We start from the raw sequence: 114747 nt of genomic DNA on the forward strand, positions 1-114747 counted from the left end.
AAGAAAGAGAGAAGAGACACAAATTAATAAAATCAGAGATGAACAAAGTAACATCACAACAGATTCCAGAGAAATTCAAAAAATCATAGGGACATACTATAAAAGCATATACTCCACAAGTATGAAAATCTGAAAGAAATGGATGATTTCCTTGATCTATATGACCTACCTAAATTAAATCAAAATGAGATTAATCACTTAAGTAGACCTATAACAAACATGGAGATCCAAACAGTTATCAATAATCTCCCAACTAAAAAAAGCCCAGGCCCAGATGGGTTCACTGCTGAATTTTACCAGACTTTTAAGGAAGAGCTAACACCATAGCTTCTTAAGCTTTTCCAGGAAATCGAAAAAGAAGGAATTCTACCAAACTCCTTCTATGAGGCCAGTATCACCCTGATACCAAAACCAGGCAAAGATAGAACAAAAAAAGAAAATTACAGACCAATCTCCCTCATGAACATAGATGCAAAAATTCTCAACAAAATATTGGCAAACAGAATACAAGAGTATATCAAAAAGATCATTCACCCTGACCAAGTAGGCTTTATCCCAGAGATGCAGGGATGGTTCAACATATGCAAATCTATAAATGTAATACATTACATAAATGGGTTGAAGGACAAAAATCACATGATCATCTCATTAGACACAAAGAAAGCATTTGACAAAATCCAACATCCCTTCATGATAAAAGTTCTACAGAGACTGGGAATAAAAGGAACATATCTCAATATAATAAAGGCTATTTATGACAAGCCTACAGCCAACATATTACTAAATGGGGAAAAACTGGAAGCTTTTCCACTAAAATCAGGCACAAGACAAGGGTGTCCACTGTCCCCACTTTTATTTAATATAGTTTTGGAAGTCTTAGCCATAGCAATAAGGCAAGAGACACACATAAAAGGGATACAAATTGGAAAGGAAGAAATCAAGATATCATTATTTGCAGATGACATGATTCTATACATAAAGGACCCTAAAGACTGTACTAGCAAGCTGTTAGAGCTGATCAAAACCTACAGCCATGTAGCAGGATACAAAATAAACACACAGAAATCAGTAGCGTTCATATATGCTAACAACAAACACACAGAGGATGAAATCAGAGAATCACTCCCATTCACAATTGCATCAAAAAAAAAAAAAATAAAGTACCTTGGAATAAACCTAACCAAGGAAGTAAAGAATCTATACAATGAAAACTTTAAAACACTCAAGCGAGAAATTGCAGAAGACACTAGAAAGTGGAGAAACATCCCGTGTTCCTGGATTGGATGAATCAATATTGTGAAAATGGCAATCTTACCTAAAGCAATCTACACATTTAATGCAATCCCTATCAAAATTCCAAAGGCTTTCTTCATGGAAATAGAAAAAACAATCCAAAAATTCATTTGGAATCACAAAAAACCTCGAATATCTAAAATAATACTGAGCAACAAAAAAGAGGCTGGTGGTATCACCATACCTGATTTTTTTTTTTTTTTTTTTGGTTTTTCGAGGTAGGGTCTCACTCTGGCTCAGGCTGACCTGGAATTCACTATGTAGTCTCAGGGTGGCCTCGAACTCATGGCGATCCTCCTACCTCTGCCTCCCGAGTGCTGGGATTAAATGCGTGTGCCACCACGCCCGGCACCATACCTGATTTTAACCTACACTACAGAGCCATAGTAACAAAACCAGCATGGTACTGGCACAAAAACAGACATGTAGATCAGTGGAACAGAATAGAGGACCCAGATGTAAGCCCAAATAGCTATAGCCACCTGATATTCGATAAAAATGCCAAAAATACTCATTGGAGAAGAGACAGCCTCTTTAGCAAATGTTTTGAAAACTGGATATATATCTGCAGAAGGATGAAAATAGATTCTTCTCTCTCGCCATGCACAAGAATTAAGTCCAAATGGATTAAAGACCTTAACATCAGACTTGAAACTCTGAAACTGCTAGAGGAAAAAGTAGGGGAAACCCTTCAACATATTGGTCTTGGCAAAGACTTTCTGAATACAACCCCAACTGCTCAGGCAATAAAACCACAGATTAACCACTGGGACCTAATGAAACTACAAAGATTTTGCACTGCAAAGGACACAGTGAAAAAAGCAAAGAGACAACCTACAGAATGGGAAAAAATGTTTGCCAGCTATATATCTGATAGAGGATTAATATCTAGGATATACAAAGAGCTCAAAAAGTTAACTAATAAGGAATCAAACAAGCCAATCAAAAAATGGGCTATGGAGCTAAATAGAGAGTTCTCAAAGGAAGAAATACGAATGGCATATAAGCATCTAAAAAAATGTTCTTCGTCACTAGTCATCAGGGAAATGCAGATTAAAACTACATTGAGATTCCATCTCACTCCTGTCAGATTGGCCACCATCATGAAAACAAATGATCATAAATGTTGGCGGGGATGTGGAAAAAAAGGAACCCTTCTGCACTGCTGTTGGGAATGCAATCTGGTCCAGCCATTGTGGAAAACAGTGTGGAGGTTTCTAAAACAGCTAGAGATTGATCTGCCATATGACCCAGCTATAGCACTCCTAGGCATATATCCAAAGGACTCATCTCATTTCCTTAGAAGTACGTGCTCAACCATGTTTATTGCTGCTCAATTTATAATAGCTGGGAAATGGAACCAGCCTAGATGTCCCTCAACAGATGAGTGGATAATGAAGATGTGGCACATTTATACAATGGAGTTCTACTCAGCGGTAAAGAAAAATGAAGTTATGAAATTTGCAGAAAAATGGATGGACCTGGAAAGTATTATATACTAAGTGAGGTAACCCAGGCCCAGAAAGCCAATCGCCACATGTTCTCTCTCATATGTGGATCCTAGCTACAGATGATTGGGCTTCTGCGTGAGAATGAAAATACTTAGTAGCAGAGGCCAGTAAGTTAAAAAGGAGACATAAAGGGTAGAGAAAGGAAGGGAAGAGGATACTTAATAGGTTGATATTGTACTTATGTAATTGCAATGAATGTAATGGGGAGGTAATATGATGGAGAATGGAATTTCAAATGGGAAAGTGTGGGGGTGGGGAGGGAGGGAATTACTATGGGATATATTTTATAATCATGGAAGATGTTAATAAAAATTAAAATAATAATAATAATAGTAATAATAAAAACACAGGGAAAAAAAAAAAGATCATTCACCCTGACCAAGTAGGCTTTATCCCAGAGATGCAGGGATGGTTCAACATATGCAAATCTATAAATGTAATACATTATATAAATGGGTTGAAGGACAAAAATCACATGATCATCTCATTGGATGCAGAGAAAGCATTTGAGAAAATCCAACATCCCTTCATGATAAAAGTTCTACAGAGACTGGGAATAGAAGGAACATATCTCAATATAATAAAAGCTATTTATGACAAGCCTACAGCCAACATATTACTAAATGGGGAAAAACTGGAAGCTTTTCCACTAAAATCAGCAACAAGACAAGGGTGTCCACTGTCCCCACTTTGATTTACTATAGTTCTGGAAGTCTTAGCCATAGCAACAAAGCAAGAATCATACATAAAAGGGGTACAAATTGGAAAGGAAGAGATTAAGTTATCATTATTTGCAGATGACATGATTCTATACATAAAGGACTCTAAAGACTCTACTAGCAAACTGTTAGAGCTGATCAAAACCTACAGCCATGTAGCAGGATACAAAATAAACACACAGAAATCATAGCCTTCATATATGCTAACAACAAACACACAGAGGATAAAATCAGAGAATCACTCCCATTCACAATTGCACCCAAAAAAATAAAATAAAGTACCTTGGAATAAACCTAACCAAGGAAGTAAAGAATCTCTACAATGAGAACTTTAAAACACTCAAGCGAGAATTTGCAGAAGACTCTAGAAAGTGGAGAAACATCCCGTGTTCCTGGATTGGATGAATCAATATTGTGAAAATGGCAATCTTACCAAAAGCAGTCTACACATTTAATGCAATCCCTATCAAAATTCCAAAAGCATTCTTCATGGAAATAGAAAAAAAAATCCAAAAATTCATTTGCAATCACAAAAAACCTTGAATATCTAAAATAATACTGAGCAATAAAAATAAGTCGTGAGGTATCACCATACCTTATTTTAACCTATACTACAGAGCCATAGTAACAAAAACAGTGTGGTACTGGCACAAAAGCAGACATGTAGATCAGTGGAACAGAATAGAGGATCCAGATGTAAGCCCAAGTAGCTATAGCCACCTGATATTCGATAAAAATGCCAAAAATATTCATTGGAGAAAGGACAGCCTCTTCAGCAAATGGTGTTGGGAAAACTGGATATATATCTGCAGAAGGATGAAAATAGATTTTTCTCTCTCACCATGCACAAGAATTAAGTCCAAATGGATTAAAGACCTTAACATAAAACCGGAAACTCTATTATGCTAGTGGAAAAGTAGGGAAAACCCTTCAACATATGGGCTTGGCAAAGACTTTCTGAATACAACCCCAATTGCCTCCCAAGTGTTGGGATTAAAGGAGTACACCACCACACCTGGCTTAATTTAATTTTTTAATTTAATTTTTTGTGGGGAAAAAGGGGCTTATTTTGGCTTACAGACTCAAGGGGAAGCTCCATGATGCCAGGGAAAATGATGGCATAAGCAGAGTGTGGACATCACCTCCTAGCCAACATCAGATGAACAACAGCAGCAGGAGAGTGTGCCAAACACTGGCAAGGGGAAGCTGGCTGTAACACCCATAAGCCCACCCCAACAATATGTTGCCTCCAGGAGGATCCAGTTCCCAAATTTCCACCAGCTGGGAACCTAGCATTCAGAACACAGAAGTTTATGGGGGACATGTGAATTAAACCACTGCATTCCATATCTGGCCCCCATAACCTGATAACCATACAAGATGTAAAATGCAATGCATGCAGCCCAACTTTAAAAGTACCATAGTTTTCATCAATCCCAATGATGTTCAAACATTCCCATAGCCTAAGACCTTTTTTTTTTTTTAAATATTTTTTGTTTGTTTTTATTTATTTGAGAGTGACAGAGAAAGAGGCAGAGAGAGAGAGAGAGAGAGAGAGAGAGAGAATGGGTGCGCCAGGGCCTCCAGCCACTGCAAACGAACTCCAGATGCGTGCGCCCCCTTGTGCATCTGGCTAACGTGGGTCCTGGGGAATGGAGCCTCGAACCGGGGTCCTTAGGCTTCATAGGTAAGGGCTTAACCACTAAGCCATGTCTCCAGCCCCAGCCTAAGATCTTTTAACTGAGCCATAATACCAAAAACTAAAAATGAAAAGAACCCATAATGGCACAAAGTAAACATTTACACTGCAAAAGATGGCATTGGGCATAGTTAAGAAATATTCAACCAATACAAAATTTAAACAGGGCAAACATCAAACTCTGTAGCTCCAAGTCCAACTCTAGACAGTGACAAGTTTCCAAGTCCTTGACTTAACAACCAGCTGGTAAAACTCAAATGTTAACAAGTTCTTAAAAGCCAGCATGGACTGGCACACTACTGATGAAGTAAATACATTGGAAGAATCTTACTCAGATTTCAATAGTTCATTAGTTGGGCATGGGGCTCATGTCTAGAATCACAGCATTTGGGGCTGGAGAGATGACTTAGCGGTTAAGCGCTTGCCTGTGAAGCCTAAGGACCCCGGTTCGAGGCTCGGTTCCCCAGGTCCCACGTTAGCCAGATGCACAAGGGGGCGCATGCGTCTGGAGTTCGTTTGCAGAGGCTGGAAGCCCTGGCGCGCCCATTCTCTCTCTCCCTCTATCTGTCTTTCTCTCTATGTCTGTCGCTCTCAAATAAATAAATAAAAAATTAAAAAAAAAAAAAAGAATCACAGCATTTGGGAGGCTGAGGCAGAAGTTCAGAGTTTGAGGCCAACCTCAACAGTGAATCCTAGGCTAGCCTAAACTACATAGAAAAACCCTGTCTGTTCAGTCTACAGTCCTCCACTGTATCAGCTGAGCTATCTAAGGGTGTGTTTCAGAAAAACAAAAAAGAAAAAGCCAGTTGTGGTGATGCACACCTTTAATCCCAGCACTCAGGAGGCTGAGGTAGGAGGATCACTGTGAGTTCGAGGCCAGCCTGAGACTAAGTCCAGATCAGCCTGGGCTAGAGCAAGACCCTACCTTGAAAATAAAAACGTGTAAATATGGTTCCAAGACTGGGAATATAGCTTAGCTGATAGAATACTTGTCTAACACGAAGGAAGTCCTGAAATGTAGAAGCAGGAGGACCAGAAGTTTAAGATTGTCCTCAATAGTGAGTTTGAGGCCAGTCTAGGTTATATGAGCTCCGGTTTCAAAAAAGAAAAATAATTTCATTATGTGCTGAATACTGTGCTAAGGAAATTTGTATATTATTTAATTCTCATAAGCATGAGATATTGTCATTGCTATTTAAAAGAAAAATAAAACCCAAGGTCTAATCTTAAAGTGAGACACCTACAGGATAGCAAAACTTACATTATGCGGGCTAGAGATGTAACTCAGTTGGTAGAGTGTTTGCCTAGCTTACTAGGCCCTGGGTTTGAGTCCCAGCACCATATAAAGCAGGGGCAATAAAAAAAATCACCTGTAATCCCAGCACTTGGCATCAGATCCTCCCAGCAAGAGGATCAAAAGTTCAGTGTCATCTTCACCTATAAAGGCAGTTTGAGGCCAGCCTGGACTAGACCCTGTCTCAAAAACAAACACCTTACATTGAAGCCCAGGCTAATTCTGCATAAACTCACTGATTTCTGAAGCTTATGGTGTGAGATTGGGTCAAGGAAAAGGGAAATGACATTTAATTCTTTCATTTTCCTGAAATGGTTTAGTCCACTCTAACTCCACAGTGAACCCCAAAATCCCATGCCACACTAAACAAAGGAAATATCAGTCAGCAATTCTTTAAGACATCACCATGGTTACAAGAGTCCAGTGTTCTAACGTGAACATTCCAGAAAACAAGGAGAAGCTGAGATGGCTTTCTTCAACTTATATCTATTGGGATATCAAAATCCCTTTCAGAGCAAAAAGAAGGACATAACTACAGAAACAAGTAAGAGGAATTTAGAGTAGTGGGATAAAGGGGCTATGTCCTCTCCTGTCTATTAAGCCATGCCCTTTGTATCTTGGGTTCCAGATTTATCCTCCACAATCAATTATTGCCCTAGCTAATAATATGCCTCAGGGGCCTGGAGATATGGTTTAGTGGTTAAAGCGCTTGCCTGTGAAGCCTAAGGACACAGGTTCAATTCTCCAGGTCCCACATAAGCCAGATGTACAAGGTGGAACATGCATCTGGAGTTTGTCTGCAGTGGCTAGAGACCCTGGCTTACCCATTCCCTCCCTTCCTCCCCCTCTTTCTGTCTCTAATAGATAAATTAAAAAAAAAAAACAAAAACTTGTGTTGGAGAGATGGCTTAGCAGTTAAGTGTTTGCCTGTGAAGCCTAAGGACACTGGTTCGAGGCTTGATTCCCTAGTACCCATGTAAGCCAGATGCACAAGGTGGCACATGTATTTGGAGTTCATTTGTAGTGGCTGGAGGCCCTGGTGCACCCATTCTCTCTCTCTTTCTCAAATAAATAAAAACAAACAAAAAATTGTTTTTTAAACTTAGAACTATTATGCATCAGGGACAGTAGCAATTTGGCTTCACTTTTCTATTAGTTAATATTCTTACTAAGATACGAAGTTTAGGCCGGGCATGGTGGTGCATGCCTTTAATCCTTGAAAACAACAACAAAAAAAAAACAAAAATAAAACTCAATTTATTCAACCAAATCTAATCTTATTTATTTATTTTTCCCCAGGTAGTGTTTCACTCTAGCCATGGCTGACCTGGAACTCACTCTGTAGTTCTATATGAGCCTCTACTTCACAGCGATCCTCCTACCTCTGCCTTTCAAGTGCTAGGATTAAAGGCATGTGCCACCATGCCCAGCTATTACTCATTCTCTTTTTTTTTAGGGGGGGGACTTCAAGGTAGGGTCTCACTCTAACCCAGGCTGACCTGGAATTCCCTATATAGTCAATCTTAGGGTAGCCTTGAACTCACAGGGATCCTCCTGAGCACTGGGATTAAAGGTGTGCACCATTACTCATTTATTTCTTTTTTATTTTTATTTTTTGTTTTTTGGAAGTAGGGTCTCACTCTAGCTCAAGCTAACCTGGAATTCACTATGTAGTCTCAGGGTGACTAGAATGCACAGCGATCCTCCTACCTCTGGCTCCTGAGTGCTGGGATTAAAGATGTGCACCACCACCACAGCCAGCTTTGTCATTTTCTTATTCAGCTAATGTTAATTAAGCACCAACTGTGTGTCAGACATTATGTTGGCTGAGATTACAAAGATGAATAGAATAAGACCTTTTCTATAAAGCAGCTGATGAAGAAGATAAGTATTCATACTAAGTTACAGTATATGCTTGAATCAAATATGGACTGTCACAAAGGAGGATGTACTTGATACTACTGAGTTTGGAATAAGAATGAGGGAACCTTTAGCAAAGTTGTCACACATGAAATGTTTCCAGAACTGAGTGTAAAAGTGTGATTGAAGGGCTGGAGGGGTGGCTTAGCCTGCAAAGCCAAAGGACCCAGGTTCAATTCCCCAAGACCCACGTTAGCCAGATGCACAAGGTGGCGCATGTGTCTGGAGTTCATTTGCAGTGTCTGGAGACCCTGGCATGCCCATCCTCTCTCTCTCCCTCTTTCTTTCTCTCAAATAAATAAATAAAAATTTAATTTAATTTAAAAAATAAATTTAAAAGTGTGATTTAAGTTCATCAAATAAACAAGAAGGGAATCTGACAAGTTATGAAGAGCTAGACTCTATGAATTACAAGAGCTTGGTTACAGATGAAGAGTAAAGTAGAGTGGCACTGGGAAGCAGACTGTTCTTGAAAAATAGTCAGGGAGAAGGTGATAACCACACTAAGCATTTGAACCTTACTGGGAAATTCTGAATATTTTTTTAGTACAGAATAAGTAAATATTTGATCTTGATTATATTCACAGTGTCTGACTGTGCCTCATACATTATAGATATTTAATAAATATTTGTACAGTAAATAGATGTATAAGTGGTTTTGAATTATTTTAAACAGGAAGTTAAGGGAGGATTTGCAGGAGATAATTGATTTGGGTCTTGAAAGGCACATTGAAAATAGAGAAATGGGGACTAGAAAGATGGCTCAGCCATTAAGGTGCTTGCCTGAAAAGCCTAAGGACCTGAGGACCTGAGTTTGATTCCCCAGTATCCACATAAAGCCAGATGTAGAAGGTGGCATATGCATCTGGAATTTATTTGTAGCTAGAGGCCCTGGTGTGCCCATTCTCTTCCTATATACATCTGTCTCTTTCTCTCTCTCTAATAAATAGAAAATACTGGGCTGGAGAGATGGCTTACTGGTTAAGGTGGGATTTAAAAAATTTCTTTGTTCATTTTTATTTATTTATTTGAGAGTGACAAAGAGAGAGAGAAAGAGGCAGATAGAGAGAGAGAGAGAGAGAGAGAGAGAGAGAATTTTGTGAAGAGACGAAGTCAGGACAGTTGTGTGCGCGTCTCTGGCCTGCCCAGTCTCTTCACGTAGGACTCCCGAGTAGGAGATTCAGGGTCGAATCTCATCTCCTTCACTCTGTGAGATTTTTTTGATCTTCATCTACATTTTTCAGCTTTGTGAAGATCCTTAACTTCAAAGAAAATGGCTAGCAATGTTACCAACAAGACAGATCCTCGCTCTATGAATTCCCGTGTATTCATTAGGAATCTCAACACTCTTGTGGTCAAGAAGTCTGATGTGGAGGCCATCTTCTCAAAATATGGCAAAATTGTTGGCTGCTCTGTTCATAAGGGCTTTGCCTTTGTACAGTATGTTAATGAGAGAAATGCCCGAGCTGCTGTGGCAGGAGAGGATGGGAGAATGATTGCTGGCCAGGTTTTAGATATTAATCTGGCTGCAGAGCCAAAAGTGAACCGAGGAAAAGCAGGTGTGAAACGATCTGCAGCGGAGATGTACGGGTCAGTACCAGAACACCCTTCTCCGTCCCCTGTACTCAGCTCCTCCTTTGACTTGGATTATGACTTTCAGCGTGATTATTATGACAGGATGTACAGTTATCCAGCACTTGTTCCTCCTCCTCCTATTGCTCGTGCTGTGGTACCCTCTAAACGCCAGCGGGTATCTAGAAACACTTCACGAAGGGGCAAAAGTGGCTTTAATTCTAAGAGTGGACAGCGAGGATCATCTTCTAAGTTGGAAAGTTAAAAGGAGATGACCTTCAAGCCATTAAGAAGGAACTTAACCCAGATAAAACAAAAAGTGGATTCTCTACTGGAAAGCTTGGAAAAAATAGAAAAGGAACAGAGCAAACAAGCAGACTTGTCCTTATCAACCCCAGTAGAGGTAAAGAATGAAAAGACTGAAGAGGAGCAAACTAGTACCTCTGTGAAGAAAGATGAGACTAATGTGAAAATGGAGTCTGAGGCAGGTGCAGATGACTCTGCTGAGGAGGGAGATCTGCTGGATGATGACGATAATGAAGATCGGGGAGAAGACCAGCTGGAATTGATCAAAGATGATGAAAAAGAGGCTGAGGAAGGAGAGGATGACTCTTAAGCACCTAGCAGGCTTTAGAAATCTTACTGATTGTTTCTTTACCTAGGTGTTTGTCCAAGATCAAAATTATACCAGATTCACTCCCCTAGAATCTTCAGCACATTTTCACTGTTGTTCTCCCTTTCCTTGTCCTTCCCACGCTCATTAATTCATGCTATACTGCCCAATGCCAAGTTCCATTTTCACTTCCTTTGACGCTCGAAGTAGTTGTGTTAAGTCTTACCCTGTAATTTTTGCTTTTGATACCTCTTTATGACTTAACAATAAAAAATGTATGGTTTTTATCAACTGTCTCCAAAATAATCTCTTGTTATGCAGGGAGTACAGTTCTTCCATTCATACATGGTTTCAATAGTTGCTTCCCTGACTGCAAAAGCATTCTCATTTACTTATAGCATCAGAGCATCTTTGAGTTAGCAGAACATGTGTGACCTTCCCCATGTACTCTGGGGTTGAGTATTCAACACATATGTCATAATGTATTTTTGTGAATGAGAGTTGGCATGTCAAAGGCATCCTTTAGAAAAATAGTGTAATAGTCTTAATACTTGTTTTCTAAAGTTGATACTGTGGGTTATTTTGTGAACATCTTGATGTTTGGGACCTTTTTTTCCTCAAAATAAACAGCCTTTATTAAACCAGGAATTTGGAGGAAAAAAAAAAGAGAGAGAGAGAGAGAGAGAGAATGGGCACGCCAGGGCTTCCAGCCACTGCAGACGAACTCCAGATGCCTGTGCCCCCTTGTGCATCTGGCTAATGTGGGTCCTGGGGAATAGAGCTTCAAACCGGGTTACTTAGGCTTCACAGGCAAGCGCTTAACCACGAAGCCATCTCTCTAGCCCTGGTTAAGGTGTTTGCCTGCAAAGCCAAAGGACCCAGGTTTGATTCTCCAGGACCTATGTAAGCCAGATGCACAAGGTGGCACATATGTCTGGAGTTCATTTGCAGTGGAGACTCTGGTGTGCCCATTCTCTATCCCTCTCTCATCTCTCCTCTCTTTGCTTGAAAATAAATAATTAGAAAACTAAAGGCTGGGTGTTGTAGCACACACCTTTAACCCCAGCAATCAGAAGGAGGTAGAATAGCTGTGAGTTTGAGGCCAGCCTGAGATTTCATAGTGAATTCCAGTTCTAGCCTGGGCTAAATTGAGACCCTACCTTGGAAAAAAAGAAAATATAGAAATGTAGGAGAAAAGGTGTTAAGATAAAAATCCGCCTCTTTCGTTCTCTGTCTGTCACTCTCAAATAAACAAAAAATTAAGAATAAATAAAAGTAATAGTTCCATTTATTTATTTTTAATATTTTATTATTTATTTATTTATTTGACAGAGAAGGAGGAAGAGAGAGCGAGAGAATGGGCGTACCAGAGCCTCCAGCCACTGCAAACAAACTCCTGACGCATGCGCCCCTTGTGCATCTGGCTAACATGAGTCCTGGGGAATCGAACCTGGGTCCTTTGGTATTGTAGGCAAATGCCTTAACTGCTAAATCATCCCTCCAACCATATTTATTTATTTTTAGAGAGAGAGAGAGAATGGGCACACCAGGACCTCTAGCCACTGCAAATAAACTAGACACATGCACTACCTGTGCTTCTTGGCTTATGTGGTTCCTAGGGAATTGAATCTGGGTTCTTGGGCTTCACAGGCAAGCACTTTAAATGTCCCCAGCTCCCAGGTAAGATTTATACAAAGGGTTATTCCAGTCTCTCTTGCCCTTGTTACCATACTGTAGCTGGGTCTTGCCATTATACCATGGAACTAATATTGATTGCAAATAAGAAGGAACTCTGTCCCTGGTAGCTGCCTAGCAGGAAGAAAGGAAAAGAAAAGAAAGGAAGAAAGAGAAAGAGGTCAGCAAACAAGCACATATTTTAGGAGACCTACAAATTTTCCTTTCCCTAGGCCAAGAGTTAGTCTTTCCTTGCTGCTCCAACTTTACCTGCCCTTACTCCATGGGACACCAGGAACAAGAGGTGCACTGGCCTGGGGTTTCCTACCTAGGGAGCTACTCAAACACTGGTGAGGGCTGGAGGCACACTCAGTGGTAGAGTAATTCCTAGCATGTTTAAGGCCCCAGATTCAATATCCAATCCCATGCCTAATACCAGGAGAAAAAAATTTGATGCCAACCAAAAATGAGGTCTGGCTCTCCTTTCTGATTTACTTCCTTGTAGACTATACAAAGAAGGCTTCTTGTTTTATTTATTTATTTATCTATTTACTTATTTATTTCCAAGCAGAGAAAGACAGAAAGAATGGGCATGCCAGGGACTCTAGCCTCTGCAAATGAACTCCAGGTGCACATGAGCCACTTTGTATATCTAGTTCTAGTAGGTACTGGAGAATCTCTCTCTGCTTGCAAAAAGGTAAAGTAAAAAATAAAAATACAACAACCAGCCAGGCATGGTGGAACACACCTTAAATTCCAGCACTCAGGAGGCAGAGGTAGGAGGATCACTGTGAATTCAAAGCTAGCCTGAGACTATACAGAGTAAGTTCCAGATCAGCCTGGACTAGAGTGAGACCCTACTTTGAAAAATAAAAACTAAATAAATAAAAGTAACAGACCTCCTAAGTGGATCTTCTAGCTCATTCTATTTTCTTTTTTTGCATGTTCATGCATGTGGTATGCATGTATGTGTATGCATGTTTACATGCATGCAGGTACATGTGTATGTATGTATGGGTGCATATATATATGTGTGCTTATGGAGTCTAGAAGTCAAAGTCAGTTGTCTCCCTCTGTCACTGACCACCTTGTGACAAAAATCTCTCACTGAACTTAATTCAGCTAGACAAACTCGTCAGCCAATCCCAGGGATTCTCCTGTCTCCATCTTCTCAATGCTGGAATTATAAGCATGTGCCACCATACCCTCAATTTTTAGTTGGGTGCTGGGGATTCAAACTCAGGTCCTCATGCTTGAATGGTAAGCACTTTACCCACTGAGCCATCTCTCAAGCCTCCTTTCATATTCATTCTTTTATTATTACTTACTTGCTAGGTGGCTTTCTCAACTTAATCATCCAACTTTCTGGGTTTATTATCTATTACTATGTAACAAATTACCCGAAGACATACAGGTTTACCCTAAAACATACAGGTTTAAAATAATAAGCATGTGTTCCTAAAGAGTTTCTGAAAGTCAGGATCCAGAAACAGCTTCCATAGATGGTTCTGGGCCAGGGCTCTAATGGAGTTGCAGATAGGATGTCAGGGGCGATGGTCATGTAATGACTGAAGATGGGATGGGGCTGGAGGTTCCATTTATAAGATAGCTCGAGGCTTCAGATCCTTTCTCGCTATGAACAAGGCAATTCCGTTTCTAACACATGGGCCTGTCATAAGGTGATTGAGTGTTACATACTAGCTAAGTTTCCTTAGAGCTGATGATGAGAGAAGGGAAGATCTAGTCTCAGAAATAGCTGTTACTTTTATCTTTTCTATTTGTGTCCAGTTTTGATCTTAATATGCTTGGTCCTCAAGGTGGCACTGTTGGGAGATGGTGGAACCTTTGGGTGTTATGGTGGTTTTGATTCAGGTGTCCCCCATAAACGTATGTGTTCTGAATGCTAGGTTCCCAGCTGGCAGCAATTTGGGAACTGGAGTCTCCTGAAGGCAGTGTATTGTCGGGGGCAGGCTTATGGGTATTGTAGCCAGCTTCCCCTTGCCAATATTTGGCACACTCTGCTGTTGTCCATTTGATGTTGGCCAGGAGGTGATATCCACCCTCTGCTCATGCCATCATTTTCCCTGCCATCATGGAGCTTCTCAAGTCTGTAAACTAAAATAAACCTTTTCCTCTCCTAAGCTGTTCTTGGTCAGGTGTTTTCTGCAGCAGTGTGAAGCTGACTGCAACAGGTGGGCTTGGAAGCAGCTAGTAGGACTTCTTTGGTCCACTATGGATATAAGGGATTATGAAATCCTAGTCTCAGGAGGTTGAGGTAGGTGGAGTGGATCTGTGAGCTTGAGGCCAGCTGGGGCTCCAGAATGAACTCCAGATCAACCTGGACTAGAGTGAGACCCTACCTCAGAAAAAAAAAAAAAAAATACTGTAGTCTCTTCTTCTTTTGCTCCCTGGCAGTGAGGTAAGTAGTTTTGATTCATTATGCGCTCTTGCCATGATGTGCTGCCTCACCACAGGGCCTTCATGGACTAAAAGCTCCAAAAATGTGAGTCAAAACCAACCTTTTCTCTTTACAGATGGATTGTCTCAGGAATGTTGGCACAGTGACAAAAAGGTGACTAACAGTTGTTACAAGAGAGTCACAAAATCAAGCCTAAAGGGAAGGGGAAGTAAGCTCACTTCTTGAAGGGAAGAATATTAAAAATGCCTGTGGATATACATGAAAACATTAAACCTTCATACTAGCACATTTTGTTTTGGGTAACACCATAGTTTCCCCTTAGCTGAAGAGGTCATGTGAAAGCCTAAAGCTGTGATTAGTACTGAACTCTACAGATGCTGCTGTTTCTTATACCTGTATGAACTTTATTTGTGAATAAATTATCACAGTAAGAGGTTAAAAGAATAACTGACAAGGAGCCAGGTGTGGTGGTGCATGCCTTTATTCCCAGCACTGGGGAGGCAGAGGTAGGAGGATTCTCATTAGTTCAAGGCCACCCTGAGACTCCATAGTGAATTCCAGGTCAGCCTGAGCTAGAGTGAAACCCTACCTTGACAAAAAAAAAAAAAAAAGAATAACTTATAAGGGCTGGAGAGATAGTTTAACAGTTAAGGCACATGCCTGCAAAGCCAAAGGAACCAGGTTCAATTCCCCAGGGCCCACGAGAGCCAGATGCACAAGGTAGTGCATGCATCTGGAGTACGTTTGCAGTGGCTGGAGGCACTTGTGCACCCATTCTCTCTCTATCTCCCTGCCTCCCTCTCTCTCTCTCTGTCTCAAATTAATAAATACAAATATTTTATAAAAGAATAACTGATTTAAAAAATAACAACTATGACAATATGCAGTAATAAAACTACTTAAAACATTTTTTCTGGAATTTGTTGATGTTACTGGTTCTTTGTTGTTGTTGTTTTGGTTTTGGTTTTTCGAGGCAGGGTCTCACTCTGGTCCGGGCTGACCTAGAATTCACTATGGAGTCTCAGGGTGGCCTTGAACTCTCAGTGATCTTCCTACTTCTGCCTCCTGAGTGCTGGGATTAAAGGCATGCACCCCCATGCTTGGCGATGTGACTGTGCTGAGACAGGGTATCATGTAGCCTAGGCTGGCCTTTAACTCACTACGTAGGCAAAGTTGTACCTTTTGTCTTCACCTTCCAACTGCTAGGATTATAGGCATGTGCCACCATGCTCCAAACTTTTGTTTGTTTGTTTGCTTGCTTGTTTTTGTTTAGAATTTTAAACTTAATGTTTTAAGATTGTGGTTTGACCACAAGTAACCAAAACTATAGAAAAATAAACCATAGGTAGAGGGAATTATTGTATATATTAAGTCCTAAGAGCCATTTGCCTCTAACTTTCCTTTTTTTATATTGCTTTTCTCTTTTCTTTGGGGATATTATACTTTAGTTGAAGTTCTTTTCTACTTCCAGAATGTGGTAGTTTTAATGTAACACTTACTCCCCATCTGGTGGTTCTGTTTGGGGAAGGTTGTAGAACCTTTAGGATGGGGAACCTTGCTGGAGGAAGTGTGTCACTGGGAATAGACCTTGAGGTGTTCCAGCCCAGCCCTACTTGCTGGTCTCTCTACTTCCACCCTTTGATATGACACTGTGGGACCAGCTTTCTTCTCCTGCCATCCTTCCCCTGCTATGATGAACTGTAAACTGAATTAATCCCTTTTCCTTCCATAAACTGCTTCTGGTCAGTTATTTTGTCCCAGCAACAAGAATGTAACTTATATACTGTGTAAGCTCTGCTTTCTCTGATACCTGTTCCTATGAATTTATTTTGGCCTCTGTTTTTCTCATTAATTGTCTTCAAAGAACTGGCAATCCTTACCTCTATATCCTTATTTAAGAATAAGGAACAGAGCTGGGCGTGGTAGTGTACACCTTTAATCCCAGCACTTGGGAGGCAGAGGTAGGAGGATCACCATGAGTTTCAAGGCCACCCTGAAACTACAAAGTGAATTCCAGGTCAGCCTGGGCTAGAGTGAGACCCTACCTCAGAAAAACCAATTAAAAAAAAAAAAAAAGAACAGGGCTGGAGAGATGACTTAGCGATTAAGGAACTTGCCCCTGAAGCCTAAGAACCCAGGTTCAATTCTTCTGTACCCAATAAGCCAGATTCACAAGGTGGCACATGCATCTGGACTTTGTTTGCAGTGGCTAGAGACCTGGTACGTCCATATTCTCTTTCTTTCTGCTTTCTCTCTCAAATAAATAAATATATAAAATATTTTTTTTGAAAAAGAATGAGGAGGACTGGGTGTGGTGGTGCACACCTTTAATCCCAGCACTTGGGAGGCACAGGTAAGAGGATTGTCATGAGTTCAAGGCCGCCCTGAGACACCATAGTGAATTCCAGGTCAGCCTGGGTTAGAGTGAAACCCTACCTTGAAAAAAAAAAAGAATGAGGCAGGCTGGAGAGATGGCTTAGCCCACTCACCTGCAAACCCTAAGGACCCAAGTTTGACTCTCCAGATCCCACGTACACTAGACACACAAAGGTGAGGCAAGAGAAGGTTGCACATGTCCACTAGGTGGTGCAAGGATCTGGAGTTTGATTTCAGTGGCTGAGGTCCTGGCACACCAGTCCTCTATCTCTCATCTCTCTTGTCTCTCTCCCTCTCTCTAAAATAAAAAAAGGTTAAAAAAAAGAATGAGGAATAAAAAGTAACCCATGCCTATAATTCCAGTACTTGGGAAGCTGAGGCAAGAGCATCACCACAAGTTCAAGTCTAGCTTTGACAACACAAGAGTTCCAACCTGGAATACAGAGTAAAATCCTGTCTTCAGAAAGAACCATGCAATAGTAATAAATTAATAATAAGTTGACTAGAGTGCTGTGGGAGAAGTTTTCCATTATAGGCTTCACTGGAAGCATTCCTCTGGATCTCTCTGATGTCTCCACTCCTGTAATTGTTTCCCTGGTGTGGTGGTTTGAATAGAATAGATGGCCCCCAATATATTCAGTTGTTTATTTGTTTGTAGTTTGCATCTACAGCCACCTGGCTGGAAGCAATGTCACTGGGTGGATCTTAAGGTGTGATGGTGGGTTTCAGATTTCAATCTAAAGATATGCAAAGTGTGCCTAGCTGGAGTTCCTGAAGTGTGCTGTGGCTTTTGACCTTTAGGCTTGCACTTCGCTCTGTCTGCTTGGGCCTGTGAAGGCAGGCCAGCTTCTTCTACCATTATGGAACTTCCCCTGGATCTGTAAGCTTCAATAAATCCCTTCCTCCATAACTGTGCCTGGTCTGAAAGTTCATCTCAGTGAACCTGAAGCTGTCTACTATACCTGGGGATTGGTTATATGCTTATCTGTTACCATAGGGAGATTAGGATTGGGGCAAGGGGACTTGAAAAACTCATTTTTGAGGATCTTGACTTTTCACTTAATTATCAGCTTTTCAGTGTTGGGCCATATGCCAGCCCTCACAGTGAATACTGTCTAGGGGCAGTGCCTCCCATAGTCAGTTCCCCCAGAGAAATCTTTTCTTTATTGAGGCAGGGTGTTTTGTCTGGTTATGCCAGATGTTCTGTCCACTTTTTCAGTTCCTGTTCTCAGGCCTTTGTTGCATTCCTACCATCTATGAGAGCTAGAACATTCTGAGTTTTGAGCCTTTCAGAGAAATTAGCTCAATTCTGGATGTATCCTCCACTTCTGAATCTTAGGTAAAAGTTTTGTCTACTTTCTATCTTCCAGAAAATATTTCTACTAAAATATCTTGTTTGTTATTATGTCATTTCCCCTTGAAGATTAATGTCATTGTGGGTGATGGTGATGGTAGTGGGGGTGATAATAATGGTGATATCATTTTACAAAATTTGCAAAGAAAAGAACTCAAAGAGTCAAATTCTCTCTTTTTTTCTTTTTCTTTGTTTTTGTTTTGTTTTTCAAGGTAGGGTCTTGCTCTAGCCCAGGCTGATCTGGAATTCACTATGTAGTCTCAGGGTGGCCTCAAACTTGTGGCAATCCTCCTACCTCTGCCTCCTAAGTACTGGGATTAAAAGCGTGCACCACTACACCTGGCTCAATTCACCATTTTTGAAATACGTTTGAATTCTAAAAGTATAGAAAAGTTATAAGGCAAGTATAAGAAAATTGCCTAGAGCCTCTACCCTAATTAACCATCTGTGTGTGTGTGTGTATGTGTGTGTGTGTGTGTGTGTATACATATATATATACATTTTTTTGAGATAGGGTCTAGCTCAGGCTGACCTGGAATTCACTATGTAGTCTCAGGGTGACCTCGAACTCACAGTGATCCTCCTACCTCTGCCTCCCGAGTGCTGGAATTAAAGGAGTGCGCCACCACGTCCAGCTTGTTAATATTTTTTAAATATTTTATTTATTTATTTATTTGATAGAGAGAGAGAGAATGGGTGCAATCAGGGCCTCTAGTTCACTACTAATGAACTCCAGACACAAGCTCCACCTTGTACATCCGGCTTATATGGGTACTGAGGAATCAAACCTGGGTCCTTAGGCTTTATAGGCAAGTGCCTTAACTGCTAAGCCATCTCTCCAGCCCCATCTGTTAATATTTTGCTATACTTTTTTTGCTTTGTCTCTCAACTACTTATTTAACAACTATGTTTTGGGGCTGAAAATGTATGTAGTTCAATGGTAGAGGGCTTCCTAGCATGTATAAGGCCCTGGGTTTGATTCTCAGCACAAAAATAAATAAGTAAATAAATAAATGGCAGAATTGCATAATATCTTTTATTCTCATCTGGTTAAAAGTAAGTTGCTGGGGGCTAGAAACATGGCTTAGCAATTAAGGCACTTGCCCACGAAGCCCAAGGACCCAGGCTCAATTCTCCAGAACCCATGTAAACCAGATGCACAAGGTTGCACATACATCTGGAGTTTGTTTGCAGTGGCTTGAGGCCCTGCTGCACCCATTCTCTCTCTCTCTCTCTCTCTCTCTCTCTAGTAAATAAATAAAACACTTAAAATAAGTTGCTGGGGGGCCTGGCGTGGTGGCAGAAGCCTTTAATCCTAGCACTCAGAAGGCCTAAGTAGGAGGATTGCTATGAGCTCGAGGCTAACCTGAGACTATATGGTGAATTCCAGGTCAGCCTGGCCTAGAGTGAGACCATACCTTAAAAAAAAAAAAAAAAAAAAAACTTGCTGGGCTAGAGAGATTGCTTAGTGGTTAAGGTGCTTGCCTGTGAAGCCTAACACCCCAAATGCAATTCCCCCTGTACCCACAACATAAGCACAAGGTAGCACATGTGTCTGAAGTTCATTTGCATTGGCTGGCCAATTCTTTATTTCTCTATCTGCCTCCTTCTTTCTCTCTCCCTCTCTCTCTCAAATAAATAACATTAAAAAATAAATTGCAGTTGAGATGGATCAGTGGTTAAGGTGTTTGTCTGCAAAAGCTAATAACCATTGTTCAATTCCCCAATACCCACATAAAGCCAGATGCACAAGGTGGCACATACATCTTGAGTCCTTTGTAGCAACTAGAGGCACTGGCACACACATTCTCTTTCTCCTCTGTCTCTCTTTTATCTCTCTCTGCTTGCAAATAAATAAAGAATATTTATTAGAAATATTTTTATAAATAAGTGGAACATATTATATCCCTTTATTCCTGAATATTTCTTTTGTTCCTAATATATTGTTACATTTCTTTTTTTCTATCCTTTTTTGAAATTTTGTGATTTTTTTTATTTTTTTAAAATTTTTTAATTTTTATTAACATTTTCCATGATTATAAAAAAATATCCCATGGTAATTCCCTCCCCCCCCACACACACTTTCCCCTTTGAAATTCCATTCTCCATCATATCACCTCCCCATCTCAATCATTGTACTTACATATATACAATATCAACCTATTAAGTACCCTCCTCCCTTCCTTTCTCTTCCCTTTATATCTCCTTTTTAACTTACTGGCCTCTGCTACTAAGTATTTTCCTTCTCACGCAGAAGCCCAATCATCTGTAGCTAGGATCCACATATGAGAGAGAACATGTGGCGCTTGGCTTTCTGGGCCTGGGTTACCTCACTTAGTATAATCCTTTCCAGGTCCATCCATTTTTCTGCAAATTTCATAACTTCATTTTTCTTTACCACTGAGTAGAACTCCATTGTATACATGTGCCACATCTTCATTATCCACTCATCAGTTGAGGGACATCTAGGCTGGCTCCATTTCCCAGCTATTATAAATTGAGCAGCAATAAACATGGTTGAACACGTACTTCTAAGGAAATGAGATGAGTCCTTTGGATATATGCCTAGGAGTGCTATAGCTGGGTCATATGGTAGATCAATCTTTAGCTGTTTTAGGAACCTCCACACTGATTTCCACAATGGCTGGACCAGATTGCATTCCCACCAGCAGTGTAGAGGGTTCCTATTTTTCCACATCCCCACCAACATTTATGATCATTTGTTTTCATGATGGTGGCCAATATGACAGGAGTGAGATGGAATCTCAATGTAGTTTTAATCTGCATTTCCCTGATGACTAGTGACGTAGAACATTTTTTTAGATGTTTATATGCCATTTGTATTTCTTCCTTTGAGAACTCTCTCTTTAGCTCCATAGCCCATTTATTTATTTATTTATTTATTTTTAAATTGTTAAATTTTTATTAACATTTTCCATGATTATCATAGCCCATTTTTTGATTGGCTTGTTTGATTCCTTAATATTTAACTTTTTGAGTTCTTTGCATATCCTAGATATTAATCCTCTATCAGATATATAGCTGGCGAAGATTTTTTCCCATTCTGTAGGTTGCCTCTTTGCTTTTTTCACTGTGTCCTTTGCAGTACAAAATCTTTGTAATTTCATGACGTCCCAGTGATTAATCTGTGGTTTTATTGCCTGAGCACTTGGAGTTGTATTCAGAAAGTCTTTGCCAAGACCAATAAGTTGAAGGGTTTCCCCTACTTTTTCCTCTAGCAGTTTCAGAGTTTCAGGTCTGATGTTCAGGTCTTTAATCCATTTGGACTTAATTCTTGTGCATGGCGAGAGAGAAAAATCTATTTTCATCCTTCTACAGGTATATATCCAATTTTCCCAACACCATTTGCTGAAGAGGCTGTCTTTTCTCCAATGAGTACTTTTGGCATTTTTATCGAATATCAGGTGGCTATAGCTACCTGGACTTACATCTGGGTCCTCTATTCTGTTCCACTGATCTACATGTCTGTTTTTGTGCCAGTACCACGCTGTTTTTGTTACTATGGCTCTGTAGTATAGGTTAAAATCAGGTATGGTGATACCATCAGCCTTATTTTTGTTGCTCAGTATTATTTTAGATATTCAAGGATTTTTGTGATTCCAAATGAATTTTTGGATTGTTTTTTCTATTTCCATGAAGAATGCCTTTGGAATTTTGATAGGGATTGCATTAAATGTAGATTGCTTTAGATAAGATTGCCATTTTCACAATATTGATTCTTCCAATCCAGGAACAAGGGATGTTTCTCCACTTTCTAGTATCTTCTGCAATTTCTCGCTTGAGTGTTTTAAAGTTCTCATTGTAGAGATTCTTTACTTCCTTTCATTTTTTTTTTTTTAGTTTTTCAAGGTAGGGTCTCTCTGTGGCCTAGGCTGACCTGAAACTCACTCTGTATTCTTAGGGTGGCCTCAAACTCATGGCAATCCTCCTATATCTGTATCCCAAGTGCTGGATCAAAGGTGTGTGCCACCATGCCCAGCAGTATTGCTGCATTTTAATGACTGAGATTCATATGTTCCTAAAGCTTAACCTAATTCATTAACTCAATAAGATATTTCAACCAATATAAAAAAGTAGTGAGGTAAGTTATATTTGTTACTATGAGAAAATGCCTGACAAAATTATCAGTTTTCAACAATTACCAAAATAAATGATGCATGATTCATGCATCAGTTAGTTGTAGAACTAGATGAAGGCTTCACAAAGAATAAGATAGTGACTTTTCTCAAAGTATCATCCCAGGGCTGGGGGTGTAGCTCAGTGGTAGAGGCTAGCATGTAAAAGGTGTTTGGTTCTATCTGCAGCACCATGCCAAAAAAAAAAAGTCCAGGCAAAGTATCATCCCAGAAATCATTGCTACTTATAAAAGGAAAGTAGTAGCTTGACACAGAAGTGGTAACTTAATATCCAGTTGGATGACCACTTTCAGTGGTCAAAGCTAACATCACTGGTAATGAGATAAATATGATACCATGAACCTCCAGATCAGATATACTTGAAGACATTTAGTTTGCCACAAAAAAAAACCCCAAACTAAAAATGCCTAAACTAGGTTTAATCATGAGAAACATCAGACAAACACAAATGAAAGGAATATTCTACAAAATGTCATTCCTGTATTTTTATATAACTGTCAGTGCCATGAAGCAAAGGCAGAGGAAGTGTTCCAGATTAAAGGAGTCTAAAGAGATATGCTTGCTAACTGTGATACTTGATCCTTACTTGGATCCTGGTTGGAAACCCTTTTCTCTAAAGGACATTAATGATACAAATGGCAAAACCGGAAGGTGGGCTACAGATAATTAATTACTATATCAGTGCTAAAGTTGCTGAATTTATATCTGTTCTGTGGTTTTATGGTGTGTGCATAGAGTATGTGTGGCGGGGTGTATTATATGTACTGTATGCACGCATGTGTATGCAGATGTGTGCATCTCATGTGTATGTGGCAGCCACAGGAGAACTTCAGGTGCCCTTCTGTATTGCTCAACTGTGTGCTTCCTTAGCTCAGAGCTGCCAGTCCCCAGTGATCTCTGTCTGCCCTACCTCCTTGCCACCAACTGGGGTTAACCATGTGTGTAACCATGTCCAGCGTTTTGTGTGGATACTGGGGGAACTGAATTTGAGTGGTTTCAGGCCATTCCAGACCCTCTTGCTTTAGCAGCAAGTGCTTTTAACTGCTGAACCATCTTCCCAGCCCCTTGTGGTTATTCTTAAGAAATATAAACAGGGCTGGAGAGGTGGCTTAGTGTTTAAGGCACTTGCCTGCAAAGCCTAATGACTCGGGTTTGATTCTCCAGTACCCACATAAAGCCGGATGCACAAAGTGGTACATGCATCTGGAGTTTGTTTGCAGTGGGTGGGAGCCCTGGTTTACCTATTCTGTCTTTTTTCTTTATCTCTCTCTGCTTATAAATAATAAATAAACTTTATAAAAGAAATGCAAGCTGGGTGTGGTGGTGCACACCTTTAATCCCAGCACTCAGGAGGCAGAGGTAGGAGGATTGCCATGAGTTTGAGGCCACCCTAAGAATACAGAGTGATTGTGCATTCCAGCCTGGGCCAGAGCAACACCCTACCTTGAAAGAGAAAAAAAAAAAAAAGCAACAGATATATTAGGTATTCAGGAATAAAAATAAAATACTATTTCATACAAAAATAAACTGGAGAAATATACCTATGACTGACTTTTACTAAAAAGGTAAGATATAGGGGCTTGAGATATGGCTCAGTAGTTAAAGGAGCCTGCTTGCAAAGCCTAATGGTCTGGGTTTGATTCCCTAGTACCACGTAAAGCCAGATACACAAGGTGGCGCATGTGTCTGGAGTTTGTTTATAGTGGCAAGAGGCCCTGGCATGCCCATACTCTCTCTCATTGTCTCTGTATGCCTCTTTCTCACTGTCTCAAATAAAGTAAAAATATTTAAAAATAATAAAAAGTAAGATATGGGGCTGGAGAGATTGCTTAGTGGTTAAGGTACTTGCTTGCAAAGCCTATGGACCCAGGTTCAATTTTCCCCAGTACCCACATAAACCAGATACACAAGGTGGCACATGCATCTGGAGTTCATTTGCTATGGCTAGAGGACCTGGTACACCCATTCTCTACCTACCTCTCTCTCTCTCAAATAAGTAATAAATAATTTTTGTTTGTTTTATTATTTTTTTTACCTTTTATTTTATTATTATTTTTATTTGAGAGCGACAGACACAGAGAGAAAGACAGATAGAGGGAGAAAGAGAGAATGGGCGAGCCAGAGCTTCCAGCCTCTGCAAACGAACTCCAGACACGTGCGCCCCCTTGTGCATCTGGCTAACATGGGACCTGGGGAACCGAGCCTCGAACCGGGGTCCTTAGGCTTCACAGGCAAGCACTTAACCACTAAGCCATCTCTCCAGCCCTTGTTTGTTTTATTTATTGACAGTTTCCATACTTACAGACAATAAACCATGATAATTCCTCCCCTCTCCTACTTTCTCCTTCACAAATCCATACTCCATCATATCTCCTCCTCATCTCCATTAGTGTCTCATCTTTTCCTCCTATTATTAGGGTTTTGTGCAGGTAGTGTTACACACTGTAAAGTCATGGATAGATAGCGAGGCCAATTTCTGTCTGGACAATTGCATTGTAAGCAGTCCTACCCTTCCTTCAGCCCTTACATTCTTTCTGCCACCTCTTCCACAATGGACCCTGAGTCTTAGAAGGTGTGATAGAGATGTTTTAGTGCTGAGCACTCCTCCGTCACATCTTCTCAACACTATGGTACCTTAGTGGTACCCTGTGGTCACTGCCATCTGGTTTTTTTTGTTTGTTTGTTTTGCTTTGTTTTTTTTGAAGTAGGGTCTCTGGCCCAGGCTGACCTGGAATTCACTATGGAGTCTCAGGGTGGCCTCAAACTCATGGCAATCCTCCTACCTCTGCCTCCCGAGTGCTGGGATTAAAGGCGTGCACCACCACACCCAGCTTAGTCACTGCCATCTGAAAAGAGAAGCTGCTCTAACCAAAAGTGAGAGTACCATTAATACATGGGTATGTACATTAAGTAAGTGTTTACAGGGCAGTTTGGTGGGCATAACATATGCATTTAGTCAGACAAGAACATGCGTTACACTCTTAGGCTAATGACCTACCCCCCCCATAGGCTTTTGATTAGGTTTTCAGTACCAGGCATATATTCCCTTACATAGAGCAGATCTCTAGTCCAATTAGATAGCTGTTTGTTTGCCCAACAACAGACATGCCATTATTGTACCCGTGTCTCATTTGGCCTGGCTGGCCAAACTTGAGGCTTGCAGTGTCCACTGTTTCAACCCCTGATGGCTTCTGTCTCCCATAGGGCTGCGTGCTGTGTGGCTTTTTCCAGCTTTCTGTCAGCTAGTGTACAGGGAGGAAGTTTTCAGCTCAGCCCCATTTTGATTTCTCGGTGACCTTGCAGCCCAGACATGTGGAGTCTTCAGCAACAGGGTCTTAACATATATTCCTGGTAGGAAACCAAGAGCCTGGGCAATAGCCTATAATGTTTTGGGGGCATTAGGGACCTCCCTGGCTCACATATGTGAGAGAACATGTGACATTTGGCTTTCTGAGTCTGGGTTACCTCACTTAGTTTAATCCTTTCCAGATCTATCCAGTTCCCTGAAAATTTCATAATTTAATCTTTCTTTATCACTGAGTAGAACTCCATTGTATAAATATGCCACATCTTCATTATCCACTCATCAGTTGAGGGACATCTAGGCTGGTTCCATTTCCTAGCTACTATGAATAGAGCGGCAATAAACATGGTTGTACAAGTATCTCTAGGGTAGTGATAAGAGTCCTTGGGATGTATACCTAGCAGTGGTATAGCTGGGTCATATAGCATATCTAATTTTAGCTGTCTCAGGAACCTCCACAGTGATTTCTACAATGGCTGGACCAGTTTCCATTCCCACCAACAGTGCAGAAGGATTCTTCTTTTTCCATATCCCCACCAACATTTATTGTCTTTTTTTTTTTTTTTTTTTATTGGTTTTTCAAGGTAGGGTTTCACTCTAGCCCGGGCTGACCTGGAATTCACTATGGAGTCTCAGGGTGACTTCGAACTCACGGCGATCCTACTACCTCTGCCTCCCAAGTGCTGGGATTAAAGGCATGCGCCACCACGCCTGGCTTTCATTTGTCTTCTTGATGATAGCCATTCTGACAGGAGTGAAATGGAATCTCAAAGTAGTTTTAATTTGCATTTGCCTAATGACTATGGATGTAGAACATTTTTAGATGTTTATATGCCATCTGTATTCTTCTTTCAAGGACAGTCTATTTAGTTCCTTAGCCTAAATAAAATATTTTTAAAAAGTAACATCACATGCACATTAAGGGCAGAAGATAAGAAAAAAAAATGCACATTTTCTTGAGATTGCCTGACAGTTTGGGGCATGATCTTACCAAAGGGATTGTTAGATTGATTCAGGATTCATCCAGGTTGATTCAGGATTGAAGCAGAAAAACCACTTGCTCTTATTTGATCAGTTTGGAAAGACTTTCTGGAAGTGGGCTGAAGTGCTCTCCCTTATCCACAGTTTAGCTTTCTGTTGTTTACCAGTTATCTGCCATCAACCACAGTCCAAAATATTAAATGATGCAATTCACATGCCTTGAATTATGCACCTTTGAATAGCATGATGAAATTTCATACTATCCTGCCTAGGACCTAAATTGTCCCCTTGTCCAGTGTACCGAGAGTGTATGCACTAGTCATCCATTAGTCACTTAGCCATCTTGGCTACTAGACCCATTACTTAGCATCACAGAGCTTGTGCTCAAGTAATTTTACAAAGTAGCCTAATGGAACATCATAGCGCCTACGTCATTCACTTCATCTTATCATGTTGTCTTTGTATTATCTTATAACATCAAAAGAAGGGTGGAGGCAATGTGATCTATTTTGAGAACCACATACACATAATTAAAAAAAAAAAAACTAGGGCTGGAGAGATGGCTTAGCGGTTAAGGTGTTTGCCTACAAAGCCAAAGGATCCTGGTTTGATTCTCCAGTACCCATGTAAGCCAGATGCACAAGGGGCACATGCATCTGGAGTTTGTATTCAGTGGCTGGAGGCCCTGGTATGCCCATCCTCTCCCTTTCTCTTTCTCTGACCCACCTCTCAAATAAATAAATAAATAAAATTTTAAAAATTTTAATGTATTTTTCTTTGCACATGTGTATGTTGGGAGGGGGGCTTTGCCAGGTTCTCTTGCCACTAAAAATGAATGCCTGGCTGGCTTTATGTGGTTGAACCTGGACCAGCAGAGTTTGCAAGCAAGTGCCTTTAACCTCTGAGCCATCTCCCCCACCTCTCACATAGTTTTTATTACAGCATATTGTTATTGTTTTATTGTTTGCTATTAATATCTTGTATCAAATTTGTACAGTAAACTGTATTATAGGAATGTAAATACAGGAAAAATGATGTATCTAAGGTTCTGTTCTGGCTATGGTTTTGGATATTCATTGGGAGTCTTGGAACAGATCTCACAGAGATCAGAGGAACAGATGTTCTACTACCCAGCAATGGCCTTTTCCTGGCCACCTGCGCTAGCATTTCAACTTGCTGTGTGCTAGATCAGCCACATCCTTAACTAGTTGCTCAGCTTGTCCTTTGTTTATTTTTTAAACATTTAATTTATTTGCAAGCAGAAAGAGATAGAGAGAAGAGAAACAGACACACAGAAAGAATGGGTGTGCCAGAGCCTCTAGCTTCTGCAAACCAACTCCAGATGCATAACCCCTTTGTGCACCTGGCTTTATATGGGTACTGGGGAGTCAAACCTGGGTTGTTAAGCTTTGCAGACAAGTGCCTTAACTGCTGAGCCATCTCCTCAGCCCTTTGCTAGTCCTTTTAAAGCAACTATAAAAATGAGTCTATTAATAGTCACTCTACATTCTTAACACTCTTACCATCAAATATATCTTACCATCATATATTTTTATCATTCACAATTTTTCTTTGTAGGCTGAGGTTTTTTTTTTCCTCTCAGTAGGTGTGAGTATATTAACATTCAACTCAAAAGGGTTCACTCAGCTTTCCTTATTATAGTCATAATGAAAACTCAGAGAGTGAATCAACACATGTAATTAAATATTTTGTCAGTCCTGCCTCCTTCCTTCCTTTTTATTTTGAAGAAAAACTAAAGAGCAAAGTAGGATATGGGGAGCATACTTTATCTATCAACTTTAGAATCTCATTTTTATCAGGTATGTAAGATGCTCTCTTTGAGAAGGCTGATTCACATGAACAGCACCTCAGTCTCCTCACCTGCAAATGAAGATAATCTGTCCCATTTTGTGATAGAGATTAAATAATGTGAGCCAGAAGTAGTGGTTCATACCTATAACCCTAGAACTTGGAAGGATGAGGCAGGAGCATTGCCTAAACTATGCAGTGAGTTCCAGAGCAGCCTCAACTATAGAGTGAGGCCTTGTCTAAAAAAAACAAATTAAATAATGTACATAAGTACACTTAAAACAAGCATATAGGGACTTCCAGCCAAGATGGTGACCGCCTAGCTGCGCTGCAAAATCCTGGGGAAAGAAAGATAGATGCAGATCCTAAGGAGAGAGCCACCCCATCATACCTCAAAAGGGCCCCGACTGAAACTAAGGAAAATTAGCAAAACAAGCAAGGGTGCTGTTTTCCTGATGAACCAGATACCAGCACAAGGGGGAAGGAGATCAACACAGAGAAAAATCAACTACCAAATAAGAAAGCCAGAGCCTCAGAGGCCCCCAACACCTCATCACTGAAGCAGACCAAAAATGAACCCAACATGGCTCAGGGAAATTTTGCGGAAGAGGGGGCGGAAAGAATGTCAGAGCCACATGTTGGGTCATGATATACAGAGACATTTATCATACCAATAACTATGGGCTAAATCCACAATGCACGACCCATATACATCAATAAGGAGGGGACATTGAGGAGGGGGTAGGTCACGGATGAGCCTAATAATGGTACCAAACTGCCTGTATTTGCTGAATAGAAAACTAATAAAAATTAAAAAAAAACAAAACAAGCATATAAAACTACAACAGAGCCGGGCATGGTGGCATACACCTTTAATCCTAGCACTTGGGAGGCAGAGGTAGGAGGATCACTGTAAGTTCGAGGCTACTCTGAGACTACATAGTGAGTTCCAGGTCACCCTGGGCTAGAGTGAAACCCTACCTTGAAAAACAAACAAACAGAAAAACTATGGGGACATTTAAAGTTGGACTGAATGCATTGATTTTACATCATGGATGGTCATGCGTTTATGAGGGCCGGGGTGGAATGTGGTGGTTTGAATTAGGTGCCTCCCATAAACTCATGGGTTTTGTTTGTTTGTTTGTTTTTGTTTTTACATGTAGGGTTTCACTCTAGCCCAAGCTAACCTGGAATTCACTATGTAGCTTCAGGGTAGCCTTGAACTTACAGTGATCCTCCTACCTCAGCCCCATAAGTGCTGGGATTAAAGGCGTGCATCACCATGCCTGGCTAAATTTGTGTGTTTTAAATGCTTCATTCCCAGCTGGTGGCCATTTGGGAATCATAGGCTTGCTGGAGGAGAAGTGTGGTTGGGGGCAGGATTGTGGGTGTTACAGCCAGTTTCCCCTTGCCAGTGTTCAGTTCATTCTGCTGCTGTTTGCCACCTGCTGTGGCGGAGGCGATGTCCAGCCTCTGCTCATGCCATGCTTTTCCCTGCCATCATGGGGCTTCTCCTCAAGACTGTAAGCCAAAATAAACCCTTTCCTCCCATCAACTGCTTTTTTGTTTTGTTTTGTTTTTCCAAGTAGGATCTCACTCTAGCCCAGGCTGGCCTGGAATTTACTGTGTAGTCTCAGGGTGGCCTGGAACTCACAGTGATCCTCCTACCTCTGCCTCCTGAGTGCTGGGATTAAAAGCGTATGCTACCATACCCAGCTTTAGAGGTGTCTTGAGCTTGACTTCAAATTCCTTGTATCTGGCCCTTTGCTAGGGCAACTCCCTTGCCTTGTTATGTGACAACCCTAGGGACATTCAGGACACAGGAGTTTGGAGGCCAGTGAACAGAATGGGTGGTAAGGAGAGACAACAGACGTCTGTCTCTGTGCCAGACTTGCCAGTGACTGTCCTGTCACTACAGATACACTGACCTCTAGGCTCTGTACATCCAAGGGAGTTCAATCTAGCTTCCTTCACTAGTGCCCTTATCCTCCTCCCATGAGGAATTCATCAAGTCCTCAGAGTTGCTCTCGCTTCTAGTTCCAAATGAATTTCTTTCTTTTTGATTTTTTGAGGTAGGGTCTCACTCTAGCCCAGGCTGACCTAGAATTCAAGGCTGCCCTTGAATTCAGAGTGATCCTTCTACCTTAACCTCCTGAGTGCTGGGATCAAAGGTACATGCCACCACCCCCTGCGCAAATAAATTTCTTTAAAGAAAGACTAGTCCTAGAGACTTTGGTAAAAGCTGAGCACCTTCCTGTGTTCTTCCTCAGGATCGTATCAGGCAACACAGTGGGTAGTTTTCCAATTCTGGCCACAATGTCCTTTGATCAATCTCCTAGGCCTCCTGGCCTCTCTGATATGCCTCATTGGTGCCCCACCTGTTAAAGACAAACATCACTACCTCACTCCAGCAGGGGGCACTGTAGATCTGGCTTTTCAAACAGGCACATGAATGGCACATTAACTGGTCATCGCCCCTCTGCTTTTGCTAATAGGTAAACTACCGAAACAATAGAAAAGTACCTTGAGAACAACCCACACTGTCCTGTGGCTGCTGTTAGACCATTGTGCTCTATCCCTATGAAACTAGATGGGAGATGTTCATGCTACTTACTCAGCCACACTGCTAAAGCAGCCTTAGCCTTGGAAGTAGGCCCATCTCCACGCTGGTGACGGTATCTACAGGCAACAGACAGGCCATTTTTTTCCCCACCATGTTCAGCCTTTCCCCACTCTTCTTCCCCACTGGGACTGGTCCAGACCACTGAGAAGTAGCTCACCAAGTGACCAGCCCTCTCTGCTCCCCATGCCGACCTGGGGCAAAGTGTCATTGTGATGTTTTTTTCAGCATGCATTTTTCTTTTCTGGTCCTAGAGATTTGAGTCCAAGGACTTGAGCATGCTGGGCAGGTGTTTTACCATTAAGCTACATTCCCAGATGATACTGGCCATAGGAAATGATGTCCTACATTCAATACAGCTCAGAGGGCTCAAGGTTCCGTCTCTGGATCAAGGCAAAGTTACGTTCCCTACCCGACTCAAGGCTACTCCATATGAGTAGATACCCTTGACGAGATGCCCCAGTTTGCTGTACACGGGCGGGTCATCGTGAGGTTCACGCTGAGTCCAAGCCCGTGGTCTTTCCTTGAAGTACTCATGATGTGTTTTCAAGAGGCACTTGAGTATGTTGGGTAAGAGCGTGTCTGGGGCCAAGCTACTTGAGTTTTAGCTCATGTTCCTGCTATGTGCTAGTTATGTGACCTTGGGCATATCACTCTGAGCTTCTCTGTGCCTCTCTTTCTCCCCTTTGTAAAATAATACAGTACCTACTTTATGGAGTGTGTGAGGCATGCTCAAAGAGTATCAGCTAGGTTTTACAAAATACTTTTATTTAGCCAGGTGTGGTGGTCCACATTTTAATCCTAGCACTTGGGAGGCAGAGCTAGGAGGATCATCATGAGATCTAGGCCACTGTGAGACTACATAGTGAATTCAAGGTCAGCATGGGCTAGAGCGAGACCCTACCTTGAAATATCAAAGAAAAATTGTTTTTATTTATTTATTTGAGAGATAGAAAGAAGCAATTGGAGAAAAAGAGAGAAAATGGGTTGCCAGGGCCCCCTGGCACTGCAAACAAACTCGACACTTGCACCACATTGCACATCTGGTTTTACATGGGTAAAGGGGAATAGAACCCAAACCATCAGGGTTTGTAAGAAAGCACCTTTAATTGCTTAGCCATTTTTTTCAGCACAGCTATCTTTGTGTGTGTGTGTGTGTGTGTGTGTGTGTGTGTGTGTTTGTGCATGTGTGCACACACACATGGGCACATATCTGCCACAACATGCATGTGAAAGTCAGAGGACCACCTCAGGATGTCGATCCTCACCTTCCACCTTGTTTGCAATGGTGTCTTTTCTTGTTGCTGCTTGACCACCAGGCTAGCTGCCCAGAAAGAGTCAGGACTCTCCTGATTCTGCCTTCCATTGCTATGGGCACATTTTGCAGTACAGACTTATGTGCTACTTACTCCTGGCTTCATGTTGGTTCTGAGGATCTGAACTGCAGTCATCAGGCTTGCACAGCAAGGGCTTTTAACCAGAGTCATCTCACCAGCCCACGTATCAGCTATCTTTATTGTCTCTAGAAAATCCACTTTACATGAGCAGTCTGTAACTAGAACTAAGTCCCTCTGCTGCCTCATGCCCCATCTACTTTCCCTATGCTCACATTCAACAAGCATATCACTTCAAGGCAGTTAGATTTTTATATGAAGGCTAAGGAATTACTCCCATATGGAAAACATGCCCTGACGATTGATCTGGCTCCCTGGTATTTTGCCTGTTTCCTCCCCAAATACAGATAATTTCCTTACACCAGGGACAGCAGTAAGTGCAAAATAGCCCTCCACACATACTTCAGCCAATTTCATTTTCATGCTCAGGCCAACTTCTAGAAATTAATGCCAACATTTGATATGTCCTCCTAGACAGGACAGGGTTTTTTTTTGTTCTTGTTGTTTGAGGTAGGATCTCACTCTAGCCCAGGCTGACCTGGAATTCACTATGTAGTCTCAGGGTGGCTTCAAACAGTGATCCTCCTACTTCTGCCTCCTGAGTGCTGGGATTAAAGGTACATGCCACCACACCCAGCTAGGAGTAAGTTTAAAAAAGAAAACAAACTTACTTTTTGGGAGAGCGGGAATGAGAAAGAGGCAGCGAGAAAGAAATAGAGAATGGGTGCACCAGAGCCTCTAGTCACTGCAAACACTGGGCCAAGAAGCATGTAACTGGGACTCTGCTGCCATCCCAGGATCATAGAAAAACCTATCATTTAGATGAGCAGATCCACCAAGTGCTGTCATTCTACCCAGGATACCCTCAAGGTACATTCAAAGTGTTAAATGTAGTTTTATGGTAACCAATCCCCAATTTAAGGTTCAGTGCTAGAAGAGGCTATTTATAGTTCCTCCTGTCTGTTTACCAGCAAGGACCATACAGGGCAGGGTACTGGCTGTGAGGGTGAAGGACCTCTATTGGGGCTGGAGAGATGGCTTAGTGGCTAAGTGCACTTCCTGTGCAGGCATGGGAGCCTGAAGGTGCCTGAGACTACCAAGTTCAAATCTCCAGATTTCACATAAAATAGCTGGGCATGGCCACGTGTACCTGTAATTCCAGTTCCAAGGGGTGGGTCAGAGACCTGAGAATTTCTGGAGACCTGCAAGATCTCGAGTTCGTAAAAAGGAGACTATGGCTCAAAACAAGACCAGGTGGAGGAGCGATGAAGTGGTTCACCTGACATTCCATTCTGGCCTCCTCAGATGAGTGACCTCTACCATACCACAGTCAAGTGTATGGGGTGCTGCAAGGGCACAAACAGACCACACACATACACACACACACACACACACACACACACACTGAAAAACAAATTATTCTACACCTGCCAATAAGATGATTGTTTAGCCAGGCATGGCAACACATGCTAGAAGCAGAGGTAGGAGGATCACAGTGAGCTCAAGGTCATCCTGAGACTACATAGCGAATTTCAGGTCAGCCTAGGCTAGAGTGAGACCATACCTAGAAAAACAAGAAACAAACAAACAAAAAAAAGATGAATGTTCAGCTCCTTTGCTACAGTTGAGTTTGTTCATAAATAGCCACTGCATCCTTAACCTAGCACATTGCACAGTAACTGACATGTTTCTTACCCATCCTTGTCACATTTCATCAAAGGTACTTTCCAAGGCTTGGCAGCTTGGGGAAGCTCTGAGTTACTAAGAATATCTCCTAGCTTTACATAGTGAATTCCAGGTCAGCCTGGACTACAGTGAAACCCTACCTCGAAAAACCAGTAAATAAATAAATAAATGAAGATGGGCAGGGCCATGCACACCTGTAGCCCTCGTCCATGGAGGAGTGCATAGAGAGCAGGATTTCTGGGACTTGCTGGTCTAACTGAAGAACAAAGAGCACTCAGTTTAGTGAGAGACCTCACTCAAGGAAGTAAGGCAGAAGGTAAACTATTCATTGTTCCACTCAGACCTCCACTCATGCACATACACATGTACGTGTACATTAGACACATATACCAAAAAAAAGTAAGAAGCTGAAGAGACCTGCAAGGCCTAAGGATCCAGATTCAATGCCCCAGGACCCACATAAGCCAGTGGCACATGTGACTGGAGTTTGTTTGCAGTGGCTGGAGGCCCTGGCGCACCCACTTTATATATATATCTGTCTCTTTCTCTTTAATAAATAAATAAACTTTTAAAAGGGCTGGAGAGATGGCATAGCAGCTAAGGTGCTTGCCTGAGAGGCCTAAGGACCCATATTCAACTCTCCAGGTCCCACATAAGCCAAACACACAAGATGACAAAAGAGCACAAGGTTGCACATGCACACAAGGTGGCGCATGCATCTGGAGTTCAATTTCAGTGAGGTATTGAAAGTTCAATTTCAGTGAGGTATTGAGGAATTGAGGTAGGGTCTCACTCTAGCCCACGATGACCTGGAATTCACTATGTAGTCTCAGGGTGGCTTCAAACAGTGATCCTCCTACTTCTGCCTCCTGAGTGCTGGGATTAAAGGTACATGCCACCACACCCAGCTAGGGGTAAATTAAAAAAAAAAAAAAAACAGGGTTGGAGGCCCTGGTGTGCCTATTCTCTCTCACTGTTGCTCTCGTACTCTCATAAAAAAAATAAAAATAGTATATAAAAAAAGAAAATTAAGAGCTGGAGAGATTGCTTAGTGGTTAAGGCACTTGGCTGTGAAGCCTAAGGACACAGGTTCAACTCCCCAGAATTCACATAAGCTAGACACGCTAGGTGACGCATGTGCACAAGATGGTGCATGTGTTTGGACTTTGAATGCAGTGGCTAGAGGCCCTGATGCACCAATTCAATTCTCTCTCTCTCCCATTCTCACTTTCACTCTCTCTCAAAAAAAAAAGAAAGAAAGAAAAGAAATGAAGAAAAGAAGGGGCTGGAGAGATGGCTTAGCAGTTAAGGCATTTGCCTGCCAAGCCAAAGGACCTCCGTTCAATTCTCTAGGCCCCACGTTAGCCAGATGCACAAGGGGGCATATGCATCTGGAGTTCGTTGGCTAGAGGCCCTGGCATGCCCATTCTCTCTTTTTCTGTCTCTTCCTCTTTCTCTCTTTCCCTTAAATAAATAAATAAAGTTTAAAAAGAAAAGAAAAGAAAATAGAGCCAGGCATGTTGGCTCACACCTTTAATCCCAGCACTTGTGAGGCAGAAGTAGGCTGTGAGTTCCAGACCACCCTGAGACTACATGGTGAATTCCAGATTAGCCTGAGCTAGAGCAAAACCTTACCTTAAAATAAAATAAAATAAAAATTTTAAAAAACCACAGGCAGCTGGGCATGGTGGCACACGCCTTTAATCCCAGAACTCGAGAGGCAGAGGTAGGGGGACTGCCTGAGTTCAAGGTCACCCTGAGACTACATAGTGAATTCCAGGTCAGCCTGAGCTACAGTGAGACCCTACCTTGAAAAATCAAACAATCAACCCCCCCCCAAAAAAAAACAACACAGGCACAAGCTATATGTTAAATAGTGCTTGATGTATGATGTAGGCGGCAGAATCATATTCATGGTACTGCCCAGCACACCTCCAGGCACACAGTAGCAATCTATATAGGAAGCTGGGAGCCTGCTTCTTAGGGCCTTTAAGAGAACAGAAAACATCACCTGGCTGTATCTTTTTAAATTTTTTTTATTTATTTATTTGAGAGTGACAGACACAGAGAGAAAGACAGATAGAGGGAGAGAGAATGGGCGCGCCAGGGCTTCCAGCCTCTGCAAACGAACTCCAGACGTGTGCGCCCCCTTGTGCATCTGGCTAACGTGGGACCTGGGGAACCGAGCCTCGAACCAGGGTCCTTAGGCTTCACAGGCAAGCGCTTAGCCGCTAAGCCATCTCTCCAGCCCCTGGCTGTATCTTAAGAATAAGAAGTCTAGCTGGCATTTTGGCACACGCCTTTAATCTCAGCACTTGGGAGGCAGAAGTAGGGGGATTGCCAAATTTAAGGCCACCCTGAGACTGCATAGTGAATTCCAAGTAAGCCTCAGCTAGAGTGAGGCCTTAACTTGAAACAAACAAACAAACAAAAAGAACAAGAAGGGCTGGAGAGATGGCTTAGTGGTTAAGTGCTTGCCTGTGAAGCCTAAGGACCCGGTCAAGGCTCTATTCCCCAGGACCCACATTAGCCAGATGCACAAGGGGGTGCCCATGTCTGGAGTTCGTTTTCAGTGGCTGGAGGCCCTGGCATGCCCATTCTCTCTCTCTCCCTATCTGCCTCTGTCTCTCAACTAACTAAATAAAAATGAACAAAAAAAAATATTTTAAAAAAGAATATAAAAAAATTTTTTTAAAAAAAGAACAAGAAGTCTGAAGTATAAGGACCAGGCAGAGCTCTCACTGTCACATGCACTTAAACCACTAATTTACTTTCAGTCCAAATCCCAGCTCTACCAGAAACATACTCCTTGTTTGTCCACAATCTACAACCATTTGTCCATGGACACATACTCTTTTATCTTGCCCTAAGTTGAACCGCTTGGCTCAAATGACACTGTTTCCAGGAAACTGGCCCTTATGGTTGTAACCTGTAATAATGTTCAAATCAGGCCTAGTTTCAGAAACTTTTCTCATGCTCTACCAACAGCTAGCCGAGCACCCTCAGAAACTATTCTCTGGGATTCCAGAATTCTAGCCCAGCCTTCAGCACTGCCAACTTAAGTCCTCACCTGCACAGGGAAAAGGTTCAAAGTGTGCCTCACTCTGATTATCTCAGTTACAGAATGTTAAAGAATTTCTTTGAAGAGAGAGGAACACAGATATGATGAATGAGTAGGATTAACTCAGGAAGAAGGCAAAAAAGCCAGAGCTGAGAAATAACTACAACAGAAGAAGCAACCTCACCCTTTACCGGAGATGAGTCAGCAACCCTCAACAATTTCCAGAGAGAATGGCATACACTGGTCTAGTTCCTGACAAGCATCAATAAGCAAGAAAGATGAAAATTCAAGGGAGGACTGTAGAGATGGCTCAGCAGTTAAAGGCACTTGCTTGCAAAGCCTGTCAGCCTGGGAACATTCTCCCAATGCTCACATAAAGCCAGATGCACTAAGTGGTGCATGTATCTGGAGTTCATTTGCAAGAGCCCCATGAATGCCCATATTCTCTCTTTTTCTCACTCTCTCAAATAAATAAATGAATAATCTTTAAAAATCCGAATGAATGGACAGAGCAGAGGCACTGAAAACGTCAGTTGAAGAGTTAGTTTTTACTCTGCACACACTTGCTAGAGGAAACAGGGCCAGGAACCTGGCCTCCTTATGCTTGGGTGGTGAAATGAACAGAACAGTCAAGAGAGAAATCTTGGAGCCATCCTAGACAATTCCCTTTTTCTCACTCTCTCACCAAGGCATGCTCCTGTACATCTTAAATTTTTCTCAGATCCATCCACTGTTGTTCAAGAGTCTGAGATGTGGGCTGGAGAGATGGCTCAGCAGTTAAGGTGCTTGCCTGCAAAGCCTAAGGACCCAGGTTTGATTCCTCAGTACCCACATAAGGCAGATGCACAAGGTGGCACATGCGTCTGAAGTTCATTTGCAGCAGCTAGAGGCCCTTGCATGCCCGTTCTCTCTCTCCTCTCTCAAGTAAATAGATAAATATTGGTTTCCTAGTTGGATATAGTGACATAAACCTATGTAATCCCAGCACTTGGAAGGTTTAAGCAGGGGGATCATGAGTTCAAGGCCAGCCCAAACTACACAGCAAGGTCCTCCTTTTAAAAAAAAGGAAGAATCTGAGATGCAAGCTAAATCTACCCTATTTAAGCAGAACATGAATATATTTAAAACAAGGGCTGGAGAGATAGATGGCTTAGCAGTTAAGGTGCTTACCTGAGAAGTCCAAGGACCAAGATTTGATTCCCTAGTGCCCATGTAAACCAGATGCACATGGTGACACATGCATCTGAAATTCATTTGCAGTGGCTAGAGGCCCTGGTGTGTCCATTCTTTCTCTCTCTCTCAATAAATAAATAATAAAGTAAATAGGGGATGGAGAGATGGCTCAGTGGTTAAGGTGCTTGCCTGTGAAGCCCAACGACTCATGTTTGACCCTCCAGGTCCCATGTAAGTCAGATGCACAGTGACACAAGTGTGCAAGGTCGCACATGTGTACAAGGGGTTTCACATGTCTGGATTTAGTTAAAGTGGCTGGAGTCCTATGCAAGCTCATTCTCTCTCTCATACTCTCACTCTCGCATAAAAAAAAAAAAGGCAATCTGAGCCAGATGTGGTGGCACATGCTGTTAATCCCAGCACTTGGGAGGCAGAGGTAGGAGGACCCACCCTGAGACGACACAGTGAATTCCAGGTCGGCCTGAGCCAGAGTAAGACCCTACCTCAAAAAAAAAAAAAAAAAAAAAGTAAACCGGGTATGGTGGTCCACGCCTTTAATCCCAGCACTTGGGAGGCAGATGTAGGAGGATCGCCGAGAGTTTGAGGCCACCCTGAGACTACATAGTGAATTCCAGGTCAGCCTGAGCCAGAGTGAGACCCTACCTCGAAAAACAACAACAACAATAAAAAAAAGTAAATAAATGAAACATTAGTAGAGCTGGGTGTGGTGGCATATGCCTTTAATCTCAGCACTTGGGAGGCAGAGGTAGAATTGCTATGACTTTGAGGCCACTCTGAAACTACATATTAAATTCCAGGTCTGACTGGGTTAGAGTGAGACTCTACCACGGGGGGGGGGGGAATTTTATATATATATATATATATATATATATATATATATATATATATATATGTATATGTATATATAGATATATAGATATATATATTTTTTACATAAAAGCTGGAAGAGGAATAGAGAAATAAGATTGGTGTGTATCGTAACCAGAGCCAATGGTCAGAAACATGCCAGACATCTGACCCGACACAGACACTACTGCTTTAAATACTGTGCAGACACCACTGGCACCTGCATAATGCTAGGAGAAACAACATGCAGTGTCCCTGTGCCCAACGCCCATCATTAGGAAAAAAAATCTTATATGGCCACTACTACCTTACAACCTCATCTTTGATTTAAAATTTGGACTAGATTTTTTTTTTTTTTTTTTGAGGCAAGCCCAACTGAATGGCCTTTTTTATGAGATAGAAAGGGAGAGAGAGGGAATTTGCACAGCAGGGTCTCTAGCCACTGCAATCAAACTCCAGATGTGTGTGCTACCTTGTGCGAATATGCGAACTTGCACATGCGCCACCTTGTGCATTTGGCTTACATGGGATCTGGGGAGTTGAATATGGGTCCTTAGGCTTCACAGGCAAGGGCCTTAACTGATAAGCCTTCTCTCCAGACCTGGACTAGATATTTTTAATTGGCCTAGGCACAAAGCTAGGCCCACCTTGCTTTGAGAGGCTAGGTGAGGAATATCTGCTTTTTTCTGCCTCTATTGTAAGATATAGGTTCTGTTTCATCAGAGATGATTCCCAAACATAATGAATAGCAGGTACTCACTATGCTACCTGTCCAGGCCCATGCCTTGTCCGTCTCTCCACCACTCAGCACTCCAGGTTCCTAATCAACAGAAAGCTATGTGAAGCCTCTCTAATGCTTCTAATGTGCTTGCATCCTACTGCCCAAAGTCCTCCTCCTGATTCTTCTGTGCTGCATAAACTTCTTACCCTCTAGGACATAATTCAAACATTACTTCTCTGTAAACAATTTGAAGTTCTATAAACATGCCTACCCAAATAAGAGGCCATTTTCACCTGTACTAACCCCAAGTAACCCTCCAGAACCTTGAGTCCAGCAGAAGGCCACTCAAACCCTGGAAGTCAAAGAAGAGCAGGGAGGGACCTCTTTTGACCATTAGATACTCCTCCCTCCCTCTATCATAGGCATAGTAGTTGGCCCACTGGGACCCTGAGAATTGAATGCCAGTGACTAAGACCTGCCATTCACCTAGTTGGCACAGTGACTAGGAAATCAGGGAATCAAATAGCCCCACTTGCCAAATACTCAATGAATCTGTTCTCATTTCAGACTGGAAGGAGACAGTGCCAACTAAGCTTCCCCCCATTATCACTGATGGGAATTATTCAGTGCACCAGAATAGCCACTCAAGGTACCATGAAGCCATACGGAAGGTGTTGCTAAAAACATGTAAGTACTTTGGGGTGGGCACCATGCTACAGGAAGAAATTGTGTCTGAGTACTGAAAGAGTGACTAGACTATCATAGGGCATGCTTATAGATTATAGGGGGAGGGAACTGGTAGCATACTCCTTTGCTAATCTTCTAGAATTGTAAGAATCACACCAAAGCTGAAACAATTTAATAAAATACTACCCCATGAAGCTGGTAGAGCAGGTAATTTGGCTAAACTGAGCTCAAACTACAAACAATACGTGTGATCTTGGCAAAATTCCTTTAGCCATTTCACTTCTTTGAACTGCTTGAAGATTAGAATACTCCTTAGCATTGTTGTGAAAGCATGTTGGAAAAACTTCCAATGCATGAACTATGATGTAGGAATCTTCAAAGAACTATGGTTTATGAAGACTAAGGTAGGAGAAGTGTCATGAGTTTGAAACCAGCATGGGCTATAGAAAGAGTTCTAGGTCATCCTGGGCTACAGTGAGACCCTACCTTGAAAAAATAAAAATAACCACTGCAGACTTAAAAGCAAAGCAAAATCTTAGCCTATAATTCTGTCTTAAAAATAAAAATACAGGGCTGGAGGGATGGCTTAGCTGTTAAGGTATTTGCCTGTAAAGCCAAAGGACCCAGGTTCGATTCCCCAAGACCCATGTTAGCCAGATGCATAAGGGGGCGCACGCCTCTGGAGTTCGTTTGCAGTGGCTGGAGGCCCTGACATGCCCAGCGCCCATTCTCTCTCTGTGTCTCTGTCTCTGTCTCTCTCTCCCCCTTCCTCTTCCTCTGTCAAAGAAATTAATTAATTAAAAAAATAACAATACCAGGCTAGAGAGATGGCTCAGCAGTTAATACACTTGTCTGCTTTATGTGGGTATGGGAAATTGAGCCTGGGTTCTTAGGCATTGCAGGAAGTACCTTAACTGCTAAGCCATCTCTCCAGCCCTATGTACACTGATAAAACAAACACCTTATATAACAGCTAAAGCAATTCAGCACTTGATTAATGACACCTATGCATAGTATTTCAAAGTAGGGTTGTATCAGGTTTCAGGGAATTGCCTGCAGTGAAGGCATTAGTTCAGATAGAAGAGAAGGAATGAGGATACTTAGGTCTAGAAAAAGCAAAAAAAAAAAACTCGGGCTGGAGGGATGGCTCAGTGGTTAAGGCATTTGCCTACAAAGCCAAAGGACCTAAGTTTGATTCTCCAGGACCCACGTTAGCCAGATGCACAAGGAGGCGCACACATCTAGAGTTCATTTCCAGTGGCTGGAGGCCCTGGTGCTCCCATTGTCTCTCTTTCTCTGTCAAATAAATAAAAATAAGATATTAAAAAACAAAAGACACTGAACCAGTGGGCCATCTTGTGCATTCCCAGGTGGGTTGACTTCTTATTTTTCTATCATCTTAGCACCTCGGAAGTGCTTTTGAAGATAGATTGCAGGAAGGACTAAGATTAATTCATTTGACCATGAAAGGTGTGTGAAGCTGGAATCTGGAAGTGAAGCAGGCTGAGGTGACCACATTCCCAGGATCTCTCAGCACCCAGTCAGGCCCAGTTGCTGGACTATACTTTTGCTACCCTGAGACCAAAAAAAAAAAAAAAAAAAAAGAGCAGTGAATCTGCAGGAATTCACCTGCCTTTCTTCCAATCCATTCAGTCCCCAATCAGGTCTTCAGAGTCCCTTTGACCGATGCGCAGAACTTCAGTTTCTGGAGGTCTCATGATCCAGAAGTGTGTCCAGAGAAAACCATGCCGTGGATCCAGACTGCACGCCACTGTCTCATTAAGAGCCCAATGACCAGGTCAGGCTGAGAGGGGTCAGGATGAGGAGACCATAGGAAATGCTTCCTCCTGTCATCAAAACCCCTAGTATGTTTCAAACCACTCAAAGCTGGAGAATAGGAGAGGTTTGGGTCTTACTAGGGAATGCTGGCTCCAGAACCCAGGTGGTGTGGTGTTATGTGGAGTTCACGATTTGTCTTCTTCACTTGATGAGTTTGACTTCTGAGCAGGCACAGAGCTAATGTCGATAGCATTCCTGTTGGAGCTGGAGGATGTTTCTGCTCCAACCACTATCCATTGGCAGTAGTCCTACTTCATCACCAACCCTGAGGCTGTCATGGGAAGACCGTTTTTTTTTTAAGGATGCCCCCCCCCACACACACACACCAAGCCTGGCCTAGATGAATCTGAGACTCTCTCTCTCATTTCCAGATTTATGGAACATTCTATTCTCAATGACAGAAACTTCAGTCTGTATTGAGGAGGATACAGTTGCAGGACAAGATCAACTTTGAAAGCATACAAGGAAGTGTCCCAGTTGCAATAACTAATGAAGAGGGGGATATAAAAAAATAAACAGACTAAACTAGAAATCACTTCTGTGCACCTGAGGTGGGAAACAGGGGAATTATTCCAATGCCCTAATTTCTTTTGTTGTTCTTTTTTTTGGGGGCGGGGCGGTAAAGGTAGGGTCTCACTCTAGCTCAGGTTGACCTGGAATTCACTATGTAGTCTCAGGCTGACCTCGAACTCACGGTGATCCTCATTTCTCTGCCTCCTGAGTATTGAGATTAAAGGCATGAGCCACCATGCCCAACTGAATGCCCTGGTTTTTGTGAAAGCAAGTGTGTGTGATTCCTGAAGAAGTCAGATCTTGGTATGAGAGGTATAAAGGGATCAAAGTACCAAGAAGACAGCCATAAGAATCTTGACTTTATGCATGACAGAGGTCAGAATAACTCATCTGGAAAGACATACAGTTTTTTTCCTCATGAGCTGAGGGAAGGGCCAAGAGTAATCATGCTCTCTGAAGACAGTACAGCTTAATCTTGGCAGAGAGAAAGCCATAGGAGGCTTTTGGACCACCAAAGAGACAGGCTCACTGAATCCTGAGACAGGAGATTGCCTCTTAAGCCAGGCTTTGCCACTTGTGACCCAACCCAGAGCCCAGAACAGCTGCAGAGGACAGGGCATCTTACAAAGAGTTTGATTTTATTGATATTTAAATATATTAAATATTTCACTGAAATACATGGTACACTACCCTTCCCCACTCCCACAGTGGTTACATTATAAAACCAGAACCCATGGCCTCCATACCCTGACTCCTCCACCATCCGGTGAGGAAAGGGACAATGGTAACCCAGGGGAAGGACATGGCTGGCACTGTGGTACAGGGGGCCAAGGTGTGGACAGGCCCCTCCTTCCTGTCAAGAAGCAGAGACAGGTCACCCAAGCTGAGGTCTTCACACTCCAGCTTACTTACGTATCTCACCCCTATCCCATGGCACCAAGTAGTCCCCAGGATATGGCCAGAGAAAGGGGAGTCAATTTTCTGTCTGGAAATAGTATTTTCCCTCCTCTGCCTTGGCTAATGAAGTGCCTGGTAGTCCATTTGGCTGACACATGGAGATCCCAAGGCAGACAGTACCAAGCCAGAAACCAGGCCTCCATGCAGAGCTGGTGGCAGAAGGAACATAAGGGAGGGCAAGAGTACTATTTGCTCTGTCCACCTTCCAACCCTTTTCTCCTCTGCCTTGCTAGTCACATCCAAGAAAGTGGCCTTCAAGCAAATTCAGGCTAATGCCTCTGGCTTAAATAGGTACAGACAAACAAACCAAGGCACCAACTAATTCAGGCCAGAGTCAAGGAGGGTGCAGGGAGTAAAAAGGAAAGCAAGGATAGGAAGAGAATCGAGTCCAACTTCCTAACCTTTCTACCGGACCTTGCAGGCTTCACAGGGATTGGGAGCCAGGGCTAGTCTAGCCATGCTAGATTCAGGCCAAAGGCTTGGGAAAACCAACTTTAAGTTTCCCTGTCCCATCCCCTAGTACCAGAATCTGGGTTCTCAGAGGGATCCCATGCTACCCCAGTCCCAAAGCATAACACATCCCAGGACACAAGCTGGGGAACCCAGGAAATACCTGAGCCTCTTCCCATCAAACCAAGGACAGTTCAAGTGCAAGGAGCATTAGAGCTCAAGCAGGTGCTTGGGTCCCTGTCCTAGGCAGGGAAACAGTCATACTGCACACATGACCCCCAAATGGCACTTAGGGATTTGGCACAAAAAAAGACTCCTCTTCCCAGGCCACCCTCCTTTTGCTACCAACCTCCACCTCGCTCCTGTGCAACCTGGGCATCTCTCTCCATCCCTTGAAACAGGAAACCCTGCCTTAAAATACCAGAAGACAGAGGACCATGGGAGAGAGGCAACCCTGGGTGGAGAGCTGAGGAGCTGGAGCACAAGGACACACACAGACCTGGAAAACAGAGATGCACACAACGAGCAACATGCACACACAATAACACAAACACACAGGCCCTCCCCAGTGCCAGACTTGGGGGGCCAGGTTTGGGGTCAAGGTCATCTTCCTTGGTGCCCTGACCCTTTTCTATTTGGCAACAGAAGTGGTAGAGACGCTCCATGCCTCTCGCCAGCAGAGAGCGAGTGAGTGCTGGGGCCTGGGGAGCTGGTCCTGGCCATGCTGGGACCTCGGACCCTCAGTCTGGCACCATCCTCCTCCAGGGCTGCCTGCACTCCTCGGCACCTGCAGGTGAATGTCCAGCTCCCGGTTCTCTGGTGTCCCCCTTAGAGGCTTGCTCTCTGGCTGGGCATTTTCACAGTACCAATGAGACCAGACACCCCTCTCCCTGAAGTGCACAGGAATTGGGGCTAAATCTGAACTGTCAAAGGTCCCTTTGTTCCCCTTTGGGGAAAGATCATGGGACTAGAATTTGGCAAATGGAAACATTCCCCTGAAATGTAGACAGAGCCGTGACCCCACAGCATCTCCCTCCTCTTCCTTGTGCCTCGGAGGGAGACCTGCATGGGCTTGGGAGTGCCCAGGACCACTGCTGGGTATTCAGGCATTGCAAAGGCAAGCATGGAATAGGCACTCCTCATGCCTGCTCCAGTCTTTGTACAAAATATTCCCAGGAAAAAGAGGGAAAGGAAGGACCTAGCCCTGAGCCTGTTGCCCATACAGGGAAACAGTAGGCATGGCAAGTTGCCATTTTAATATCTCAGGCAGGAGGGCTCCCCCAGCCTCTGTTGCTGCCCCCTCATCTGCTTCCACAAGCTGGAAGAAGGAACAGCCCTACCCAAATTAAGAAAGTCACTTGGATAATCCTCTTGGTGTCCTCTCCTTCGCCATTCTGAAGGCAGACGAGTATGGTCCACGCACAGCCTGCTGGGGTGTCCCTTCTGCTGTCAGCAAGGTCTGGAGGCTCAGTGCTCCCTGCCACAGCTCCACCCAGCGAGCACAGAGACCTCTCGATGCCCACCTTGGTCCCTTCAGCTGAATCTGTAGCTGCACTCTGCTAAGTGCTGGGGCCCCCATTGAGGAAGTAGGTGGTCATCTCCCCTTTACCCTTCACCTTGACCACCCCTCGACACTCCAGTTGGTAGCCCTTGGCAGCTAGAACCTGGTACAGGTCTGTGGTCACCTGGGGAAATGGGAAGGGAGCCTGCTTAGCCTGGAATTCTTCCTGACACATTGGCAGAATCCCAGGAGTTCTCTGTCAGGCTAGTTCCCCTCACTCCAGTCCCATCCCTAGCAGCCACAGAAGACTGCACCCTGTCTCTGTCCCTATAGAATCCCGCCCAGCTTGGCTCAACATCCTCACCTGTATTCGGTCAGGGACCCCTGTGCTGTCCATACGACTAGAGACATTCACCGTGTTCCCCCAGATGTCATACTGTGGCTTCCGGGCTCCAATGACACCAGCCACAACTGGACCCATGTTCAACCCTGAGAAAGAGAAGAGCAAGAGACTGAAACTAGGGGATGCTACTGGGTCAGCACAGAGAGCCACCTCACCTTGAGAAGGGCCCAGGGGGGAAAAATGTGAAAAATGGATGAGTCTTCTAATGGTACAATTTAAAAAAAAAAAAAAAAAAGGAAGATCTGACCATGATTGCTGAAGCACTTCCATGAGCCGAGGCCTCCCCCACCCCCAGTCCAGATACCTGTGCTATACTGCAGCTAATCTACTGACTGTTGCTCTGTGCCACCTCCTAGAGGTGCTTCTGTCTTACAAAGGTGGTAGGTATTGCTACTCCCCAGCTTAAGACAAAGTCCTGAGGTGACTTACTAAATCAGTAAAAGCAGCAGCTGGAAGTCAAACCAACCTGACTCCAAACCCATAGTATTAACCACTGTCTTTCACCACTTCTTACAAGAAGTACCTCTGTCAGACTGACCACGGCTGTGATACCAGGGAGTGGAGTTTATATATAAACCTGTTACTAGTTCTCTGACTTTAGGTGAGTTGTTTTCTTATTTCTTTTTTTTTTTTTTTTTTTTTTGGCTTTTCAAGGTAGAGTGTCATTCTAGCTCAGCCTGACCTGGAATTCACTATGGAGTCTCAGGGTGGCCTCAAACTCATGGCGATCCTCCTACCTCTGCCTCTGGAGTGCTGGGATTAAAGGCGGGTACACCATGCCTGGCTTCCTTATCCTTTACAAAGGGGATGAGGGCTGGGGAGATGGCTTAGTGGTTAAGGAAATTGCCTGCAAAGCCAAAGGACCCAGGCTCAATTCCCAGGACCCATGTAAGCCAGATGCACAAGATGGCATTTAGCGCGTCTGGAATTTGATTACAAAGGAGGCTGGAGGCCCTGGTGTGCCCATTCTCTCTCTCTACATACATACATACATATAATATTTATTTACTTATTTATTTTTAAAAAGGGGGGATAATGAGGGCTGGAGAGGTAGCTTAGCAGTTAACATACGTGCAAGCCAAGGGACCCAGGTTCAAAGCCAGATGCACAAGGTGGCACATACATCTGGAGTTCATTTGCAGTAGTGGAGACCTTGGCATGCACATTCTTTCTCTTTCTCTTTATCTGCCTCTTTCTCTCTAATAAATTATTTTTTTAAAGTGCTTGCTAGCTGGGCGTGGTGACGCATGCCTTTAATCTCAGCACTTGGGAGGCAGAGGTAGGAGGATCACCATGAGTTCGAGGCTGCCCTGATACTGCATAGTGAATTCCAGGTCGGCCTGAGCTAGAGTGAAACCCTACCTTGAAAAACCGAAAAGTTAAAAAAAATGTGTGTGTGTGTGTGTGTAAAATAAAAGTGCCTGATAAATTAAAATATATATATATATATATATTTTTTAGTTTTTTGAAGTAGGGTCTCACTTTGGCCCAGGCTGACCTGGAATTCACTATGGAGTCTCAGGGTGGCCTCAAACTCATGGAGATCCTCCTACCTCTGCCTCCTAAGTGCAGGTGCCACCCTGCCCGGCACTAAAATATTTTTTTAAAAGTAGAGGGCTAGAGAGATGGCTTAGTGATTAAGGCACTTGCCTGCAAAGCCAAAGGACCCAGGTTCAGTTCCCCAGGACCCATGTAAGCCAGGTGCACAAGGTAGCCATATGTCTGGAGTTCATTTGCAGTGGCTGGATGCCCTAGCATACCCATACTCTCTCATTCACTCTACCTGCCTCTTTCTCTCTCTCTCTCTAGTAAATAAATAAAAATAAAATATTTAAGTGCTTATCTCAGCAGCACATACACTAAAACTGGAACAATACAGAGAATAGTAGCATGCCCCCTGTGCAAGGATAACATGCAAATTCATGAATCATTCCTTTTTTTTTTTTTCCCAGACACATGACCCCTTTGTGCATCTGGCTTTACATAGGTACTGGGGAACTGAACCCAGGCTGGCAAGTTTTACATGTAAGTGGCTATATCCTCTAAGCCATCACCCCAGCCACTATATATATTAAAGGGATAATGAAAAGAAAGGCGTGGTGGCTCACACCTTTAATACCAGCACTTGGGAGGCAGAGGTAGGAGGATTGCTGAGAGTTCAAGGCCCCCCTAAGACTAAATAGTGAATTCCAGGTCAGCCTGGTCTAGAGTGAGATCCTATGTCAAAAAATAAATCAAGGGCTAGAGAGATGGCTTAGTGATTTAAGGCTCTTGCCTGCAAACCCAAAGAATCTCAGTTCCATATTCCAAGACCCATGTAAGCCAGATGCACAGGGGGTGCATGCATCTTGAGTTCATTTGCAGTGCCTGGAGGCCTTGATGTACCCATCCTCTTCCTCATTCACTCTCTCTCTCTCTTTTTTCTCTTTCTTTTTCTCAGATACATAAATAACATATATTTAAATTTTTTTAGAAATCAAGGGCTGGAGAGATGGCTTAGTGATTAAGGCTCTTGCCTATAAGGCCAAAGGATCCAATTCCCCAGGACCCATATAAGCCTAATGCACAAGAAGGTAGCACATGTGTCTGGAATTCATTTGCAGTGGCTGGATACTCTGACATGCCCATTCTCTCTCTCTCTCTCTCTCTCTCTCTCTGCCTCTTTCTCCCTCTCTCAAATAAATAAGTAAAAACAGAATATTTAAAAAAATAAATTGGCTGGGTGTGGTAGCACACGCTTTTCTTATTTTTTTTTTTTTTTTTTTTTTTTTTTTTTTTTTTTTAGCACACGCTTTTAATCCCAGCACTTGGGAGGTATAGGTAGGGGGATTGCCATGAGTTTGAGGCTATCCTGAGACTACATAGTGAATTCCTGGGCTAGAGCAAGACCCTACCTCAAAAAACAAAACTAGCTGGGCGTGGTGGCGCACGCCTTTAATCCCAGCACTCAGGAGGCAGAGGTAGGAGGATTGCCATGAGTTCGAGGCCACCCTGTGACTCCATAGTGAATTCCAGGTCAGCCTGGGCTAGAGTGAGACTCTAACTCAGGAAAAAAAAAAAAAAACCCTAAACAATAAATAAATAAAAATTGGGCTGGAGAGATTGCCTAGTGGTTAAAGCACTTGCCTGCGAAGCCTAAGGACCTATGTTCAACTCTCCATATCCCACGTAAGCCAGATGTACAAGGTGACGCAAGCATGCAAGGTCACACGTGTACACAAGGTAGTGCACCCACCTGGAGTTCAATTACAATGGCTGGAGGCCCTGGTACACCAATTTTCTTTCTCTCATTTAAAAAAAAAAAGGCTGGAGATGACTCAGAGGTTAAAGGTGCTGCTTGCAAAGCTTTGATGACCAGGGTTTGATTCCCCAGTACCTACGCACAGCCAGATGCACAAAGTGGCACATGTGTCTAGTGTTCATTTGCACACTCATTCTGACTTTTTCTCTCTCTCTATGTAATTATTTTTCTTGGTTTTTCAAGGTACGGTTTTGCTATAGCCCAGGCTGACCTAGAACTCACTATGTAGTCTCAGGGCGGCCTCAAACTCCTAGCAATCCTCCTACCTCAGCCTCCTGACTGCTGGGATTAAAGGTATGTACTACCATATCTGGCAAATAAATATCTTTTTAAAAATATATTTTATTCATTTATTTATTTGAGAAAAAGAGGCAGAGTGAGACAAAGAGAGAATGGGTACACCAGGGCCACTGTAAAGGAACTCCAGATACATGCGCCCCCTTGTGCATCTGGCTTACGTGGGTCCTGGAGAAATGAACCAGGATCCTTTGACTTTGCAGGCAAGTGCCTTAACTGCTAAGCCATCTCTCCAGCCAATAAATATCTTTTTTATTTATTTATTTATTTTAATAAATACCTTTTTAAAAAAGCCAAAATAATAATAATAAAACCAAGTTGTGTTCACAATATCTAGGTCAGGCTGGGGCGATAGCTCAGCAGTTAAAGGCACTTGCTTGCAAAGCCTGATGGCCCAGGCTCAATTTCTCAGTACACACATAAAGCTAGATGTACAAAATGGGGCACAGCAGTGACAGGATGCCCTGGTGCACCCATTCTCTCTCCTTCCACTCTCTAAAAGAAATAAAATATTCTTTTAAAAATATCTAGGACAAAGCCTAATACACAGTAGACTCAAAATAAATCATCTTTGTCCTTAACATGAGACTTGACATAGAAGGTGGGAGAGAAGGAGACCCCCACAGGAGCCTTGGTGGAGAATCTATGGCCCCAGGCCAGCCTGTACTTCCAGCTGCCCCCACAAACTGTCCAGAGAAAACCTGCTAAGGAACCAGCTCCTCTCACCGATCTTCATCTGGAAATTGTTGAAGGAGTGCTCATTGATGTGCTTCATCTGCTCCATGAGCCGCATGGCATAGTCCGCTAGGGCAGTGATGTGGGAACGGCCCACCTGATCATAGGTGCTGGCATTCAGCCCAGAGGCAGCCATGTAGGTACTACCAATGGTCTTGATCTTCTCCAGCTGCCGGAACTGCTCCTCACTGATGATCTGGACGTCATGGGAAGTGGGGAGAGGGACTGTCTGTCAGGTAATAAGACCAGAGCCAGGCTGCCCTAAGACTCACTCATTGCTGTGTCTTGGCTCCCTTTCCCACTTCCCGGTCTCAGTATTCCTCACTGTTTAGTGGGTGAGCCCCCTTCCAGCTATTGCTCTCCACGTAGAACTTAGAAGTCACAAAATAGTTCAGAAGCCTAGGCAAGAAGCTGAGCATACAGCTTCAGATGCTCAAATGTGATGGCCTACTCACAGGACACAGGGCAGCAGAAGCACTCTGATCCTCATTTTTTGGGAAACTGAGTCCCAGAGTTAAGAAGGAACTTTTGCCAGGTGTGCTAGCACATACCTTTGATCTCAGCACTTTGGAGGCAGAGGCAGAAGCAGAAGGCTCATGTGAGTTTGAGGCCAGGCTGAGCCTACAGAGTGAGTTCCAGGTCAGCCTGGGCTAGAATGAGACCCTATCCTAGAAAAAAAGAAGGAAGGAGGAGGAGGAAGAGGTGGCAGCAGCAACAGCAACAGTAGAAGAAGGAGGAAGAAGTAGCAGTAGTAGTAGAAGGAGGAGGAAGAAGTAGCAGTAGTAGTAGAAGGAGGAGGAAGAAGTAGCAGTAGTAGTAGAAGGAAGAGGAGAAGTAGCAGTAGTAGTAGGAGGAGGAGGAGGAAGAAGTAGCAGTAGTAGGAGGAGGAGGAAGAAGTAGTAGTAGTAGAAGGAAGAGGAGAAGTAGCAGTAGTAGTAGAAGGAGGAGGAGGAAGAAGTAGCAGTAGTAGGAGGAGGAGGAGGAAGAAGTAGCAGTAGTAGGAGGAGGAGGAAGAGAAGAGATTTTCCCCCAGATCAGTGACAACCCATTCCTGACCTGAGCATTCAAGAAACTCTCAGATTTTGCTCCCCTTTTCTGTATACAGGGGACCATCTTGGTTGCCCGGTCTCACAAAATACTGCCTTCCTCTTTAATGACATCACCTGATACTCACTGCGCCACACAGATCCTCATGTTCTGTTTTGCTTCTCAGTAAGAATGACCCTCTCCCACTGTAGCCCAACTCCCCCTGAACCTTACTGCCTCTGACAACACAAAGAACAGAGTAGTTCCTACAGCAGCCTACCCTCACTCCTATCCATGGCACCTATGGCTCCCATAGAATCTCTTTCTCCTCCTGGTACCACCACCTGCTCCAGTTATGGCTTTGTCACTCAAAGTTTGCTCCACTCTTCTGCTCCCCAAATGCTTCTACTCTGCCAATGGATAAGTACCTCATCAAAGTCAGCAATGATTTCATTGAGCAGCCGCAGGCACTCGACACCCTCATTGTTTGCCTCTAACTCCACATAGAACTCGGAGAAGTTGGCAATGGAGGCAAACATGACAGCCACACATTCACACGACTGATAGTAGAGCTCATCATTGCGCCGCTCCCGGGCCAGGAAGTGGGCAGCCACGTCCTTGGGCAGAATGTTGTGCAGCAGCCGCCTGTTGTATGCCTGGAGCTCCTCCATCTCCTCCTTCTCTCCTGTTGCCTGTAGGTACCACATCTATCACCCACTGCCCAACATTCACAATGGGCGCATATGGTGTCCAGGGCCTGGAGATGGACACCAGAGGGAACCACGTGGAGGATAAAAAGGCATGGGCAGGGAAGGTAAAGGGATGAAGGTGGGGCAGGGACAGGCCAGGAAACAGGAGATGGATACAGAGAAGGCATGGTAGCCAGGTAGGTTTAAGGCAACCTGAGCCTTAGCCATCTGGCAAAAGATGCATTTCCAGCTTGGTCCAGACTCTGCCCCCAGGCTCCTCTCCTTTCCCCCAAAGGTCCACCCAAGTCACAAGGTCCACCCAAGTCACCTGCAGTTTCCAGAGGAAGTCCAGGCGGGCTGTTGACTCCACCTGCTGGGCATGCAGATACAGTGCCAGCGCAAACACCAGCAGAATCACAGGGGTCATGTATTTGAGTGCTACCCTCCCTACAGCTGGGCTGAAGATAAGCAGACATGCTTGATGTCTGAAGGAGACATTTGCCAGCCTCACCCTTTGCTGCCCCAGAGCCCTGACTTACCAGTTCAGCCCATCAAAAGTCTCATTGGAAGATGCCCTGGCAAGAAGATACAAGAGAAAAAAGTCAATGGTGTTTTCTGGTTTCTGGGAGAGGTATGAAAGGGAAACAGAGACTGTTACCGAGCCCATACCACTAGTCAGGCATTGGGCCAGAGCCATTCCTCATATTAGTTAACTCATTGAGAGCAAAGGTTAAAAGAGCCTCTACTCTGAGTAGCTCCTCTTACCAGGTATATGACCTGGGACCACTTGCTTAAAACTCTAAGCCTCAGTTTCCTCATCAGTAAAATGGGGATCAGATCTAAGTAATGCATATAAAGGTTTAGTACATGCCTAGGATGCAATAAGCCATAAATGAGTGTCAACTACTGTGACCTTTACAAATACCCTGAGATATAGGTAGTTTTGACATTTTACAGATGAGAAAATTGAGGCTCAGAGAAGTTAACTCACCTGTCCAAGGTTACACAGCTAATGAGCAGCAGAGCAAGGGTTCAAACCCAGACTTCAGAGGTGCTTCCTACCACAACAAGCTATGGCCATATATCACAAGGGGTGGGGCTTTGTAGAGGGACAGTTTATGTAGGGTCCCAGGCAAAGACCTCAAGGAGCAATCTGAAGGTTTGGTTCCTAGCCAGGGCTCTGCCAGCAGGTAGTTCTATGGCCTACAGATGACTGAGACAATGGGTAGGAAAGTTCCATGCAAACATGAAGGAACTTTTCTTTTTTACTGTCTAGCCTAAAGACTGGGATTTCTACAACTGTGGTTTCTTTGAGGTTAACTACTTGGAATCATGTTCCAGGAGCAGCTCCATCCCCTCCCTTTCTCCCACAGATAAATTGTGCTTCCAAAACCACAAGGGCCTGGGCACCAGAGGCTCCTGGTGACCCAACAGAGTCCAAGAGACTACTAGAGAGTTAAAGAGGATAAGAATTAACTTACAAGCCATGGACACCAAGCAGTAGGTCATAGTTGTCAAAGATGGTGGATGGGGGGCCCAGCAGAAGCATCACCAAATAGATGAGCCCCAAGACAAAGGTCATGGCCAACTTGCCAATGCTGCTGATGTGCAAGAAGACAGAGCTGGCCAAGAGACTCAGCAGCATGCTCCCGACGAAGTACTGGAGGGCGATGGCAAAGGCAGCGTTGGGGGATGGCAGATACCATAGCACCCAGAGCAGACAGATCCCTGCACTCCACTGCCTGGCCTATCCTCCCCTCCACAACCCTCAAACCCCAAATCCCTTCACCCTCCATGCCCAGCTACACCACACTAGGGTCCCTAGACGCTCCTGGAGTTGGGGACCCTAGTGAGTTCCTGGCTCCCTGGTGCCCATCACCAGGCTTGACACAGAGGAGCCAATAACTATGCCAGGACACCCCCCCTGCCTGAATACTGCTTGGACACCTCAGGGAAGCTGCAGGTGGGTGCGGTGCCCTCACACAGGGGGGCATCCAGGCCCAGAGAGTAATTGAGCTGTTGAAGGTGGCAGGCAGTGATGTCAGCAGGTGTCAAATTCAGCATCCGGGCTGCACAGGTCCGTAAGGGGGTGTGATTACAGGTGAACTGCAAAAGTTGGGTGTATAACAGAGTAGGCAAGGAGGGAAGGGGTTGTAAAGGTCATTCCCAGGGGCCTTATATCCCATGGGCCAAAGTTCTCAGGGATGACAAGAGAAGGGGAAACAAGGGGTGAAAACTAGTTAACCTCCCCATCCCTCTGGGACAGCAGGCTCCATGAGGGCAGAAAATATGTCATTCTTGTCCACACTCCCAGTGCCCAGAACAATGCCTGGCAAAGAGTAGAGACAGGAGAATTACCATGTTGGCAATGGCAGAGATGAACACAAGCAGAACGGAAAAGATGCCAACTGCAGTGCTGTGTGCCCGCGAGCGGACAATGCTGCGGGACAGTCGTTGAAGGGCCTTTGGGAAGAGCTGGAGCCACAAGAAACAGAGGTGGAGGCCACGTTCAGCAGGAAGGAAGGCTCACCAGGAATGGGAGACAGCAAGAGGCATGGACATCCCCTCCCTTTCCCATGGGGCCTCCCTCTTTGCCCAGCAGCCCCAGGGAAGTCCCTGTACTTACAGAACCACAGGAGCACACAGCACAGATCAGCACGGTGATCAGCAACAACACAAAGATGCTGGTGTAAATCCCAAGCATCAGGGTGGAGCTGGCACAGGATGGCACCAAAGAAAATGTTACTCAGGACAATGTGAGCATATAGACCTCAGAAATTAGGGGCTTGTGTTTAGGAAGGCTTGGGGAAGTGGGAGGGGGGTGCTTACTGTGGGAATATGAGAAGCTGGATGGAGCAGATGAAGCAGAAGACCAACAGAGCACAGGCAACATAGGCTCCAAAGCGGGGATCCACCTTCCGTGAGTACTGAGGGAGAGGAGGCTGAGCTGGGTGCTGGGCCCCACCCTAGGGGAGGTAGGGGCAAGAGTGGGGCACTACCAGGGGTCTCAATTGATGTGCCTCAACACCCGGCTCTGTGATCTCTCCCCATTCCCAAAACTTTCTCTTGTTCTTTCACTTGTGCTCAGTCACCCAGCCAGGACCTACCCCTCCCTCCAGCCCTCATCCTGTTACACTTGGATCCACCCAAACCTTCTTCTCAAGATCCTCTCTCTGGAAGGTGAGCAGGAATCGACGCACGTGGTCCTTACGAAGTTGATCAATGCTGCGGGCATCAATGGCACGACCCAGGAACTCATCCACCTCATCCTCGGGGTTTAGGGCATCTTGGGCACCTCGGCTGAGGGTAGGACACAGGCTTCACCAGGTGCATGAACAATGCCATGTGAGAAGCAGTGAGAAGGGGAGGGCTCAGGCAGGAGCCAAGGAAGGGCTTGTGAGCCATGTGTATGGCACCTGTTCCCACATAACACAGCAAAGGCCCAGGTAAGAGAGGGGCTCAGCTCTCCAGCCCTCTCCCAGGAAGCAAGTGCCCAATATTCTGACTTACTTGTCTTTGCTGGAATCATCAATGCCCTGGAGAAAGGGACAGAGTATGTGAATGAAGTGAGGGGCTAGCCACTTTCATCTCTGTAGCCCCTTCCCCATCCCAAGACTCCGCTGAGGGTGTCCCCACACATACTTCGGGGGACTTGGATTCCTTTGGATGAAACCATCCCTCCTGCCCCCAATTTTAGAAAGCATACATGGAGATGGCAGGTGCAGGAAGGAGAGGGACACAGTGTTGAGGAAGACAAGAAAGTGAGATCCCCGGGGCCTGATGCCAAGGGCTGCTTACCATCTGGCGGAATGCCTTGGAGTCCTTGGTCCTGGAGAAGGCACGGTCAGGAACCCAGCGTGGCATCAGCCCTTCCATGGAGTTGGCCCGTGTCCGCTGCAATTTGGCCAGCATGGCCTTCTCCTCTTTCTGTGTAGACAGTGTGAGTACAGGCTCAAAAGGGGGAACCTGAGAAGGCCTTTGCTGTCACCGCCCCATTTGTCCCTTTCCCTGCCTGCCCCCCCCCCACCTCTCACCACACCAGCCCTGCCATGGCCCTGACCCGTTTCTGGCTGGCCCCCAGGATAAGGAAGGTCTCAATGCGCTGCTCCTTGAGGTATGCGTTGCGTTCACCACCGCGGCCTGGCTCCACCTCATAGTCCCCATTCAGATACTGCAGTGTGGCCCGGGTGATGTGGATGCGGCTGTAAGGGGCCAGTTAATAAGACCCTGGCTCTCCCACTTTCTTCCCATCCCCCCCCCCTTCCTGGACCCTTCTACTCACCCAGCCCGACCCCCAGCCTCCATGTGGTTAGCCAGGGTCACATCATTAGACCACACATCAAACTGCCATTTCCGAAGGCCAAGGACTCCACAGTGCACTCGTCCACTGTGGATGCCCACGCGCATGTTCACATTTACACCCGTCACTTCACGCACCAGTCTAGGAAGATGTAACTCTGGATCAGTTCCTGGCACAGTCTTCCCTATCCCCAGTCCAGAAACCAAGCATTCCAGTAAGCAAAGACAGACGCAGATGAGGGGATAGAGGCACAGCCTTGGTTGGACATGGGCAGGAGGTTGCGTGGGGCTCAAGGACAAAGGTTTAAGAATTAGGGTCAGCAGGGACTAGAAGCATCTTGTGGGGCTGAGCTGTTATCAGCTCCAGCCTGCTTAGCTGACATTATCTAGAGCCTCAAACCCCCACTGCTCCAACTCCTTACACCTTCCATCTGACTAGAGTCCAAGGAGCACATGGGTCTTCATATAGGTGAGAGAAAGATCCACTCCCCTGCCCAGCAATAAACAGATTTCAAAGACAGGTTGAGAAAGAGCCAAGAATGAAGAGAATTCCCAAGAATGCATCAGAGTAAAAGCAGTGTGGGCACCCACAGTGCAGGAAGTCTGGGAAGAGGGCACTGCTTACGAGATGGCCTCAATCATGTCCACTCCCATCTCCACACAGCAGTGCGCATGGTCTGCTCTGGCCTCAGGCAGCCCTGACACACAGTAGTAACAGTCTCCTAAGATCTTGATCCTCAGGCAGTGGTTTTCCTGAAGAAGAAGGGGTACAGGATCACCCTAACTCTTTCTCACCCAGCCTACCTGGCTGGCCCACCACCTCCACCACAACCTCTGCCCCTACATCCCTCAGCTGCCACCAGCAAAACTTGCTGTCACCACAGTTGGCACTGCCTCCAAGCCCCAGCACCCTCACCGCAGCCAGCTTGTCAAAGCGGGCAAAGAGCTCGTTCAAAGTCATGACCAGCTCCTGTGCAGTGCACTGGGAGGCCAGGCTGGTGAAGCCCTCAATGTCGGCAAAGAGAATGCTGTGGACAATAGCAAAAGACAAATGGGCCTCACAGCCCTCCAACACTTCTAGGCACCACTCCTCCCCCACCCCCTCACCCCTTTATACCTCTTCCCATCCCCACTCTACCTGACATTGTCATGCTTCTGGATGTAGATCTTGTGGAACATCATGTCTTCCTTTTTGGTGTTGATGTCTTCTTTCATCTCCATGGCAACATGCTGGGGCAACACTGACAGCAGCAGCCGCTCCTAGAGCAGTGGTTCCAACCACCATCCTCTTTGCCTCTCACTTCAATCCTGTTCCTTCTCCATTCCCAGAGCCATCCCCATACCTCTCTGAAGATACAAGCTTCCCTTCTGACCTTGGCCTGACCCTGTTTGCCAGAACCCTCGGAACACGTTCCAGCCCTCTCAGACCACCCCTCCATATGCACTCCTGTCTACCCCCTCTAACCCTCAGACAGGGAAGGATCCACAGGGCTTCTATGACGCACAGTCTTGCGGGACCACTCACACTGTGCTCCATGGACTTGGACAAGGCAGCAAATTTAACTAAGGTGTAAGGAAGGGGAAATGCCCTGGCTAGGGATGCAGCCCCCACCTGTTGGCGATTCTCATGCTGCAAGTGCAGCCGAGCCTGGATATAACCACGGGTTTCCTGAAAGGCCTGGCGCTGAGACACTTCAGCCGGGTAGTGTGTACAGATGCCAATGACATTGGTGCAGAGGAATAGCACGACATTAGCACCGAGCTGTGGAAGATGTGGAAGGCAAAGGTAGATAGATGATCACCCCTTTCCCCAACACACATGCATACAACATCATAGCCTCTCTCTGGACACACTCCTTGAGCTAGGAAGCAAGGGTCTCGCACCTTGTCTGCCCCCAAGATGTTCCTTCCCTGTAATAGATCTTTCCCATTTCCTACAGGACTCCAGACTCCAGCCTGCCTGGATCTCTCCATGACTGGAAAGGTAAGCTTTTCACAGTTTCAGGGAGCAGAAACACCAATGAAAGCCAGGTAGATCATGGGCCTTGCCCCAGCACCTATGATCTCCTACCCCACAAACACACCTAGTACAAAACAAATGCTGCTCCCTCTGAAGGTGGTTCTCCCTATAAGACAGAACCAAGGAGACCTGAGCTTTCCATTCTCCTGAGAATGACCCAAGACAAGTCACCTCATCTCTCCAGACCTCTTTTGCCCATCTATAACCCAAATAGGGAAAGCAAAATCTCTAAAGGTTCCCTCTGCCCTGCAGACTGAACAATAATGACTGTTACTGGTTTGGCGAGGAAGTTTTTGTTTGTTTTTGGTTTTTCAAGGTAGGGTCTCACTCTGGCCCAGGCAAACCTGGAATTCACTATGGAGTCTCAGGGTGGCCTCGAACTCACGGCGATCCTCCTACCTCTGCCTCCCGAGTGCTGGGATTAAAGGCGTGCGCCACCACGCCTAGCAGAAGTTCTTGTTTTTTTCTAATGTGTACGTGATTGTGTGTACATGCCTGTGTTTTTTTTTTAATTGTTTTCTTGATTTTTTGTTGTTCTTGTTTGTTTGTTTTGGGTTTTTTTATTTTGTTTTGTTTTGTTTGTCTTTCAAGGTAGGGTCTCACTCTGGCTCAGGCTGACCTGGAATTCACTATGGAGTCTCAGAGTGGCCTCAACTCACAGCAATCCTCCCACCTCTGCCTCCCAGGTGCAGGGATTAAAGGCATGTGCCACCACACCCGGCATTTTAAAAAAATTTACTCTTATTTATTTATTTATTTGACAGAGAAAGGTGGGGGGGGAGAGAGAATGGGTGTGCCAGGCCTCCAGCCCCTGCAAACAAACTCCAGAAATGTGCACCCCCCTGTGCATCTGGCTAACATGGGTCCTGGGGAATCAAACCTGGGCCCTTTGGCTTTGCAAGCAAATGCCTTAACTGCTAAGCCATCCCTCCAGCCCTTTTTCTTAATTGAGTTTTAAATTTTTTTTATTTTACAGAGAAAGAGTGGGGGAGGGAGGGAGAGAGAGAGAAAAAGAGAGAGAGAGAAAACAAATGGGCACACCAGGGCCTCAAGCCATTGCAAACAAACGCCAGATGCGTGCACCCCCTTGTGCATCTGGCTATCGTAGGTCCTGGGGAATTGAACCTGGGTCCTTTGGCTTTAACCACTAAGCCTTGTTTGCTTGTTTTTTGAGACAGGGTCTTACTCTGTAGTCCAGGATAGAATGAAACTTACTATATACCCAGGCTGACCTCAAACTCCCAGTGATCCTCCTGCTTCAAACTCTTAAGTACTGGGATTACAGATGTAAATCACCACACCCAGCTCCATTATTAATATTACTGTTATTACTATAGTTAGTTTGGTGGCCATCTGAAATGTGCTAAGATTCTAAGGATTCTTTCCAAACATTAACTAATAACTAATATGTGTGTGTGTGTGTGTGTGTGTGTGTGTACATATACACACATATATATTACAACTCTGAGTGAGATAACAGTATTCCATTTTAAAACTAAGGCACAGGGCTGGAGAGATGGCTTAGCAATTAAGATGCTTGCCTGCAAAGCCTAAGGATCCATGTTAGATTTCCCAGTACCCACATAAAGCCAGATGCAGAAGGTGGCACATGTGTCTGGAATTCTTTTTCAAGAGGCTCTGGCATGCCCATTCCCTCCCCCCACTCTCTCTCAAATAAATAAATATTTATGGGGATGGAGAGATGGCTTAGTGGTTAAGGCACTTGCCTGCAAAGCCAAAGGATCCCAGTTCTATTTTCCAGGACCCACGTAAGCCAGATGCACAAAGGAGCACATGCATCTGGAGTTTGTTTACAATGGCTGAAGGCCCTGGAACAACCATTCCCCCACCCCCTCTCTCTCTCTTTCTCTCTCTCTGTCTCTGCCTCTTTCTCTGTATCAAATAAACAAATAAAATAAATTTAAAGTCATTATTTAAAAAAAAAAAAACTGAGGCACAATCACCAGGTGTGGTAGTACATGCCTTTAATCCTAGCACTCAGAAGGCCAAAGCAGGAGGATCACCATGAGTTTGAGGCCAGCTTGGAGCTATAGAGTGAGTTCCAGAGCAACCTAGCCTGAGTGAGACCCTGCCTGGAAAAAAAGCCAAACAAACTGAGGCACAAAGACTCAGTAACTTGCATGAGATTTGAGTCGTAGACAGTCAGACTCCAAAACCCGCATCCTAATCCCACTGTCTAGGACATGCCAGACTTCTAAGAGTCCTCCTTTCTCTACTGACTCTAACTCTTTTTTGTTTGTTTTTTGAGGTAGGGTCTCACTCTAACTCAGGCTGACCTAGAATTCACTATGTAGTCTCAGGATGGCCTCGAACTCACAGTGATCCTCCTACCTCTGCCTCCCATGCACTGGGATTAAAGGTATGTGCCACCACACCTGGCCTGACTTTTTTTTGTTTGTTTGTTTGTGTATTTTTTGTTTTTCAAGGTAGGGTCTCACTGTAGATCAGGCTGATCTGAAATTCACTCTGTAGTTTCAGGGTGGCCTCAAACTCATGGTGATCCTCCTACCTCTGCCTCCTGAGTGCTGGGATTAAGATGTGCACCACCACACCTGGCTCTGACCCTAACTCTTGAGGGCTGGCCTCAGATCCCAGGCTTGGGACTCATCAGATCTACTTATAGAAAGAACTCACCCTAACTCAAAATGAGATACCACCATGTCTGGCCACCCCTACAAAGTATAATATTCTCCCCCTTCCTCCTTCTTCTCCCCACAGCTCTACAAGGCCATACACCAAGGCCCCCAACCTATGTATAGTCAGCCCTCTGTCACCATCACCATCAGTAGCACTGGTTGGAAAGCAAGTCCAAGAGAAGGCAGCATCAATGTCCCGGAAACTCAAGGGTTAACCTAGCACTTGCGGCTAGGGCTGCGACTGAGTTGGATAGGGCAGAGCTGTGGTTGGGGAGAAGGGAGGGAAGTCTCACCAACTGCTTTGAACCAGAACTAGTCCTATGAACTCAGACTGGACACTTAATCTTTGGGCCCTTGGTTTCTCTGTGTAAAACAGGTCTGCTAACCCCTGGTGTTTCTTGCACTGGCTCTCTAGACCAGCCTCCAGCTGTCCTTCCCAATCTACACAGGCCCCAGACTGCCTAAGCAGAGCTTTCCTTCTCAGCAGCAGGGGTGAAGAGGGGCACACTATCTCCCTTGGGGGCTTCTAAGAATAGCCCCCAGTGGGGGAGAAAAAAGGAGGGGCACCCCAGGCAACTTCCCTTCCTGGTCCCAAGAGCCCAAGAGGAAAATGTGAGTCACGGTGAAGGGAAGGGGAAGAGGAATGAGAGACTGAAATAACTCTACACACATCCCTGTCCACTGTGGGAAAAAAGGGATGCCAGGACACTGGAGTGGAGCCCTGCCTGGCCAACATCACTGGGTGGAACTGCTCAGTGTGCCTAAATGAGTGGATTGGGTGGAAGGTTCCTTCCCATGAGCATGGATGGGGGTGTATCTGGGAAGGAACGGCTCAAGGAGGCCAGCAAACAAGCCACAAGCCCATCCAAAAACTAATAGGCCTCAGTGGGCACAAGGAATTATTCTCAACTCAAAGGAAGCTGCATAGGCAGCCCTGGTCCCACAGACAGGCATGGGCAGCCTAACTTTCCCCACATCACAAGAATGTGTCTGCTGAGACCCACAGGGTGAGGATGAAACCAGACACCCTAATAGGGGAGGTGGGAGGCTGGCAGTTCTGGTCTCCTGGAGGCTGAGCCTTGCCAGTCAGGCTCTGGGCTTGGCTCTGGGCACCATGCCAGCTGAGAGCAGGGAAGAGACACACACCTACCTCCTGGCCAGCCTGAGAGAAGGGGGAAGGGACACACTACCTGTAAGTCCCTTCTCCCTTTAGAAGGGCAATCCAGCCCTAAACCCCTAGTTCACAGGCAACCTGGCAGAGAACCTGGGAGACTAGCATGGGCAGAAGGACCTGGCCTTTTAAGAGGTCTGATAGTGCCCTGTAGGCACGTGCTCCACAAACATACCAGCTATAAAGTTACTTTTAAAAGGTACGTTCTGTTCCGGAGCACAGGCTGGGCGGGGAAGGGCATCATGCCAGAGCACCCAGCTTCTCACCCCAGGAGCCCCAGGCAACTTCCTTTCTGGTTGTGAGGCCATGGTGGGCAATAGGCCACTGCTCTTAGCTAGACAGAGGCTGGTTTCTCCAACAATGAATGAGGCACAGGATCCAGCACCAACAGTGATGCTGATTAGGGGCTATATCTATAGCTGCCTAGACTCTGGCCCCTTGGCAGAGAATGACATAAGACCACAGACTCCACAAACAAGTCTCTCAGAAAGGGACTTCCCAGAAGCCCTTATAGCAGTCCCCTCAGCTTGCTGCCACCAGTGGAGAACACAGCCTTGTCAGGTCCTACTCCACCCCAGGGAAGTGGATTTTCTATTTATTTAGTTATTTAGTTATTATACGTAATTATTATTAATTATTTGTTTTTTTGAGGTAGAGTCTCACTCTAACCCAGGCTGACCTGGAACTTACTCTGTAGTCCCAGGCCTTCTACCTCTGCCTCTTGAGTGCTGGGATTAAAAGGAAAGTGGAGTTTTAATAGCAACAACATGAGGTAGATACTGCTTATACTCCAATATTACAGACTGGAAAACAGGCCACGAGAGCTGAGATCCCTTGGAATAGAATTCAGCCCCTTGCATAGGAAGGTCTGCCTGCAGCCAAGCCCTGATCCTTACTCTATATGATCACTGAGCTCCGCTCACTCACTCACTCAGAACCCAGAGGCAATGCTAGCACATGCAGAGACCCTCAAGGCAGGGCTACCAAGCCACTGGAGCCCAGTGCATAAAGGTTAAGATGACATCAGGGCCTAGCACCCCTTCCTTCTGTACTTCAACCCTATTCAAACCATTCAACCCAGGAGGGGCACGGCCCCAGACCTCTACCTTCTCTGTCCTCTCAGAAATGGCCCAGGTCCCAAGCAGAGCACCCTTCCTTATCAACTCCATTTAAAACCTCATCCCTCCACATCACCACCTGGAGCTGCATACACCTCCTGGATGGCACCAGGGCCTGAGTCTCAGAGTCAACAAGGAGTCAGAAATGCCAATGTCGGGCTGGAGAGATGGCATAGCGGTTAAGTGCTTGCCTGTGAAGCCTAAGGACACCGGTTCAAGGCTCGAGTCCCCAGGACCCATGTTAGCCAAATGCATAAGGGGGCGCACGCATCTGGAGTTCGTTTGCAGAGGCTGGAGGCCCTGGTGCGCCCATTCTCTCTCTCTCTCTCTGCCTCTTTCTCTCTCTGTTTGTTGTTCTCAAGTTAATAAATAAAAATAAACAAAAAAAATTTAAAAAAAGAAATGGCAGTGTCTGGACACAGCCTGCAGTCTCCCAGTGTCATCTGAAATCCTGCATGTATCTCTACAGGTGGCACTACTTTTGCGGGCTCAGGCCAAAGAGCTGGAGACTGTGGTCTATGGTATACAGGCTTGGTCTTGAAAACTTCCTTCCCTTAGCAGTGCCTTCAGGTGTAGGTCCTAAGCAGAGGCCTAACCCTGAAAGCTGTTCTCTTGGATATAACAAGACATCCCAGCACCCAGAGTCCATGGGGGACACACCCAGCAAGCAACCATCCCACTCCCACCCAATGCATGCCACTGTACCCACCTGCTTCCAAAGGAAGGCATCGCCACGGTTGAGTTGCCAGGCCAAGATCAAATGCAAGGTGGAGAGGCCCAGGCCACTGAGCACAGCAGCCCGCATGCGGATGGGTAGGAGCGTGTAGGTGATGTAGACGAAAAACACAGGGCACCAAAGTCCTGCCGAGGGGCTGTGTGGATTGGCTGCCAGCGCGCCCCCGACCTGTACAGCCGCCAGGATGCCCAGCACCACATAGCTCACCACCCACATGGAGTCCTGGCGGAAGCTGTGCCGGTTACACACCACCATGAGCGCCACGAAGAGGGTGGCGGCACAGGCCAGGAGCGCCACATAGGCAGGATGCGGGCGCGCGGGTGCAGCGTGGAAGGCCAGCAGCACAGCCGTGAGCAGCACCAGCACGGCCATGAGCAGCGTCAGGCTGCTCTGGTTCATCTGGAAGAAGTAGCGCTGGTACAGGCGCTCCAGCTTGGCCGAGCGGAACTGCTTCGACTGGAACACCCGCGCCACGCGGCGCCAGCAGGACCGGCCCCTGAGCGCCTCCTCGGGGGCCTCCTCCGCTGTCCCCGCCGCCGCCGCCTCGGTGTCCTCAAACCCCAGGGCCACTGCGCGCAGCCCCAGCTCCATGCCCTTGACGGGGCCAGCCCTCCTGAACGCCTCATCCTGCCAGGGGCACCGAGGGGGAGCTGCCGGCGTGGGGCTGGGCGGCTCCGCATCCTTCAGGCAGCTCATGTATCGCGGAGTGCAGAAGCCACTGCCCCGAGCCCCGTGGCGCGGGCGCTTCTGCCCATTGCGTTCACCCCAAGCTGTTTTCCGTTCATCCACTTTGGGGACCAAGAGGCCGCTAAACCAAGACATGCTGCTGGGAGGGAGGAAAGGCAGGAGATGGTATTAATGCCACTGTTGATGCGACTACCGCCACAATGATGTGTTACCTGAGGCATTCCCACGGCCAAGCTATGCTCTTCCTAAAATTATTCTGAGGCCAGCCATGGTGGCTCATAGTTATAATCCCAAAACTTGAGAGGCTGAGGTAGGAGGATCACAACGTGTTCAAGGCCAGACTGGGCTATTTAGTGAGTTCCCGGTCAGCCTGGGCTAGAAAAATTGCCTTTAAAAAAATTTTTTTTTGGGGGGGGTTTGCGAGGGACGGTCTCACTCTAGCTCAGGCTGACCTGGAATTTACTATGTACTATCAGGGTGGCCTCCAACTCACAGCAATCCTCCTACCTCTGCCTCCCGAGTGCTGGGATTAAAGGCATGTGCCACCACACTCAGCCAAAAAAAAAAAAAAAAAAAAAATTGAGGGAGGGTCTTTCTGGATCCCTAAATTCACTATGTAGTCTCAGGCTGGCCTCAGACTCACCGTGATCCTACTACCTGTGCCAAATTCTGGGATTAAAGGCATGCGCCACCAAGCCCATCTTAAAAAAAAAAAAAAATAAGGGGGGGGGGGCTGGGAAGGTGCCTCAGTGGTTTAAAATGCTTGCTTGCAAAGCCTGCCAACCTGGGTTCAATTTCTAAGCCACCCATATAAGCCAGATACAAAAAGTGATGCATAAGACTACTTTAGTGTTTAGCTCTCTGCAACATGTCCACCAAGGCTAAGGGATTTTAAGAGCCACAGGGTGAGAAGGAGCATCCTGAGGTATTGTTCCCCCTCCACAGAGACTTACTGATGCATTCATGACCGGACAGTAAATACCAATAACCTCGCTGAGGAGGGCCCTCAGTGGACTGGGGGCAGGGGGTGGGGGATACACAAGTATAACCCTATGGGAATATGACCAACACCTGACGGGTTCATACACTGAAATTCTGATCAATAAAAATATGGTGCAGGCCAGGTATGGTGACACATACCTTTAATCCCAGCACTGGGAGGCAGGGTTAGGAGGATAACTGTGAGTTTGAGGCCACTCTGAGACTACAGAGTAAATTCCAGGTCAGCCTGGCTAGAGTGAGACCCTACCTCGGAAAAAAAAAACAAAACAAAACAAAACAGTGGTGCTGCAAGTGTCTGATGTTCATTTGCAGCCTCAAGAGGCCCTGGCATGCCCATACACACACACACACACACACACACACACACACACACACACACACGCCACCACGCCCAGCAATAAATAAAATATTTTTTAAAAGGGCTGGAGAGAGGGCTTAGCAGTTAAGGTGCATTTCTGCAAAGCTTAAGGACCCAGGTTCAATTCTCCAAGTCCCATGTAAGCCAGGTGCACATGGTGGCGCATGCATATGGAGTTCGTTTACAGTGGCTAGAGACCCTGGCGTGCCCATTCTCTATCTCTCTCTCTTTGTGTCTCAAATAAATAAATAAAAATAAATATTCAATAAAACAGGGCCAGCACTTGGGAGGCAGAGGTAGAATGACCATGAGATTAAGGCCACCCTGAATCTACATAGTAAATTCCAGACCCTACCTTGAACAACAACAAAAAAAAAAAAAAAAAAAAACAAGCACCCACACAAGTGGGTGGACCAAGACCCAGCCTAATTTTCCCCAAAGCTAATATATGTAACAAATCACCTGTTCTCTAAAGTTAGTACTTATTTTTTGGTGAACCCAGAACCCACGTGCCAGTGTCATGGAGCAAAGAAACCCATAGCTCAGGACCATGGGGGAATAGACTCTGTACACTGAGCATGGGAACAAGGACTACCCTGCACCAGTAGATGGGTGCCTCTACTATCCCAGTGGGACCTGGGCTTCTGATTTTTCACCATAAAGAAGAAAATCCTGGTTTTCTTTGTTTTTAAATATTTAGTTAATTTTATTTATTTCAGAGAGAGAGAGGGTGGGATACAGAAAGAGATAAGAAGATGCAGAGAGAGAGAAAATGGGTGTGTCAGGGCCTCCAGCCACTGCAAATGAACTCCAGACATTTGCCATCTTACGCATCCGGCTTACACGAGTACTGGGGAATTGAACCTGGGTCATTAGGCTTCATAGGCAAGTGCCTTAACTGCAAACCATCTCTCCAGCCAAAATTCCTGGTTTTCAGTGTGACATCTTCCAGGTTTTTTATTTATTTGAGAGAGAGAGAAAAAGAGGCAGATACAGAGAGGGAAAATGAGCGCACCAGGGCTTTCAGCAGCTGCAAACCAACTCCAAACACATGCGCCCACCTTGTGCATCTGGCTTACATGGATTATGGGGAATTGAACCTGAGTCCTTTGGATTTGCAGGCAAGCACCCTAACCACTAAGCCATCTCTTCAGTCCACATCTTCCATTTTTTTTCCAATTTTTAATTGATACCAATGAATCCACATTTTACAATATTACAAGCCAAATTCATTATGTGCGTGGAATGAGTCCTGACTGTGAACTGTGAACTACTGACCTCTGTACAAAAGGGAATCTTTTCCCACATTCCTTCTTCACACACACACACACACACACACACACACACACACCACCGCTCACATACACTTCGCTAAATTCAACTTCTCCCTCAGATCACAGCTTAAGTATTACTTCCTCAGGGAAGATTTCCCAGCTCCCCCATCCAGGTGGTATGGTCTGTTTTGCCTCTGTACATTTCCTCCATAGTATTTATTGCAATTATAATTAAACTCCTTATTTAAAGCTGAGTGGGGTGGTACATGCCTTTAATCCCAGCAGAGATAGGAAGATTGTCATGAGTTCAAGGCCACCCTGAGATTATAGAGTGAATTCCAGGTCAGTCTGAGCTAGAGTGAGACCCTACCTTGAAAAAAAAAATCATTCCTTATTTAATATATGCCTCTCTCCCTATGACTATAAACTCTATAATGGTAGAATTTATATCTATTTTCGGACCAGAGAGATGGCTTAGTGGTTAAGGCACTTGCCTGCAAAGCCTAAGGACCCAGGTTCAATTCCCCAATACCCATGTAAGCCAGATGCACACGGTGGCACATGTGTTTGTGTCTGGAGTTTGTTTGCAGTGGCCGGTAGCTCTGGCGTGCCCATTCTATCTGCCTCTCTCTCTCTCTCTCTCTCTCTCTCTCTCTCTCTCTCTCTCTCTAATAGGTTTTTTAAAGAAAAAAATATATATCTATTTTGGCCAGCACTTTATCTTCAGAGCCACGTACTGGGTCTTGCTTACATGAACTCAATAATTGTATGATGAAAAGATAGAAAGCTGGGTATAGCACTTGTCTATCATGCACAAGACCTTGTGTTCCATCCCCAGCACTGCAAATTAGAAGGAAGGAAGGAAGGGAGGGAGGGAGGAAGGAAGGGAGGGAGGGAGGGAGGGAGGGAGGGAGGGAGGGGAGGGGAAGGGAGGGGAGGGGAGGGGAGGGGAGGGGAGGGGAGGGTGAGAAGGAGAGAGGGAGGGAGGGAGAGAGGGAGGGAGGGGAGGGGAGGGAGGGAGGGGAGGGGAGGGGAGGGGAGGGGAGGGGAGGGAGAAAGGGAGGGAGGGAGGGAAGGAGAGAGGGAGGGAAGGAGAGAGGGAGGGAAGGAGAGAGGGAGGAAGGGGAGGGAGGAAGGATAAACAAGCTCAAAGGCACAGGCATACAGCTATCCACATAAACAGTTAATGATGATAATTCTGACTTCATCTTCTTCATCACCACTGGTCACATTAACCTGCCTGCTGCTCCCCAATACAACGGGTTCAAGCCAGGCCAGGACCCGGGTGTTCCCTGCTCCCCCATCTGGAACAGGAGCTCCTCCAGGTCACTGCCCAAAGTCCCTTATCAGAGTAGCTCTGACTACCCTTTTAAAATAGCAACTCCCTTTCCTGGGGTTCCCTATCTCTCTTCCCAGCTTTATGCTTTTTTCTTTCTCCACAGCTCTTATCAGCAACTGACATTCTATAATTTTCTTATTTGTTCAAAGTCTGTCACGCCTAACTGGAATGTCAACTTCATGAAGGCATGGATTTGGGCTGGTTTTACTTACTCTAATATCTACAACTCCCAGTAGTATCTAAATATTTGCTGACTGGATGGGTGGCTGTTGGATGGATTATACATTCTCTGTGTCATAAACTTTTCAAGATCTTTTTTTTCTCCAAGATAGGGTCTCATTCTAGCCTGACCTGGAATTTACTATGTCATCTCAGTATGGCCTCAAACTCATGACACTCCTCCTACCTCTACCTCTGCCTCCTGAGTGTCAAGATTTTTTTTTAAATATTTTATTTATGTATTTATTTATTTGAGAGAGGGAGAGACAGAGAAAGAGGCAGAGAGAGAGAGAGAGAATGGGCACTCTAGGGCCTCTAGCCACTGCAAACGAACTTCAGATCCATGTACCACCTTGTGCATCTGGTTTACATGGGTACTGGGGAATTGAACCTAAGTCCTTAGGCTTCACAGGCAAGCACCTTAACTGCTTAACCATCTCTCCAGCCCCTTCAAGATCTTTTCACATACCTAATCCCATCTAATCTTCACCAAAAGCCTATGAATCTGGTCTTATGGCCACCTAAGTGCTGGGCAGATTTGACAGGAAGAAACAAATATTGACGTCCAACAGGAGAGCTCAGTACTGCAATATCTCTATCACACCTTCCAAGGCTCAGGGTCTATTGCTGAAGAGGTGGCGGAAAGAATGTAAGAGCCAAAGGAAGGGTAGGACTTTTTGAAACGTGCTCCCTCCAGACACAAAATGGACTGGATATCCATGACCTCTCAGTGCCTGATGCTACCTACACAAGACCATCATAATTGAAGAAAAAGATCATGATATCAAAATAAAAGAGAGACTGATTGAGATGGGGAGGGGATATGATGGAGAATGGAGTTTCAAAGGGGAAAGAGGAGGGAGGGAGGTCATTACCATGGAATACTTTTTATAATCATGGAAGTTGTTAATAAAAAGAATTGGAAAAAAAATATTGAGGTCCAAGGCAGTTTTTTTTTTTTTTTTTTTTTTTTTTTAATGGCTAATCCAAGTTGTAGAGTTCCTAGGCAATTGAATCAATCTTAGATCCTAGGTTTACTGGAGGGGTGTGCCTTGAACTGGAGTGGACTCCAGGACAACTGCTTTACTATGTCTTCTGGCTGAGCTCAGGTCAAGAAATGCACATGAGGTGCTCATTGACAGCAGGGAGCCCCCAGGGGAGCATGTTTGCTGGGAGCAGAAGGCAGTGAGAACTGAGATTAACCACCCCTCACACATCAGCCAGGGCCCAGGTGAAACCACAGAGGAACTGGCAAGATGAGCAAAAGTGCTGCTTCCATGGCAAGCCTGACACCCTGTGCCAGGGTGATGGAGACAGATACTGAGGATACTCAAAACATATCAAAGTAGAAATCCAGACGCTGATGATAGTTTAACACTGAAGTAGACTTAAAACACACCCACCACAGCTCAGGGAACTTTGCAGAAGAGGGGGCGGAAAGATTGTAAGAGCCACAGAGTGGGAGGGAAAATCCAGAAGCAGTGCCCCCTCCCTTACAATGATTGACTGCTGTTCTCACAACACATAATCCACAACCCCATGGTGAATACCAGCAACCCCACTGAGGAGGGACCTCAGTGGAATGGGGGCAGGGAGGAGGGAAACGATGGTACCAACACATGCTGTGTCCATACAAAGCTTCTACTTAATTAAAAAAAAAAAAAGAAAGAAAGAAACACACTTGAAAGCAATGTCATCATCCACGGATACCTACCCCCACCATGACCACAGAACTCTCTGAGGGCCTGCTGAGCTAGCAGCACTGACATTTGTGCTCACTGAGGAACTAGAGAGGAGCTTATCCAGTGCCAGCCCCAGGTGGCCGCAGACCCAGACAGGAGAAATGAACATTGCAAGCAGATAGCAGAGGTCACCCAAAGCAGAAGACAAGATGAGGACTTCTCCATACACTCCAAAACTTCCATGTCTGGGTCACCCTCAACCAAGCTGTGCCAACATCCCTCCTATTGTCCCACAGAGCATGCCCTTCAATCACTCAACACCAGCAACACCATCTTGAAGAGCAGAAGTACAAGACTTCTGGAAAGGGTGACATTTGGAAAAGGTCACCAAAGAAAGCCTGGTTCTTCAAACTACTTCAGTGGAAGCATGATCTTTGGCATGAGACCAGGTTTCAAACCTTAGCATGATTATTTTGTAGCTGGCCTGCCTTGGACAAGTTATTTAACCCCCCTGTGTCAGTTTCTTCATCTGAAAAAATGGGGACACACTGGTCTTGAAAAGCGAATTTAATAACACCTGTCATATAGTACATGCTTGATAAATAACTAGTTCTTCTCCCTACCCTACAACACTTTGAACCCAAATCTCTGTCAGTGTTCAAGAGATGGAAAGACAAGTCATGAGCAAGAACACATGTCCCTCCAGCCAGTCAGCCGCCTGGTTCTATCAGTCCCTGTGTCCTCAGCTGTCAGTCTCCAGAGCTGCTAGGGACAGAACCCAGAGCGAACTGTTTCCCACACACACACCCCACCACCACCACCATGACATTTTGCTTCAGCCTCCTCCCATTCTCCAGTCCCCTTCCCCCTTATCTCTTCCCCACCGGCACTGGCCCAAGCCTCTGTTCCCAAAGGACCTATTTCTGGCCATGTTCCCAGCCCCTGGAAGCATACCCCAGATCTGGCTCATACACACAGAGGAAGGGGCAGACACTATCAAGGGAACACATGACCCTTTCAAGAACATTCGGCCACCCCCAGCCAGAATAGCTTCAGAGCTGTGGAACTGTCCAACCAAGTGCAACCACCCCACCCTGGGCCTCCATTCCAACCACTGCCCACCCTGGTGAACTTGCCGGGCTCCAGCACTCCTGGTACTCCCTGCCAGGTTAGTACACCAGGAAACTGGAAGGCGCTATTCTAAGCCGTAAGTTTCTCTGTGTGGTCTCCCAAATCTCTTTGTCAAGGAACCCCCTCACTACAAACCCCAGAAGGGCAGAACACAATCCCCTTCCTGTTTGGTTCCGGAGCCCTGTGCCTCTGACCTCCTCCTCCTCTCATGAGTCGGGGGTCCCTTTGCTCCCTCTTACAGACCTGCTGCTTCAACACAAACAACTCCCACAGTCATGTCCCATTCTGCCCGACAGTACCACAGTTCCCATCCCAGTGCCTCCCAGACCTGAAGTCCCTCCCAAAGCCTTATCCCTCAGCCAGAGACCAGAGTCTGGAGAAGGCCAAGGCCCAGCCCCAAGTATGGCTCTGCCCACTGCTTCGCCCAACCCTCTTCCCAGCCACATCTTGGCCATCCCTTCCCCAGGGCCCATCTCCCTCTGCCCTCGTTGGCAAAAGGAGGCCTTACGGATTTTTTTAAGTCTTCAGAAAGTTCACAACAGAAGACCATGTCCAGGTGGGGGCCAGCAGTGCCAGCATCTATCACCATGTTGGGACACCAGCCTTCTCAATTCAGGTCTTCCCAGACCTACAGAAGCCTCCCTAGGTCCTGCATCTGTAGATTCCGCCTATTCCTCCCTTCCCCAGCTCCAGCTCTTCCGAAGGACTACAAAGGGCTTCCACAGCTGGCCACAACCATACAACACCCCACCAGGCCCGACACTAGCTAGCTACAGGGGCACTCCCGGGAAGGGAAGGCACGGGAAAGGATCTCCCACCGCCTAACCCCACCTCTCGTTTGTGGTCAGGCCCCTAAGCCTGCTCTGAAGAAAGTCTGCGCCCTTGCCCACCCTGCAACAGGCCGTGGGGGAAAAGTAGGAACTGACACCACCCTCTTCATCTCCAAGGTTCAGGGTGAGGGCAGAGAAGGGGACTCTCCCACAACGAGGGCCCCCTCTCCTCGAAATGCAGTCACACTCCTTCAACTCACCCCCAGCCCCCAGGACCCCCCCCCCCCGCCCCACTGCCAACCCTTTGGGACAGCCCCTCCCTGGGCATGCCTTCTCCCCTGCTCTGGGCAAGCCTGCGAACTCCAGGGAGCGGAGGTAGGGAAGCGCGCGGCGTGGGGCGAGGGTGGGAGCCTCCTGCCCGGCCTGAGGTGCCCGGGTGCCCCATCGCCACCAGGACCTCCCTTCGCCAGCCAAGCCGCCTCGCGCGCCCCGATGGCCGCGAGGGCTCAGCCCTGGGCTACGCAGCCCCCCGCCGGAGCCCCGCAGCCCGAGCGCCGCGCGCGGCCGCCCTCCCCTCGGGCTCACCTGCCGGCCGGGGTCGGCGCCTCCTCCGGGCCCCCGCCCCGCCGCGCCCGCGGGCTCCGGCCGGACGGCCGGCCGCCCCGCGCTCCTTCCCCGTGCCCGCGCGTCCCGGCCGCCCGCCCGCCCGCCGTCCAGCTGTCCCTCCGGCCCGCGCCCCCTCCCGGGTTGTCCAACGCAGCCGCCCTCTACCCCGGATCCAGAAGTCCCCTCCCCTCCGGCTCCCGGACTCCCCGCCTTAAAGGCACAAGCTCCTTTTGTCTGGGCACCCCCTCCCCCTCCGCCTTCTCCGAGGCGAGGGCCGAGCCGCCCACTCCCCTTCCTCGGAGAGGGGTCGGGGTGGGGGAGCCCGAGGGACGGGACCCCTTCCTCCCACCCTCCCTCCCCTCGCGCCCCCTCCTCGGCCCCGGCCGCTTCCTCCTCCTCCAGCCCTGGGAACACTGGCGACTACTGTTCTGGGATCAAGACCCCGGGCGGGCGGAGGGGACCCGGGCACCCGCCCTCCCGACCGCCGGGGGGCCGCATCCTCCCTCCGGGATTCCCTCCCCGCAGGGGTCCCCGGCGGCAAGCCCGCAAACCCACCCACCCACCCACCCACTCTCGGGGCCCGCCCCGCCCGGCGGCCGAGGGTCGGCTTCCTTCCTGTCCGGGTGCCCCCCACCTCGTCCCGGGGTTGGCGCTGCGCTCGAATCCAGCGCCCCCTCCTCACCCCGCCGCCTCCCGGCCCCAGCCCCCACCCTGCCGCGCCCGCCTGCCCGCCCGAGGGAACTCAGTTTAATAATTAATTAAGATTTCATTCCACAGGGCGCCAGGTGTGTGCGCCTGGCACCCGCTGGCCCTCACACCACTTCTTTCCACTTCCCCAGCCCTCTGGGGCAGCGGCCCTGGCGCGACCTGCTGCGTCCTGAGCTCGAGGGAACCCGGGAAGGGGCATTCTTGGGGCCGCCCTCTGGCCCCGCGCTCTGCGCTCTCTGGGGCAGCCCTTCCCACACACACCCCCACCTGCCAACTTGTAGAGTCCCCTCCCTTGGCACCTTTTACCCAAAGGGCTGTGCTTTCTTTGTTGGGGGTGGGGTGGGGTGCATTGCTAGGTTCATGAACTGAGAAATGATTCGGGATGTTTATTTCCCTCATGAAGCAGCTGCCCAAGTTACCTGGGAGATGGGGAAATCATGTGAATGCTGATTTAACCCTTTGAGGGTCAGAGTGATGGTGCAAACAGAAATGAGAGAGAGGGGTTCATACCCAAGGTGTAGGTGAGTCTCACTTTAGAAGCTGGCTTCTCTTTGGGACCCACTCCTCAACCGCTCCATCAGCTTCTCCTCCTCCTCCTCCTAATCCAGCCCTGCCCTGGGCAGCCCTTGCCCAACCAAGGTCCCATACATCTGAAGCCGCATCTCGCTTAGACCTACCCCTTCAAGGACCAACTCGAAATCTACACTGGGATTCCTAAACCCAGGACAGTGCTTGAGACAAAGAGAAGGAGATGTTAGGAAACCAGGCTCTGACTGGAGTAGCCGCCTAACAGAGGTGCTGTGGATCAGTCGTCGCTTACTGTCTTAGAACCTCACCCATACAACGGAGATAACCTGCTTTGTCCTTTTCATGGAATGTTCAAGGACCCTATAGCAAAATGTTGATTACAATGTATGAAAATGAAAAAGTGAGTAATCGTTTACTCTACCATATACAGTCTATAATTTGACTTTTGGGGCCTCTTGGCCTGACTTCTTCCTTCAAGTAACCACTCATTGAACTATAAAAATTTCTTTTCCTGGGCTGGAGAAATGGCTTAGCGGTTAAGGCATTTGCCTGCAAAGCCAAAGGATCCCTGTTCAATTCTCCAGGAGCCACTTAAGCCAGATACACAAAGGGCACATGCGTCTGGAGTTCATTTGCAGTGGCTTGAGGTGCTGGCGGGCCCATTCTCTCTCTCCCTCTCTACCTATCTGCCTCTTTCTCTCTTTCAAATAAATAAATATATTTTTAAAAATTTCCTTTCCAACATAAAGCAGAAGGAATCTACCATTTACCTCTAAGAATAATGTGGTTTGGGGTCGTCTGGAGAAAATGCAATAGACAATTGAGATAAAGAAACGTGGTTGGATGTGGTGGTGCAGGCCTGTAACCCCTGTAGTTCAGGAGGCAGAGGCAGGAAAATAATTCTAGATAATTCTCAGTAAATTCTAGAAAATCTGGGCTGCAGAGCAAGACCATCTCTAAATAAAAGGCCCTGGGTAAGTCTGGGGAAATGTCTCAATGGTAAAGGTGCTTGTTTGAAAAGCCTACCAGCCCAGGTTCAATTCCCCAGTACCCATGTAAGCCAGATGCACAAAGTGGTGCATGCATCTGTTTGCAACCCTAGTGACTGCCTCTGTAAAAAAATGAATAAATTTTTTTAGAAAAAAAATGTTTGGGATGGGAAGATGACTGACTGATTAAAGATGCATCCTTGCAATGCCTACCAGCCCAGGTTCAGTTCCTCACTACCCATGTAAAACTGGATGCACAAAGTGGCAGAGGCCCTTTTGCACCCATTCTCTCTCTCAAATAATTAGGTGTTTGCAAGCTAGGCCTGATAGCACAGGCCTTAAACCCTAACTACTCAGGAAGCTAGGCAAGGAGTGTTATAAGTTTAAGGTATGCCTGAGCAGTGACCTTGGGATGACTCAGAAGGCACCATGGTGCTGAGAAGTGACAGAGGAGTGCTCAGCACTGAAATATCTCTATCACACCTTCCAAGGCTCAGGGTCCATTGCAGAAGAGGTGGCAGAAAAAATGTAAGAGGCAAAGGAAGGGTAGGACTCCTTACAACGTGCTCCTCCAGACACAAAATGGCCTGGATATCCATGACCTCACAGTGCCTGACACTACCTACACAAGACCATCATAATAGAAAGAAAAGATCATGACATCAAAATAAAAGAGAGACTGATTGAGAAGAGAAGAGGATATGATGGAGCATGGAGTTTCAAAGGGGAAAGTGTGGGGAGGGAGGGAATTACCATGGGATATTGTTTACAATTATGGAAGTTGTCAACAAAAAATAATAATTTAAAAAAAGGTGTGCCTGAGAAACTAAATAAAACCTTTCAAAATAAAAAAAATTTAAGAGCTGGGCCTGGCACATGCCTTTAATCCCAGCATTTGGGAGACAGAGGTAGGAGGATGGCCATGAGTTCAAGGTCAGCTTGAGACTACTTAGAAAAAGCCTCACTCCAATTCCTTCTGCTCTACTGCATAGGCTGCAGGAAAGGCTATATCTAGTTGTAGAGCCAGAGGCACACCCCTCACCCTACCTCTCCTGCCCTGTACTCCAGGGCTGAACTGAGATTCATGGGCTGGGGGTTACAGTTGGAGAATTGATGTCATAAAAGGAAGAGTTCAAAGTCCCCTCAGGATCTCAGAGGAAAGTTCCAGGTCAGTCTGAGCTAGACTGAGACCCTATCTTGAAAAAAAAAATTTTTTTTAATGAGGCAAGCCCAACAGACTGGCCCTTTTTTTTTATTTTTTAATGAGACAGAGAGAGAAAGAGAAAGAGAATTGGCACACCAGGGTATTCAGCCACTGTAATCAGACTCCAGACTCACGCCCCCTTGTCTGGCTTACATGGGACCTGGAGATTCAAACATGAGTCCTTAGGCTTTGCAGGCAAGTGCCTTAACCACTAAGCAATCTCCCCAGCCCAAATTTTTACTTTAAACAGAACTGAAGGGCTGAGATAGCATGCATAAGGTTATAGGTTCAAATCCCAATTCTGTAAACAAAAGCAAAACGCAAAAAACCATGGATAAAGGATAGTGGCAGAGGGCCTGCCTACCATGCACCTCTAACACCAGAAAAAAAAGAAACTTGCATGCTTATAAGATGAAATTTTACATTTGGAATGGAAATCATTCTTTCATTTCATTTGTGTGTATGTGTTGTGGCATATGCACATGTGTGTGCCCATGTGGCACTCTATGTGTGCTCACCTGTGGCAGGGTTCATGGCTGGAGGGGAATATTGACTGGGTATCCTGCTCCGTCACTCTTCCCACCCATTCTTACTTGAGTCAGTGTTTCTTACTGACCCTGGAGCGCGCGCGCGCGTGTGTGTGTGTGTGTGTGTGTGTGTGTGTGTGTGTGTGTATGTGTTGCAAGCCTCAGCAATTCTCTGGTCTCTGCTCCCTACATGACTGGAATATCACATGCCCAGTGTTTATGTGGGTCCTGGGGACCCAACTTCAGCAGTCTCTCAGGCCTCCTAAGGCCCTCATGCTTGATAGGAAGTGTTCTTAACCATTGAGCCATCTCTTCAGTCCTTTTGTTTTATTTTTCAGAGAAAATTTTGGATACCAACCAGGAAACTGAAGAAATTGTGTAAGATTTCGTCTCTGGGCCCTTTAAGTCCCACTGGCCACCTCTACCCTAGTGGACAGCCAACATGTTAGCATGGCCTCCTGAGCTCTATTTTTAGTTCCTAAAGGGCAGGGCCACCACCTGCATCACTTTTCTTTATTTTTTAAAAGACTTTAAAAAATATATTTCTTTAAATATTTTATTTACTTATTAGAGAGAGAGAGAGAGAATGGGCACACCAGAGCCTCTAGCCTCTGTAAATGGTTTGGTTTTTTGAGGTATAGTCTCACTCTAGCCCTGGCTGACCTAGAATTAATTATGTCGTCTCAGGGTGGCCTCAGACTCACAGTGATCCTCCTACTTCTGCCTCCTGAGTGCTGGAATTAAAGGCATGTGCCACTATGCCCATCCTTTATCACTTTTCTTGAATTCCCACCATTAAGTCTATCTGTAATATAAAATTTTGAGACTTTCAATATGATTCCACTCCCTTATTTCATAGATAGGAAATGCAAGCAAGGGTAAACATGTGGGAAATGCTCAACTGTTGAATTTGAAAAGATATATGATAATTGAACCAGAACAGGTTTTTGTTTTTGATTTATCGAGGCAGGGTCTCATGTATTCCAGGCTGGCCTCGAACTCAGTATATAGCCAATGATGATCTTGAACTTCTGATTTTCCTGCCTCTACCTTTCCAGTGCTAAGATTATAAATATGTGCCACTACCACAGATTTTGATGAAAGAATTTTAAAGATTATATAAAACAGCTTAAGTACTTTTAGTAATTATAATAGCAAACATATGTGCCATTTACTATGTGCTGAACAGTCTTCTAATCATTTAATCCCTGTAACGTCTTAGAAATGCGACAAATAAGGAGCAAAGAAGTTCAATAATTTCTTCAAAGTCAGAGAGTAAATCATAGATTCAGATTATGATTGTTGTATGGTAAATTCTTCTGCATTGAAAGCAGTAAACAACTATTGCCAGCCTTATCAAAAGTAGCTGGGGGACCAGGTGTGGTGGCACATACCTTTAATCCCAGAACTTGGGAGGCAGAGGTTGGAGAATCGCAATGAGTTTGAGGCCACCCTGAGACTACATAGTGAATTCTAGGTTAGCCTGTACTAGAACAAGACCCTACCTCAAAAAAAAAGTAGCTGGGGAGAGGGGTCTGGAGAGATGGCTCACCAGCAGTTAAGGTGCTTACCTGCAAGGCTAACGAGCAGACTTTGATTCCCCAGTACCCACATAAAGCCAGATGCACAGTGGTGCATGCATCTGGAGTTCATTTCCAGTAGCTGGAGGCCCTGGTGCATCTATTCTCTCTGTGTATCTCTTCTCTCTATACCTCTCTACTTGAAAATAAACAAATAAAATATTTTTTAAAAAAAAGATTGCCCCTGTTGGCATTCCCCCTTAAAAGGAAGTGCACAGAGAAGGTCATCAGACCCCCTACCTGAGAGCTCAGACTTCCCTTATGCCAGCCTTATGCACAGAGGTCTCAAGGGGAAATGGGGTGTATAGGGGTAAAAGATCAAGGGACAATGAGTTCCACCTAGGCAGCCATGGGGAAGTCACTATTTGTGTTGGGATGAGACTTCTCAGTGGCATGGCTGGTTTGGAGTCTCCTTGCTCTATAGGTAAGCCCTCACTCACCCTGAGGCTGAGGAAAGAGCATCTGTGATGGTAATCCCAACATAGGGAGCTCCATCTAAGAAGCATGGGGAGATCATCATACGTGATGGATGAAACTTCTCTGGGTACGGCCTGATTTGTGGGCTCTGTGTTCCGGTAAGTAACACCATTAAACTTACTGGTTCACCAAAATTGGTTTTGGTATAATTTGTGTTCTATCTGGGGTGGATAGACATGGGTTGTATCTCCCCAGGGAAAAAATTCACACACCAATGATCCTTTACAATCTGGCTTCAAAGCCTATGATGGTAACCACTGTATGTATTGATTAAGGGAAGCCAAAACTGTGAGCTATCAGGTGGCTTATTCAGGCACACAACTGGTTATTTGTAGAAGGACCAGGACTCACAACCACTGGCCCAGTTCATTGCTCTTTGTATTTTGCCTTATGATGATGTTTGTCTGTAGATACTGGAACGTGATTTACTCCAGTCCTTTCCTGAAGTTTCCTCGTGAGGGTGGGTGGGCTTTGGCATGGTGAGTACACTCTGGGCAGCAGTAGGGCAGTGAGCCCTTGACTCTAGCTTCCATGACCCAAATGGTATGAGAACTGCTGCTGTCAAACAACAGCAGAGGGCCAGGGATCCTCAGACCAGCAGGTTAGAGTCTGGGCCTTCTGCCAGCCCCTTCCATGACAGAGGATTTCCTGCTCCAGACATGTTTCAGTCAAATTATCTGTCTCTGAAATGCACCAAGCCTGCTTACAAAGGTGTGTGAGGAATTGTTGGGTTAGAAACATAGAATATCTAAGACTATGCCCAGTGTGGGGGCACAGGCCTTTAATCCCAGCACTCAGGAGGCAGAGGTAGAAGGATCACTGTGAGTTTGAGGGCAGCCTGAGACTACATAATGAATTCCAGGTCAGCCTGGGCTAGAGTGAGACTTTACCTTGAGAAAAAAATTATATATATTTGATTTCCATGCTTACCTTGAGCCCTTAATAGGAACAAGTACCATCAGCAGAAAATGATGGAACAGTACTATGCTAAAATAACCTAGTACAGGACGTGTGATAGAGCAGATCTAATAGTCTAGAATAGCAGACAGTATACAAATGTCAGAAAATAATATGAAAGGGCTGGAGAGATGGCTTAGTGGTTTAGGCACTACTTGCCTGTGAAACTTAAGAACTCATATTCGAGTCTCCAGGTCCCACGTAAGCCAGGTGCACAGTGACGCACGTGCACAAGGTTGCACATGCGCACAAGGGGGCACACGTTTCTGGAATTCATTTGCAGTGACTGAAGGCCCTGGTGCGCCCATTCTCTCTCTCTCTCTCTCTCTCTCTCTCTCTCTATCTCTCTCTCTCTCTTTCTGCCTATTGCCTCTTTCTGTCACTCTCAAGTAAGTAATGATAAAAAAAGAAAACCATATGAAAAACCCTTAAAGTTGAGAAAATTCTATCCGTTTTTTCCTGAGCTGGGGCATGGAAGTTATGATTCCATTCTCACTGTGGAGCCCTTTGACCTGGCCTGCAGAACACAGTCCTTCTGGGCCTCATTTAGAATCCACTACGGTAAGTGAAACAGTTGGAAAAAAACTCACTATCCCAGAGCGGAAATAAACAGAAAATCAGGGATTGATTGGAAAATTTTAACCCTGACAAAAGAGAAGGAAGAAAGGAAGTCAGTCAGTAGGAACTGTATCTAGTTCTCCCAAGTCCAACTCAGTCTCAAGGGACTTTTTATTTTTATTTATTTATTTATTTTGAGGTAGGGTTTCACTCTAGTCCAGGCTGACCGAAAATTCACTCCAAACTCTCAGGGTGGCCTTGAACTCATGGTGATCCTCCTACATCTGCCTCCCAAGTGCTGGGGGCCACATCTGGATCAAGGGACTTTTCAGTTTTTATAATACAGGCCAGTCACAAGAGGGAGGTATTTTCAACCTCTCATTTTCAGGACTAAAAACTCCTACTTGGAGACTGTATTATGCATAAATGCAAGTTCTATACAGCTGTAAGTGTATCTTGGATGACACTACAAACATGCGGTGTTGAAATTCATGCCCTGTAATGTGACACGGATAGGTTAGGGTCCCCTGAGCTTTCTCTGAGTTGTTTGGGGTAACAGCTCAGCTCAGACGATGCAAATAACCATTCTCTAACAGTGCTGGCACAAACATAAGGTGTCTGTACATTTTATTTTCTAAAACTGTGAAAGACATATGGGCTGGGGCAGTAATTTAGTGGCAGAGCACTTGCTCAGCATGCATGAGGCCCTGGATTCCATCCCCAGTAATGAAAAAAAGGAAGGAAGGAAGAGAAGAAGGGAGAGGGAAAAAAGAAAAGAAGCCGGGCATGGTGGCACACACCTTTAATCCCATTTGGGAGGCAGAAGTAGGAGGATTGCTGTGAGTTCAAGGCCAGCCTGAGATTACATAGTGAATTCCAGGTCAGCCTGAGCTACAATAAAACTCTACCTCGAAAAACTAAAAAAGAGGGCTGGAGAGATGGCTTAGCAGTTAAGTGCTTGCCTGTGAAGCCTAAGGACCCTGGTTTGAGGCTCGGTTCCCCAGGTCCCACGTTAGCCAGATGCACAAGGGGGCGCACGCGTCTGGAGTTCGTTTGCAGAGACTGGAAGCCCTGGCGCGCCCATTCTCTCTCTCTCCCTCTATCTGTCTTTCTCTCTGTGTCTGTCGCTCTCAAATAAATAAATAAATTTAAAAAAAAATTTTTAAAAAGAAAAACTACAAAGAAAGAAAGAGGGGGAAGAGGGAGGGAGAGAGGAAGGAAGGGAGGAAGAAAGGAAAGAAGGAAGAAAGGAAGGAAGGGGGAAAGGGCGAAAAAGGGAAAGATATGTAAAATCTACCCACATTCATTCAACCCAGCAAACATGCCCTATCCATTTCTTCCTAACATGACTGCTGTTACTTACAGACTCAGGCTTCCTTGGCTCAGGGCTGGAGTAAGTCTTAGCCAACCTCAGTCTCACAACCAACACACATGAAAATGAAATGATTGATTAACTGTCAGCTCCAGAGAGATATGAACTTTCCCCATCCACTTAGGCCTCCACCATTACTCACTCATTCCACAAACATTTGTGTGCCTAGACACTGTTCTATTAATAGGCACTAGGAACATGGTAATGAACTCAGCAGACAGGGTCCCAAGTCTCATGGATCTGATTTGCTGGAAACAAATAAGAACTGGGCCTGGCATGGTGGCCATTCCTATAATCCCAGGACTTGGGAGGCTGAGACAAGAGGATTTCAAAGGCCAACCTGGTCTACATAGCAAGTTTTTTTTTTTTTTTTTTCAATTAACAGGGCCAGGCATGGTAGCGCACACCTTTAATTCCAGCACTTGGGAGGCAGTAGTAGGAGGACTGCCTTGAGTTCAAGGCCACCCTGAGACTACAGAGTGAATTCCAGGTCAGCCTGGGCTAGAGTGAGACCCTACCTCAAACAAACAAAAGTCAAGAATACACAATACTGGGGATGGAATGGTCTAAGTGGGGTCGGGGAGGAGATGGAGAACAGGAGGAGGTGGAAGGAGGATTAAAATTGAACAGGTTATGAATAAGCTATATGGAAACATGTGTCTTTGCTAACTAAAATATATATACATTAAATTTCATTTATTTATTTATTTATTTGGAGCGACAGACACAGAGAGAAAGACAGATAGAGGGAGAGAGAGAGAATGGGCGTGCCAGGGCTTCCAGCCTCTGCAAACGAACTCCAGACGCGTGCGCCCCCTTGTGCATCTGGCTAACGTGGGACCTGGGGAACCGAGCCTCAAACCAGGGTCCTTAGGCTTCACAGGCAAGCGCTTAACCACTAAGCCATCTCTCCAGCCCTAAAATATATATACATTAAAAATGAGGGCTAGAGAGCTGGGAACCGGGCGTGGTGGCACATGCCTTTAATCTAAGCACTCCAGAGGCAGAGGTAGGAGAGTCACTGTGACAGAGGTAGGAGGATCACTGTGAGTTCGAGGCCACCCTGAGACTGCATAGTAAATTGCAGGTCAGCCTGAGCTAGAGCAAAATCCTACCTTGAAAAAAAAAAAGAAAAGATGAGGCTGGGGAGATGGTTCAGCAGTTAAAGGCACTTGCTTGCAAAGCCTGCCTGTGCGGGTTTGATTCCCCAGTACCTATATGAAGTCAGATGCACAAAGTGGCACATGTACCTGGAGTTTGTTTGCAGTGGCAGGTGGCCCTACATGCCCGTTCATGTTTTCTCTCTCTCTCGTAAATAAATTATATATTTAATATTATATATTAAATATGGAATGCTTCGAGAATTTGCATGTCATCCTTGCACAGGGGCCATGCTAATCTCTGTATTGTTCAATTTTAGTATATGTGCTGCCGAAGCAAGCACAAATGATATATTTTTAAAAATGAGAAAGTTTTGGCAGAAGTACCCTGTGGGGGTGGATAATGGGGTGACCAGAAGCCATAACATGTTACAAGAAAATTTCAGTGCCATGTTGGTCAGGGAGGCCCCCTGACATCACCTTCCAAAAAACTGTAGGCTATTGCCCAAGGTTCCCACCAAAAATAGATGGTAACCCTGTTGCTGAAAACACCACATGCTGGGGCTGCAGGATGCTGAGAAATCAAGCTGGAGCTGAGATGGAAGCGCCCTCCCTGTTGATTAACTGTCAGGATTCTGGAAAGAGCTATGTAGACTGCTGGGGGAGAAAAGTCATCAATGGTCTTAACTGGCAGTTGACCTCAAAAGCTTTATGGCTAGCCAGCCAGGTCAAATATGTTGCAATGGTGGTTATGGGAGAGACCAACTGCTCTCTGATTGGATTTGAGGCTCACTCCATAGGAGGGAATTCATACCTGGTAATGAAAACCTAATCAAAGCCTATACTGAAGAGACCATTAGTTCTAGCTGGGAAACTACTACTGTTGTTTGGCTAAATGGATACATTATGCTCATCAAACTGCTCTCTAAATACTTATGTTTATGCCCATATATTAAGGCTACTTTGATTTTTGGTGAAAGAAGCTTCTCTTTTCAGATGGCAGGGACCACTGGGAAGACTCAAAAAATCATCAAAGTGCTGAGAAGAGACAGTGGAGTATTCAGCACTAAGTGAGACATCAATATCACACCTTCCAAAGCTCAGGGACCATTGCAGAAAAGGTGGTGGAAAGAATGTAAGAGCCGAAGGAAGGAGAGGACTGCTTATGATGCTGTCTTCCACACTCAAAGTGGCCTTAGCATTCATGACCTCACAGTGGCTGATGCCACCTATATAAGAGCTGCATCATAGGAGGGGGAAATGAGGACATTGAAATATACCAGGGACTATTTGGAAAGAAGACAGTCAGTGGAAAGGGAAGGTTCTGGAGGGAGGAGGAGGAGAGAGTGGTATGAGTAGATTATGATCATAGGAGGGGATTGTTGAGAAAACTTTAAAGCTGAATAGAAAAGACATATGATGATAAACGCTATGATGGTTATTGACTGAGGAATGGATTAGAAGTGACTGAGGGAGAAACCTGGGTTTAGCTGTCAAAAGAGGTTTCTGTAAGGAAGTGGCATTAACACTGAGACCTAAGTGACATGGAATCAGCCATGAAAAGAATCTGTGTAAAGAGCATTCCAGGCGCAGGGAACAGCTAATGCAAAAGCCCTCTGGCAAGAGCCAGCTCACTGGGCTCTCAAACACAAAGAAAGTCAGTGAGGCTTAAGAAGTGGAAGATGAGGTCAGAGAGGAGGGCATGCCCTGGCTAGTGTAGCTCATAGGCCAGGCACAGGAGTTTGGATTTCATTCAAAGTGTAATGAGAAGACTTTGGAAGGTGTTAAGCTCAGAAGTGGCACAATTTGATTTATGGTTTTTAAAGATCATGCTGGCTACTGAGTGAAGAATAAATTGTGGGATCAAAGGATATGAGGGAAACCACTTAGGAAGCTACTGTAGTGGTCCAGGTGGAAAGAATAGTGGCTTGGGCAAGGATAGTCATGTTGGGTTGTTGGGAAGTGAAAGGACTCTAGCAATGTTGTAGTTGGAGTGCCCTAGCCACCTGCCTTGGCTCCTGCAGGATTTATTCATGTCAAATAATTATCAAGAAGTAACAAATAGGGCTGGAGAGATGGCTTAGCGGTTAAGCGCTTGCCTGTGAAGCCTAAGGACCCCGGTTCGAGGCTCGGTTCCCCAGGTCCCACGTTAGCCAGATGCACAAGGGGGCGCATGCGTCTGGAGTTCGTTTGCAGTGGCTGGAAGCCCTGGCGCGCCCATTCTCTCTCTCTTCCTCTATCTGTCTTTCTCTCTGTGTCTGTCACTCTCAAATAAATAAATAAAAATAAATAAATAAAAAAGAAGTAACAAATATTTATTGAGACAATATGCCAAGTGTTGTGCTAGGTACTGGAATTTCCAGTCCAAAAGAAAAAGCCTCACTCCAATTCCTTCTGCTCTACTGCATAGGCTGCAGGAAAGGCTATATCTAGTTGTAGAGCCAGAGGCACACCCCTCACCCTACCTCTCCTGCCCTGTACTCCAGGGCTGAACTGAGATTCATGGGCTGGGGGTTACAGTTGGAGAATTGATGTCATGAAAGGAAGAGTTAAAAGTCCCCTCAGGATCTCAGAGGAAAGATCAGGGGAGCCCAAAGCTCCCAGAGAATGAGAGGGTACAGCTATGGTCAAAAGAACTAGAGAAGGCTTATGGCACCCACTATACAGCTTGTCCTTTGGGTGTCCACAGCCCAGCCTGCCAGGTCTAGACTTCTTTCTCAGGCCCCTCCCAACACACACACACACACACACACACGCACACACACACACACACACACACACACACTTTGCTAAATTTGTGAGTGTCATGTGCCCTCTGGTGGCATGTTTCTGCCACTGACACTCATAGTTTCCCCTCCCAAAGTTCTGCTCCTCTGGCTCACAAGCCTTAGGGGCAGTATGGGAAATTCTGGAACTCCGGAGAAGATTTGGTAATGTCACTGCTTTGGGGAACAGGACTGCATCAGTTTCTGAACCTTTAAGACATATGCTCCGTCCACTCTGTGCCCAATGTCGGACTCACCTTTCTGTGTTGTTTTGTTTTTTCAAGGTAGCCCAGTGTGGTAGTTTGAATAGATGTCCTCCAACCGATTCGGGAGTTTTATTCAAGCTCGTGACTTAGATTTCCAGCCACCTGTCTGGAGAAGGTGGCTCTGTGGGCAGACCCTGGGGTCCAGCCCGAAGGTGTTGCTGGGGGCAGAGTGCTTAAGTTCTGCCTGGGGGTCCCAGTGTGTGCTTGCTTGTGGTGCTGCTAATAGTGGTCTCTTCTCTGCGTGGATCCGAGAAAGGGGTCCAGCTTCTTGTGCCATTATGGAACTTCTCCTTGATTTGTAAACTCCAATTAAATCCCTTACTCCTATAAACTGTGTCTCATTTGGAGATTCATCTCAACAGTGAGGAGCTGACTACAACATCCAGGCTGACCTAGAACTCACTCGATAGTCTCAGGCTGGCCTCAAACTCAGTTATCCTCCTACCTCAGCCTCTCAAGTGCTGGGATAAACTATTTTTGAGTGCCTCCTGCCAGCTGACCCTAGTCACTAATATGTACGGAACCCCCTGCCATTGCACATTCCCACTAAACGCTTTGAGTGTGGAGCTAATGGCATGAAGGAAGACAGCTGAAAGTCATTCTGTTGTCTGCAACGGGGGCAGGAGTCCGGAGCTCTTCTGTCATTCTGTTGCCCAACTTCCCTTTGCTCCTGCCTGTTTTTTTTTTTTTTTTATTACTTTTTGTTTATTTTTATTTATTTATATGATAACAACAGACAGAGAAAGAGGCAGAGAGAGAGAGGGAGGGAGGAAGAGAATGGACACGCCAGGACCTCCAGCCACTGCAAATGAACTCCAGACACATGCGCCCCCTTGTGCATCTGGTTAACATGGATCCTGGGGAATCGAACCTCGAACCAAGGTCCTTAAGCTTCACAGACAAGCGTTTAACCACTAACCCATCTCTCCAGCCCTCCTGCCTGGTTTTTAAGCCTCATACTCTGGACTTTCTATCAGTTCTATGAACAAGTTATTCACCATTGTTCTAATGTGTGCCTCTTTCTCACATGATTTAGAGTGTTTCTATTTTTGCCACCAAGAAGATGACAAGTACATTGGACAATTGATCCAGCTGCTCTGAGCCTTAGTTTCTTCCACAGTACAGACAGAAATAACAATGGCCTCTGTATGCAAGACAGTTTTATTAAATAAGTACGTGAGTTATCTATTACTATGTGTCAAATCATTTAAAAAATCAAATTAAGAGTTTAAAACAACACATTTATTTCAAGGTTTCTGCCCATTAGGAGTCGGTGTAGCTTACCAGAGTACTCTGCTTTGGGAAGGCAAAGCTTTAACAAGCGAGGGGCCAGCCATGCTTCAGGCTCATTAGTGGCTTGAAGGAGGAAGGCTCCAATTCCAAGCTTGGGTGGTGATTGGCAGGATTCAGTTCTTTGCTGGCTGTTGGATTGTGATCCTCCCTGTATGGAGCTCTCTAACATGGCAGCTTGCTTCCACAAAGCTATCAAAAGTCTGCTAGTAAAACAGCAGGCACGCTGGGCTGGAGAGATGGCTTAGCGGTTAAGCGCTTGCCTGTGAAGCCTAAGGACCCCGGTTCGAGGCTCGGTTCCTCAGGTCCCACGTTAGCCAGATGCACAAGGGGGCGCACGCGTCTGGAGTTCATTTGCAGAGGCTGGAAGCCCTGGCTCGCCCATTCTCTCTCTCTCTCTCCCTCTATCTGTCTTTCTGTCTGTGTCTGTCGCTCTCAAATAAGTAAATAAATATTAAAAAAAAATTAAAAAAAAAAAAAACAGCAGGCACGCTATCCTGTGGCCTAAGCAAAGAGCTAGCAATCTCTTACACTGTGTGAAGCAAGTCACAAGAACAGCCCATATTCTGAGGGAGGGCACACAAAAGCATGGATGTGGGCCACTGTGGCCATTTTGATCTACTTGCCTCAGTGAGGGGTCTGGTGGTCAAGAATTCCACTTCTGGGGCTGGAGAGATGGCTTGGTGCTTAAGGCACTTGCCTGCAAAGCCTAAGGACCCAGGTTCAATTTCCCAGGACCGATGTAAGCCAGATGCATAAGGTAGTGCTGGGATTAAAGGCATGTGCCACCATGGCTACAAAATATTTTTTTTTCCTTTTCACTGCAAATTCGTTTTATTAATTTATTTATTAGATACAGAGGGACAGAGGGAGAAAGAGAGAGAATGGGCACGCCAGGGCTTCTAGCCACTGAAGATGAATTCCAGACATATGTGCCACCTTATGCATCTGGTTTACATGGGCCCTGGGGAATCAAACCTGGGTCCTTAGGCTTCACAAGCAAGCACCTTAACCACTAAGCCATCACTCCAAACCTTAATATGAAAAATAGAAATCCCACATCCTAGCTGGGCATGGTGGCACACACTTGCAATCTCAGTATGTGGGAGGCTGATATAGGAGGATTGATATGAGTTGAGGCCAGCCTAGACTATATGCAAGATCCTGTTCCCCCATTAACAAAAGCAAAGAAAGGCTGGGCGTGGTGGCACACGACTTTATTCCCAGCACTTAGGAGGCAGAGGTAGGAGGATCTCCATGAGTTCAAGGCCACCCTGAGGCTACGTAGTGAATTCCAGGTCAGCCTGGGCTAGAGTGAGACCCTACCTTGAACCTCCCCCTGCAAAAAAAAAAAAACAAAAAAAAAACACAGAAAACAAACAGCAACAAAATAAACATAACCCAGGGCTGGAGAGATGGTTCAGAGGTTAAGTTGCTTGCCTGTAAAGCCTAACAACCCCAAGTTTGATTCCCCAGTGCCCATGTAAAAGCCAAATACACAAAGGGGCACAGGTGTCTGGAGATCATTTGCAGAGGCTAAAGGTCCTGATGCACTCTTTCTTTCTTTCTTCCTAGTCTTGGCTCACCCATTCTCTCTTTCTGCAAACCATGGTGGCCAGTGTGGTGGTTCACACCTTTCATGCCAGCAAAGGAATTCCAGATGCATGCATCACTTTGTGCATCTGGCTTATATGGGTCCTGGAGAATTGAACCGTGGTCCTTTGGTTTTGTAGGCAAATACCTTAACTGCTAAGCCATCTCTCCAACCCCCTTTTTTGGTTTTTTGAGGTAGTGTCTCACTCTAGTCCAGGCTGACATGGAATTCATTATGTAGTCTCAGGGTAGCCTTGAATTCACAGTAATCCTCCTACCTCTACCTCCTGAGTGCTGGGATTGAAGGCATGCACAACCACGCCTGGCCATTTTGTTTTTTATCTGTTGAATTTTTGTTGTTGTTGTTGTTTTGTTTTCCTTTGAGACAGGGTCTCCAGTAGCCTAGGCTGGCTTGAACAGCTAACCTTGAGTTCTTGATCCTCCTGCCTTGACTTCCCAGTGCTGGCCAGTGGCTACACTTGAATTGTTTTTCACTGCATGGGGTCATCGTAATCTTTTTAGTGTTTACTACATCTGAAAATCCTAATGTGTCCCGACATGACCCCAGACAAACAGGCTGAAGGAGCTGGGAGGCAGGGAAACCAGGACACACAGGGGACTGCAAAGTTGTGGGACAGCCATATAGAATGTTGTAGCAGTTGTCAATGAGGCAAGAGATAAATTGGACAGAGGTGTCCAAACCTAGGGGTAAAGGTGGCCTTATGAGGATGGAAACATTTCTTTTCAATCTCCTGAGCTGGCTTTTTATTGTTGTTATTATTTGTTTTTGTTTTATGCAGGTGTGTGCTGTTTATTTGGTGCTAGGGGTTTAGAGTGGCATTTAGAATTCATGCATTTTCTTTATTTTCATTTTGTGTTTCCTAAATATTAGGCAAAGCTCCTTGCTTATTTATCTCCTGTGAGCCTCTCACAAAGCTGTAAGAAGAGAGCCTTCCAGAGCAGCTTTTTAGCCAAGAAAAGCCCCCTATCCTCCTGTTTTTTTCCCTCTTCTGGCCTGTCCCTTGTCACCTCTCCCTACACATGCATTTCGGGTTTGTATGATGAACAGATCAGTGAAGTAACACAGACTTCAACCAATTTAAATTGACATGGACAAACCTCAGAATTTATTCTTCCTTTCAACAAATATTTTTTAATATTTTTTTGTTCATTATTTATTTATTTATTTGAGAGCGACAAACACAGGGAGAAAGACAGATAGAGGGAGAGAGAGAGAGAGAATGGGCGCGCCAGGGCTTCCAGCCTCTGCAAACGAACTCCAGACGCGTGCGCCCCCTTGTGCATCTGGCTAACGTGGGTCCTGGGGAATCGAGCCTCGAACCGGGGTCCTTAGGCTTCACAGGCAAGCGCTTAACCGCTAAGCCATCTCTCCAGCCCCCAACAAATAATTTTTAAATAACTGCTAGGCAGCAAGTTCAATTCCAGGGGCTAAGGATGAAAGGTTGAGTAGACCAACCGGGTTTTTGCCCTCCTCACGCAGCCTGCAACTAGTCCAGAAAACATAACCTAGCAGGCCAATGAGGAAGAGCAGGTCATGAAGCAGGTGTTGCTGAAGCTACTTACAATCTGTGATTCTAACTATGACATTCGGGAGGAAAGACAAAGATAAGGGAGTTGGAGGAAGAGAGGAGTGAACAAGGGGGAGCGTAGAGGACTTTTAGGACCTCGAAGCTGCTTTGTGTGATATTATAATACTGTGTACATGTCATTACATGTTTGAGCAAACCCACAGAATGTATACCAAGAGTGAAACCTAACATAAACTGTAAATTTTGGGTGGCAGTGATATTGCATTGTAACAGGTTTTCCTGCTGTGGGGTGCCAAGTGTTGGGGAGTCTGTGCATGTGGTGGGTACATGGGAACTTTACCTCCTGCTTTCTGCTCTGATTTTTTAAAATATTTTTATTTTTATTTATTTATTTGAGAGAGAAAGAGGCAGAGAGAGAGAGAATGGGTGTGCCAGGGCATCCAGCCACTGCAGACAAACTCCAGATGCATGCACCACCTAGTGCATCTGGTTTACGTGGGTCCTGAGTCCTTTGCCTTTGCAGGCAAGCGCCTTAGCTGCTGAGCCATCTCTCCAGCCCTCTACTGTGAATTTAAAAAAAAATATTTTATTTATTTGAAAGAAAGAAAGAGGCAGATAGAGAGAATGGGTGCACCAGGGCCTTTAACCACTGCAAAGGAACTCCAGATACATGTGCCACCTTGTGCTTCTGGCTTTACATGGGCACTGGGCAATCAAACCTGGGTCCTTTGGCTTTGCAAGCAAGCACCTTAACTACTAAGCCATCTCTCCAGCCCTCTGCTGTGGATCTTAAGCTGCTTAAAACAAATAATAAAATAGCTGGGTGTGGTGGTGCATGCCTTTATTCCCAGCACTTAGCCTGAGACTACATAGTGATTTCCAGGTCAGCTTGGGCTAAAGCAAGATCCTACCTTGAAAAACCAAAACAAACAAAAAAAATTTTTATTGACCATGTCCATAAGTATAGACAATAAACCCTCCCTCCCTCTCTCAATTAGTCTCTCTCTCTCTTTTTGGTTTTTCAAGGTAGAGTTTCATTCTAGCCCAGGTTGACCTGGAAATCACTCTGTAGTCTCAGGGTGGCCTCGAACTCATGGCAATCCTCCTACCTCTGCCTCCCAAGTGCTGGGATTAAAGGCGTGCACCACCATGCCCAGCTATTTTTTTAAAAAAAATATTTTAATTTTATTTATTTAGACAGAGAAAGAGGGAGAGAGAGAGAGAGAGAGAGGGAGAGAGGGAGAGAAAGGCACGCCAGGGCTTCCAGACACTGCAAATGAACTCCAAGATGTTTGTGCACTCTTGTGCATCTGACTAACATGGGTCCTGAGGGATCAAACCTGGGTCCTTTGGCTTTTCAGGCAAATGCCTTAACCACTAAGCAATCCCTCCAGCCCTGTAGTCTCTTATTTTGATGTCATCATCTTTTCCTACTATTATGAGGCTCCTGTGTAGGTAATACCATGCATTGTGAGGTCATGGATATCCAGGTCATTTTGTGTCTACAAGATTGTGTTGTAAGCAGTTCTACCCTTCCTTTGGCTTTTTGGACCCTGAGCCTTGGAGGGTGTGATAGAGATGTCTCAGTGCTGAACACTCCTTTGCCACTTCTCAGCACTATGGTGCCTTTTGAGTCATCCCAGCAATTGCTGCCATTTGCAAAGAGAAGCTTCTCTAACCAAAAGTGAGAGTAGCATTAATACATGAGTATGAACATTAACAGAAGTGCTCACTGGGCAGCTTGGTGAGCATAATATATGCATTTAGCCAGACAGCAGGAGACTTTACACCCCTAGGGTTCATGACCCCCCATCATAGGTTTTCAGTACCAGTCATGTATTTCCTCCCATGGAGCAGGCCTGCAGTCCAATTAGTGGTTGGATTCCCCCATAACAGACATTCTACTACATTGCACCTGTTGGCTCATTTGGCCTGGCTGGCCAAACTTAAGGCTTGCAGTGTCCACTGTTGTTTATCTCCACTGGCGGTTTCTCTCTCTCCCATTGAACTGCATGCAGTGTAGCCTTTTTCAGCTTTCTGTCAGCTGGTTTACATGGAGATTTTCAGCTCAGCTCCAGCTTGATTTCTCAGTGGCCTTGCAGCCCAAGCATGTGGAGTCTTCAGCAATAGGGTCTTACCATCTATTTCTCGTGGGAAACCAAGAGCCTTTGCAATGGCCTGTAATGTTTGGGGGGCATCAGGGACCTCCTTGGCCAACAACTCACAGGAAGGTATGCCATCCCTGGTACTGAAAATTTTCTAGTAATGGTTGGTGACTTCTGGGTGCACCATTGTCCAAAAAAGTAGGTTTCCATATGGCTTATTCATAGTCTCTTAGATTTTCTTTCTTTTTTTTTGGGGGGGGGGTCAAGGTAGGGTTTCACTGTAATCCAGGCTGACCTGAAATTCACTATGCAATCATGTAACCTCAGGGTGGCCTCGTATTCACAGCAATCCTCCTACCTCTGCCTCCCAAGTGCTGGGATTAAAGGTGTGCACCATCACGCCCAGCTTATTTTTATTTATTTATTTGAGAGTGAAAAAGGAAGGAAGAGAGAGAGAGAAAGAATATGGGCACGCCAAGGCTTCCAGCCACTACAAACAAACTCCAGATGCATGTGCCACCTGTGCATCTGGCTTATGTGGGTCCTAGGGAATCAAACCAAGGTCTTTTGGCTTTTCAGGAAAGTGCCTTAACTGCTAAGTCATCTCTCCAGTGCCTTTTTAAAATATTTTATTTATTTATCTAAGAGAGCAAAAGAGGGAGGTAGAGAGAGAATTGAGTTTTTAAACGTCATTTTTTAAAGTATGCTGAAGAAATTTATGCAATAAAGAATAACTAGAATGAACTTCAGGTGGGGGCAAAAGAAAGCTTTCTCAGGCTGATTACTCCTATAGAAGATGGGGTGAGGGTATTTGTCTACAGGATTGTTTTTTCTAAACATCATTTATTTATTGACAGAGAAAGAGAGGGAGGGAGAGAAAGAAAGATGCAGTTATATATAGAGAGAATGGGTGTGCCAGGGACCCTAGCCACTGAAAATGAACTCCAGATGTATGCTCCACCTTGTGCATCTGGCTTACGTGGATACTGAGGAATCAAACCCAGGTCCTTAGGCTTTGCAGGCAAATGCCTTAACTGCTAAGCCATCTCCCTAAACCAGAATTGGTTTGGTTTTTGTTTTGTTTTGTTCTGTGCTGCCAGTGCCAAGGATTACTCCATCATTGAACAACACCCCCAACTCCAAAGGGTTGTTTTAAAGTTGAAATAATATCTACATGAAAGTGTCTTTTCCACTGCCTGTGTCTTCCTGTGTGATAATCTGTGGAATAGCATCCACAGGTCCTGACAGCTCCATACATTCAGGCTCAGGTGAAAGGCCACTCTTTGCACTTGGCTTGGACATGATGGTTGCTTTATAAGGAATAAAATGTAGCAAAGGATTAGATATTATTTCAAGAGTAGGTCACAAAAAGTCTGTGGCTTCTAGTCACACTGTCAACCCCTCTCCCTCAGAAGCAATCTGCCATGTTGTGTGGAGATCTACAAGAAGGCCCAGGTGGCAAGGAACAAATGCATCTACCCATTAACCTATGAGGACCCAAGGAAGGGCACATGTGGCAAAACTGTGCAGATGAATGGTGTACAATGCATGGTCCTTGATCAGACACCGATTGGGATTTAGCACTTGTAAAAGACACTTTTGGGTGATATGGTGTTGCAGTCCGGTTCGCATTGCTGGTAAAAATCACCCAACCAAGAGCAGCTTCTGGGAAAAAGAGGTTTATTTGGCTTACAGGCTCGAGGGGAAGCTCCACGATGGCAGGGGAAAACGATGGCATGAGCAGAGAGTGGACATCACCCCCTGGCCAACAGAAGATGGACCACAGCAACAGGAGGATGTGCCAAACACTGGCATGGGGAAACTGGCTATAAAGCCCATAAGCCCGCCCCCAACAATACACTCCCTCCAGGAGGCATTACTTCCCAAATATCCATCAGCTGGGAACCTAGCATTCAGAACACCTAAGTTTATGGGGGACACCTGAATCAAACCACCACATGTGGATACTGACTAGGACTAGATAAACTAAAAATAACAAAATGGAAAAGTAGAGAGCATTGACTGAAAAAAAAAAAAGTTCCAGGGCTGGATTGATGGTTTAATGGTTAAGGTGCTTGCCTGGAAAACGTAGGACCCAGGTTCAATTCCCAATACCCATGCAAGCCAGACACACAAGGTGGTGCATGCATCTGGAATTCGTTTGCAGTGGCTGGAGGCCCTGGTATACCCATTCTCCCTCTCTCTCTCTTTCTCTTCTCTTTCTCTCATTCAAATGAATAAGGGCTGGAGAGATTGATCAGCGGTTAAGACCTTTGTCTACAAAGCCAAAGGACCCAGGTTCAATTCCCCAGGACCCATATAAGCCACATGAACAAGGTGGCACATGTGCCTGGAGTTTGTTTGCAAAGGCTAGAGGCCCTGACATGCCCATTCTCTCTCACTCTCTCAAATAAATAAATAAGTAAAATATTTTTCAAAAAATTCCAGGGCTGGAGTGATGGCTTAATGGTTAAGGCACTTGTCTGGGATGCTTAAAGACCCAGGTTCAACTCCCTAGTACCCATGTAAGTCAGATGTACAAGGTGGTGCATGCATCTGGAGTTTGTTTGCAGTGGCTGGAGGCCCTGATGCACCCATTCTCTGCTTCTCTCTCTCTCTCTCTCAAAGAAATAAATAAATAATTTTTTTGTAGTTTTTCAAGGTAGGGTCTAGTTCTAGCCCAGACTGACCTGTAATTCACTATGTAGTTTTAGGCTAGCCTTGAACTCAAGGCCATCCTCTTACCTGTACCTCCCAAGTGCTGGGGATTAAAGGCATGTGCCACCACATCTGGCAATAAAATATTTTAATACCCAGCACTTGGGAGGCAAAGGTAGGAGGAATGAGTTTCAGGTCAGCCTGAGCTATAGTGAAAGCCTACCTCAAAAAACAAAAACAGCAACAACAAAAAAAGCTAGCGTAGTGGCGTATACCTTTAATCCCAACACTTGGGAGGCAGAGGTAGGAGGATGGCCTTGAGTTCAAGGCCACCCTGAGACTACATAGTGAATTCCAGATTCCAGGTCAGCCTGGGCCAGAGTGAGACCCTCCTTAAAAAAAATAAAATAATAAAATAAAAAAAAAAAACAAAAAGAAAGAAAGAAAAAAAATCCAAACATCATGTTCATTATTCTCTCATTTTTCTAAAAACCAAAATATTAACACATGTGCATAAAAGGAGATCCAGCCTGTCCTGTAACTATAATTCCATTTCCACATATATATCCAAGAGAAATGATTCATGTGACTATCAAAAGACATGTTCAGCCAGGGATAGTGGCACATGACTTTAATCCTAGCACTTGGGAGGCAAAGGTAGGAGGATCACTGTGAGTTTGAGGTCAGCCTAGGACTACAGAGTGAGTTCTAGGTCAGCCTGGACTAGAATAAGACCCTACCTCAAAAACCAAAAAAAAAAAAAAAAAAAACCATGTTCAGGGATGGAGGGATGGCCTGGCTTAGCAGTTAAGGCACTTGCCTGCAAAGCCAAAGGACCCAGGTTTAATTTCCCAGGACTGTACTCTCTCTCTCTCCTTTCTCTCTGACTCTAATAAATAATGAATAGAATTTTTTAGAGACATGTTCAATGGATGGTGTGGTGGTTTGATTCAGGTGTCCCCCATAAACTTATGTGGTCTGAATGCTAGGCCCCCAACTGGTGGCTATTTGGGTATTAGATCCTCCTGGAGGTGGCATATTGCTGGGGGCAGGTTTATGGGTGTTACAGCCAGCTTCCCTTCAGTCTCCTATTGCTGTTGTCCACCTGATGTTGGCCAGGAGGTGATGTCCACCCTCTGCTCATGCCATCATTTTTCCCACCATGGAGCTTCCCCTCAAGTCTGTAAGCCAAAATAAACCCTTTTCTCCAACAAGCTGCTCTTGGGTGTTTTCTGCCAGCAACACGAACCTCACTGCAACAGATGGTAGACCCTATCGCTGAAGACACCACATGCTTGGGGTATGGGGCACTGAGAAATGAAGCTGGAGCTGATCTGAATGCCCCCTCCCTGTTTACTAGTTGTCATGGTGCTAGAAATAGCTATACAGCCTGTTGGAAGAAAAGCCATCAATGGCCTTTTTTCTTTTCCTTTTTTTTTTTTTTTTTTTTTGGTTTTTGAGGTATGGTCTCACTCGAGCCCAGGCTGATCTGGAATTCACTATGTGATCTCAGGCTGTCCTTAAACTCACAGCACTCCTCCTACCTCAGCCTCCCAATTGCTGGGATTAAAGACATATGCCACTGTTGCGGTTCTCACTGCTGGTAGAAATCACCCAACCAAGAGTAGCTTTAGGTTTGAGGGGAAGCTCCACGATGGCAGGAGAAAACGATGGCATGAGCAGAGGGTGGACCTCACCCCCTGGCCAACATAAGGTGGACCACAGCAAAAGGAGAGTGTGCCAAACACTGGCCAGGGTAAACTGGCTATAATGCCCATAAGCCTGCCCCCAAAAATACACTCCCTCCAGGAGGCATTAATTCCCAAATATTCATCAGCTGGGAACCTAGCATTCAGAACACTAAGTTTATGGGGGACACCTGAATCAAACCACCACAGCCACCAAGACTGGCTGCCATCAATGATCTTAACCAGCAGTGGACCCTGAAAGCAAATGGTTGGCTAGCCATGCCAATTGTGGCAACTGGTGCAATGGTGGCATTACTGTTATAGGGGAAACCACCTGCTCTCTAATTGAATTTGAGGCCTGCTCCATGGGAAGAAATTCATGTTTTGTACTGAAAACTTAATCAAAAGCCTAAGGCTGGGGAGGTCATAAGCCCTAGAGGTGAAGCTACTTTATTTGCAATATAGTATGCCCAATGAATTGGCCTCTGGGCTATAGAGATGGTTCAGTGGTTGAAAGCACTTACTTACAAATTACCCTCTAAATATTTATGCTTGTACCCATATGTATTTTGTTGAGGCAAGCCCAACAGACTGGCCTTTTCTTTTTTTTTTTTTTTTTTTTTTTTTTTTTTAGTTTTTTGAGGTCCAGGCTGACCTGGAATTCACTATGTAGTCTCAGGGTGGCCTCAAACTCACAGCAATCCTCCTACCTCTGCCTCCCCAGTGCTGGGATTAAAAGTGTATGCCACCACACCCAACTAGACTGGCCTTTTTTTAATGAGAGAGAGAGAAAATTGGAGTACCAGGGCCTCCAGCCACTGCAATCGAATTCCAAAAGCATGTGCCCCCTTGTGCACATGTGCGGCCTTGTGTCCCTTTGTGTATATGGCTTACATTGGACCTGGAGAGTCAGTCGAACCTAAGTCCTTAGGCTCTGCAGGCAAGCTTTAACTGTTAAGCCATCTCTCCAGCTCTTATACCCATATGCTAATGTTACTTTCACTTTTGCATTGAGAAGCTCCTCTTTTCAGATGGCAGTGACCACTGAGGAGACTCAAAACTCATCAAAGTGCTGAGAAGTTAAGTGTTGAGCACTAAATGAGACATCTCTATCACACATGCCAAGGCTCAGGGAACTATTGCAGAAGATGAGGCAGAAAGAATGTAAGAACCTTGGTTTGGGAGGCCTCTAGTGCCCCCAAAACATTACAGGCTATTGCCAAGGCTCTTAGTTGCCCACCAAAACTGCATGTTAAAACCTTATTGCTGAATACTCCACCTGCTTGGGCTGGAAGTCACTGAGAAATCAAGCTAGAACGAGCTGGAAGCCTCCTCATTGTTGACCAGCTATCAGGATACTGGAAAGAGTTATGCAGCACGTTGGGGGAGAAAAGTCAACAGTGTTAACCAGCAGTGGATCCTGCAAGCTCTATGGCTGGCCAGCCAGGCCAAATGTGCCAACTGGTACAATGGTGGCATGTCTGTTATGGGGAAGACCAACTGATTTCTGATCGGACTTGAGGCCTGTCCTGTGGAAGGAAATTCCTGCCTGGTACTAGAAGGTCATGAGCCCAAGGGGGGATTATGACTTGTAGTCGGGTTCGCATTGCTGGTAGAAATCACCCAACTAAGAACAGCTTCTGGGAAAAAGAGGTTTATTTTGGCTTACAGGCTTGAAGGGAAGCTCCACAATGGTAGGGAAAATGATGACATGAGCAGAGGGTGGACATCACCCCCTGGCCAACATAAGGTGGACCATAGCAACAGAAGAGTGTGCCAAACACTGGCAAGGAGAAACTGGCTATAATATCCATAAGCCTGCCCCCAGCAATACACTCCCTCTAGGAGGCATTTATTCCCAAATATCCATCAGCTGGGAACCTAGCATTCGGAACACCTAAGTTTATGGGAGACACCTGAATCAAACCACCACATGACTATTGTTTTTCTAAAGGGATATATTCTGCCCACCAAACTGCCCTCTAAGTACTTTTATTTACATTACATTTATTAGTGCTATTCTCATTGTGGTTTAAGAAGCTTCTGTTTTCAGATGGCAGTGACCAAAATGCTAAGAAGAAGTGCCAGAGGAGTGCTCAGCACTGAGACACCTCTGTCACACCCTCCAAGACTCAGGTACCATTGTGGAAGAGCAGGTGAAAAGAGCCGGTCCAGGCACTGCTCTGGCCGCGGGGCTCTGGCGCCGGCCGGGGAAGCGCTGGGCTAGGCTGGCAGGTTCGGTACTAGAGTTCAGGGAGTCCTCTTGCAGCTAGGTGTCCTTGCGGAGGTCGTCCCCGGGGCCGGAGGAGGAGGACGAGAGATCCGAGGGAGCAACCGACGCTTCATTCCCTACGTGCAAGGCTGAACTGTCGCTCGGAGGTGCTGGAGGTGTCGGTGGAAGGGAGGCAGGTGGAGGAGGCCATGCTGGCTGGGCTGCACACCGTGCTAATGCACCGCAGCACGGGCAAGGTCCACTACAAGAAGGAAGGCACCTACTCCATCGGCACCGTGGGCATCCAGGATGTTGACTGCGACTGCACTGACTTCACCTACGTGCGCGTCTCTTCTGAGGAGCTGGACCCGGCCCTGCGCAAAGCTGTTGGGGAATTCAAGGATGCACTGCGGAACTCAGGCAGTGATGGGCTGGGCCAGATGTCCCTGGAGTTCTATCAGAAGAAGAAGTCTCGTTGGCCGTTCTCAGATGAGTGCATTCCCTGGGAGGTGTGGACAGTCAAGGTGCACGTGGTGGCCCTGGCCACAGAGCAGGAACGGCAGATATGCCGGGAGAAGGTGGGCGAGAAGCTCTGTGAGAAGATCATCAACATCGTGGAGGTGATGAACCGGCACGAGTACCTACCCAAGATGCCCACGCAGTCTGAAGTGGACAACGTGTTTGACACAGGCTTGCCGGACGTGCAGCCCTACCTCTACAAGATCTCCTTTCAGATCACCGACGCCCTGGGAGCCTCCGTCACCACCACCGTGCGCAGGCTTATCAAGGACACCCTTGCCCTGTAGGCCTTGCTGGAGCCTCGGGAGCTCTTGGATGGCTCCCAGATCTCGGCTTCTAAGGCTTGTATTATGGAGCCTTTGGGGTTCTGGAACCTGCTGTGGGTCCTTGGTAAGACTTGGAAGGGGCGGCACCAGCCTCTGGTGATCCTTAAGTTCTGCTTGCAGGCTCTGCACACCATTGATGGGTTCCCCTTCTACACTCTCCAGGGTGCTGTGGGAGCGGTGAATAAAGTTGCAATGTAAGTTTGGGTTCAAAAAAAAAAAGAGGTGCAAGAATATAAGAGCCAAAGAAAGGGAAAGAATGTTTACAGTACTGTCTTCCAGACACAAAGTGGCCTTGATATTCATGACCTCATAGTGGCTGACATTACCTACACAAGACCTGCATAGGAGGGGAAAACATTGAAGACATCAAAGTAGAAAAGAGACTAATTGGAAAGAAAAGGGTTTCAGTGAAAGCGGGACTTGGGAGGGAAGAAAATGAGGGGGCTGTGATTATGGTTTGTTATTTATATTTATGAAATTTATCAATTAAAAAAAGTTTTAAGGGGCTGGAGAGATGGCTTAGCAGTTAAGCACTTGCCTATGAAGCCTAAGGACCCTGGTTCGAGGCTCAATTCCCCAGGACCCATGTTAGCCAGATGCACAAAGGGGCACACGTGTCTGGAGTTCATTTGCAATGGCTGGAAGCCCTGGTGCACCCATTCTATCTCTCTATCTGCCTCCCTCCCTCTCCCTCTCTCTCTCTCTCTCTCTGTCACTCTCAAATAAATAAATAAAAATGAACAAAAAATTTTTTTTAAGTTTTAAGTACTCAGGAAACAGAGGTAGGAGATTGCTGGGACTTCAAGGCCAGCCTGGAACTACAGAGTGAATTCCAGGTCAGCTGAAAGCCTACCTTGAGAAAAAAAAAAAAAAAGGAATGTAAAAGCCAAAGGAAGAGGAGTGCTTTGAAATGTCTTCCAGAGACCAAGAGCTCATGACCTTACAGTGACTAACACTACCTACAGAAGACCTGCACAACATAAGGGTCAAAAGCACTTGGGAGGCAGAGGGAGGAGGATCGCTGTGAGTTCAAGGCCACCCTGAGAGTACACAGTGAATTCTAGGTTAGCCTGGGCTAGAGTGAAACCCTTGAAAAAACAAAACAAAAACAAAGACAAAAAAAGGTGATGACATCAGGATGAAGAGATGGCTCCGTGGATAAAGGCACTTGCTTGAAAAGTCTGATGTCCCAGGTTCGGCTCCACAGTGCCTACATAAAACCAAAAGCTTCTGGAGTGCATTTGCAATGGCAAATGGTCCTGGTTCACTCATTCATTCTCTCTCTCTCTCTCTCTCTCTCTCTCTCTCTCTCTCTTCTTGCAAATATTGTTTTTGTTTTGTTTTTCAAAGTAGGGTCTTGCTCTAGCCCAGGCTGACCTGGAATTCACTCTGTATGCTCAGGGTGGCCTTGAACTCATGACAGTCCTCCTACCTATGCCTCCCAGATGCTGGGATTAAAGGCGTGCACCACCACACCTGGCTAAATAATTCTCTTTTAAAGCCAGGATGGTGCACACCTGTAATCCCAGCACTCTGAAGACTAAGGAGGATTGCCTGGAGTTTGAGGCCAGCCTGGCACTACAGAGTGAGTTTCAGGTCAGGACTTGAGCTAGAGTGAGACCCTACCTCAAAAAAAAATTATATGAGCTGGAGAGATGGCTTAGCGGTTAAGCATTGGCATGTGAAGCTTAAGGACCCCAGTTCCAGGCTCGACTCCCCAGGACCCACGTTAGCCAGATACACAAGGGGGCGCACGCGTCTGGAGTTTGTTTGCAGTGGCTGGAGGCCCTGGTGCACCCATTCTCTCTCTATCTGCCTCTTTCTCTCTCTGTTGCTCTCAAATAAATAAATAAAAGTAACAAAAAAATTATGTTATCAAAATAGAAGAAGGGGACTTCTGGTTAAGATGGCAGTGTAGGAACCACACCAAAGCAGCCTAGGGGAGAAAACGCCACATAAATAAAACAGCAAAATACACTCTTCTACTAAAAAGTGAGGTGCATAAGAAATTACCAACTGTAGCAGAGAAGTAGGAGAGACCCAGAGCATCTAGAGCCCACATAGGCAGGCAGAAGCGGCTCCCACAGCTGCGAGGCTCAATTTGAGCTACAGGCAATGCCAGGTGCGGGGATTTTCCACTCACACCGGAGCTCTTCACAAACTCAAGAAACATGAAGGTACTCAACAGTGGACACTGCAAGCCTTACATTTGGCCAGCCAGGCCAAATGAGCCAAGGGGTGCAATAGTGCCACATCTGTCATGGGGGAAACCAACTGCCCTCTAATTAGACTGGAGGCCCGCTTCATGGTAGGGAATACATTCCTGATACTGAAAACTTAAAACAGGGGTACTCATGAACCCTAGGAGTGTAACATCTGGTGCTGTCTGGCTAAATGTACATACTATGCTTATCAAACTGCCCAGTAAGCACGTCTCTTAATGTTCACACCCTTATATTAATGCTACTCTCACTTTTGGTAGAGAATCTTCTCTTTCCAGATGGCAGTGACCTTGGGATGACTCAGAAGACATCATGGTGCTGGAAGGAAGTGACTGCAGTGCTCAGCACTGTAATATCTCTATCACACCTTCCAAGGCTCAGGGTCTAATGCGGAAGAGGAGGCGGAAAGACTGTAAGAGCCAAAGGAAGAGTACGACTCCTTACAACATGCCCCCCCCCCAGACACAAAACGGCCTGGATATCCATGACCTCACAGTGCCTGACACTACCTCCACAAGACCATCATAAGAGGAGGAAAAGATCATGACATCAAAATAAAAGAGAGACTGAGATGGGGAGGGGATATGATGGAGTTTCAAAGAGGAAAATGGGGAGGGGGAGGGTATTACCATGGGATATTTTTTATAATCATGGAAGTTGTTAATAAAAATTTGAAAAAAATATGAACAAATAAATAAAGAAAGAATAAGAAATATGAAGGGAGGACAACAGCAACCAATGGAGGAGCAGATCACAAGGTAGAGGATCACGTGGACCAGTGGGAGAACTAGAGCCGCCATCCACAGCCTCCCCTCCCCCACCACCAGTGCAAGCTCCAGCAAGCACCAGAGACCTGGGGAAGGGAGATCACAGCACCCAGCATCAGCGACCAGAGCAGCAATCCAATAACCCAGCCAGCCTACTTGAACCCACAGTGCACCAAAGAGGGACCCAAGCAGGAGCACAGCATAACTGAGTCCAAAATCATCCCAAAAGGTAACTAGGATTACACCAGGTCAGTACCCATCAAATAAGCCTGGTATATAGGTTTGAATAGGAAGTGCTAATTGCACCTTCCATATCAGGATAAATTATATGTTAAATCTGATGGATGTTCTGATTTGCCGTTTTTTTGTTTTGTTTTTGAGGTAGGTTCTCACTCTAGTCCAGGTGCCATTTTTTGTTTTTTTTGTTTTTTTTTGTTTGTTTTTAGAGGTAGGGTCTCACTCTAGCCAAGGCTGACCTGGAATTCACTATGCAGTCTCAGGGTAGCCTCTAACTCACAGCAATTCACCTACCTCTGCCCCCCAAGTGTTGGGATTAAAGGCATGCGCCACCACACTGGCTGGATTTGCCATTCTCTTTTTTCTTTTTTTTTTTTTAATTTTTTAAAATTTATTTTTATTTATTTATTTGAGAGCAGGAGACAGAGAAAGAGAGAGAGAGAGAGAGGAGAGAGAATGGGCATGCCAGGGCCTCCAGCCACTGCAGACGAATGCCAGACACGTGTGCCCCTTTGTGCATCTGGCTAACGTGGGTCCTGGGGAATCGAGCCTCGAACCGGGATCCTTAGGCTTCACAGGCAAGTGCTGAACTGCTAAGCCATCTCTCCAGCCCCATGGATTTGCCATTCTTAAATAAGCTTTATTTTGGGCTTTTCTTTTGTTACTTCCTGATTTATAGTGGCTTTCTTTCCTCTTCTGTTGTTCATTAGGGAATGATCTCACTTAGTCACAAGCTGACTTGGAACCCTCAACAGACCAGAAATATATTTTTTTTTAATTTTTATTAACAATTTCCATGATTATAAAATTTCCCATGGTAATACCTTCCCTCTCCAGACCAGAAATCTTAACCTAGTTGACAGGATTAAGGGTGTGGGGCAACACACACCCTAAGGAATTGAGACTTTGTTAGAGGATCTCGTTGTCATAATACCTACTCTTGTATAAATACTCTGTACTGTTTTTCAGTGAATGTATACATTGTTTAGTTAAATTTTAGAATCTGTCTGTATTTTGTAGCAACAAAAACAGCGTGGTACTGGCACAAAAGCAGACATGTAGATCAATGGAACAGAATAGAGGACCCAGATGTAAGTCCGGGTAGATATAGCCACCTGATATTCAACAAAAATGCCAAAATACTCACTGGAGAAAAGGCAGCCTCTTCACCAAATGGTGCCGGGAAAACTGGATATGTATCTGTAGAAGGATGAAAATAGATCCTTCTCTCTCTCCATGCACAAGAATTAAGTCCATATGGATGAAAGACCTTAACATCAGACCTGAAACTCTGAAGCTGTTAGAGGAAAAAATGGGGGAAACCCTTCAACATATTGGTCTTGGCAAAGACTTTCTGAATATAACACAAATTGCTCAGGCAATAAAACCACAGATTAACCACTGGGACCTCATGACATTACAGAGATTTTGTACGACAAAGACACTGTGAATAAAGCAAAGAAACAACCTGCAGAATGGGAAAAAATCTTTGCCAGCTATACATCTGATAGAGGATTAATATCTAGGATATACAAAGAGCTCAAAAGTTAAATAATAAGAAATCAAACAAACCAATTTAAAAAATGGGCTATGGAACTAAATAGAGTTCTCAAAAGAAGAAATACAGATGGCATATAAGCAACTAAAAAAATGTTCTACAACCCTAGTCATCAGGGAAATGCAGATTAAAACTTCGTTGAGATTCCATCTCACTCCTATCAGATTGGCTACCATCATGAAAACAAATGGCCATAAATGCTGACAGGGATGTAGAAAAAGAGGAACCCTTCTCCACTGTTGGTGGGAATGCAATCTGGTCCAGCCATTGTGGAAATCAGTGTGGAGGTTCCTAAGACAGCTAAAAATAGATCTACCATATGACCCAGCTATAGCACTCCTAGGCATGCATCCTAAGGACTCATCCTATTACGTTAGAGATACTTGCTCAATCATGTTTATTGCCACTCAATTCACAATAGCTGGGAATTGGAACCAGCCTAGATGTCCCTCAACTGATGAGTGGATAATGAAGATATGGCACATATAATGGAGTTCTACTCAGCGGTAAAGAAAAATGAAGTTATGAGATTTGCAGGAAAATGGATGGATCTGGAAAGGATTATACTAAGTGAGGTAACCCAGGCCCAGAAAGATAAACATCACATGTTCTCTCTCATATATGGATCCTAGCTACAGATGATTTGACTTCTGTGTGAGTGGGAAGAAAACTCAGTAGCAAAGGCCAGTAAGCTAGAAAAGAGATATAAAGGGAAGAGAAAGGAAGGGAGGAGGTACTTAATAGGATGGTATTGTATATATGTAAGTAGAATAGGTTAATGGGGGTGAAAAGGCCCAAAATGAGATCAAGGGAAGAGATTAAGTAAAGGAAAGGTGGAGGGAGGGCTAATCAAAATCTAAGAGGAGCCGTGCGTGGTGGCACACGCCTTTAATCCCAGCACTAGGGAGGCAGAGGTAGGAGGATCACCAAGAGTTCGAAGCCACCCTGAGACTACAGAGTGAATTTCAGGTCAGCCTGAGCCAGAGTGAGACCCTACCTCGAAAAACCAAAAAAAAAAAAAAAAAATCTAAGAGGATATAAACAAATCATATGGAAACCTACTTTTTTTGGACAATGGAAGACTCAGGAGCCATAGATTTTTACTAGAAAATTTTCAGTGCTATGGGATACCTTCCAGTGAGTTGTTGGCCAGGGAGGTCCCCCAAAACATTACAGGCCATTGCCGAGGGCCTTGGTTTCCCACCAGTAATAGATGGTAAGACCCTATTGCTGAAGACTCCACATACTTGGGTTGCAAGGCAACTGAGGAAATCCTGCTGGAACTAAGCTGATAACCTCCTCCATGTAGACCAGCTGACAGAAAGCTGGAAGAAGCCATTCTGCGTGCAGTTCAATGGGAGGGAGAGAAATCTCCAGTGAAGATACTCAACAGTAGACACTGAAAGTCATATTTTGCAGGCCAAATGAGGCAGCAGGTGCAATAGTGGCATGTCTGTCATTGTGGAAACCAACTGCCCTCCAATTGTACTGGAGGCCCGCTCCATGGGAGGGAACACATCCCTGATACTGAAAACCTAAAACAGGGGTAGTCATGAGCCCTAGAGATGTAATGTCTGGTGCTATCTGGCTAAATGTATATACTATGCTCATCAAACTGCCCAGTAAGCACTTCTCTTAATGTTCATATCCATATATTAATGCTACTCTCACTTTTGATAGAAAACCTTCTCTTTTCAGATGGCAGTGACCTTGGGATGACTCAGAAGGTGCCATGGTGCTACGAAGAAGTGACAGAGGAGTGCTCAGCACTGCAATATCTCTATCACACCTTCTAAGGCTCAGGGTCAATTGTGGAAGAGGTGGCAGAAAGAATGCAAGAGCCAATGGAAGGGTAGGACTCCTTACAACATGCTCCTTCAGACACAAAATGGCCTGGATATCCATGACCTCACAGTGCCTCACACTATCTACACAAGACCATCGTAATAGGAGGAAAAAAATCCTAACATCAAAATAACAGAGAGACTAATTGAGAGGAGAAGGGGATATGATGGAGAATGGAGTTTCAATGGGGAAAGTGTGGGGAGGGAGGGCATTACCATAGGATATTGTTACAATAATGAAAGTTGTTAATAAAAATAATAATAAATAATTTTTTAAAAAAATAGAAGAAGGAATCCAGGCATGGTGTCACACACTTTTAATCCCAGCACTCGGGAGACAGAGGTAGGAGAATTGCCATGAGTTCAAGGCCACCCTGAGACTACAGAGTGAATTCCAGGTCAATCTGAACTAGAGTGAGATATTGCCTCGAAAAACAAAACAAAACAACATAAAAAAAAAAAAAAAAAAAACAGAAGAAGGACTAGTTGAAAAAAAGAAGGGGCTCCCTGGAAGGGAAATAGGAAGGTGAGACAAAGGCATGTGGTGGGCGGGCATTATGATCAGGGTATATTGTGACTCTGTATGGAGGTTGTCAGTAAACAGTTCAAGAGAATGTCCAAGCCTGGCATAGTGGTGCACACCTTTAATTTCAGCACTCAGGAGGCAGAGGTAGGAAGATCACCATGGGTTTAAAGCCACCCTGAAACTACATAGTGAATTCCAGGTCAGCCTGAGCTGGCGTGAGACCCCACCTCAAAAAACAAAACTAGCAAACAAACAAAAAGAATGTTCATAGGTGGGGCTTGACCCCCTCTTGCCTCCCTTATGGAGGGAGCTCAGCTCTGTAATTCTTCCTCGTTTCCTTTTCTTAAACTAATGAAGTCTTTCTAAACCTTTAAAAGAAAAAATGTTCATAGGAATTTTCTTCATTAAAGACCAAATTGAAATCAGCCCAAACGAGTTTAACAGAAGAATGGATAATTTAGAGCCGGGAATGGTGGTGTATGCCTTTAATCCCAGCACTGGGAAGGCAGAGGTAGGAGGATCGCTGTGAGTTCGAGGCCACCATGAGACTCCATGGTGAATCCCAGGTCAGCCTGAGTTACATTGAGACCCTACCTCAGAAAAATAAAAGGATAATTTAATTGTAGATATTCTTTTTTTTTTTTTTTTTTTTTTTTTTTTGGTTTTTCGAGGGTGGGTTTCACTCTAGCCCAGGCTGACCTGAAATTTACTGTGTAGTCTCAGGGTGGCCTTGAATTCATGGTGACTGTCCTACCTTAGCCTCCCAAGTGCTGGGATTAACTAAAGACATGTGCTACCACGACCATGCCTTGCTTCTTTTTCTGTGTTTTTGAGACAAGAGTGTCACTCTGTAGCCCAAGCAAGCCTTGAAACCACTATGTAGCCCAGACTGGCCTAGGCAATCCTCCTGCCTCAGCCTCTTGCTATTGGAGTTATAGGATGACCCACCACACCTGACAATTACCTATAGTTTTTACTTTTTCATAATTACAAGGTTATTTTAATTAAAGGTTATTTTAAGAACTGCATCTCAAATATTTGACACTGCCTCAGGGAAAAGTCAAGAAATGTACTTATACTGCACTATTCCAGAAGGAGAAAGGGTGTAACCACACATAACACAAAGGAATGAAATGCTAATCGTGGTGGCATCTGGTTGTGTGGGACTTTTCTAGGGAAGTCCCCAGTACTGAGCAAGTAGAAGGCCCCAGCAGGCCAGATGGAGTTTCCCCACCATGCCCTTTAACATAAAGAACCTGGGAGGTAGAACTGGAAGATCTATGTCTGAATCCAACTCCAACCATTGACTAGCTGTGGCCTTTGGCAAATTGTTTAATCTCAGAAGTGGAAGGAATTTCCCAATCTTTCTGTGTCTTAGTCACAGGACAGGGACTAAAAGTCCCAGCTCTGTACCTGTGTAGATTCTTCCCCTACTTGCTGTTTTCCTGGGTTCTAGTATTCCTATCCCTATCTAGAATTCATATCCCATACCAACTCAGACAGCAGTGCCACTTACACTTCATGAACCACAAACACTCCTGTGCAGTTTTCATAGAACCTTGTCACAAATGAGCATTGTTCTTCTGTGTGTGTGTGTGTGTGTGTGTGTGTGTGTGTGTGTGTGTGTTTTGTTTGTTTTTGTTTTTGCTTTTTTTTTTAGGTAGGGCTTCACTCTAGTTCAGGCTGACCTGGAATTCACTATGTAGTCTCAGGGTGGCTTCGAACTCACAGCAATCCTCTTACCTCTGCCTCCCAGTGCTGAGATTAAAGACGTGCACACCACGCCTGGCTCCCTCTTTCTTTTCCTTTTTTTTTTTTTTTTGTTGTTGTTGTTTTGTTTTTCAAGGTAGGGTCTTACTCTGGCCCAGGCTGACCTGGGATTCACTATTTAGGCTCAGGATGGCCTCGAACTCACAGCGATCCTCCTTCTACCGCTGCCTCCCAAGTGCTGGGATAAAAGGTACGTGCCACCATGCCTGACTCCCTTCTTTCCTTTTTTAAAGATAAGCTTCTGAGGTAATAAATAATTTAGGCCTTTTCTCTGATCTTGAGACTCCAAATGCTTCCTTCTTTCCAAGATGCCTGGTGGCCTGTTCACGACCCTGATGCTTAACTGCCCTCTCCCCAACCACATATGCAAGATCCTATTTGCATTGGAGGCCAGAGATGCCCTGAAATGTCCTCACTGTGCTGACCTCAGGCCATTCAAGGAAGAGCCAAGATTGCTTCGGGTTCTGTAACCCCAGAGGTTTATGGGAGTCAAAACCTGCAACTCTGGCCAACCACTTGAGTCAAGGGTCTTCCAGCCCTATTTCTCCACCTTGTTCCAGGGTGAGTGGCAGCTCTCTCTATCCTAAGAGTGGCCTTCTTCTTCCTTCTTCTTCTTCTTCTTCTTTTTTTTTTTTTTTTTTGTTTCCCCTTAAATATTTGCTTTATTTATTTGAGAGAGAGAGAAAAGGAGAGAGAGAGGGAGAGAGAAAGAGAAAGAATGGGCACACCAAGGCTGCCAGCCACTGCAAATGAACTCCAGACACATGTGCCAACTGAGGCAGCTGGCTTATGTGGGTACTGGGAAATCAAACCTGGGTCCTTTGACTTTGCAGTCAAGCACCTTCACCTCTAAGCCATGTCTCCATCCCAAGATTTTTTTTTTTTTTAAGGGAAACGTAAAACTGGGCATGGTGGTGCACACCTGTAGGCTAAGTCGTCTCTCCAGCCCAAATGTTCTTCTTGTCATAAAGACAACTACACTCTACCAGCTTACTTCCCTCCTCTCCAGGAGGCTTCTCCCCAAGGCCCTACTTTCCCCGTCCCTGTCCAGATCCTGTTCTCCCTAATATCCCCATCTCAGCCTCCAGCCTCATGGCCCCTCACTGCAGTGAGAAGCAATGCTGGGCCCAAGGGACAGCAGTGATGAACAGCTAGCACTAGGCCCTCTTCAATAATTCATTCTCCAGCAGGCTGCAGGCCCCATGCCCTCATTCTGAGCCAGAGATGGCTGGCTCAGCTCAGAGGCTTCTATGGAGTGGGGAAGGCAGTCTGCAAGGGGCCGAGTTCTGGGAGAGCAAGTAGAAGACAACCAGTCTCCAAGCTCGTGCAGCATATGTTCCCCTTCTCCCTCCCTCCCTCCCTCCCTCTCTCTCTCTCTCTCTCTCTCTCTGTCTTTCGAGGTAGGGTCTCACTCTGGCCCAGGCACTATGTAGTCTCAGGGTGGCCTTGAACTCATAGCGATCCTCCTACTTCTGCCTCCTGAGTGCTGGGATTAAAGGTGTGCACCACCATGCCCGGCTTCCCCCCACTCTTTGTGAAAGGGGCTCCCATCTGGACTGAAACCAGGGGTCCAACTAGACTAAGGAGTTCATACTGCAGTGAGCCAGAAGGGCACAAAGGAAGGATCTTAACATAGTGTCCCCCAACTTCCTTGGGTACACATGCTAGGGGCAGCTTCTTACCCCAGTTGAGCCTTCTCTAAACCTTGCTAACAAATGACTCTGACTCTCTGCTTTTGGAGGTTCTAATATGTTCCAGTTGTCCACACTTATGGACGCTGTAGCCCAGGCTAACCTGGAACTCAACTCTATAGTCCAAGCTGACTGTGAATTCACTGTGATCCTCCTACCTCAGCCTCCTGGGTGCTAGGATTATGTGTGAGCACCACCTAGCTTAGGGCACTCTGTCTTGAAAGAGCCCCTACCACTTAGAACTATAATTTCAGTCAAACATCTGTCTCAAAACCTCTTCCTAGAAAAGCCATGCCACCCATCTCTTCAACTCCAGCTTCCCTGGTTAATTGCTGGTGTTCACCAAGCTCGTACACATGTGGGCATGGAGGATTTGAACTGACCCCTTTGGAAGTGCAGGATTTAGAATCCTAAAGTATGGGGTAGAAAGATAGCTTAGCAGTTAAGGCGCTTGCCTACGAAGCCAAAAGACCTAGGTTTAATTCCCGAGGATCTACAAAAGCCAGATGCACAAGGAGGCACATAAATCTGGAGTTTGCTTGCAGTGACTAGAGGCCCTGGCATACCCATTCTCTCCCCCCTCTCTTTTTCTCTCTTTCTCTGCCTCTCTCTCTTTCTCAAATAAATAAATAAAATTATGAGTCTGGAGAGGTGGCTTAGTGGTGAAGGCACTTGCCTGCGAAGCCTAAGGACCCAGGTTTAATTCCCTCGTACCCACCTAAGCCAGATGCACAAGGTGACACATGCATCAAAGTGGCTAAAGGTCCTGGCACGCCCATTTTCTCTCTAATTAATAAAAATAAAATACCTACAGCCAGGCATAGTGGCACACACCTTTAATTCCAGCACTTGGGAGGCAGAGGTAGGAGGGTTGCCTTGAGTTCAAGGCCACCCTGAGACTACCTAGTGAATTCCAGGTTAGCCTGAGCTACCTCACAAAACAAAAATAAGTAAATAAATCCTACAAAAAAAGAACTTTAAAGCTGGGCATGGTGGGGCACACCATTAATATCAGCACTGGGAGGCAGAAGTAGGAGGATTGCCATGAGTTCAAGTCCACCCTGAGACTACATAGTAAATTCCAGGTTAGCCTAAGCCAGAGACCCTACCTCTACAATGAGAACTTTAAAACACTCAAGCGAGAAATTGCAGAAGACACTAGAAAGTGGAGAAACATCCCCTGTTCCTGGATTGGAAGAATCAATATTGTGAAAATGGCAATCTTACCAAAAGCAATCTACACATTTAATGCAATCCCTATCAAAATTCCAAAAGCTTTCTTCATGGAAATACAAAAAACAATCCAAAAACTCATTTGGAATCACAAAAAACCTCGAATATCTAAAATAATACTGAGCAACAAAAATAAGGCTGGTGGTATCACCATACCTGATTTTAACCTATACTACAGAGCCATAGTAACAAAAACAGCATGGTACTGGCACAAAAAACAGACATGTAGATCAGTGGAACAGAATAGAGGACCCAGATGTAAGCCAAAGTAGCTATAGCCACCTGATATTCGATAAAAATGCCAAAAATACTCATTGGAGAAAAGACAGCCTCTTCAGCAAATGATGTTGGGAAAACTGGATATATATCTGCAGAAGGATGAAAATAGATTCTTCTCTCTCGCCATGCCCAAGAATTAAGTCCAAATGGATTAAAGACCTGAACATCAGACCTGAAACTCTGAAACTGCTAGAGGAAAAAGTAAGGGAAACTCTTCAACATATTGGTCTTGGCAAAGACTTTCTGAATACAACCCCAATTGCTCAGGCAATAAAAACCACAGATTAATCCCTGGGACCTCATGAAATTACAAAGATTTTGCACTGCAAAGGACACAGTGAAAAAAGCAAAGAGGCAACCCACAGAATGGGAAAAAATCTTCGCCAGCTATATATCTGATAGAGGATTAATATCTAGGATATACAAAGAACTCAAAAAGTTAAATAATAAGGAATCAAACAAGCCAATCAAAAAATGGGCTATGGAGCTAAATAGAGCATTCTCAAAGGAAGAAATACGAATGGCATATAAGCATCTAAAAAAATGTTCTATGTCCCTAGCCATCAGGGAAATGCAGATTAAAACTACATTGAGATTCCATCTCACTGCTGTCAGATTGGCCACCATCATGAAAACAAATGATCACAAATGTTGGCGGGGATGTGGAAAAAGAGGAACCCTTCTACATTGCTGGTGGGAATGCAATCTGGTCCAGCCATTGTGGAAATCAGTGTGGAGGTTCCTAAAACAGCTAAAAATTGATCTACCATATGACCCAGCTATAGCAGATGCACAAGATGGCACATGCATCTGGAGTTCTTTTGCAGTGGCTACAGGCTCTGGCACACCCATTCTCTCTATCTGCCTCTTTATCTGAAATAAATAAATAAAACATTTTAATTTGCTGGGCATGGTGGTGCACACCTTTAATCCCAGCACTCGATAGGCAGAGGTAGGGAGATCATCATGAGTTCAAGGCCACCCTGAGATTACATAGTGAATTCCAGGTCAGCCTGAGCCAGAGTGAGACCCTACCTCAAAAAAAAAAAAAAAAAACTATATTAATTTAAAAATAAAACGATGTCAATAGTGATTTTTCACAGAGGACAGTCACACAACACTATCCTATGGACTCTGTCACTCTGCCTTCCATGTGTACCCTTTCTTCTACTTGGGGCAGGCCAAGTTCTGCTCATATGTCAGCCATTTCTACTGCAATCCATTCTGCACAACAGGAATCACTTAACACATGCCATGGAACCAGAGAGGAAACTGAAGTTTAAGACTACAATAAACATACATGAAGCACCTACTAAGTGCTGAGTCATACTCTTTGAGTGGGAGCTTGAAAGCCAAAAACCTCAACCCACTTTTTTTTTCTTCTAGACAAAGAAAGACCCCCACCCTCCAATCCACAGAGCAATTCCACTGTTTGCCCCAAAAGTGAGCAAGTGTTGGGTCTGGAAGCCATTGCTTATTCAACTCAGTCCCTCCAGGGGTCTGGTGGCAGGAAGGAGGGTGCAATATTTCTGGGCCCTGTCAGCAAGAAACTCTTCAGACATATTTATAGCAAATGCTGCATCAGTGGATGGAGTCTGAAAGTGCCTGAAAGCATCAAATAACATCATGGGCCCAGAGGCAGAGCTGGGGGAAAGAAGACTGATTGCAGCAGGAGAGATTGAGGTTTGATGTGGGAGGAACTTCCCTAAAGTAATATCTGGAATTGGTAATGGGGATACCTTGTAATAGCTACTTTATCAGAATTTTCTCAGAAGTATTTAGCATCTTTTTTGGTCTGGTAGATTAAAACAAAAAAAAAGGTGGACATGGCAACACACAGATTCTGTCCTCAGTGTCCAGTCTTTGAAATGTCAGGGTCACTAAGCAGAGTCATGTGGAGGCAAGTGGAGACTGAAAGCCAGCTCTACGTCAGTAGAATGGGGAGCCTCTTCTGTATGCAGACT

The 114747-nt window shown here is 45.4% G+C and overlaps 3 protein-coding genes, 2 non-coding genes and 1 pseudogene across 7 annotated transcripts; 4 read left to right on the top strand and 2 right to left on the bottom strand.

The window, feature by feature from the left end:
- The first annotated feature begins 6981 nt into the window (after nucleotides 1-6981).
- Nucleotides 6982-43243, top strand: Tex49 (testis expressed 49). Its single transcript, XM_045152592.1, has 4 exons — nucleotides 6982-7060; nucleotides 40785-40904; nucleotides 42558-42702; nucleotides 43115-43243. Exons 1-4 carry the CDS (start codon nucleotides 6982-6984, stop codon nucleotides 43161-43163), a joined length of 393 nt encoding a protein of 130 aa, XP_045008527.1. The 3' UTR covers nucleotides 43164-43243.
- LOC123461430 lies at nucleotides 9574-10624 on the top strand (annotated as a pseudogene).
- Nucleotides 43244-43877: 634 nt separating the features above from the next.
- On the bottom strand, nucleotides 43878-73683 carry Adcy6 (adenylate cyclase 6). 3 transcript variants are annotated; one of them, XM_045151665.1, is made up of 22 exons: nucleotides 73664-73683; nucleotides 64590-65442; nucleotides 58527-58676; nucleotides 58053-58174; nucleotides 57831-57942; nucleotides 57540-57667; nucleotides 56898-57056; nucleotides 56676-56817; nucleotides 56414-56542; nucleotides 56126-56151; nucleotides 55768-55915; nucleotides 55445-55542; nucleotides 55242-55329; nucleotides 54974-55090; nucleotides 54563-54721; nucleotides 54097-54275; nucleotides 53155-53190; nucleotides 52944-53073; nucleotides 52355-52618; nucleotides 50892-51096; nucleotides 46529-46653; nucleotides 43878-46348 (listed from the first exon to the last, which is right to left on the bottom strand). In XM_045151665.1, the coding sequence occupies exons 2-22, from the start codon at nucleotides 65436-65438 to the stop codon at nucleotides 46223-46225; spliced, it is 3492 nt and encodes a 1163-aa protein (XP_045007600.1). In that variant the 5' UTR covers nucleotides 65439-65442; nucleotides 73664-73683; the 3' UTR covers nucleotides 43878-46222. The 3 variants fall into 3 exon arrangements, with proteins under 3 accessions (XP_045007600.1, XP_045007599.1, XP_045007598.1); XM_045151664.1 differs by lacking the exon at nucleotides 73664-73683 and adding an exon at nucleotides 72817-73093 and having other exon boundaries at nucleotides 64590-65439; XM_045151663.1 differs by lacking the exon at nucleotides 73664-73683 and adding an exon at nucleotides 72817-73093.
- On the top strand, nucleotides 48403-48509 carry LOC123461840. The gene has a single exon (XR_006637905.1). It is a non-coding gene; the product is annotated as a U6 spliceosomal RNA (small nuclear RNA).
- Nucleotides 73684-83925: 10242 nt separating the features above from the next.
- Nucleotides 83926-84028, bottom strand: LOC123461847. Its single transcript, XR_006637911.1, has one exon. It is a non-coding gene; the product is annotated as a U6 spliceosomal RNA (small nuclear RNA).
- Nucleotides 84029-86582: 2554 nt separating this feature from the next.
- Nucleotides 86583-100690, top strand: LOC101593411 (autophagy-related protein 101-like). The gene is made up of 2 exons (XM_045152225.1): nucleotides 86583-86614; nucleotides 99960-100690. Exons 1-2 carry the CDS (start codon nucleotides 86583-86585, stop codon nucleotides 100615-100617), a joined length of 690 nt encoding a protein of 229 aa, XP_045008160.1. The 3' UTR covers nucleotides 100618-100690.
- Nucleotides 100691-114747: the final 14057 nt, after the last annotated feature.

The sequence above is a fragment of the Jaculus jaculus genome, chromosome 6 (genome assembly GCF_020740685.1).
Source record: "Jaculus jaculus isolate mJacJac1 chromosome 6, mJacJac1.mat.Y.cur, whole genome shotgun sequence".
NCBI lineage: Eukaryota > Metazoa > Chordata > Mammalia > Rodentia > Dipodidae > Jaculus > Jaculus jaculus.

Bases quoted from the DNA above. Each gene is read 5' to 3' on its own strand.
- Tex49 (XM_045152592.1), top strand. From the start codon at position 6,982: ATGGCTTTCTTCAACTTATATCTATTGGGATATCAAAATCCCTTTCAG. The intron at 40,905-42,557 runs GTAAGTACTTTG...CAATCCATTCAG, and splicing joins GAAGGTGTTGCTAAAAACAT to TCCCCAATCAGGTCTTCAGA. The intron at 42,703-43,114 runs GTCAGGCTGAGA...TCTCATTTCCAG, and splicing joins ATTAAGAGCCCAATGACCAG to ATTTATGGAACATTCTATTC.
- LOC101593411 (XM_045152225.1), top strand. From the start codon at position 86,583: ATGGGAAATTCTGGAACTCCGGAGAAGATTTG. The intron at 86,615-99,959 runs GTAATGTCACTG...CCTACGTGCAAG, and splicing joins GGAACTCCGGAGAAGATTTG to GCTGAACTGTCGCTCGGAGG.
- Adcy6 (XM_045151665.1), bottom strand. From the start codon at position 65,438: ATGTCTTGGTTTAGCGGCCTCTTGGTCCCCAAAGTGGATGAACGGAAA. The intron at 58,175-58,526 runs GTGGGGGCTGCA...CCACTGCTCTAG, and splicing joins AGCATGAGAATCGCCAACAG to GAGCGGCTGCTGCTGTCAGT. The intron at 53,191-54,096 runs GTAAGTTAATTC...TCTTCTTGCCAG, and splicing joins CTGCTTGGTGTCCATGGCTT to GGCATCTTCCAATGAGACTT.